We start from the raw sequence: 123,655 nt of genomic DNA, 5'->3' as shown, positions 1-123,655 counted from the left end.
GAGGCATTCATCACCTTGATCCCAAAATTGGAATCTGAAAAGACTCAACTTAGGAACTATCGCCCCATCTCACTCCTAAATGTGGATTACAAAATTTTTGCTGACATTTTGGCAAACAGATTGAAAAAAGTTTTAAATGAAGTAATTCATAAAGACCAAGCAGGCTTCCTCCCTGGCAGGCACTTGTCTGATAACACTAGGAATATCATTGATGTTTTGGAGTTATTACAGACAAATTTGAACACGAAGGCAGCTTTGATCTTTATAGACGCCGAGAAAGCCTTTGATAATATATCTTGGAAATTTATGAAGAAAAATTTGGAAGGGATGGGAGTGGGAAGGGCGTTCCAAAATGGTATTGAAGCAATTTATTCAGAGCAAAAAGCTAAATTGATAGTAAATAATGTGGTGACAGAGGAGTTTAAAATTGAAAAAGGGACACGACAGGGGTGCCCCTTATCACCCTTGTTATTTATTTCTGTCCTGGAGGTGTTGCTGAACATGATTAGGAAGGACCAGCGGGTGGAAGGAATACAGGTCGGAGAAAAACAATATAAACTGAAGGCTTTTGCAGACGATTTGGTTTTGACATTACAGGAGCCAGAAGCTAGCACAAAAAGAGCTTTAGAACTAATTGCTGAGTTTGGTCGGGTGGCGGGATTCAAGCTAAACAAACAAAAAACCAAGGTTTTGGCAAAAAAATTGACACCTTCAGAAATAGATGGGTTTCAGAAGGAAACAGAATTAAATGTCGTTACAAAAGTGAAATACCTGGGGGTTAATCTGACTGGGAGAAATTTGAATTTGTTCAAAGACAATTATGAAAAATGTTGGTCGGAAATTAAAAAGGACCTAGAAACATGGTCAAGATTGAAACTTACCTTGTCGGGTAGAATCGCAGCAGTTAAGATGAATGTATTGCCAAGAATGTTGTTTTTGTTTCAAACCCTTCAGATCGTGGACAGAGTGGAATGTTTTGGAAAGTGGCAGAGGGACATTGCGAAGTTTGTCTGGCAGGGCAAAAAGCCCCGAATAAAATTTAAAATATTAACAGATGCAAAGGAAAGAGGGGGGTTTGCCCTGCCGGACTTAAGATTGTATTATGAAGCTGCATCTCTCTGCTGGATGAAAGATTGGTTTCTGTTAGAAAACACTGATGTCCTAGATCTGGAAGGGCATAGTAATGCTTTTGGGTGGCATGCATATCTTTGGTACGACAAGGCAAAGTCTCATAAATTGTTTAAAAACCATATTGTCAGGAAAGCTCTATTCATTGTCTGGACTAAATACAAGGACTTATTTGAAAACAAGACCCCGAGGTGGTTATCACCGGTGGAGGCTAAGGCTATAAAATTACGTAATATGGAGAGTGGCTGGTTGAAATATTGTGAGATAATCGAAAGAGATGGTGACACTTGGAGGTTGCAGAGTTTTGAAAAACTGAAAGGAAAGGTGCGAGACTGGTTTCATTATGCCCAAATCTTAGAGACTTTTAAAAAAGACAAAAAAATTGGTTTCCAGGTGGAAAAATCAAAACTAGAGACAGAATTACTTGAACCTAAGACGAAAGTGCTTTCAAGAATGTATAACTTGCTGCTTAAGTGGAACACTCAAGATGAGATAGTCAAATCAGCTATGATAAAATGGGCACAAGACATTGGGCACAACATTATGTTTGAAGACTGGGAAAGGTTGTGGACCACCGGTATGAAATTCACGGCATGTAGTGCCTTAAAGGAAAACATTATGAAAATGGTATACAGGTGGTACATGACCCCAGTCAAACTTGCAAAGATATATCATTTGTCTGACAATAAATGTTGGAAATGTAAGGAGGCTGAAGGAACTTTTTTTCACCTCTGGTGGACATGCCCGAGGGTGAAGGCTTTTTGGGAAATGATCTATAACGAGTTGAAAAAGGTGTTTAAATACACCTTTCACAAGAAACCAGAGGCCTTCCTCCTGGGCATTGTGGGCCAGAGAGTGTTAAAAAAAGATAGAACTTTCTTTTTATATGCAACTACAGCAGCAAGAATTCTTATAGCCAAATACTGGAAGGCACAGGAGCTACCCACGCTGGAAGAATGGCATTCGCAGCTGATCGACTACATGGAATTAGCTGAAATGACAGGCAGAATCCGAGATTTGGGAGAAGATGCAGTGGAAGAGGACTGGAAAAAATTTAAGGACTATTTACAAAAACATTATAAGTTATATGAATGTTGAGAATTTGCTAAGTGTTCTGGAAAAACATGCCTCAGTATTGAAATTGGTAAACGTTGGAAATTAAGTTAAGATTTAGAAAGGTATAAATTGTGGACTATATAACTAAATGAAAACACAAAAACATTTGAAATAAGGTATTAATTTGCTGTTTATTTTTATTGTAAAGAAAACAGGGGATGGAGGACGTGGGGAAGTCTGGTTGATTATGAAAATTGATGTGAAAAAGTGAACTTTTTTCTTTCTATAATTTCTTTTCTTTTCTGTAAAACCGCTTTTGTTGTGCTATTGATGATGTATTTGTTACCCTGGAAAAAAGCAATAAAAAAACTATTATAAAAAAATAAAATAAAAGCACCCAATGAAGGAGAAGCCGCCACCTTCCGAAGGAGTCCATTCTACTGTCAAGCAGCTCTTGCCGCCAGAAAGTTCTTCCTGGTGATTAGTCGGAACTATCTTGCAATTTGAATCTATTGGCCCAGGGTCTGCCCTCTGGAGCAGGAGAAAACAGGTTGATGACTATGGGGTGCTTGTTGCAGCTATTGTAGCTATGTAGTTCTCTTCCCCAAATGCTATAATTTAAAATGTGTTGGAGGGGGGAAGTTACTGAATTATTTATTATTATTATGTATTATGTGTCATATCGTGATTTTATCTTGTGAACCGCCCTGAGACCTGCAGGTGTAGGGCAGTATAGAAACTTAAAAAGGTAAAGGTAAAGGTACCCCTGATCATTAGGTCCAGCCGTGGCCGACTTTGGGGTTGCAGTGCTCATCTCACTTTACTGGCTGGGGGAGCCAGCGTACAGCTTCTGGGTCATATGGCCAGCATGACTAAGCTGCTTCGAGACTTCCGGGTTAGCGCGATCGGCAAATGGCGGATTCCCTCCAAGCTCCGGAGGGAATCGGCTTTGTAGAAGACGGGTCCTGCCGCAGCGGCGACGCGGGGACCCTCAGAAACCACAGGCGCGGAAGCCTGTGGACCTGGTAACTCGGCGGGCACCATTTGCGCCCTCCCTGGCCAGCGAAGAAGCCTTTTTAAAGGCTTCAGAGCCGGTGACGGAGAGTGGCGTGGTGCTGTGAGTGGATCGCTTCTTCTACGGAGTGAAGCCGCAAGCCATGGCAGGAGCAGGGACCGAACAAGGGGAGCTCACCCCGTCATGGGGATTTGAACCGCCGACTTTATGATCGGCAAGCCCTAGGCTCTGTGGTTTAGACCACAGCGCCACCCGTGTCCCTATATACAAACTTAATTAATAAAATAACTACAGTGGTCCCTCGGGTTAGGTACTTAATTCGTTCCGGAGGTCTGTTCTTAACCTGAAACTGTTCTTAACCTGAAGCACCACTTTAACTAATGGGGCCTCGCGCTGCCGGAGCACGATTTCTGTTCTCATCCTGAAGCAAAGTTCTTAACCCGAGGTACTATTTCTGGGTTAGCGGAGTCTGTAATCTAAAGCGTATGTAACCTGAAGCGTATGTAAACTGAGGTACCACTGTACTATGCAATACCCTCCCAAACATCCACCCTCAGATATTGGCAAAGTCCAATCCCAATAGCTGAAGAGGCAGCAATAGGAAATAGGCATACATCACCATTGTCTGGAAATGCCTTTACCTGGCTAGAAGTGGTCAAATGTGCAGGAGCTCCCACTCCTGTTAATGGATGCACCAGAGAGGGAATGTCAGCACTCAGCACATTTATCATGCAAGCTACATGTGCTGAAATACCCTCTCCTGATTGCCACCAGAAACCGGGAGCGCGTCTTCTGGGCCACACGCCCATGCCAGTCATATGACCTGCACGAGACCATGACACCTAAAAACAGGATGTCTGAATTTAGCCAGGGCAGTTGAGGGTTATGCTGGGTGCCCTAGTATCTTTTGCCTCTCGCCACCCTTGGCCTGTCCTAGTCCCTTCTCTACTGATTATCTAAATGCTAGGAAAACAGTATGTGTGGTGGCCTAGATTTCAAAAGCAACGTTTGTGCAAGGGTATCTCAGCAGAGTTATGGGATCAAGGGAATGAGAGGCAGAGCCAAAAGGAGTCAGATATCCCGCCAGGCAACGGAGGTTGAGAATCAGAGTTTCCTTCTCCTAGATGGGCTGCCTTCCCAGGTTGACAAGCCCCATGTGCCCATCACTTTCCTCCACATCATGTGCAGAAACCGCCTTCTTGACTATTAGACCCACTATGGGTCTGCTCTGCTCTGTTCAATAGAGCCTGTCTTCGCATGCAGGGTGAGTCCCTAACTAACCGAGGGTTTGAGACCCATCGGCTACCCTCACCTGGTTTAGCCGGCCAGTCAAAGCCATTCATGGGGTGTGGCTGCTGTCACATGCTGACAGCTTCTAGGAGCCACAGGCAAGAGCTGAGCTCAGGGTGGGGACTAAAGGTGGACCCAGGAAGGAGCACAATGTGTCCCCACCAGAGATACTATCCCTCATATAATTTCTTGGAGGATGGCATGGTTGGCTGGCTGGCTGGCATCATGAAGAAGTGCCCTCTTGTTAGAAAAGAGGAGACACTGCAACATTTTGTTGCAGGCTGCACTTGTGTTTTGCCTATATACCAACTCCATTATAACCTGTGTGGAGGTAAGATTGGCAAAACTCTCAGTGGGGAGGGTAGCTTGGAGATTGTTCCCTAGATTGTTGGTGGGCCCTTCCAAAATCCAAGGTCAACAGAATTGCTAATGCAATTCATGAACTTGCAGAAGAGGGACATTTGCTACGGGTGAGGAGCCCTGGTTATGTTCCTAATAGTTATCAAACTTTGAATTTTCCAACCGCTTTATTTAACATAAAGAAAACAACAAGAGTCCTGTGACAGGCAGGATCTGATAAGAGAAATTTGTTCTCGGTGCAGCTTGCATCGTACAAAGCCACAATACCGGAAAATAGATGCAAAGGGCCAGATACCCACTCTTCGTAAACAGGAAAGCTTCCATTAAATCAACTAAAGTGATGCCACTTAGCGCCAGATGAGATCTGGCCCATGAAAAACAGCAATTTTCTCCCTGACAAAGGAAGTGGGGAGAATCCTAATAGATTCATCCCAGACAGAACAAAAGGCATGTACATGCATTTAAATAACTTAAGATCCTTCCCCCCCTTTTTTTGCTGATTAATTACAAAGCCTGCTCTTTTTCTGCATTTGCAATTAAGACATGGGGCAGATGGGGCAGACCTCATTTAAAAGAAGGACACATATAACAGTATCTGAGATTTCCTGCATCAGAGAGCTGGAGGCATTGGAAGGCCTAGGAAAGAGGAAAGAGATTCGTGTGAGGAAGATGCTTTGGGACACAGAAATGTCAGTCATAAAACAGCGTCAACTTCATAAAGCACTAAAGGAATCTGTGAGCCCTCTAGCTCACCTCTACCATTGTTGCTCTCAGCGCAGCAAGAGAGAGCTGTCTGTGGACAGACACTTCTGCATGTAGATGTTCTTGCCGGACTGAAATCCGGCTGGATGTGGATGGAAAATGTAAGGTACAAGTCTTCTCTGCCATACGGGCTCTGATATTACTGCTTGAAGTAGTGTGAACATCCCTACTCACTCTCAGATTACTCAGTCTTCCATACCTGAGTTTGTTGTGAGTTTCTTACTACAGTCATACCTCATGTTACATTTGCTTCATGATACGTTTTTTCAGGTTGTGTCCTGCGGCGACCCAGAAGTACCAGAAAGGGTTACTTCTGGGTTTCACTTCTCTTCGCAAAATGACGTCACGCACATGTGCAGAAGCGGTGAATCGCAACCCGCACATGCGCAGACGCTGTGGGTTGTGTTCTGCTCATGTTGCGAACGGGCCTCCGGAACGTATCCTGTTCGCAACCAGAGGTACCACTGTACTAGAGATGGGCAATTCTGTCAATGTGGCTTCCTCTCTGTTTCTGATTCTTCCCAGAAATTCGAAGAAACCTGAATGAATTGTGATTTTAATACGGATGGTGTGAGTTGTGGGTTGTTGGGCTGTGTGCGTGCGCAACACATGCACACACACTCATGGCTCACAGCATTCGAAGGCATCCAAATGTAGGCAAAACCCGCCTACTAGGGCAAAGTCATGCCAAAGTAATGTTTCACCCACCATCTTGCTTCAAAATGGCATCCGGTGCCCAAACATAGACAAAGGCTGCCGCCTCCACCTCAGGAACTCACATGCTGAGTTGGTGACAATATACTGAGAGTCATCCACATTGGCACAACTGCGACCCGTCACGCCAGATTGGATGACAGACCTTCCGAGTCATCCAAAATTGCGATGGTTGGGCCCGTCACACCGAACTGAGTGATGTTTAAGTTGGTTGCAATTTAACAGTCAGAGGAGGTAAAGGGGGAAATACTCTGGAAGGAGGTTTCACCCCAGTATGTGTGGATAATTATGTTTCCCTTGTCTCAGTGAGCCCTGTAAATAAGAGTATCTTAAAGTTATAGACTGTTTTTCTTCAGTTCACCTCAGTGAAGTATCATTCAGTTTCTCTTCTCTCTAGGCACCGTCTACTTTATTCCAGTCACTCTGCTAACAGTGTGTCTGTGGCCACACCCTGCACTTACATGTGGCCCTTGGGAAGTTGCCCATGAGGGAATGTGGCCCTTGGGCTGAAATAGATTCTGCACCCCTAATGTAGAAAACACTGAGCCAGATGGACAAACGGTCTGACTCTGTATAAGTCAGCTTCCTTTGTATGTCCATGCCAAGAACACTATTGCTGTCTGCATATCTGGAAAAGGGAAGGGGGAGAGTGGTGCATTCTCTCGTGCGGCTGAGTGTGCGCTAAACAATCCCAGCTGTGGGCCTAGGGAAATAATATTTCCCCACCAAATAAATACATACACAGATCCTAGGAGATTAAACTTAATCCCTACATTTCTTTATATTAGACTACAGTTTCCGAAATTTGTAAATAAAGCAGTTGGAACAAGCTTGTTTCCAAAAGATTATTTTTTCCCATCTGTCCCTCGACCGCCCCTAAATCTGATGGTGAATTCTTGAGGTTGATTTCCGCTCCTGGTGTATTGCAGAGTTCTTTGGGATACGGAGATAAACATCGCTTAGGAACAGCTGGCAAAATGGAGCCCCCATTGATAAGTTCCTCTGTTGGCAAGTGGTTGTTTGTTTAGGTCTTGCATCTATTAGAAAAATATGTTCTCTTGGGAGCTGTCTTAGTAATAGTCCCATGGGCTTAATCTCTCTGTCTCTCCCTTTCTTTTTCTTTTAAACCACCAATCTTAACACAAGCAGCGTTCTCAAGTACAAAACATTTTCTGAAGACTCAGCCTAATTAAGCCTTAAAGCAATTTCGTTTCCTGCAGCAGCCGCCGCAGGTTGTCCTGGGATGCGAGAAGCTTTAATTTTCACTTTCAGTCTCCTCAGAGATGGAGAAGGGTTTCTGGAATGGAAGCACACTTGAAGATGGAACAGCATTCTTGGCAAACAGCCCTATTACAAGCTTATTTAAGGGGCTAGTTTTCCCAGAAACCGGCACTTGCTTCTGACAGCTTTGACTTCATTTCCTTAGAAATTTCACAACACTATTATTTTTCCTTCCCACCCTGTGGCAAAACTGCAAGCTGCTTTGACTCTCCCTCAACAAATCACTGCATTTCCCGCACCCCCTTTCCCTTTCTATCATTCCAGAGAATAAGAGTCTCTTGCATGGTGGGCAAAAGCCGAGTGTAATTTCCATCCATGATTGAACAGTGACGCAAACGCTCTGATTTTTCATTTCAAAGCTTTGCAGAAATTAATACAGATAGACCCCAGATTAATCCACCCTCCCCTACTTTGCAGAGGAAATATTCAGGCAGCTGAAACCATTGTTCGTTTGAGGAAGGGACACAATAGGAAGTCCCACTTAGCATTTGAGCAGTGTTTCCAGCAGTTTAAACCACTCTCTGTGCATCGCCACATTACTTACTTGTTTGCTTATTTAGAAAGAAGCAATATTTTTTTCTGTGTCCAGTACAGGGAGACGCCCCCATCTGCAAGCTTACAATTGAATAGGCAATATACAAAATGGAGGGAAAGAGATGAGGAAGGATCAGGAGACCAAGCAAATTGAGGGTGAAGGGCCATAGCTGTCAGGAGCAAGCATGGGCATAGCTGGAGGGGGCAGCTGCCCCCACCAAATCAAGTAAATAAATAAAAATACCCAGGGGCGTTTTGCCCATAGAGGCAAGTGGTGTGGGACGCCGGGGCGCCAAGTCCTGGAGGGCGCCAGGCAGTGGCGTAGCGTGGGTTGTCAGCACCCGGGGCAAGGCAAGTAATTTGCGCCCCCTAACCCGTGGATTTGCGCCCCCTAACCCTAACCCCCAGGTGTTGCGCCCGGTGCGGCCGGCCCCCCCTGCACCCCCCACACTACGCCACTGGCGCCAGGGAAGAGGCGGAGGCTGCATGCGGCGCCTCCCGGCATCAGCTCCTCACCCTCCTCGCTGAAGCAGTGCCGCGCCCTGAGCCTCTGCCTTTTCCCCACTGGAGGAGCCGCCCTCCAGTTGCTGCCCGCCTCCTCCAGCCCCGCAAAGCTGCAGGCAGCGCCGTAAAAAGGTCAGCAACTCTGGGAAACGGGGGGTGGGGACGCCGGAGGAATCTTTGCACCATGGCACCGGATAGACTTAAGATGGCCCTGAAAAAAGCTAACTAACTGGCCAATTGCATCACAGATAACTCGGTTCTGCCCCCCTAACATAAAGCCTGTCCCCCCAAAAAATAAATCCTGACTACGCCCATGGGAGCAAGCCAGCAGTTAATCACACCATGCAAGTTCTTTAGCAAAAACACGACCTGCACAGACTTGGCAGAGTGTCAGGCCTAAAGAGCACAGCAACTCATCCTTGGTAGGTCTAGCTCCCATGACTGCAGTTGCTTAAGCTGAAGGTCCCTGACTCCCCACAGCTGCAGTCCCTTCCTCTCCAGTGTTTTCCCCAAGAAATCAGAGACTGCGTCTGCACACAGCCAACTTCTCTTGCACCCTTTTCATGTCCCTACTGGTTCTGGGACACCAGTGGGGAGGAGAGCTTGTTGCAGCAAGAGGGGGAGACACCTGTGCCAGACTTATCTCTGCCTCCCTCGTCTCCTGCTTCAGCTTCTGCCTCTGATTCTGGACATCTCTGCTACAGACACTCCCAGCTCACTAAGCTGTGTTACCCCCGTTCCTCTCTCCCATCCAGATAGCCACTTATGCAGCTTCCTGCATGCATTACAAGGTGCTTGCCCCCATATTCAGGGTGAGGGGGGCTGAAGCTTTGGCAACCTGGCAAGTCCATCACAGAGAGGAGGCTTGACCTGGACACTTCCTGAGTCACCGGTCAATCACGCAGTCACCCAGGCTACGTTGAATCTTAACAGGGAAACAAGCAAACACAAGATGTGCAGAATTCTACAAGCTGAAAATCTCAGCTCCCCCACCCCACCCCCAGAAATAATGTGTATTTGGAATTTTATCAGAACAGGTAAATAAAACAAAACAAAAAACTGGTGGCATAGCAACATACTGGAAAGGGGATGTACCCAGGAAATATGTTTGTAATGCACTGTTCCACACATCACAAGGTTAGCCAGTATGAAAGGTTTGCACAGCTGTCAGTTTGCACTAATGGTGACTGTCGGATTGATGCATGTTGGTGAATGTTAACAAGGATGACCAGGGTTCAATAAAAGTATCCAATTTCAACACTCCCTTGAGTAGTCTATTTTGCTGAGCCCATTTCTCTAAAAAAAGCCAGCACAGTCAAACCTCGGAACTCGAATGTAATCCGTTCCGGAAGACGGTTCGACTTCTGAAATGTTTGAGTTCTGAGGCGCGGCTTCCGATTGGTTGCAAGAGCTTCTTCCATTCAAGCGGAATCCGCGTCAGGCGTTCGAGTTCCGGGGAATGTTCAAAAACCGGAACACTTCTGGGTTTTCAGCATTCAGGAACTGAAACGTTCAGCAACGGAGCTGTTCAAGCTCCGAGGTTTGACTGTATTCATACTTACATCCACTCCCCCACCTCATCCAGTGTTAACAGAGAGCTGTGGTTTCAGTGAAGAGCAGTTTCCAATGGGGCAGCCAACAATACAGACACAAGGGTTTATTAAAGCGGTGTTGTAGCTGACCCATAAAAAGAGACAAGAAAGCCAGACAGAACGGTGTTATGAGCTGAGAAACACTAACTGAGATTTCTTGGAAGGCCTGGGTCCAGGAAGACTGTACCACTGGACAGGAAACATCCCAGGTGGAGCTGCATCTTTTTCTTGTGTTTTTTTTTTAAGTTTCTGATTGCAAATGTGGTCTTTAAATGTGGGCAGTTTACAGGGAAATCTTCACCGTGCTGCCACCTGCCTTATTGCAGGGCAGATTCGAGGGTAAACCATACGTGGAATGAGTCTGCCTCCACGGCTTGATGGAGGTAGAAACTGTCTCTCATGCCTTGTTATGCTGCCGTTTCTACGGGGATATACGCTCGGCATTTATCACTCCTGTTAAACAAAAATCTCCAAATGAGTCCGAACTTCAATGTCTAAAACTCCTGGTAGAGGACAAAGATCCTGAGATCACGCTAAGGGTGGCCAAATTCTGTGTGATTGCCATAAAACTTAGGGAACAAGCTGTGATATCATAATGATTAAGGTTTTAAATGATAGTTTTAGGTTATATGTTAATGACTAAGTTTTAATTTATATATATATTTAACTGTTGCTATATCTGTATTGTCCCTGTCATACCTAATTGCAAATTCAAATGCATCCCTATCGTGTTTTATGACTTCCTTGATATGTGGGCTGGAATTGGTCTGTGACTGAAATAATAAAATTCAATTCACAGTGAAATCTCAGGTCCAACCTACATCTTACAAGGAACTTTTCTCCTGGGTTTTTTTTTTAAAAAAAAAGCAGAGAAAGGGAAAGCAGAGAAGGGGCACTGCACCACTTTAAGCTCAGGCACTTGACCTAGCAATGCTGTGAAACTTACACCAGCTAAAAGGGTGTTGCAAGTCAAACTCTGTTTTAAAGGCCTGTTTCCCTTTGCCGGGCTTGGCTTGGCTCAGCCAGCAGCAGCTTCACTTCTGAAAGGCGTTTGTAATAGGGGTAACATAGGTAAAGGTAAAGGGACCCCTGACCATTAGGTCCAGTCGTGGCCGACTCTGGGGTTGCGGCGCTCATCTCGCTTTATTGGCTGAGGGAGCCAGCGTACAGCTTCCAGGTCATGTGGCCAGCATGACTAAGCCGCTTTTGGCAAACCAGAGCAGCGCACAGAAACGCCGTTTACCTTCCCGCCAGAGCAGAACCTATTTATCTACTTGCACTTTGACATGCTTTCGAACTGGTAGGTTGGCAGGAGCAGGGACCGAGCAACGGAAGCTCACCCCGTCATGGGGATTCAAACCGCCGACCTTCTGATCTGCAAGCCAGCATAAGTTCCACCAGCTTCCTATAGAATTACTCTGCCCATATATAAAAAAAAGACAAAATGGCAGAATAGTTTCATTCCTTCATGGAAGCCGGAAGTCAGATGAACAAGTGTTGCCAGCCCATAGAACGTCTTGCCATTGGGAAAGCGGGAAACATAGTAAAGTTTGCTGTGCACTTACTCTCAAGGGCACTTTACCTGTTTTGTTCTCCCTGTCTTTCAACTCCCCTTTCTGCCCCCCCCCTCCCTGTCTCTGTCTCTCTTTTATTTGAGGCTGTCTCTTATGGTGACAAGAACTTCTCCATTTGAAATGGACCTTCTGGGAAATGGGAAGCAAACCAACTGAGCAAGCCAAGGTTCCTTAGGACTTAAATCTTCCAGAGGTCTTGGCTTCTTGAGATCACTCAAAAGCTTTTAAGAAAGGAATTAAAAAGCAGCCGTAGGGGAGAAGGAGAGGCTCCCTGTTCCTTTGCCAATTGATCTATGGCATTCATCTCCTACCCCATCTTCCATCTGCAAATTGATTTTTGTCGAGAGGTTCACACTGATTTGGTGGTGGGACTGATCTTCTCTTCTGGTCTGAGGATTGATAGCTTTTAGCGAGCACCTTGATCCTTGCACACACACACAAACGTACCCGCCCAGCCATCTCCTCACCCCAAGCCCTGATGGAAGAAGAGTGTAGGAAAATATCTGGAAATGTAATTAATCAGGAATGAAGTGATGAGCTGCCAAGACTCACAACAATAATCTTGGGGGTACTCAATAATTTAAGGAACCGGGTGGAATAGTTTGGCATCCATCTACCAGCCAACAGCCTTGAGATGGTAGATGGGCTGAGGACTGCAGGATAAGCTTTTTCAAAACAGCCTTTCAACAAAGCTGAAAAGACCCTCCACATCACAAACACACCCTTTTAGGACAGTGAATGGCAATGTTCAGGCTCACCCAGTTGGAGAGGGAGAAGAAATCCCCATAAATGCACTGACAAGACCCGTTGGTCAAATACAGTACTGCTAATCATTACCCTGGCTTGTGTGTATATTTTTGGAACCCACATATTTGTGTGATTGTAAGTTGTTTTAAACGCTTTTCAATATTGTGTTCTAATGTAACCCGCCATTGGACCTTAGGGTGAAGACCGGGTAATAAATAGTAGTAGTAGTAGTAGTAATGATGATGATGATGATGATAAGTGGACATTGTGTACTTCCTTTACAAGCAAATCAGGATGGATTCCCAATCAGCAGGTCATCTGGGGGAACGCTGAGTTCTTTTGAACGTTTTTCGTTTGCATAATGAAATTTATTCCACCTAGTTTTAAAAATACATTTTAACATAAGAATCAAAACTGCTGAAAATTCACCTCCACTTCAACGTCAACATTCTCTTTTAATAGTATCTGGGGTATATGTGTGGTGGTGGGATGTTTCTACCACACACACACAAACTAGACTCATGTAGTTTTCCTCTGCAATCCACCTTAACCCGCCTTAAGGCTGCTCAGCTAGTACAGAGATGTCCTCTCCACTCCACTAAATCTGTCCTCTCCTTTAATTGCAAATTTCATGCTTTTACAAGTTAAACCCGGAGAGCTCAGGGCCTCTGATAGATGCACAAGAAGCCTGCAGCTGGATTACAATGTGGTTAATCTTCCTAAGCCCCCAAGAAACTGTGAAGCCCTTCATTTGATTGTGCAGTTATTTCCTGAGACAGGTTTCTGGTCCAAAGCAAATGAGAGAGACTGACGGAAGGCTCCCCAGCCATCAGACGCACACAATCCAGTTATGCATACTTATTTCTTGCTGTTCCCGGGGCCAATAACTATTGCCTCTTCCCCGCCCTGCCCCAACCACAGATCAAACAAATGCAAGGACAATCATCATTGTCCTCCTTCTCATTTGATATATGTGTCTTCCAAGGAAGACATTGGGAAGCAACTCACAGCAATGCAATTTGCAAACCCCTTCGCATTCAACTGCATATACCACAACTCAGTGGCAGAACACATGATTTGCATGTAGGTTCAATCCCTCTTGGCTCCAGGTAGGGCTATGAAAGGCTCTTCCTGGAGACCCTAGGGAGCCATTGCCAGGCAGTGTGGACAGCACTGAGCTACTTCACTGGCATACTGCAGGCTTTCCATCCTTAAGGTCCCAGATACAATCCCTATTATTTCCAGGTAGGACTCGGCATGTCTCCAGTCTGAAACCCTGAAAAATTCTGCCAGTCAGTGTAGACATTGCTGAGCTAGATATAAAAAGGTAAAGGGACCCCTGACCATTAGGTCCAGTCGTGGCCGACTCTGGGGTTGTGGTGCTCATCTTGCTTTATTGGCCGAGGGAACCGGTGTACAGCTTCCGGGTCATGTGGCCAGCATGACTAAGCCGCTTCTGGCGAACCAGAGCAGCGCACGGAAGCGTTCTCAAAGTAAAGGAAGGATTGAACTCTGATTAATAAGAATAATAAGAATACACACAGAGGCTTGAACCAGCAAGACTCTGGGAAATGCTTTCATTGCTGACACAGATGGCTTGCTCTATATTTGTTATAATTCCTCATAGCAATCCCACCTGATCACTACAGTTTACCTTCCCGCTGGAGCAGTACCTATTTATCTACTTGCACTTTGACATGCTTTCGAACTGCTAGGTTGGCAGGAGCAGGGACCGAGCAACGGGAGCTCACCCCATCACGGAGATTTGAACTGCCGACCTTCTGATCGGCAAGTCCTAGGCTCCGTGGTTTAACCCACAGCGCCACCCGCATCCCTCTGAGCTACATATACCAATAGTTTAACTCAGTTTAAGGCAACTTTCTATGCCCTATTTGGGGCAGATCTACTATGAAATGAATTAAATTTAAGCTTCAGGGGCCCTTATCCCAGTGGGGCCCAAAAGCAACTTTAATCCACATTGCCTAAGAATTTTGGGTCTGGTAGACCCAAATGGAGTCGCTCGACTCAAATTGATTAATTCTTAATATTTGTATATATTCCAACAGTCCCAAAGTTTGAGAGCCTGTAGCACAGATTTTCTAAAAGTGTGGTGGTAACGGTGGTTACGCAGACCTCGTTGCTGGTTGTGAAGGGCCCCCCATGATAGTTCAAGCTTCAGTGTTCCCCAAATGTAGGTCTGCTACTGTGCCCTAGACTACTTACGGCCAGAGGTCAAGGGCGCGATCGTGAGTAGCAGCCCTTGGTGCAGCCAAGAAGCAAACACATCCTTGCTCTAAATAAAACTGGTGTGAGTCCCAGGGGGAGGGCAGGGTGCCTGTTTCAGACTGTGTTGCAAAGCAGCAGCTTAAAAAAGGGCCCAGGTTGGCTGTGGTATCATAGGGTCAAGACCAGGGGTCAGCAACCTTTTTCAGCCGTGGGCTGGTCCCTCAGACCATGTGGTGGGCCAGACTATATTTTTTCTTGGGGGGGGGGAATGAACGAATTCCTATGCCCCACAAATAACCCAGAGATGTATTTTAAATAAAAGCACACATTCTACTCATGTAAAAACACCAGGCAGGCCCCACAAATAACCCAGAGATGTATTTTAAATACAGTGGTGCCTCGCAAGACGAAAAGAATCCGTTCTGTAATTCTCTTCATGTAGCGGTTTTTTCGTCTTGCGAAGCAAGCCCATTGGCGGATTAGCGCTATTAGCGGCTTTTAGCGGCTTATCTGCTGATCGGATCAGCTGATAAGCAGCTTAGCGGCTTAGAAAAAAAGGGGGGGGAACCAGCAGGAACTCGCAAGACATTGTCGTCTTGCAAAGCAAGCCCATAGGAGATTCGTTTTGCGAAGCACCTCCAAAATGGAAAACTCTTTCGTCTAGCGAGTTTTCCGTCTTGCCAGTGGCGTAGCGTGGGGGGTGCTAGGGGTGCCGGCCGCACCGGGCGCAACATCTGGGGGGCCCCGGATCTGGAGCTCCACCTACAGCCCAAGGAGAGGAGGAGGCGCCCGAGGGGAGGGGGCTTCGGCTGCCTCGGCCCGTGGGGGCTCCGCAAATAATAAATTTAATAAATTCCTGCTGGTCCTTGGCTCCTTCGCTCGCCCCCAGCCCCAGTCGCGTAGCGTGGGGGGGCAGGGGGGCCGGGCGCAACATCTGGGGGGGGGCGCTCGCACTCGAGTGCTAAAATCCACGGGTTAGGGGGCGCAAATTACTTGCCTTGCCCCGGGTGCTGACAACCCACGCTACGCCACTGCGTCTTGCGAGGCATTCGTCTTGCGGGGCACCACTGTAAAAGCACACATTCTACTCATGTAAAAACATACTGATTCCTGGACCATCTGCGGGCCGGATTTAGAAGGCGATTGGGCTGGATTGCCTACCCATGGTCTAATCCAGCGGTTCTCAACCTGTGGGTCCCCAGATGTTGTTGGACTACAACTCCCATCATCCCTGAGCTCTGGCCTTGCTAGCTAGGGGTGATGGGAGTTGTAGTTCAACAACATCTGGGGACCCACAGGTTGAGAAAGGCTGGTCGGTCAGGGTTCTTCTTTCCTTGTATACGTTCCTAATAATCAGAGGCAGTGCAGCATTCAGCATAGCCACAGCTGAACCAGCCCGGTCTCTCCCCAAGTGGGCAGGTGGGGTGGGGAGAAAAACAATTTTTCTTGGACTTCTGAGAATGATTGATTTGCTGTAACCCAGAGGATCAATATGTCAATGGAAGTGATCTACCTGTTATGCCCAGATAAAAGAGGACAGCAGGGTATCAAAGGCAATTTATCTTCCTTCCTTCAGGCTGCCTTGTGGCCGCTCATGGGTGGGAGAGAAAAGGAGTAGCTGTTTTGATTGGATTTCCACCTCTGGTTCCTGCTGTAGTCTGGTATACTGATGAAAATATACTTATTGAAGGTAGAACAACAGGTTCTCCTAGGCTTTCTTTCTTTCCTTCTTTCCCAAGGATGTGGATTTGGCCAGCAGGCTCCATCCATCCTTATCCAGCCTCTGTTTAGATTCCTGCATTGCAGGAGGTTAAACTAGATGACCCCCGGGGTCCCTTCCAGCTTTACAGTTCTATGATTCTATGGTTCTGCATCTGCCCTCATGCCTGGATCCTTATCTTCCCCACTGGTAATCTGATGGTCAGGGCTTCGGAGGCCCAGTGTGCTGCGCCCGGGGGTAACCCAAGAACCGCAGTCCAGGTCTGGTCCAGAATCCGTAGGTTCCGCTAGAAGTCAGTCCGACAGGGTCAAGGCAGGAAACCAGGCAAGGACAGGTACAGGATCTCAGGCAGGGTCTGGCATACAGCAATGTTGCTCCCGCAACCTGGGGCGGGGTCCGACAGCCTTTTATCTTTGTCGGGGTAACAGCCGGTCCTGATCCCCCAGTGACTCACTTCCCTGTTTCGCCTGAAGATGAGCACTCCTCCTGCAAGTACTCAGCTCTCTTCTTCTCTCAGACCTTAGTGTCTGCAGCTTGGGAGACATCGGTGGGTTACTAGACCCAGGGGCCACCTCAGCCTCCCCTGACCAAACCGGTAGTGGAGCAGCTTTAAGTGATGGCCCAGCTGGAGGCCACAAGGTAATCCCCGCATCTGGAGCCAGGGCAGGCTCCGGCCCCTGACTCGGCCCAGCTGGTGTTTGTTGCAGGGGAACCTGTGCAGACTGGGACTCTTTAGGATCAGGCCCCAGACTTGGTTCAGATGATGCCTAAGGCAAAGGATCTGGTGCAGACTGAGACTCCTCTGGTTTTGAGTCTGAGCCCGAGTCCCAGGGCATCACACCCGGCACGCACCTATTTAGCAGCTCAGGGCATGGTGCTTCTGAAGCCCCACTGGTCAGGCGTCCACCCCACTGAGGTGCAGGTGTCCTTGGTGCCTAGGAATGCCTTTTACGAGCTCTGGGTGGTAAGACAGCTGCAGCCATTCCTGGACCCAGATAGCTTGACGACACTTGTCCACCACTGATAACCTCAAAGGTGGATTACTGCTATGTGCGGGACTATCTTTGAAGTTGGCCTGGAAGCTGCAGCTGGTCCAGAATGCAGTGGCTAGGCTGCTTGTGGTGGGAGCCTAAAACCAGCATATGATATGACACCTTGTCCTGTGGCTTCCAATCTGCTTCTGGGCCAGCTCAAGGGTTTGCTACCAGCATTTAAGGCTCTGCACAGCTCAGGGCCAGGATGCCTTAGAGACTCCCTTATCTCTTTATATCACTGCATTTTGCAGGATAGCCCTTTCGTGAATTCTGTCAAATATGACAGAATTCTGTCAAAAAGCTACTCAAAGCAAGGATTTCAGTGTGGCTGCCCTTCTTTTGTGGAACAGCATCCCTGTTGAAATATGTCAGGTCCGTACCATTTGTACTTTCCAAAATCAACTGAAGACATTCTCCTCCACCCCCAAAATGCCTTTTCAACTGGATGAAGGGTTTTTCTTTTTATGCCTCTGTCTTGGATGTTTACTTGTATTGGTTTTATACACACACACACACACACACACACACACACACACCTTTAGTGGGTGCTTTAAAACCCATTTCTAGTTGTTTTTTATGATACAATTGAAATCGCGTTGAGACTTCTGTTGAAGATGATTCATAAATATGTATTATTGTTGTACGACTCAACTACTGTTTGGGCAGGCTTCTTCTTCTGAGATGTTGACCTCTGCAATATTCAAGTCGCTTTTGAAGTAGTACTGCTTGCCTCTGAAGCCTACCCCATGATGCAATGCAGGGCTCTTCCACACTTGTGCTTGTCCCATGCCTGGAAAGCATGGGTCTGACCAAGGCTCTCTTGGCATGGGTTCAAGTGGTTTTGCCTTTCCCCATCACTTTCCCCCAGAAAGCCTGTTGTTCGCAGCTGAATCAGAGCAAACGTCACTCTGGAGAAAAGCTGGTTGATGTTTGCTCTGATGAAGCAGTAAACAAAGGCAGGACAAGTGAAAGTGTGGATGGGCCCACAATGAGTGAGAACCTGGTGCCTCCCAGATGTTGGACTCCAAGTCCCAGCATCCCTGACCACTGGCCATGCTGGCTGGGGCTAAAGGGAGTTGCAGTCCAGATCTCCATCCTTGCCGAATGCCTGCTCATTAATAATACTTGACAAAAGCAATTCTGTTTTGTCCTCCAAAGAAGGGTTTCCTTGCTCATTCATTGTAAGGATTTGGAAAAAAACGAGATGCAAGGTCTGGATCTGAAAGATTTTGACGTTCCAGCTTTTATTTATTTCCCATCCAAGCCCGTTATGCAATCCTGCTCTTTGAACCTGATGCCACTCTTTGCCATTTCAAAAGGGCTCCTCCTGCCATTTGAAGTCCTTTCCAGAACTATGAACTCTGAACTTCATGTGTGAGCCTGCTGTGGCAAAGATAAGCAGTCTGATTTCATAGGCTCATAAAAAAAGAAGAAGACATTGTGCATTTCCTGGTCTCTGTTTCAGAATGATTGTTTTTAAGTGTAAGGAGGGAATGCCCACCACCAAAATGATGGAGGAAGGGAAGAAGACAAAAACATCAGCTTCTGGCCATAATATCACTTGTGTTAGAGGAATTGATGTTCCAATGTGCAGATCAGCAGGGAGTTACAGAATTGGAAAGGTCTGGGAGAGGGAATCCAGTGTGGAGCAAGGAACAACTAGGAACCAGAAGGAGCCAGGTAGCAGGAACAGACTAGAGGCTTTCAGGCAGATGGTTATAGCATGACTTTCCAGCACCGTGGAGAGCTCCAAGAGAGGGCACATGTTGCTCAGATGAAGGGCAAAGGCAAGCAACCTGGTCATCTACAGTTGATCCAGAATACAACTGCCATAAGCCCTTGCTAGCTTGGCCAAAAATCAGGGGTGATGGGAGTTGTAGTCCAGGACATCTGGAGGGCACTAGATTGTCTGCCCCTGTGTTTAAAAATAGCAAGCTTAGGACTGGGCATGATTCTTTCTCGAGAAAAGGCAGCTGTGGGGCCCCTGATCTGGATCAGGTCAGCAGCAGTTTTGGAGGAGATATGTCTCAACCTGAAACAACTTGCTCTCTCTCCTCCCACTCCCAATGGCTGCTTTTTGTTAAGAAAGAGACATGCCCAGCCCACTGCTATCTATATGTAATTATTGTACCATGTTTGCCTAATGTGCTACAAATGTGCTATTGTAGAAAGCTAAAAGAAAACCAACACACTTTTAGTGTTCCTGTGATTGTCCCCCAGGAATGTAGACAAGTTTTTAAGTCTGAGGAATCTGTCTGAAGGACACATTCTGCCTTGTGCTTGTGCCAGTCACTGCCTCTCAGACTGTCCTACCTCACAGGGTTGTTGTGTGACTCAAATGAAGAGCCATGTACACCACCTGTAGCTCTTGGAGAAAAAGCTAGGCTATAAATATTGCAAACAAAGAAAATATTAGGAGAAGTGCTGACAAATTTTCACATGGAGTTTTGCCAAAAAAATAATTATTGCAAACTGATGCAGAAATGTGGCAAACTGAACTGACGTTTGGGGGAAATGTGAAACTGAAAGCAACATTATCTTGAACTCCTAATAGGGCTTCCAAACCTCCTGCAGACTCCAGGAAAGTCTCTTTTAATTTTCCTTTTTTAAAAAATTGCATCTTCAAAAATTGTAATTTTTAAACAAGCAAAACTCCCATTAAAAATTCTTATGCCCAAACCTTGTTTTGGCTAACCATCATCTCTGCGTGGCCAATGCCTGGTCAGTTTTGGACTCTTTTCTGTTTGGATTCAGCACAGAATGTAGTTTTCTTGAGGGCAGCTCTGGAGGAAAAAAAGCATAAAGAGCTTTCTTTTTATACCAAATCTCCTCTTCCCCCAGAGCTGAAAGTGTACCACATCTGCGTGTGTCAGCCTAGAGCAGGAAGGCCTCGGTGGAAATGCTTTCATATCTTCTCCACCAGCAGAGGAAAGAGATGCTAAGAAAGACAGGAGGGATGGAAATCAAGGCTGCCTGGCTCTTTCTTCTCTCTGCTTCTTTCCAGAGAGGCCGGCAGCCTATCAAGGTCAGCAGGGAGCCTTCCAGGGAGTGCTGAGCTCACAAAGTCCATCAAATGCAAAATCATTAGAAGACTCTTCTGCATCAGAGAGAAAGCAGGTTCAAGCTGTTGCAGGAACTGCGGAGGTGACCTTACCTGTCTGCAAAGTCCGAGAAGGTTGGGAGGAAATTACAAGAGGCTTCTGTGTGTTTGTGCGTAGGCATGTAAGGCAGACAGATTGACAAAGTATCTGCCGTTGCACATTTGAGACTTTCAGATTGGGATCTTGACAGCCTTGTTAAATTTGACTGATGAATGGTGATGCTTCATAAGTTTAAGAAATGGAAGCAAGAAGAATTATCCACAAAAGAAGAATGGCAGACGAAATTAATGGACTATGCAGGATTAGATAAGATGACAGGAAGGATCCGAAACCTGCGGGATCAGAGATTCTCAGAGGACTGGAGTAAATACGTGAATTATTTGAAAAGCAATTGTAACCAACAGATTACGCTAGTAGGATTACAAGAAGTTTTGTAAGGAGGGTTATGTGAAATATTGCAGAGAAGAGCATGAAGAGAATTATTAGTGAAGGACTATTAAAAGTAATAGTGAAACTAATGAAATGCAGATTAAGTTAGAAAGAATGAAAAATCTTTAGATGTGGTTGATGGAAGTCCAAAACATTGTATAAGATAAGAAAATACATTGTATGTTTTTTGGAAATGTTATGTAAGAATTAATCAATATATATATATATATATTTTAAAAAAGATAAATGGTGATGCTTCCTCTTTCTTTGATCTCTCCCTCCAACCCCCGGTTATCATCTTTCTGGCTGGTTAGTATCTCTGCCATCAAAAGGAATCTAGGAGGCTGTATCCCAAGCCAGACCGTCGGTCTCTAGGGTTGCAAGGTCAGGAACATTCAAGACTCTGAGGTTTCAGGGCCCAGTGATGTCAGCTGATGGTCAGGTGGACTTGGTTTGGGGGAAACAGCCTTGTAGGCCAAATTGGGCAACCTCCTAGGCCAAGGTTGGTCTGCAGGTTGGAGGTTCCCCATCATCATCATCATCATCATCATCATCATCATCATTTATTCCTTGTGCCTCTGCCCATCTGAATGGGTTGCCCCAGCCACTCTGGGCAGAATATAATACAGGGAGGGCATTAGAGGGCTGCTGTTGAGTGTGATGAAGCTAACAAACGGGCTAACAGAGAGGCACATTTATTTATATATTTATATAAGCAGAGACATCACCTTGCCGACAAAGGTCCGTATAGTTAAAGCTATGGTTTCCCCAGTAGTGATGTATGGAAGTGAGAGCTGGACCATAAAGAAGGCTGGTTGCTGAAGGATTGATGCTTTTGAATTATGGTGCTGGAGGAGACTCTTGAGAGTCCCATGGACTGCAAGAAGATCAAACCTATCCATTCGGAAGGAAATCAGCCCTGAGTGCTCACTGGAAGGACAGATCATGAAGCTGAGGCTCTAATACTTTGGCCATCTCATGAGAAGAGAAGACTCCCTGGAAAAGACCCTGATGTTGGGAAAGATGGAGGGCACAAGGAGAAGGGGACGACAGAGGACAAGATGGTTGGACAGTGTTCTCAAACCTACCAACATGAGTTTGATCAAACCAAGGGAGGCAGTGGAAGACAGGAGTACCTGGCGTGCTCTGGTCCATGTGGTCACGAAAGTCAGACATGACAAAACAACTAAACAACAACAACTACATAACGCTAATTTGTTTTTTCGAAAAGGTATCGGAGTGGTTTACAACAATTGTACATGAAAACCACGCAATAAAAGTCATATAAAAAAGTTAAAACCAGGTAACTATTGTGGAAAGGTTTGTTCTCCATCGCCGGCACAAGCCTGATGGAATAGAATTTTTTTCAGCAGGCATTTAAAAGCTGGCACAGAGGACACCTGCCGAATCTGTATTGGCAGAGCGTTCCACAGGATCAAGCTAGGATGTAATGGTTCGGGTGGCTCCTGAGATACCCTGGACCTGAGTCGTTCAGGGCTTTGCAGATTAATACAGGCCCCTTGAACCTGGCTCAGTAGCAGATGGGCAGCCAATGCAGATGCTTTAACAACGGTGTCGCAGGTTCTCAGCCAGGTGCCCTCACCAGCAGCCTGGTGGCAGCATTGTGTGCCATCTGCCCCACTCTGTACCAATATGTAGACATGGCACAGGGTGTGTGTGGGTGAACACAGTCTGAATGTTCCTAGTTCAGATAAGCATTTGCCAAGAAGCTCCTTACAAGATCTCTGGCTGGAGCTGCAGCCTCCTCTTACCAGGGCCATGCGCTCTCTCCCTACGTGCTCTCACACCCTTGATTGCTGAGTCGATAATTAATTTGGCTTTTCTTCAACAGCACTGGTGGGTAGGGATTTGGGGGAGGGGGGCCTTGATGCAAAGCAGTTGCTTTGGAGACTGAGAGAAAATGAACTTTAGGTGTAGCATGGAGGGTTATTTTGACTACAGCGGAAAGAAATGCGCGCCTCTGTCTGATGGGAGCAGGGTTAATACCTCCATATGTTAAAAAAATAATTGCATCAAATGACTCAGAGCAGAGAGGCAATTGATTTGTCAGAAACCATTGGGAATGTTTGGGGTTGGGGGTGCATTTGGACTGTGCGATTATCAGCCATAACTGCAGTTCAAAGCACAGGCAGCCTCTAGCCCAGGGGTCAGCAAACTTTTTCAGCAGGGGGCCAGTCCACTGTCCCTCAGACCTTGTGGGGGGCTGGACTATAATTTGAAAAAATAATAATGAATGAATTCCTGTTGTTGTTGTTTAGTCGTTTAGTCGTGTCCGACTCTTCATGACCCCATGGACCAGAGCACGCCAGGCACTCCTGTCTTCCACTGCCTCCCACAGTTTGGTCAGACTCATGTTTGTAGCTTCGAGAACACTGTCCAGCCATCTCGTCCTCTGTCGTCCCCTTCTCCTTGTGCCCTCCATCTTTCCCAACATCAGGGTCTTTTCCAGGGAGTCTTCTCTTCTCATGAGGTGGCCAAAGTATTAGAGCCTCATCTTCAGGATCTGTCCTTCCAGTGAGCACTCAGGGCTGATTTCCTTAAGAATGGATACGTTTGATCTTCTTGCAGTCCATGGGACTCTCAAGAGTCTCCTCCAGCACCATAATTCAAAAGCATCAATTCATCGGTAATCAGCCTTTAGAATGAATTGCTATGTCCCACAAATAACCCAGAGATGCAATTTAAATAAAAGCACACATTCTACTCACGGAAAAACACCAGGCAGGCCCCACAAATAACCCAGAGATGCATTTGAAATAAAAGGACACATTCTACTCATGTAAAAACACACTGATTCCCGGACCGTCTGTGGGCTGGATTGAGAAGGCAATTGGGCTGGATCCGGGCCTTAATTTGCCTACCCATGCTCTAGCCATCTGGATGTTGTTGAACTCCAACTCCCAACAGCCCCAGCTAGCACGGCCAATTGCCATGGTTGATGGGATTTGTAGTTCAGCAACTTTTTTCCCCTTTCAAATTTGCCAATGACACCAAACTGGGACAGGTAGCTAATGCCACAGAAGACAGAATTCAAGATTACCGTAACAGATTGGAGAACTAGATCGAAACTAACAAAATGAATTTCAATAGGGACCAATGTAAGGTTCTGCACTTACGCAGCTGCACAAATTTATAACCAGCTGCACAATTTAAGATAGGGAACACCTGGCTTTCCTGTTGTACATGTGAAACAGATCTAGGGGTCTTAGTAGACCACAAGCTTAACACGAGTCTACAGTGTGATGCAGCAGCAAAAAAAGCTAATGTTATTATAGGATGCATCAACAGAAGTATAGTGTCCACAGCAAGGGAAGTAGTAGCCCTGCTCTATTCTGCCTTGGTCAGGCCACACCTGGAATACTGTGGTCCATTCTGGGCGCCACAGTTTAAGAAGGATATTGACAAGCTGGAATGTATTCAGAGGAGGGCAGCTAAGATGATCAAGGGTCTGGAAATTAAGACTTACAAGGAATGGTTGTGGGAGCTGGGTATGTTAAGCATGGAAAAGAGGAAACTGAGAGGAGATCTTCAGACATCTTAAGGGCTCTCACATGAAAGATGGAGCAGGCTTGTTTTCTCCTGCTCCACAGGGTCGGACCCAAACCTGTGGATTCATCTGAACCAAGTCTGGGGCCTGATCCTGAAGAGCCCCAGGCTGCACAGGTTCCCCGCAACAAACACCAGCTGGGCCGAGTCAGGGGCCGGAGCCTGCCCTGGCTCCAGATGCAGGGATTACCTCATTGCCATCAGCTGGGCCATCACTCACAGCTGCTCCACTACCAGTTGGGTCAGGGGAGGCTGAGGCGGCCTCTGGGTCTGGTAACCCACCGACGTCTCCCGAGCTGCAGAGACTAAGGTCTGAGAGGAGGAGAGACCTGAGTACTCGCAGGAGGAGAGCTTGCCTTTGGGCGAAACAGGGAGGTGAGTCGCCGGGGGATCAGGAGCGGCCGTTACCCCGACAAAGATAAAAGGCTGTCGGACCTCACCCCAGGTTGCAGGAGCAACATTGCTGTATGCCAGGTCCTACCTGAGTTCCCGGACCTGTCCTTGCCTGGTTTCCTGCCTCGTGTCCTGCCTTGGCCCTGTTGGACTGACTCCCAGCGGAACCTTTGGATTCTGGACTGGTCCTGGGCCGCATTTCACGGGTTACTCCTGGACCCAGGAAAATTCTAACTAAACGTCAGGAAGAACTTTCTGACAGTAAGAGCTGTTAGACAGTGGAATAGACTGGAGGTTGTGGACTCTCCTTCCTTGGAGGTTTTTAAGCAGAGGTTGGGTGGCCTTCCACGGATGCTTTAATTGAGATTCCTGCATTGAAGGGGGTTGGACTAGATGTCCCTTGGGGTCTCTTCCCACTCAACGATTCTATGAAACTATGAACATCTGGAGGGCCGCAGGTTCACCACTGCACTGTTGTAGAATATGGCATTGTTCAGAGGCTCCGGGCCAGTTCCAACCATCCAGGCTGATCATTATGCCCGTCTTAGACAGGAAGGGCTGCAAAAGGGCTTCCTGTTTGGTCTGGGACTTTGCCTGAGCAATAAATCCTTCCTGCCTCCAATGTGTTTTTTGGCTTTGCCTCTCAGCTCGGTGCTGACTCTATTGTTCAAGACTGCCGTGTTATTCTTGAGCCAGCCGCAGGTTCTCCCCAAGAACCTGCCTCTTGGAAGCAGGTGTGATTGAGTAAATCAGAATCTTGAGCCTGGGAAGTGCAGGTTTTGGCTGTTGCTGGTTTTCTTGTTATCTGAAATACCTGAAAGACCACCTGCCTTGGGTGTTCAGGTCAGCAGGTGGGCTGTCTTACAAGTTCTGCCTGCCTTGGAAGTGCAGAGAAATAGCAGCCTGGGGGGGGCATTCTGTGCGGCAGCCCCCAAGCTGTGGAATTCCCTCCCCTTGGAGGTGCGCCTCACTCTGCCCCTACTAGTCTGACCCCACTCATGTCCCCATACATGTTATCTAAGGTCAGTGCTTTTTTCTGGCAGTACGCAGCAGGGATTAGGGACAGAGGCAGGAGGGCTGCAGGATCCTGCCAGAGGTCTCACACCTCATTCCCAAAGCCCAGGTAGCTACTACCTGGCTTAGGGAGAGAGGTGCAATGCTCTGGCAGGGTCTGAGAGCCTTCTCTTGCATGGTGAGTACTGACACCACAGCTGTCAACCGTCCCTTATTTGGCGGGAAAGTCCCTTATCCCAGCGCCGTGTCCCACTGCTGTCCCTTATTGATGATGTCCCTTAAATTTCCCAGGTTTCAGAGGAAGCAGCTCCTCTCCCTCCCTGCCTGACGGCCAGGGAGAAGGGAGGCTCCAACTGTGTTGCTTGGCTGCGTTGCTCACCCAATAAGGAGTCTAAGAACGACTGGGGGGTGGAGCTTGCATGCCTTGTGCCTATCAAATCAGCCGTGTTGCCTGGGGACTCGCCTTTGCTCAGCGCTTCCCAGCGGAGAGGTGACGGTGGTTTTCCTTGCTGCATCCCCTTTGCTGGGTTGCTGCACTGTGGGAACCACCGCTTGAGGCTTCGTTTGGCTGCTGGCTGGGCTTTCTGCCTTTGGCTCGGAGGGGCTCAGAAGTTGAACATATCTGTGTTCGGAAAATCCCTTATTTTGGCTGCTGATCCCTTATTTTTGAGGCTGCTGCTCCCTTATTTTCAAATCTGTAAGTTGACAGCTATGACTGACACCCTTTTTTCTAGAAAAAAAGCACTGTCTGGGGTCACATCCATACCATACATTTAAAACGCATCGCTTCCCTCAAATAACCCCTGGAGCTGTAGTTTACTTTTCACAGATCTACAGTTCCCAGCACCCTTAACAAACTACATTTCCCAAGAGACTTTGAGGGAAGTCATGTGCTTAAAAATATGGCCTGGATGTAACCCAGAACTACTTCCGTCTGTTCATATAAAAGTTTCTGCAGCGTGTTCTCGTCTCTGCTGGAAGTGAATATTGAATTTGCTCAGGGAGAACAAAGTTCTGGCCCAAGTCCTGAAATCAGATCGTTGTTTTGCAGGAAGACTTAACCAATTTATAGATGGTTTTAGGACTGTAGTCTTAATTGGGGCCCAGGCAGAGAATGAGAGAGGTGCTCAGTGCTCCAACCACCATTCTCATTACACATCCCTTGCAATCTTTACTTTCTTCCCTTGCCAATGATAACTGAATAGGGATGTTCCCGCTGCCTGCCTTTGGATCGACAAAAGATAAAATATTCATCACCCAGGGATGCAGACTCGGCTGCCAAGCATGATGTGATCTGCTTCTTTATCATGTTGGTGAGCTGTCGGAATCTGTGGAAGGAGCTTTCTTTGCCAGCTTCAGTCCTGGGAAGTGGCACAAGCAGAAAGGCTATCTTTGTTTAGAAATACGGGACATGCTCCATCTTAAAATGAGGTGGTGTGTCCTAGGACCCCACAGGAGTCTGCCTTGCCTAGGTGAGCTGAGCACCTGGTGGTGCTGGTTGTTCTGGAAGAAATGAAATGAACTGTGATTGGAATGGGTGAGCCAACCCCTAGATCTGCATACCAGTTGCCCTCGTGTCCTGCTTGGGGGCTTCTCAGAGACACCTGGTTGGCCCCAGGGGCGCTGGACCTGATTCAGCAGGGCTCTTCTTATGTTTCTGGGGTGTCTTTTGCACCTTCAGTGTGGCAGGCTGAAAGCACAGTTCCTGGGAGCTTCATTAACTATGAACTCGCACATTTGGGATCCCCTCCAAACCTTTTGCAGGGTTTTGGAAGGGGAGCCCCATGATTTGTAGGAGCCCCAGTTTGAGTATCAATTACTCACATGGAGCTCATGCTACAAAACAACTACAAAACAATGGCACAGGTTGAGAGTGAATCAGACAATGCTGGATTTCTAGGTGTTAACTACAAGCCTCAGTATGATATATCAGGCCCTACAGAACATAGGATTCACCCTACAAAACCCTACAAGACGACTACAAAGCCCTGCAAAAGGGATGTTGGGGTTCGTAGTTAATGAAGCTGTTTTGGAACATGTGGAGGAATTTGCACTCAGCTAGCTTCCCACAACCTGGGAGGTGTGTGTGTGTGTGTGTGTGTGTGTGTGTGTGAGAGAGAGAGAGAGAGAGAGAGAGAGAGAGAGAGAGAGAGTACCTAAGTTTCAAGCAGCTAAAGCCTCCTTCCCCCAACCCAGTTAGGTGGCATAGAAACAGAAAAAAGGTCTTCTTTGAGTGGTTTAGAGTTGCGTCGGTGGGTGAGAATGCTTCTTGATCTGGGCTGCCTTTGCCCTCAGATATTATCTGGCCAGTCTTTTCTGCCTAGGCTGCCACTTCCAAGTTGGGCATTTAGCCCAGTTGCGAGGTCTGCGACATTGGGAGGGCGGTTGGAATCTGTAAAAAGCAAGTGGAATGGCTGTCCCAAACAGGATGCCTATTGTGTCGGCGGGTGGCAAATTGACCCTTTTCACCCCACACCCCCTGCCACCTTGCACTCTGCCAATTCCGCCCCCCAGCTTCCTGGTTTTGTCTGCCTGCCATCCGAGGAGAGGGCAAGGGCTTCTTGTGGTCCTTGTTCAGTGCCAAAAGCTGGAAAAGAATTCAGCGGGATGGGTGATCTCCAGACTGCGAGTAATTCCTGGGCCCAGCTTTCCCAGAGCGGAATGTGGTGCCCGAGTAGAGAGACAGAAAAGTTTGTACGATAAAGGGGTTGTCGAGGGAGCAGCCTGCTTCTGGCATCAAGCTGGTGTTTGGGAGCCAAGATGTGACTCATCAGCATTGGCAGATGAAGGGAAAGCTCCCCAGACATGCAGAAATGGGAGAAGACAGCCCTTTGTGAACAAAGAAGGACTTTTATCTGTTGATAACACCAGCAGGAAGCTCCCTGCTGTCTAATCCGTTGTATTTCTCTCTTATTTAGAAAGAGCTCCCCGCACCTGGTACCCTCCAGATGTTTTGGGCTACAAATCCCATCAGCCCCAGCCAGAAAGTTCAGAACAACAAGCTTGGGGTGGAAGGCCGACACATAGCAACATTAGCCTACAAAGCAATTTTTAAAATAGATAATTAAAAAAGAAGTTCTAAAAGCAAAGGAGCTGGTGTGGATCTACCGACCTCCTGGCCTGTGAAGCCAGCTGACCATATTTGGGCCATGGGATTAACTGACAGTATCTAGAGAGACCATGGAAGTGAAAGCTGGACCATAAAGAAGGCTGATCGCCGAAGAATTGATGCTTTTGAATTATGGTGCTGGAGGAGACTCTTGAGAGTCCCATGGACTGCAAGAAGATCAAACCTCTCCATTCTTAAGGAAATCAGCCCTGAGTGCTCACTGGAAGGACAGATCCTGAAGCTGAGGCTCCGATACTTTGGCCACCTCATGAGAAGAGAAGACTCCCTGGAAAAGACTCTGATGTTGGGAAAGATGGAGGATACAAGGAGAAGGGGACGACAGAGGATGAGATGGTTGGACAGTGTTCGCGAAGCTACCAGCATGAGTTTGACCAAACTGCGGGAGGCAGTGGAAGACAGAAGTGCCTGGCATGCTCTGGTCCATGGGGTCACGAAGAGTCGGACATGACTAAACGACTAAACAACAACAAAATCTAGAGAGACCAGAGTGCTGGTGGTGCAAAGAGGGATGATGTCAGGAGCAAGCCAGCAGTAAATCACACCATGCAAGTTGGAGTTAACTCTTGATTGGGAAAAACATGATCTGCATAGGAATGCCAAGCCTAATGAGCACAGCAAGCCATCCCCAGTAGGGCCTGCCCCAATGAATCAGTTGCTAAGACTGAAGGTCCCCACCTCCCAACAGCTGCCTAAGTCCCCTCCTCTCCAGGGTTTTCCCCAAGCGATCAGAGATGGTGTCTGCACACAGCCAACCTCTCCTCCGCCCTTTTCATACCTCTTCTGGTTTGGGGAGACAAGTGGGGAGGAAAGCTTGTCGCAGCAGGAGGGGTAGACATCCTTGCTTATTCACCAGCCTGATTCGCCTCTGCTTCTTGGTCTCTCAGCTCCGACCCTCCTGTTCCAGCTTTTGCCTCTAATTCTGGACCTCTCTCTGCCAAAGACTCCCTCCAGCAGCTGAACGCAAACAGATTTGAATTTTGCAAGTTAAAAGAAAGCCCAGTAGTATTTAAAGCAATCAGATACTCAGAAAATACCTGGAGCATCTGTACTCAAAGGCTGGACAGGTGAGTTTAGCTGTCAGCCTAGAACAGTCTCTGGTGCCCTGCAGATAACTTGAACCACAGGTCCCATCAGCACAGCAGATGGACAAGGATAATGGGATTTGTGGCCCAAAAATCTGAAGTGCACCAGGCTGGGAAAGTTGCCTAGAGGGAGAGATGAGTTAGCCATTTCCCCCTCTGTGCCTATTTATTTGCATCTCTAACACATACGCAATTCCTGTTCCAGGAGCTTGAATATAAGTCTGGAGGGAAATTTTGTTCCAGAAAGGGAAATTCTTATGCACCCAGAGGGAAATTCGATGAGGAAAATCAATGCACACATCACTGAAGGGCTATAATGGAACAAACTGTTTCCTGCTTCTTTGGTTATACAGAGTGAGGCCCAGGGAGAGCAGAGGAATTGATGTGCAATCCAATCTCTCCTTTTGAAGAGGAACCCCAAATTGTAAGGCTGATTTTTCAAATCTGCTGGTTTTGTCCCCCCCCCCTTTTCTTTTTTGCCTATTGTTCTGTTTCGGCTGCATGTGAGGTTTCTTGGAGCGCTGTCATTTGCAAAATTGACTTGCACACAAGAGCTGAGCTTACTAGCCCCCAAAAAGAGGGAGGAAAGACATTTTGTAAGTCCATATCCTCTCTAAGCTTATTAAAATGAGGCTTGGGGAACTGGGGTGATGGGGAGGAATACATCCCTGCAAGATAGCAGCTTAGATAACCATTGCCAAACCTGAACTGCGCCACTGGCAACCCTAGAGCGAGAACTCGGCATGAGCACTGCCTTATGTAGTAAGGATTAGGAAGCCTAGAAACCACTCGTATTCCTGTAAGAGTAATTAAATCCTGCCTAAGAGCCATCATTCCAGAGCATGGGTAGGCAAACTAAGGCCCGGGGGCTGGATCCAGCCCAATCGCCTTCTAAATCCGGCACGCAGATGGTCCGGGAATCAGCATGTTTTTATATGAGTAGAATGTGTCCTTTTATTTAAAACGCATCTCTGGGTTATTTGTGGGCTCTGCCTGGTGTTTCTACATGAGTAGAATGTGTGCTTTTATTTAAAACACATCTCTGGGTTATTTGTGGGGCATAGGAATTCGTTCATTATTATTTTTTCTTCAAAATATAGTCCAGCCCCCCCCCCCCACAAGTTCTGGGGGACAGCGGACCGGCCCCCTGCTGAAAAAGTTTGCTGACCCCTGTTCCAGAGGAAAAGAACCTGTTGTTGGACTCCAAATCCCATGTTGTTGGACTCCAAATCCCATCACCCCCTGCCAGCATGGTCAATGGTATACCCTCCAACATGTTGAGTCTGAAAACTAGTGCATGCGTCTTCCTGGCTATGCTCCTGCATGAGTCACATAACACGTGTGAGAGCCCAAAGCCCAAAATCGTGCTTTTGGGGGGCACTGTGCTCTTGTGCGAGATCTTTTGGGCTCCGTGCTCTCATGTGAGAGTTCAGTGCCCCAAAACAGAATGTACCGATTTAATTGGGGCAGTTGAGGGATATGCAATACTCAGGGATGATGCAAGTCATATGCCAGAAGCACATGGAAACCAATTCCCCATCCCTCCATTACACCTCAAATATATGAAGCTGCCCATTCTACTGAGCCAGACCACCCAGCCCTTATCTCCTCTAGCGATGGCTCGCTAGGGTCTCAGGCAGAAACTTTCCCCTCTGGAAGCATCTGCAGGAGGTCTGTGATAGTTTCCCTGTCTGAAACCCCAGAGATTTGCTGCCAGTCACTACAGTCCATGGTTAGACTCAGTATACTTTCCTATACTCCCACTGCCTGCTGCTACCAGGTTCTCTGTCTGTCTTGAGTTCCCAGGGACTGAACGAACACAGGCAGCTTTGCATGTAAAGCAGGGGCTCAAATAGTAAGTCCTGATCTTGTATGGAAAAGCGCTGCCATTTCCAAATCTGCTGCATCTTGACCTCAGGTTGTTGACTTCTTTTATTATTGTTGATTTTGGGTGTGAATAATTCATCCCTGCTCAATTCCCCCCCCATGCCGTTCATGCTTTCGTCAGCTCTCTATCAGCTCCATCCTACAAACTCTCCTTTCCTCAAAGCTAATTGCTTAGCCTTCTAAACCAGGACCGCAACATTTTCTTTTTCCTATTTGGCCGGGCTTCTTCTTATTGCATTTGATTGTATTACAATTTGAATTCTGTGCCATACAATGGAAGGCAAAATATATCCGTAATAAAAGAGGCAATAAAAATAACAATTAAAAATCATACAGCATCTAGCACAATTGCGTTAATTGTTATGGCTGGCAGGGAAATCAATAAGCAATCCTTAAAGACCCATTGCAATTTTCTAAGTAACGCATTTTGAAGCAAGCGAAGCCATTGCACATTGCCATCCCAAGAGAAGGGTCTGCATCGGACCATTAAGTCCAGATTTTAGCCATCTGCATAATAATAATAATAATAATAATAATAATAATAATAATAATAATAATAATAATAATTTATTATTTATACCCCGCCCATCTGGCTGGGTTTCCCCAGTCACTCTGGGCGGCTTCCAAAAGAATATTAAAATACTGTGATACATCAAACATTAAAAGCTTCCCTAAACAGGGCTGCCTTCAGATGTCTTCTAAAAGTCTGGTAGTTGTTGTTCTCTTTGACATCTGGTGGGAGGGCGTTCCACAGGGAGGGCGCCACTACTGAGAAGGCCCTCTGTCTGGTTCCCTGTAACCTCACTTCTCGCAATGAGGGAACCACCAGAAGGCCCTTGGTGCTGGACCTCAGTGTCCGGGTAGAACGATGGAGGTGGAGACGCTCCTTCATGTATACTGGACCAAGGCCGTTTAGGGCTTTAAAGGTCAGCACCAACACTTTGAATTGTGCTCAGAAACGTACTGGGAGCCAATGTAGGTCTTTCAAGACCGGTGTTATATGGTCTCGGCGGCCACTCCCAGTCACCAGCCTAGCTGCTGCATTTGACATTCCAACTATTGACATTCCAACTTCAGGCATGCCGCAGACTTATATAATGGCATGACAAAAGTTGGTGGTTTGTTTCTGAGACCTTCTGAATGCGGCCTTTGCATTCCTCGGCCGCCGCATGACAGTCTGACATTTTCCATGAACTTTGGGCTCACAGTCCAAAGTTTCATTCTTGTGCATCAACAGTCAATTCAGATCCTTCAGTTTATTGTAGAAGGGGGAAACCCTCGCAGTTTCATCATGCCAGTTTGAAAAGCCTGAGGGATAAAGTTGGGCTGGTCTCTCTTCAGGTTTTCTGCTTTTCTTTACTCCCATCCAAATTAGGGGGGGGGGGGCTAACCCTTCGGAATATTTTTTGCCTTACCTGTAACACCATCAACCTACCCTGTCCAGTTTTATCTCTGTATTGGTAAATACCCGTTTTTAAAATTTTATTTACTTATTGCATTTACATTTACCACCTTTCCTTCAAGGATCCCAAAGGAGTGTACAGTGGTGCCCCGCAAGACGAATGCCTCGCAAGACGGAAAACTCGCTAGACGAAAGAGTTTTCCGTTTTGGAGGTGCTTCGCAAAACGAATCTCCTATGGGCTTGCTTCGCAAGACGACAATGTCTTGCGAGTTCCTGCGGGTTTTTTCCCCTCCCCCCTTTTTCTAAGCCGCTAAGCCGCTTATCAGCTGATCCGATAAGCTGATAAGCCGCTAAAAGCCGCCAATAGCGCTAATCCGTCAATGGGCTCGCTTCGCAAGACGAAAAACCGCTAGACGAAGAGAATCACAGAACGGATTCTTTTCGTCTTGCGAGGCACCACTGTACATGGTGCTCCCCTTTGCTCTTCTGTTCTCACAACGACCCTGTGAGGTAGGTTCTGTTGAGATACAGTGACTGGGCACAAGATATAGGTCATAACATTATGATGGAAGATTGGGAAAGGTTATGGAAAACTGATTTAAAATTTACAGATTGTTCTTTGTTGAAAGAAAATTATATGAAGATGATGTATAGATGGTATATGACACCAGTGCAGTTAGGAAAAATGTATAAAACTAGCTCAAATATGTGTTGGAAGTGTTAGGAAAAGGAGGGGACATTTTACCATATGTGGTGGGACTGTAACGAAATTTTAACAAATTGGGAAATGATATACAATGAATTGAAGAAAATGTTCCATCTAACATTTGTTTAAAAACCTGAAGCATTTCTGTTAGGGATTGTAGGAAAAGACCTGCCAAAGAAGTTGAAAAACATCTTCATGTATGCGACAACGGCCGCGAGAGTCTTAATAGCACAAAGATGGGAGACTGAGGAAATCCCGACTAAAGAGAAACTGATGGACTATGCAGAACTGGCAAAATTGACACATAAGCTACGGGACAAGGATAACTGTGACTTTAAAGGTGAACCTTTTACAAAATATTTAAAGATGCAACAAAGTGAATTGGACTCCTTGGCAGGTTTTGAATAAACACTCACAAACTGTTTACAGTGGTACCTCAGGTTAAGTACTTAATTCGTTCCGGAGGTCCGTACTTAACCTGAATCTGTTCTTAACCTGAAGACCACTTTAGCTAATGGGGCCTCCTGCTGCTACCGCACCACCGGAGCACGATTTCTGTTCTCATCCTGAAGCAAAGTTCTTAACCCGAGGTACTATTTCTGGGTTAGCGGCGTCTGTAACCTGAAGCGTACGTAACCTGAGGTACCACTGTATTGATAATATGTTTTCTTTAAATTCCTAATAAAATATTTTTTAAAAAAGAGATACAATGACTGGCCTGGGGTCATCCCAGCTGCTGGGCAGCGACTTCACCCCTTTCTGAGAGATCAGCTGTGCAATTGAGTTCCCTACATGAATCTCGTTCGGTCAGCAGATCCAGGAGGGTTGACCTCACAAACTATATGTGGGATTTATTATTATTTGATTATTGCATTTATATCCCACCCTTTTGTACTCCATCTTTGCTTCGTGCTAAAGAAGTCCCTCTTCACTCTGCTGGAAGAACCAGAGACCCAGGGTGCATATTTTGATTTAATCATGTTTCAAATATTAAGGGCATTTAACCTTTAGAAAGATGGAACACATCACTCAATTGTTTTTTATGTATGGCTCCTGCGCGCCTACATTTTATAACCCCTGTGCTCTCTAGCCGATAAACAAGAAACCCTAGCTAACCCCAAAGGCGGCACAAATGGTCATTAAGGATGTTGTTTTAGTCAGTTGGAGTGTAAATCCAAACATATCCTTGAAGCTTCCTGGGAGATAGGAGAGGCAAGGGAAGTGAGATAGAGAAAGGAATGTCAACAAGCCAGGGAAACTGTGATGAAAATGCAACATTTGAGGCCCAAATGGCCTAGGCACTCCCAAGGAAATTGCAGGGAAGAAGATAGCAGTATGGAGACATAAATGTTCACCATCCCATGACCTGTAACTTTTCTTTATGTACCGTATTTTTTGCTCCATAACACTCACTTTTTTCCTCCTAGAAAGTAAGGGGAAATGTCTGTGCGTGTTATGGAGGGAATGCCTACGGGTGGCGGGGGGGATCTGCTGCAGTCGTGAGCAGAGGATCCATGGTTCCCCTTCCTTCCCTCCTCCGTGGCTCGCTTTGAAACAGCAAAGCGGGAGAAGAGCCACTGAGTGGGAAGAAGAGAGGGACAGAGAGCCTGGTTACAAAGCACAGATCCACATAGATCCTCAGGATTTTTGCACTGGGTCACCCCAAATTCACCATCAGATCACATAGCATGTCCATGGCTACAGCTTGCACCAAAAAAATCACGCACCCACTGTTGCCTGGGGCCGCAGTGGTGCAAAAACGTGGTTACAAAGCATGGATCCACATGGATCCTCAGGATTTTTGCATTGGGCTACCCCAAACTCACTGTCAGATCACATGTCTGTGGCCACAGCATGAACCACAAAAATCATGCATCCACTGTTTCATTTAGAATATTTTTTTTCTTCTTTTCCTCCTCTAAAAACTATGCGTGTTATGGTCAGGTGCGTGTTATAGAGCGAAAAATGCGGTACATAGGATGTTTAAGAATGTTATATTTTGGTGTTTTAGGACCCTTTGTGTGCTGTGTCTATAAAACCCTTGTTCTGAAGCTCCTCGTGGCAGAACATTTTCTTAACCTGCTAGAACAACAACGTTGGGTTGAGCTCTGCCCTACTGCAATAACTAACCGGACACTGGACTTGCTTAATTTCCTTGGGTCCATGTTTCTTATTTAAGGGTGGTGTAGCGATGGGGTGAGCTCCTGTTGCTCGGCCCCTGCTCCTGCCAACCTAGCAGTTCGAAAGCACAAAGTGCAAGTAGATAAATAGGTACCGCTCCGGCGGGAAGGGAAACAGCGTTTCCGTGTGCTGCTCTGGTTCACCAGAAGTGGCTTAGTCATGCTGGCCACATGACCCAGAAGCTGTACACTGGCTCTCTCGGCCAATAAAGCGAGATGAGCGCCGCAACCCCAGAGTCGTCCATGACTGGACCTAACGGTCAGGGGTACCTTTACCTAGAAGCTAAATTCTTGCAACAATTCCAGGCTTCCTTGATATTGTTGCCACTTAGCTTCTGGAAAATCTGCTGTGTGGAAGAGTTAGTGGGACTGTTTACATTATGTATTTGACAGTGTAATTTGACGACTGGTCTGGGATTTATTTATTTTTAAAAATTCATTTATTTAAATGAATTTAATAAAGAAAGAAGTGCAATATTTGGAATCCATTCACTGATTTCTGGGGTTGGAGGGTCGTGGGCGGAATGGGCATCATACCTATTTAATAGACACATTTGGAGCCAGCGACAGATGGAATGAAATCACCAGTTTGTTTGGGCTGCCTGTGTGTTAATTAGACGCACGCTTAAATGTTGCAAAATGTGCGCCCACGTCTTCTCGGCTGTTCCTTCACACATACACATATGCACTCACACACCGAGCTGACTAACGCAGCACATCGCACACAGCGCCACAGCTTCTTGAGTGTGCAAGGTGTGAAGTGTAATTGAAGGGAAAGAAACAGCCTGGGAAACGTTTCTCCATGCAAATTGGAAAGTAAACTCCAGAGTCCTGGGGAGAGATTGCGTTGTCATCCTCGACTGTAGATTTTGATCATATTTTTTGCACCTGCTGATCTGCGCCACCATTTCTTGCATTCAGCTAAAAAGCCGCAGCACCAAAGAGACGATCGGAGGCCCATCTTAGTTTCAGCTGCTTTATTATTATTATTATTATTTAAATAAGCAAACCTGGAAACTTGTCTGAGCAGCTCCTGAATGAACGCTTCTGGGAAGTATTCTTTCTCAATTACTGCGCAGGGCTGCTGCAACTCTCTGAAGGCAGGGTGGCCTATTTAGCAAAATCAACTGTGCATTAGGTAAACATTCTTCCTGAAATATTCATTGGTCCCAGGGAGGTACATCAACAGAAGGCCCTCAAGTCACAAGCTACCAACATCTGATTGCTTCTGCATGGGAAGCGGGTGGTCAGATCTGAGCAGCGAAAAACAAAGTGTGTTAGGAAGATGCAAGGGGGGCCTGCGACAAAATGCTGCAGTCATGCTTCTCCTGTTCAGTTCCCTCCTGCAGGGTACTTCATTCCTTTTTCCTCCCCCTGGTTTTCCCAGTGGCGTAGCGTGGCTTGCTGGTGCCTGGGGCAGTCATGAGCGTGGAACACAGAGGGTCACAGAGCCTGCCACACCGGCCCTGAGCTGCTTTGCGAGGCTGGGATCTGATCTGGATGATTTGACACAGCAGAGCCAAGGAAGAGATTTCAAGGGAAATCTAGGAATTATAGATCTTTGGCGGGGGGGGCGGGGGAGTAGGAGACTCCTAACAACTCTCAGCAGCCTTAACATGCCACAGTTCCCAGGATTCTTTGGGGAAAACCATGACTGTTAAAGTGGCACGTTTGCACTTCAAATGTTTCCCGCAGGGGCAAGGAGGCGTGTTCGGCTCCCTGCTCCTGATTGCTTCTGCTGCTGCGGCCAAGCCTTCCAGCCGACCAATAAGGCCAGCTGGTGGGCGGGGCTAGGCGGATTTAAACAGATGCAGCAGTGCTCTGTTCTCAGTCTGGTTCCTTTGGAACTCCCGCCCTCCCTCCCTCTTAGGTCAGCTTCTTTTGCGTATGGACTTCAGTTGGTTGCCTTGGTTGCCCAAGGGGCCTGGTAGGACTTTTTTATCCAGTTGGCAAACTGGCACCAGCCTCTTGGCTTTTTCGCCTACCTCGTAGCAATTCATCACAACTTTCTGGTATTGGCGGTTAGGCATTGGAATATTTTGGGTATTCCGTTAAAGGAATCCGGCGGTCGTGGATCCTGTCCGATGCCCTGCTGTTGGCTAGCGCCATGGCATGACCCCCGGTGACGTCATGGGGTTGCTTCCAGTTGTATTTGCATCAACAAGCTCTTCCCATTGGTTGTTAACCCCTGAAATGACTCCCTGATGAGCGGGGTGGAGTCATGTATTGCTGTTTCATCCAATGCCTAAGCCAATACTACTCACATGCTGTAACCATTAAAAGTTGTGGCCTAATTTTGCCCATTATCCTAAAATAATGTGTCTTTGTGTTTTATTATAATCCTATGCGGGTGGCGGGTCCTCGACTCAGAAGTAGGGGGACTGGCACCTGGAGAATGGCTCATGCATCCTGAAAGCCTAAAAATAAGGATGTGCAGGGGACGGGCATCAGATAATGGGGCTGTCTCTGGTAAACAGGAACAGTTGAGCATCTGACTGAAGGGAGAGAAGAAGGCCAGCAAGATACAATTACACAAGCAAATTGAAGAGGAAAGGCGCACAAACAGATGCTGACCCCTTAAGAGCTCATGAGAGAGAGAGAAAGAGATGGAGAGAAAATGTTGAGTTGTCAGAGACCAATCGAGGCACACAACTCTGCATATCATTTACATAACTTTAAACGAGAACAAAGTATCTGCAACAACTGTGGATCATTACCAAGGCCTATTTTTTTACGGATTATTTTTTTCCTGCTTCCACCCTCAGGAGCCAGGAAATCTGCTAGTGTCAGCTAATAGTTTACTTGGAATAATCGCCATTTGTGGGACAACTCAGAGGAAGAGGAGAGGGCACTCCATTTCCTCCCAGCTGTAATTCTAATAATAACCGTTTTGCCAGCTTCAGCAGTTTGGTTGAGATCTGGAATGCTGGGTATTTTTCTTTCTCCTCAAGCTGGGCGCTTCAAGGGAGTCTGGGATTTCATGGAAGCAACGAAGTTTCCAAGATTTTGTGGTCGCAGAGAGAAAGCACGGAAATAGAAACCGTCAAGCAGCCTGGAATTGTCTCCCTGGGTATTTCTGCACGTCAGCCTTCTCACATTGGCGAGGAATCGGTGCGATTCGTTGACGACTTCCCTTATCGCAAGGTTTAAAAATACAGGGTTTTAATGTGCTTGTGGTTGAGGAAGAAAGAATCTGGCTGTTTCCTGAAATAGATAGCTACCTACTTGACATCCAACCAGGCTGTTGACTCCCAACCAACTGAAAGAAGAAGAAGAAGAAGAAGAAGAAGAAGAAGAAGAAGAAGAGGAGGAGGAGGAGGAGTTTGGATTTGATATCCCGCTTTATCACTACCCGAAGGAGTCTCAAAGCGGCTAACATTCTCCTTTCCCTTCCTCCCCGACCACAAACACTCTGTGAGGTGAGTGGGGCTGAGAGACTTCAGAGAAGTATGACTGGTCCAAGGTCACCCAGCAGCTGCATGTGGAGGAGTGGAGACGCGAACCCAGTTCCCCAGATTACGAGTCCACCACTCTTGACCACTACACCACACTGGAATGCAGGGTTGCATCCAAAGCAGTGCTAACCGTGCATTTAAAGCAAAACACTCCACCCTTCCAAAAAAACAACAACCCACAACCTAACAATGCAAGGATTTCTGTTTGTGCAACAGGACTCTCCTCCCGTCCCCCAAATCTATTCTAGGGGCTCACCAAACCCACTGGAGCACATCTGGGGAGAGTCTGGCTGGAACAATGCTTCCTACTTGCCTGGGAGAGTGAGAGGTACAGAAACATTTAGTGAAATGCTAAAATTTACATTGTTGTCCCTGGCCCTGCCCATCCTTGGCATGTGGCCCTTGGAAGGTTGCCCAGATGGCAGAGTGGCCTTCAGCCTGAAAAATATATCCCAACCCTGGCCTAGGACTGGTTCATGTAATGGAACGACCTTGCTGCAACACATTCAGGAAGGATAAGGGCTGTCCACTGGCTACAAGTCCTGATTTCACAGAAATTGTAGAGTTGGAAGGGACCTCGAGGGTCCTCTATTCCAATCCCTTGCAATGAAGGAATCTCAGCTAAAGCATCCATGACAGATGGCCATCCAACCTCTCCAAGGAAGGAGAGTCCACAACTTCCCGATAATGTTCATTCCACTGTCAAACAGCTCTTACCGTCAGAAAGTTCTTCCTGGCGTTTAATCGGAATCTCCTTTCTTGTAACTTGAAGCCATTGTTTTCAGTCCAGAGCAGGAGAAAACAAGCTTGTTCCCTCTTCCATGCGACAGCCCTTGAGATATTTGAAAATGGCTATCACATATCTCTTCTCAGCTTCCTCTTTTCCAGGCTAAACATACCCAGCTCCTTCAACTATTCCCCATAAGGCTTGGTTTCCAGACCTTTGATAATCTTGGTTGCCCTCCTCTGCAAACTTGCCAGATTTCTACATGCTGTAACTCTGGGATCAGAGGAACCAAGCTTCTGAAGACCAGCTGATGGGGAACGACAACAGAAGGCCCTTTCCCTCATGCCCTGCTTGTGGACTTTCTGTGGGCAACTGGTTGTTCACTGCAGGAAGCAGGGTGCTGAACTAGATGGGCACCTATGTATGGGTCGGACCCAGCACAACCTACATTTTCTGTTTGGTGCCTCCATAGGAAACTCCTTGCAAACCTGTGCGCTCTACCTTGGGTCTCCAGATGGAAGAACGACAAGTCCTTTAAAGCACATGGCTCCCCCGTACAGGGGCGTATTACACATAGATGCTAGTGGCACAGGGCACCAAGTTCTGGAGGGCGCCAGGGAAGAGTCGGAGGCTGGACGCGGCACCTCCCAGCTTCATCTCGCTGTCCTCACCAAAACAGCGCCGCACTTGGAGCCTCCGTCTGCCATGGCCACTGTGGCACGAAGCGTCCAGCTGAGCCAGGAGGCGCTGTGTCCAGCCTCCACCTCTTCACCGCCAGAGGAGTCGCCCTCCAGCTGCTGCCCGCCTCCTCCAGCCCCACCTCCCTAAAAAACTCTGGGAAATGGGGGGCGGCGGAGGGAGCTTTGCACCACAGTGCTGGAAAAGCTTAAGATGGCCCTGCCCCCATAAATGAATCCTGGGGACTGTGGTTTAGAATTCCCATTGCCTGTAACGAAGTACAGTTCCCAGGATTTGGGCGGGGGGAGTCGTGTGCTGAAAATAAATGGTGTGGCTTTGACCATAGCCCAGGGGTCTGCAACCTGCGGCTCCGGAGCCGCATGTGGCTCTTTTACACCTTTGCCGCGGCTCCGGGGCGGATACTAGCGAGGGGAGGAGGTGCATTGTGCACCCCGACACTCCCCACTGTGGCGGGCGCTGTACTGGCTGTGACATCGCATGGGGGCAGTGCGTGCGTTAGTCCCGACGTCACCTTCCCGCCTGCTGTCAGATCGCGGCTCTGGAGATATATTTGTTTTAAATGTCGCAATGGTTTTGCGGCTCCCAGTTGTTTTTTTCCTGCGGAAACGGGTCCAAGTGGCTCTTTTTGTCTTAAAGGTTGCAGACCCCTGCCATAGCCTATACAGTGGTACCTCTGGTTACAGACGCTTCAGGTTACAGACTCTGCTAACCCAGAAATAGTACCTCGGGTTAAGAACTTTGCTTCAGGACGCCCCATTAGCTAAAGTGGTGCTTCAGGTTGAGAATAGTTTCAGGTTAAGAACAGACCACTGGAACGAATTAAGTTCTTAACCCGAGGTACCACTGTAATCTGTTTTGCACAGGCAAATCTGGATGAATGGTCAGTAAATAGGTTGCCTAGAGGAGCCCTTGGTTTTCCAGGGACTTTGCAGCTGCTAGCACCACACCCGTTCTGAGCTGGTCCTGCCTTGACCTTGGGACACATCAGGTCAAACCCACAGCAGAGACCTGTCTGATGAGACACGCCAGCCAGGGGATCAGCAGCTGGTGAGTTGACAAGGGGAATGGGGACAGGGAAATTGTTGCATCTCCAGAAGGTCACCCATGCTAACACCCTCACCTCCTTCCTTGTCAACATCCTCTCCCCTTGCTGGGCATATCTGCGGCGACTGTTCTGTTTAGCTGGCTAGAACAACCTGTCAAAGCTGATGAGGTTATATTCCTTCTGTGGCCTGTAGTGTACATTGCATGCTGATAAGATCATTAGCCACGGCCGGGATTCGTTATATTGGATTTCTTATTATGCTGAATTGGAGTCATCTTTTTATTTATTTTTTAATCCCGCTCCCCTGGAATAAGCCTGATTAATTTTTCATGGGCCTTTACACTACTGTCTCTCCAGTTATACGGTCAAGTTAAAGGGGAGCGGGTCGTGAAACCTGGTGAATTTAAATGGGGTAACGGGAGCTCTTAACACTTTTGTCCCAAACAATAAATTAAAAAGACAAAGCTGACTCCATCTGCTCCAAAACAGGGGGAAAACTACGTAAAGGTCAATGCCTAGCGCTATGTCAGCAAAGAGGGTGGCAGCCATACAGAAGGTTGGGATGCATTTCGGAACACTTTAGAGCTGTCTAACTAACTCCAGTGCAGCTGAGCTCAGCTTGAGGGCTTCTCACAGTCTTCTGGTTGGCCACTGTGAAAACGGGTTGCTGGGTTAATTGGACTTTCTGGGGAGAACACTTATGCTGTTATTGCTAAACATGTGAGTGTCAGAAATCATTGCCTATCTCCCAGTCGACCCCCATCTGCCTTCTCCCCATCCCTAACAGAGGACTAGATCTGCTGTGTAGCGTTCAAAATTCGTTAGATGCCAGGAGCATTTTGCCCCTGAAGTCTCCACCACCTGGAGGTTCATGCATGGGGACCATCGGATCCTGACCGTTTTCACATGCTAACGGCGCATCCTGTAGAATTCTAACTGCAATACTTTATCTGCACAATCAGAACAAATTTCAGGAACCCAAAAGTGGTATTGAAAAATACGGCTTTGGAGCCGTCTGGCCCCCAAATGGCAACTAGACATTCTGTTTTGGCAATTATAACCCTGGTTTCAGGAGCCACTTGGCACCTAGATAATATATATCTGAGTTTCTAGCATGCTGCTATGTGTTCACCCTGCAGCTTGTCCACCCCTCTACCAGCAGTCTTATCCTCAGCCAGAAGTGACCCCATGTGATGTGGGTAAAATACCTGAGGGGACATAAGCGGGGGGGGGGGGGGGAAGGATGTTTGGCACCCTGGACCACACGCTCCTTTTGCTGTAAAAACGGGACCCCCTTCTATGTGCTTGGGGTTCAAAGATATGAAACAGCCACCCTCTGACCATTTTTATGGGTTGAAGAAGCCATAATACGTAACACTGAAGTCTATTTCTGCTTTATGGCTTTTCATAGAGGCCTTCTGCAATATTCTTGCACGCTGGGAGTCATTGTATTGTATTTTCATCACACACGCTCCCTTCCATATGCTCGCTACAAATGGTGCATTCAATAATCCACAAGTGGAGACATAATAGATCACTGGAACACTCAGCAGTGATTCTGTTGCCTGAGTAAGTACAGTGGTACCTTTGGTTGAGAATGGGATCCGTTCCGGAGGCCCGTTCGCAACCTGAAAAGAATGCAACCCGCGTCTGCGCATGCGTGGGTTGCGATTCGCTGCTTCTGCGCATGAATCATTTTGCGCGTCTGCGCATGCAACAGAACCTGAATGAAACCCGTTCCGGTACTTCCGGGTTGCTGTGGGACGCAACCTGAAAATGCTCAACCTGAAGCAAACACAACATGAGATATGACTGTAATCCAGGGCCTTCTTTGGATAGCCCAATTTTTGCTCTCAGGGTTACTTTAGCAAAACAGTCCATTGTATGCCTTAAATCTTCAGGCATTCCAGGCCTGGCCAAACTTGGCCCTCCAGCTGTTTTGGGACTACAACTCCCATCATCCCTAGCTAACAGGACCAGTGGTCAGGGATGATGGGAACTGTAGTCCCAAAACAGCTGTAGGGCCACGTGTGGCCATGCCTGCCCCAATATAACCAAACTTCCACAGCTCTAACTACACTTCTGCAAGCCTACATCCCTCACAGTGTCTCTTCCTTCCTTCCTTCATCAAGGAAGAGGTGTAGCTCAGGGTAGAGCGATGGCACTGCATGCAGAAGGCTAGAACATGAGACTCTTAATTTCAGGGTCATGGGTTTTTGCCTTGGGCAAAAATTTCCTATTGCAGGGGGTTGGACTAGATGACCCATGTGGTCCCTTTCAACCCTACGAGAGCTACTGCTGGCCAGTGAAGACAGTATGGATTAAGATGGTCTGTTTCAGTGCAAGGCAGTTTCCTGTGTTCTTCTATTTCCTATGTTCCTCTGACTTCCCTGCTGTCAAGGCACAGTCTCTCAGCTCCTCAGGAGGCGACTAGTTCCCCGTCTCTCTGACTGCTGTTGTCAAGCGCTGTGTACATTGGATGGCACCCGCCTTATCCCTAACCGACTAGCTAATAGCAACCATTAATGGGGGGGGGGGAGGAGGAAACAAAGGACTGAGAGAGGGAGGAATAAAACAGGCAACTCTAGAAAGACGTTGGCATATGGCTACAAATATATAATAGCTGATCCCTCCCCTATGGTGGCTTGAGGCTAAATGGCAGATGAGCTTCCTTCCGATCTCAGAGTATGTTTTATTTTATTTTAATTCTGAAATTGGCTGAGAAGCAGCTTAAGAAAAGACAGTCTGTAATTTAAAACACCCCCCATAACAATAAAGCCAAGGGCATTCTTAATAATAATAATAATAATAAAAACTAAAAGATTAATCAATTCAACCCTCTGGATGCCTACACGAAGTTCTAACGAATTCGATTGGGTTGCTCTCCGAGGTAAGCGTGCATAGGATTACTTGGGAGTAAGCCATTGATCTGGGCAGATATGCATAGTATTGCACTGCAAAAGGCGTGGGGTAATAAATAAATAACACTAGGTACGGCTGGGAAAACCAGCCCAACCAGAGGCAGGGCAGGGCGAGGCGGATCGGGGCGTGTGCGCAGCGGGAGCACGTGCGCGCCCAAGCGCGGGGCGACGGCGGAGGCCTCCCCGAGAGCGCCCTTGCGCGGCAGCCGGCCAAGCCGAGAGCCCTTCGGGGCGGTGGCCGCCGGGGAAAAGCCAGCGGTGGGATGGGCGGGATCGCGCAGGGAGAGTTGCTGCTCGCCGGAGCTAGCCAGCACCCGGCCGGATGGTGCCCACGCTGGCCTGGCGGCCGAGAGGTGGCCCGCGAGCCTTGACCTCGCCTACTGCCAACGCGCGCTCGCCAGCCGCGCTACGAAGCACCTCCCGGTCGGGCACGCCGTGCGGCTCCCGGCTCCTTTCCCTGGCAGGTTGCAGGCCCGATCCCGGCGGCTCCCGCCTCCCGCGGCTCCTCCTCCTTTCGCAACCTCGCGGAGAGCTTCTCCTCCCTGCCGGAGCCGGGGTCGTGCCTGCTGGGCCCAGCCCAGGCGCCGGCGAAGGGCTCTCGGCGCGCTGGAGACGCGCGCAGCGGCGCTCCAAGGCGCGCCGCCACCAGCAGCACCACGCCTCGCCTGCTTGCCGGGCTTTGTCCGGGACTTGCAGGCAGCTGCTGCGTCCGCGGCCCTTCCCCGCCCAGCTCGGGGTGGGAGGACCGGCGGCGAAGGCGGCGAAGGCGAAATGATCGCCTTGTTGTTGGACTCTGCCGTGCGTCTCGCTGCGCAACGAGGCAGGGGCTGGCACGGGCGGCGGCGAGGATGACCTTGCAGGGATGTCGGCGAGGGGCGTGTTTGAGCATCGTCTCCCTCCGATCCGGCAGTAGCAGCAGCGTCGTCGGGTGACTTGAGAGTAGGAGAGAGAGAGACAGAAAGAGACAAAAGCGGGAAGGGAGGAGGGAAAGAGGAGGAGGCGGATTTGCAGTGATAGGCGGTGCGCAAGGCGAGCGCTGGCCACTTTGCCGAAGTGTCTTGAACGTGGAGAGGAGGAGAGCGCCGGGCTCCGTCCACACGAGCGGCAGCAACACGGGCTCCTGCTGCCCTGCCCCGCCCAGCCCGGAGCTCTTTGCGCGAGACCGCCGATCGTCTGAATCCCGCCGCCCATCCCCGCGCCTCGGGCCGCATGCGCTTGATGTTCGCGGAATTCCGCTCCAAAGGCAACCCCTTGCCGGACACGGGAGGGGGCCATGAACGGGCTCTGGCGATGAACTGCGGCGAGACCAAGGAGATGGAAGGTAAGGAAGCGGCGGGGGTAGCCGTCACGGGGCGCGCGCCTGGGCAGCTTTGGGTACCTGGCGACCCTCGCCTGTGGCTCTCAGGTGAGCGGGGGAGCTCTTTGTTCCGAGTCCGGCTCGAGGGCTTGGCTGGTGCCCTCCGGGGCTCTTCTAATCATCGCATGCAAGCTGGGACTCCGGAGGGCGTTTGCTCGACCTCCGTGTTAAGTTAGGCGCGCACGGTGTGTGGATGAGGAACAAGAGCTTCAGAGACTGAGAAAGGGAGGTGAAGGGCTGGGGGTCGCCACCTATTCTTCCGTCTTGCGGGTGCGGATGAAGGATGAGCATGCCTGAGGCTCTGATGCGCGTAGGTGGCTGGGCAGAAGAGGTGGTGTGGGGCTCGGAAGGTGCCCCGATGCTTGCGAGTAGCTTCATGTGCCCGTGTAGGGAGGGAATGGTTGCACGGACTCTCCCCAGCGCTGGGTTTCTGAAAAGATGTCTGACCTGGTAGCCGTCCCCTGCTGTCTAGGTAGGTTGCTGTGGCGTCCTCCCATGCGTGCACGGGGAGCACTCTGCACAGGCTCAGTGGCCCTCTTGGCTTCTGATTCCAATGTCAGAGGTGAAAATGAGGCTCTGTGACTTGGCTGCTTTTGTGGTGGTGGGTGCTGTCCTGGGCATTTTTAAGTGAAGAAAATGAAAAACTGGCATCCCTGGGCACATTTGCATGGGAGCCAGCTTCCTTGAGCTGGGGGTGCTTCTGCTCCTGAATTGACCTGTATGGGATGGGCAGTGTCTGAGACTGCCAACTGACAGCAGATTTAAGGAGAGAGGTTGCCGCTGGGAATGCTTGTATCTCAGGCATAAGGAACACTGTGTTGTGGGGGCTGTTTTAATCTCTTTAAATAAAAAAAAAGGTTGTGGGTGTTAAGCCTGCTAAGCCCCAGTCTCCGGCCTGGGTACCCTCAGATGTTGTGTAGAGGTTATTCAGTGTGGGAGTGACTGCAATTCTGCACATGGTCAGGGGCACTCTTTGCTCTGCAGGTGCTTTTTACATTCCTGAGTTTTGCCAAATTGCTGAAAACCATTCCCAGCCCTTAGAGAGGCTTCGCTTCTAATTAGACCTTCTGTGGTGTGCTGTGAGTTTTCCAAAGCAGAGTATATTCTACCTGTCCAATGTGAGAGCTGTAAAGTGCGATAAGAGAGAGAAAGAATAGACTTGCATCCAGTTAGAACAGCTGTGCTGGACGAGACCGATAGGATTTGAAGTCCAAAATATCTGGAAGGCTCCTGGTTGTTGGAAGCACAGGGCAACTAAATAATGTTGCAGCTCGTATGCCAGCCATGTTTACGAGGGAGTAACTCCCACTGCTTGCAACAGTACTCATTCACAAGTACGTGCACCGAGCATTGACAGACATTTCCTAAACAAGGAGGTTCCCTTTATACAGAGCGTTGTTCCATCCAGCTCGGTTATTTGTCTTTGTTGATCAGAAGCTGCAGTCCAGGATTTCAGATGGGAGTTTCTCGCAGCCCTAACTGGAAATGTCATTGGGAACTGAACCTGGGACATTTGGGTGTGATTCTGCCACTGAGCTATGGTTCTTTCAATAAGCCCCACTGAATTCAGCAGGACTTAATTCTGAGCGCACATACATATTTAGGGACAGATACCCTTCCTAAACAAAATTACCCTGGGAGCAAGCCTTGAGGACTCGCAGATGTGTGTAAACAGCATTTCCATGCAATCTTCCAGACTGAATAATTCAGAGTAAATGTGCACGCGCGGTTCGGAGACTCAGAGGGGCAAGAAGGCAGTAGAGGAGCAATCTCAAGATCCCCGTATCCCTCGACATCCTTTGATGACCTTGTCAAGCTCTGAGTGGCGAAAGAGTGGTCTCCATCAAGGTTCTCCCCAACCTCTTTTAAAAGGAGCAAAATGGGTTTCTGGTCAGCGTTTTGCAACTGCGAGGAAGGAGCCTGGGGTGGTAGTTATTCCGCAGCGATGCACGACAACGGCAGTAGTAACGCCGTCACATTTATACGGTGCTTTAAAATGTACAAAGCAGTCCATGTTCGTTCTGGGCTAGACCAGCACACTATGCAGAACAGGCAGCTGTTATATGTGGGGCAAGAGTTTCGGGCCCTCCAAACTAATTGGAGAAAATCCTTTGGGGTGAGAGTGGGGGGGGGAAAACTGTGGTCATCCAGATGTCGGGCAGAGGTCAGGGATGATGGGACTGTACCCCAATATTTTTGACACCTTGTGGGAAGGATCCAAAGACATACCAAAAATCTAGGTTTCCGCAGTTAAAGTGGATTTAAAGTGCTCTTGTTGCCCTAACAGAGCAAATTAACTTTAAAAAAGGACTTTTGGTGGATAGGAAGTTGGCAGGAAAACACACTGCAAAGTGTGTGTGGGGGAGAATGAATGAACAATTAAGAGGAAGATGTAGGTAGGTAGGTAGGTAGGTAGGTAGGTAGATAGATAGATAGATAGATAGATAGATAGATAGATAGATAAATAGATCAAGCAAGCAAGCAAGCCAGCCAGCCAGCCCCCTGCAAGCGAATGGGAATGAATGCTCACTATCGTATAAACCCCCCATAGGCAGATAAGAATGAATGAGTAAAGCCCACATAAGATTTGGGAAAGCAAGTAAATGGGTTTCCTGGAGGAGGCCAGACAAAATCTGAAAGACTGCATGGGCCCCATAATATCCTTCCTGGAGCCTGGACCCTTGCGATGTCATGTTGTGGGGTGGGACCAATGAGACACCCCCATTTTCACTTTCTCGCCTTCTGCGCAAGCCAATGGAACAGAAGTTCCTCCTTTTTTCTCCATTCGCTCTGATGTAACTGGAAAAAGAGGTCTCAGGAGAAGACATAATTGCTGCCCGCCACCACTTTTGCACTGGCAGACAGTGTATCATAGTGGTTAGAGCCGAGTTTCAGACTAGGACCAGGGCAATCTGGGGTTGGCCCCCTATATCTGAGACATGAAACTGAATGGAGTGACTTGTCCTAGTCACCCACCAACCCCGCAGGGTTGTTGTGAGGCTGGTGGATGGGGAACATACATGCTGCTTCTATATGGGGTTGGACTAGATGACCCTTGGGATCCCTTACAGTTCTATGATTCTTGAAGGACAGGATACCAATGTAGCGCTTGAGTAAGTTCCGTTGAGCAACATCCTCATGAATAGACAGGCAGAGGCTGGTTGTTGTTCGTGAGTGTTTGGCTAGGTTGAGATTTGATCCCAGTAATTCTTGGGCCCTTCCGGACTGATGTCTTTTTGTGGATGTATCCTTCCAACATATCATTGACATAAATAATGGTGGATTAAAGGTAAAGAACCCCTGACAGTTAAGTCCAGTCGCAGACGACTCTGGGGTTGCGGTGCTCATCTCGCTTTCAGGCGGAGGGAGCCGACGTTTGTCTGCAGACAGTTTTTCTGGGTTATGTGGCCAGCATGAATAAGCCGCTTCTGGCACAACGGAACATCAAAACCAGAGCAGCGCACGGAAACGCCGTTTACCTTCCCGCCGGAGTGGTACCTATTTATCTACTTGCACTTTTAGACGTGCTTTTGAACTGCTAGGTTGGCAGGAGCAGGGACCGAGCAACGGGAGCTCATCCCATCGCGGGGATTCAAACCGCCAACCTTCTGATCGGCAAGCCCAAAACAAAGACCACAGCGCCACCCACGTCCCTTCAATGGCGCATTAGCTGTGGATTTATGCTTGACCACCCACATGCCCTTCTGCTTTTAGTTCTGCAACACTTCTTACCGCATAATTGTTGGAAACAAAGCCGTATGTCTACTCTGAAACTTTTGCAGGTGCAGAGGGCATTGAAAGCATAACAGCCCAGATAGCATCATGAGTGAAAATCATCAGGAACGCAGAAGGAAAGGGATCTCTGCAGGGACCCTTTATTCCCTTACAGCTCAAGCCATGCAGCCATGATGTTTGAGGCTGCTCTCCTGTACAAAGCATGTAGCGCTAAGGTCGTTCTATCCCGGAGTGCTTCACATGCAATATCTCAACTGTCATAGAATTGTAGAGGTGGAAGGGACCCTGAGGATCATTTAGTCCTTCCAACTTTGGAAGAATGGCAGATGAAGGTGATGGACTACATGGAATTGGCGGAAATGACTGGCAGAATCCGAGACCAGGGAGAAGAGTCGGTGGAAGAAGATGGGAAGAAATTTAAAGACTATCTACAGAAATATTGTAAAATTAATGAATGATAGAATGATGTTGGATAGCAATTAAGGGGTTTCCAGCTGTAATGATTTAAGAGAATATGAAAAAAGGGTTATAAATGGGTTAAAATTTAATGGTAAAAAGCTGATTGATAATGGGCTAAAATGAAAAAAATTAAGGTTAGACCGTTAAGATAAATTATAGAAAGAATTTGCTGAAATAGTTAATTGAATTAGAATACAAAAAAGGGAGGTGTGAGGAGGTCGATGAAACAAGTAAATGAAAGGTAAAGATATGGAATACTGGATGTGTGTTTTAGTGTTTTTGTTTCTTTTTGCTGTATTGTTGTATTGTTTTCTTTATGTTTTTCTTTTTATGTATTGTAATGTATGTTCTGTTAAACTTTTTATTGTTTTTCTTTTTTCTTTCTTTTGTAATCTTTAAACTTCTAATAAATATCATAAAAAAGAGGATCATTTAGTCCAACCCTCTGCAGTGCAGGAATATGCAGCTGCCCCATATGGGAATCGAACCTGCCACCTTGGGGTTGTTAGCACCACGCTCTGACCAACTGTGCTTTCCAGGCATCAGCCCTCACGACATTCTTGCAAGGAAGGGATAGTTCCGTTGACAAAGCATGAGGCTCTTAATCTCAGGGTCGCGGGTTTGAGCCCCACATTGGGCAAAAGATTTCTGCATTGCAGGGGGTTGGACTAGATGACCCTGAGGGAACCCATTCCAACTCTACGATTCTAAAACATATTGCATGTGGTTCATGTAAGGCAGAGGAATGGCGATGGCCCTAGGTAGCTTGAGACAAGTGAGGCACCTGTGGGAGGGGATCCTGCTGTAACGAACGAAAGCAACACATCCGCATCAACACCAAACCAATATAAATTCCCCTTTCCCCAAATCAAGTCACTAGTCCATTTGATCTGTGAGCCACTTTGGTTTGCTTCTGGGCCGGATGTGTTGGCAGCCGCCCCAGTTGTTTAAACAGCGGTGTGTCCTACTTACAGCACTAAAGAGGGGGGCGACGGCCCCAGTTTGTTACAGGTGCTGGGAATTGTAGTTCTCAAATCCTGGGAATTATAGTTCACCACACACAGAGCTCTAATTCCCAGCACCCCTAACAAACTACACCTCCCAGGATTCTTTGCGGGAGCCGTCTGCTTTATCTGGCCGGTGTGCGTGCAGCCATAGTCTAGCGATCTAACCATTGTGACACGCTGTCTCTCTAGCGTGGAAGGGGGGCTGGGTAAGCAGGTCAGGGAAGTAACAGCCCCTGCCATCAAACAATTGCAGCTGTTTTGCTCCAAGTGCTGAAAGCTCTGGCTATGTCTCTCTGCGGTTCATGCTTCTTCCCAGCTGAGCAGGTGCCGGTGTCCTTCCATCACATCCTTGCTGTGGTTTGCGCTTAGCAGCCCATCCTAGCCTTAAAGGCTGAGGCAGGACAGCCAGCCCCGTGACTCAACTCAGTATTATTCCCATTTTACAGATAAGGAACCAAGACTGTGAGAAAGTGACTCACCCATGCCTCCTAGTGAGATTGCATCTCGCCAGAGATTGGTGAACTCCAAGATGCTGCTGTAAGATTTGGACCTGGCTGCTAGCCCAGCTGGTTTTTAGAAAAGGCAAGGATTATGTCAAATTCATTGCAACTAAAAATATTATGAGCAAGTTCAGGCCTGATAGAAGTTGCATTATCTTTTCTGGCAGCTTCTACTCCCAGATATGTGGGAGCCGGTTCTGATTACTTGCTGAAATGCACTTTGCACATGCTCGTATTTTCTTTTTATTACTCGCATATTCCATAGCCAAACCCCAGAACAGTAAGTTCTTGGGCTGAGCATTGGCTCAAGTGCAGCCCCGGCAAAAAAAAAAAGCCCTTTGATATAATGCCCCCATCGTGTTTTACAATGTAACAGCAATTTGAGTGTCTTACCCCTCAAAAAAGGAAAGAAAGAAAGAAAGGTTGTCATAATATTTACGCAGAGGAGACTGACGCCGGGAGCTGGCGAAGCAAGATGTCGCGGTTGCAAAGTTGTTTCTTTCAGACGGGAAGGTGAAGAAAGGGGTCAAGTTGTCCTTTCTGATCACACCTCTGGGCTCAGTAGGCAAACACAGCCCAATTGTTCTCTTTGCAAAAAATAAAATAAAAAATAAAATAGAGACCTCAGCCGGGAACGAAGGCGATCTCCACAGGGCATGTAAGAATAGTCTGAGAACCTGCAGGCGTTAAGTGGTCTCTCTTGGGGTGAAAATGAAACGGTTTCTTCTCCTGCCTCATTTCCAGTTGATTTGAATGGCCGCTGGAGAGCTTTTATTCCTCTCCTCCCCCACCCAGATCCTCAACACATTAATATAAAGGACTTGTCACCTGCAAAAGAAGCCTAACAAATTCATCCTGTGGTTTCCCTCTCCTCCAAACCCTCCTCCCTGGTCTTTCTCTGCTGTGTATGCAAATTCCTTGGGAGATATTCCAAACCACACAGATCAATCCAGTTCGTAGTGTTAGTTCATTGAATGTTATAAAAATCAGGGGAGGGGCTTTGGATTGCAGGTGCAATGGCCTTGCTTATTGAGTGAACCCACAGGAGTAAGCTACTTCTCTCTCATCCCTCTCTTGTTTGGTATTATTATTATTATTATTATTATTATTATTATTATTATTATTATATCTCCCTCCCAAACGTTCCCCTTCCACTTCCTTTGATTCTCTCTGGGTGCTGTTATCAATCTGTTTTCTGTTCCTTCTATTTTTTTTAAGATTTTTTTTATTGGTTTTACAAAGTTCTTATAAACAATACAAACAAATAAAGAAACAAACAAACATGTATAATTTCCTCTCCTTTTTTCATAAACCTCACTTCTCTGACTCCCCCAAACCTCCCCTTTCTACATCCCAATTTCCAAAGTTATTTCAGCAAATCCTAAACTTAATTTCACCAAATTTATCCCTTATTTGTTCTTTTCTTTTACTTAATCTTTTGTCGCTGTAATCTCCTTTTCTTACAAAAACCTCAACATTTTAACATTCATCAATTTTGTAGTATTTCTTGAGATAAGTTTTAAATTTCTTCCAGTCCTCATCCGCCGTCTCTTTCCCCTGTTCACGGATTCTGTCAGTCATTTCAGCCAATGTCATATAGTCTATCACCTTCATCTGCCATTCTTCCAGAGTGGGTAGATCTTGGGTCTTCCAATGCTTTGCGATGTTTTCTGTTCGTTCTAAGAACTTCTAAGAACACAAGAAGAGCTCTTCTGAATCAGCATCCTATTCTCACAGTGACCAGACAGGCACCAGCAAGCAGGATTCGAACACAGGACCCGCACCCTTCCTGTGGTTCCAGCCACTGGCATTCAGAAGCACTACTGCCTCTGACCCAGTGGAGGAAGAGTATCATTCTCATCATCATTTTATTTGTATGCTGCCTTTCCATAGTTAAAACTATGCTCAAGGCGGCTTGCAACATGGCAAGATTTACATAATTACCAACGTAACAAAAGTCATAAGCAATAAGTAAAACACATCAAAAGGTACACAACCAGGATGTGGGTGGCGCTGTGGGTTAAACCACAGAGCCTAGGACTTGCCGATCAGAAGGTCGGCGGTTCGAATCCCCGCGACGGGGTGAGCTCCCGTTGCTCGGTCCCTGCTCCTGCCAACCTAGCAGTTCGAAAGCACGTCAGAGTGCAAGTAGATAAATAGCTACCGCTCCGGTGGGAAGGTAAACAGTGTTTCCATGTGCTGCTCTGGTTCGCCAGAAGCGGCTTAGTCATGCTGGCCACATGACCCGGAAGCTGTACGCCGGGGCTCCCTCTGTCAATAAAGCGAGATGAGTGCCACAACCCCAGAGTCGGTCACGACTGGACCTAACAGTCAGGGGTCTCCTTTACCTTTATATATAAATTGGAAACAATTTCTATATAAATCATAAAATCTAAAACTAAGAATACAACATGAATATCAATAACAATTTAAAATAAAAAAATTCCTTCCAGTAGCACCTTGGTCTTTAAGGTGCTACTGGAAGGAATTTTTTTATTTTGACTATGGCAGACCAACACGGCTACCTACCTGTAACAATAACAATTTAAAATGACATAGATAAATAAATAGATAAAAATAAAAGCAATATTTAAAAAAGGAGCCTCTCTGTCGAGCAGCAGTAGTCCTTTATGGAGCCTGTTGGGCCCTGCCCCATGCCAGGTGGAGAAAAGCAGGGCAGGGCCCTTCGTCTCCCAGCAGGTCAGTCCTGGGGCTAGTAGCAATTGATAGCCATGAATTTGTCCAATCCTCTTTTAAAGCCATCCAGGTTAGTGGCCATCACTGCTTCCAGTGGAAGTGAGTTCCATAGTTAAACTCTGCACTGCATGAAAAAGTACTTTCTTTTATCTGGCCCTTCACATCTCTCTCTGTGGCCCTCCAGACTCTCCACAGGCCACGCCCCCATCCTCGAGCACTTCTGATTGGCTGGGATGCATCCTTGAACTGTGATATTAATGCCTCTTGCTCACCTGGAAGGAGGGTGGAGAGATGTATTGGTTGTGGGGAGGGGGAGGCTTGTAAAATCATGTGAATTTTTGCATAGGTGTTGTACATAGGTAAAAAAAAAAGGTATATCCCTTGCTCTGCCCCTTTTTTGCACCTGGCCCTGCCCAACACTGTGTTGTGGCCCCCGGAAGGGAATATGGCCCAGAAAAGTTCCCCATCCCTACTTCACAACTGGCCTGAGCTGCAGAAAGGAAAAGCTTTTATCACTGCATCTGAAGCTGTCTTTCTGCAGGAGGAAAGAGACACTTGTTAAATTTGCCAATTAAGAATCCACAGGATGCAGCAAGGTCAAAGGATCACAAGTTGTGTGAGTAAATGGATTTTCCGTAAAGGCACTCAAGGCTGAGTTTGTTTGCTCCTAAAATTTTGTGCCACCTTTGGGGGCACAGCCCACCTTAGGCGACTCGTGTTGCCGTGAAAACAAAAAACACAATGGTCTCAAATAAGCAAAGCCAACCAAGGCCTTAAGGTCCGTATAGTTCAAGCTATGGGTTTCCCAGTAGTGATGTATGGAAGTGAGAGCTGGACCATAAAGAAGGTTGATTGCCGAAGAATGGATCCTTTTGAATTCTGGTGCTGGAAGAGACTCTTGAGAGTCCCATGGACTGCAAGAAGATCAAACCTCTCCATTCTGAAGGAAATCAGCCCTGAGTGCTCACTGGAAGGACAGATCATGAAGCTGAGACTCCAATACTTTGGCCACCTCATGAGAAGAGAAGACTCCCTGGAAAAGACCCTGATGTTGGGAAAGATGGAGGGCACAAGGAGAAGGGGACAGCAGAGGACGAGATGGTGGGACAGTGTTCTCGAAGCTACCAGCATGAGTTTGACCAAACTGCAGGAGGCAGTGGAAGACAGGAGTGCCTGGCGTGCTCTGGTCCATGGGGTCATGAAGAGCCGGACATGACTAAATGACTAAACAACAACAACGACAACAAACCAAGGCCTTAACAAGGATTAAAAAGCCCTGTTTTTTTCAGTCTGCATGTGGTAGTGACTTTCTCTGTGTGTGCTTGAAGAAGGGCAAGTACGGTGACTGCTCCATCGTTCTTCTTAGATCCTGGCATTCCACCTGGAAGGGGGAGCAGGAAAGATCGGCACTGACACAGGAAAAAGGCTCTGTCTTCCTTGGAGAAATAAATGATAGTGACTCAAAGTTAATTTTTAAAAAGGATCGTAGTCAGCATCTAAAACTAGAAATGGTTCCGTGGTCTGCTGCCGTCACCTTCAGCAATATTCATGTGGTCCAGTGCAGAGTTGGGAGAGAATTTTGGAGGCACTGCCCTAGCTGGCTAGTTTTCTATGTGTCAGGAATATTTATACATATATATGTGAATTGCATCAAAGGAGCATTCATTCATTTGCCTGGACAGTCTAAAGTGCAGATCCGTCAGTGAGGACTAGCCCTAAGATCCAAGCTATATAATAATAATAATAATAGTAATAATAATAATTTTTTTAAAAAAATATTTATACCTCACCTTCCATGGCCAGAGCTGGGCTCAGGGCAGCTAACACCAATAAAATCACAGTAAAAACATAATAAGGGGTGGAAGAGGGGGAGGGAAAACCAATTTAAAATACAGGTTAACATGCAATTTAAAATGCAGCCTCATTTTAAAATAGCCGATAGATCAAGACCATAAGGGGAGGGAAACATAAGGGCCAGACTAAGTCCAAACCAAAGGCCAGGTGGAACAGCTCTGTCTTGCAGGCCCTGCGGAAAGATGTCAAGTCCCATACGGCCCTAGTCTCTTGGGACAGAGCGTTCCACCAGATCGGGGCCAGTGCTGAAAAGGCCCTGGCCCTAGTTGAGACCAGTCTAACCACCTTGCAACCTGGGACCTCCAAAATGTTGTCATTTGTGGACCTTAAGGTCCTCCGTGGGGCATACCAGGAGAGGCGGTCCCGTAGGTACGTGGGTCCTAGCCGCCTTCATTTGTTTACTTAATATTGTGCCTTAATTTGTTTACTTCAGTTCTGAATTATTTCCCATGAGGCATCCCAAAACGATTTACAATATAACAACACACACACATACGAAGTTGCATATATAAAAGCATCTTTTAATGGAATCCTAGAAGGGACCCCTTGTGTCATCTAGTCCAACCCCCTTCAATGCAGGAATCGTTTGCCCAATGTGGGGCTTGACCCTGCTCTATCATATGAAAAAGAAAGAAAACATTTTGACAACAGCAGCACATACATAAAATCACTTAAAATCCAAGACGGATGCCAAGCTTGCTGTGCAAGAGGAGCATCTTCAGCAGGCGCACTGAACTGCCTTGCTCTCTTGCGCCCGCACTGCGCTTGTGGGAGTCCCAGAGGCATCCGGCCATCGTCCTCTGTGGGAGACAGATTGCTGGACCAGATGGGTCTTTGGTCTGATCCAGGAGAGCCCTTACGAATGCTGTTGCTCCCATCTCCTTCCGCATCATGTGAGACTCTTAAGACAGGGATCTTCTCCTGGGCTCCTTGTATTTATCATGTTTTTAATATTCTATTGTGAACCACCCAGACTGGCTGGGGAAACCCAGCCAGATAGGTGGGATATAAATAATATATTATTATTATTATTATTATTATTATTATTATTATTATTATTATTATTATTACAGTCATAGCTCATGTTACGTTTGCTTCATGTTACATTTCTTCAAGTTGCGTCCCACAGCGACCCGGAAGTACCGGAAACGGTTTCACCACTCGCGCATGTGCAGACGCACAAAATGATGTCACACACGTGCGCAGAAGCGGCGAATCACAACCCGCACGTGCGCAGACGCGCCGCTGTGGGTTGCATTCCTTTCATGTTGAGAACGGGCCTCCGGAACGGATCCTGTTCGCAACCAGAGGTACCACTGTATTATTGCTACTACAGTGGTGCCTTGTGTTATGTAGTGTAGTTTCACCCTGGGCCAACAGGGGGATACTGTATATAGTTTTCACTCAGGTCTGTAGATAGTTTTCACTCAGGTCCGCGGCAGTTATTTTAGGCGGGAAACTCTGGGCTGTTGTGGTTACAATGTTGACAGCCGGCTGCCTATAAATACAGGCCGGCTGAGCTGTTCGCAGTCAGTTCTATTTCAGCTTACCCGAATAAAAGAGCTACTTGAAGAAATCGCTGTGCCGGCTGCTATGTCAACCCACGACTTAACACTGGCGACGAGGATGGGATCGATGGACATCAGAGCACAGCCAGATGCGGCCAGCCTCTGAACTGAGCTGAATCACAGAGCGAAATCACTGAGCGAAATCACTGGGCAGAACCAATTCAGAGCTGACTCTTCTGGCTGGAGCACTGTGTTCCATCCATCGCCCTTCACGCCGGCATCGGAATCATGGCGTCACTTGTGCCTCTACCGCCGTTTGCGCCAGCCTCTGAATCATGGGACTCCTACCTCGCTCGGTTCGACTGCTACCTCCAAGCCAACGAGCTGACGCAAGTATCACAGGAGCGTAAGCGGGGCCTATTCCTCAGCCTCTGTGGGCCTGAGGTGTTTGAGACGACCCGAGCATTGGTTGCGCCTGAAGCAGTCCAGGCAACACCATGGGACACGATCCAAGAGAAGCTCCGCAACCACTACGCACCGAAGCCGTCCAAGATTGCTGCCCGCCATGCGTTCTACCACCGGAACCAGGCAGAGGGGGAGTCAATCAACAACTACACCACCGCCCTGCGACAGGCTGCAATGCACTGTGAGTTCCGAGACTTAGACGATGCCCTGATGGATCGAATCGTCTGCGGGGTCCGGGACATCCATCTGCAACGGCGTCTCCTAGCCAAGCCAGACCTCACGCTACAGAAAGCCATTGAGGAGGCTGTGGCCTCAGAAGCTGCTGAACGCTCCGCCCAGGAGATCCGCAAGTCCAGCAGCCCGCGTCTTGCTAGGGAGCCAGTTCCGGTGCATCATGAAGAGGCCAGCAGTGATGAGGCATCCTCCAGTGAAGACGATGACGTGCACCAGACAAAGCGGGAGCGCAGGAAGTTCCAACAGAAGTCCAAGGGCCAACCGGAATGTGCTGGCTGCGGAGGCAACCATTCCCGTGCCAAGTGTCGATTCAGAGACGCCATCTGTAGGAAGTGTTCCAGAAGGGGCCACATCGCTAAGGTCTGCCGATCGGCTCCGTCTGACACCCCCCCTTCATCGACTCGCAAGTCCAAGTCTTCACTCCAGTCTGCCAAGGAAAGTTGTTTCGCTCTCACCAACTGCCGCTGCCCGTCTGGAACCACGATTGGCCAAACCGACTCGCCTACGCGACGCAAGCTGAACGTCACGGTGCTCATTGAAGGAGCTCCATGTGACATGGAGATCGACACCGGGTCTGCCCTGTCCATCGTGTCATGGAGCACCATCAAAAGACTGGTACCCAGAGTGTCCAAAAGGCAACTCGGCTCTCACCGCGTACACCTGAGAGACTACCAGGGAAACGACATTCCCGTGGTAGGCGTTGGCCGGTTCCGGATCGCCTTCAAGGATTTTTCGGGCCTGCTCCGGTTGGTGGTGGTCGAAGGTCAGCGGCCAAGCCTCCTAGGGCTAGACTGGTTTAATGCCCTCGGCCTGGAAGTCACCGGCATCAACTGCATCTCTAACGCAGAGACTGAGGGTCTGGTCAAAGACTTTGCCGAGGTTTTTGACGGCACCTTGGGGCAATATACAGGTACGCCCATCTCCTTTAGCCTTGATCCACAAGTCGCCCCCATCAAGCTAAAGCCACGCCGGGTTCCCTTTGCTCTCAAGGCTAAGGTGGACGAACAACTGGACAAACTGATCGCCCAAGGAGTTTTGGAGCCGGTTGACCACGCAAAGTGGGAAACCCCCATCGTCACGCCTGTCAAGCCAGATGGATCGGTGAGAATCTGCGCTGACTACAAGTGCACGATCAACAAGGCACTTCAGCAGCACGCTTATCCGGTTCCTGTTGTCCAACACCTGCTGCATTCCCTGGGTGAGGGTAAGGTCTTCGCTAAGCTGGACCTTGCCCAAGCCTATCAACAACTGCCAGTCGATGATGCCACTGCTGAAGCCCAGACGATCGTCACCCACCGGGGGGCATTCCGTTGCCGCCGGTTGCAGTTCGGGGTGAGTGTGGCTCCTGGCATCTTCCAAAGCCTTATGGAGCGTCTCCTGCAAGGGCTTCCGGGCGTGGTACCATATTTTGATGACGTCTTGGTGTCTGCAGACTCACACCAGCAGCTGTTCGAGCGCCTCCGTGCCGTGCTGACCAGGTTCCAGGAGGCCGGGCTCAAGGTAAAGAGGGAGAAGTGCCAGATCGCCGTTCCACAGGTAGAGTTCCTGGGCTATCTTATCGATGCCTCCGGCCTTCATCCAACCACATCCAAGATCCGCGCTATCCAGCAGGCCCCCACCCCAAAGAACAAAACGGAGTTGCAGGCATTCCTGGGGCTGCTGAACTTTTATAACATGTTCCTGCCCCACAAAGCCACAGTGGCTGAGCCTCTTCACCGACTCCTTAGCACTAAGACGCCTTGGGCCTGGGGTCATCGGGAGACGGCGGCCTTCAACGCGGTCAAGGCTCTCCTTTCTTCAGACAGTGTGCTGGTACAGTACAGTGAATCCAGGCCGCTGGTCCTTGCCTGCGACGCCTCACCTTTTGGCATAGGTGCTGTCCTTAGTCACCGTTTTCCAGATGGAAGAGAAGCACCGCTCGCTTACTTTTCCAGGACACTATCTCCGACGGAACGGAATTACAGCCAGCTCGACAAGGAGGCATTGGCACTTGTGGCTGGAGTGAAGAGGTTCCATGAATACCTCTATGGCAGGACTTTTGACCTCATCACTGACCACAAGCCACTCCTGGGCCTCCTCGCCGGTGATCGTCCAACTCCACCGGTCCTCTCACCACGCATGCTGCGATGGACTGTTTTCCTGGCTGCCTACCACTACCGGATCATCCATCGCCCGGGGAAATCGATGGGCCATGCCGACGCCCTCAGCCGTTGCCCTCTTCCAGCATTTGTGGAAGACCCGGCTCCAGCCTCATCACTCCTTCTGATTGAGGATCTTCCGGCAGCGCCTGTATCGGCTGCCACTGTGGCCTCCGCGTCTGCCCAGGATCGCACCATCAGCCGGGTGCTCAACTGGGTGTGGAGGGGGTGGCCACAAGGGCCTTTTGCAGCAGAGTTCCAGCCCTTCGCAACCAGACAACATGAACTCTCAGCTCATCGCGGCTGTCTGCTGTGGGGAGACCGCGTCGTGATTCCCCAAGGACTCCGTCAGCGCGTCCTGGAGGCTCTGCACGTTGGCCACCCGGGAATTGTCAAAATGAAGGCGTTGGCTCGGTGTTACGTCTGGTGGCCTAATATGGACGATGCCATCACTGCCTGGGTGTCCGCCTGTCAAGCGTGCCAAGAGTCGAGGCCTGCACCACCGGCAGCTAAGGGACACACCTGGGAGACGCCAAAGACACCCTGGTCGAGGGTGCACATCGATCTGGCTGGCCCCTTTCACGGCCGGACCTTTATGGTAGTGGTGGACGCCTATTCCAAATGGCTGGAGGTCGCCCTGATGCCCTCCACCACCACCGAAGCTGTCATCCGGGTGCTGCGAGGCCTGTTTGCAACGCATGGGTGTCCTGATGTTCTTGTCTCTGACAACGGACCACAGTTCACATCAGGCACTTTTGAGCGGTATCTTTTGGGACTGGGCATCCGCCATGCCCTAACGGCACCTTTTCATCCATCCAGCAACGGGCAAGCGGAAAGAATGGTGCGCTCAACAAAAGAGGCACTGGCACGCCTGGACCGGGGAGACTGGCATGAGCGGGTCGCCGAATACTTGTTCGTGCAACACATCACCCCTCATGCGGCCACAGGGAGGAGTCCTGCTGAACTGCTTATGGGCCGCCGCCTCAGGTCACCGCTCGACCGGCTACACCCAGACTTTGCCGTGGCTGAACCCCCAGGCTGTGCCAACGCACCACGGTCATTTGTCCCAGGAAACCAGGTCTTTGCCCGGAACTATGTGGGGGACATCCCTTGGGTGCCAGCCACAGTAGTGGGAGTCACTGGACCTCGCTCGTACCAGGTGGCACTCGAAGACGGACGCTTGTGGCGACGGCACATAGACCAGCTTAGGCGCAGGGTTGGGGACTTGGACACTACCGAGGTGCCCCCAACTGCGCTTGCGGCTCCAGAAGAGACACGTACAGATGGCGAGGCCCCACTTACACCTCCCTCGCAAACTGCCAGCGTGGAGCCGAACCAAGCCGTTTCAGAACAGACTCAGACCACTCCACTTGCGGAGGCTCCACCCACAGCAGCGGATCCAGGGGAGTTGGTTCCAACGCCACCTAGGGTCGCACCACAGCCTCAGCAAGAACTGTGTGGCCCTCCGGACTTGGCTACCAGTCCCCGGCGGTCTGGCAGAGTTTCCAAGCGCCCAACTTATTTAAAGGACTATGTTGTTGGACAGGTATCACTGTTGGTCTAAGTATGGGAAATGTAACCGATATGCTTTTGTGCCTAATTGAACCATTACGCGTGGTGCTGTATATAAGGAAACCATTACGATTGTAACTAACGCCTTATCTCGGTGGGGAGGGGTGTTATGTAGTGTAGTTTCACCCTGGGCCAACAGGGGGATACTGTATATAGTTTTCACTCAGGTCTGTAGATAGTTTTCACTCAGGTCCGCGGCAGTTATTTTAGGCGGGAAACTCTGGGCTGTTGTGGTTACAATGTTGACAGCCGGCTGCCTATAAATACAGGCCGGCTGAGCTGTTCGCAGTCAGTTCTATTTCAGCTTACCAGAATAAAAGAGCTACTTGAAGAAATCGCTGTGCCGGCTGCTATGTCAACCCACGACTTAACACCTTGCAAGACGAAAAGAATCCGTTCTGTGATTCTCTTCGTCTAGCGGTTTTTTCGTCTTGCGAAGCAAGACCATTGACAGATTAGCGGATTAGCGCTATTAGCGCTACTAGCGGCTTTTAGCGGCTTATTGGCTTATCGGATCAGCTGATAAGCGGCGTAGCGGCTTAGAAAAAGGGGGGGAGGGAAAAAACCCCGCAGGAACTCGCAAGACATTTTTGTCTTGCGAAGCAAGCCCATAGGAGATTCGTTTTGCGAAGCACCTCCAAAACGGAAAACTCTTTCGTCTAGCGAGTTTTCTGTCTTGCGAGGCATTCGTCTTGCGGGGCACCACTGTACTCCTATGGCAAGATCAGCCTGAGAATTTTCTGGACCACATAGGATTACGAATATCCTAACGTTTCTATCCCGCTTTCCCCCCAAGGAACTCATTGTGGCATGCGTGGTTCTCCCTCTCTCCATTTCATCATCACAGAAACCCTGTGATATATTTGATGCGGAGGCAGTGGCTGGCGAGGTCCTGTGAGGTTCATGGCCACGCGGGAATTTAAATCCTCGTCTCCTGGGTCTTAGTCCCACAGTCTAACTGCTATGCCAGTGTCTCTGTAAAAACCTAGTCTCTGAAGCTGCTTCTTGCATCTCAAGCAAGACGATGAGTTAAACTTCTGCTGTGGGTTAAATGACAGAGCCTAGGACTTGCCGATCAGAAGGTCGCCGGTTCGAATCCCCGCAACGGGGTGAGCTCCTGTTGCTCAGTCCCAGCTCCTGCCAACCTAGCAGTTTGAAAGCACGTCAAAGTGCAAGTAGATAAATAGGTACCGCTCCGGCGGGAAGGTAAATGGCGTTTCCGTGCGCTGCTCTGGTTCGCCAGAAGCTGCTTAGTCATGCTGGCCACATGACCTGGAAGCTGTACGCCGGCTCCCTCGGCCAATAAAGCGAGATGAGCGCCACAACCCCAGAGTCGTCCGCGACTGGACCTAACGGTCAGTGGTCCCTTTACCTTTACTTTTTTCCCCTACCTCCCAGACTCCTGAGGAAACTCGAGGGATGCTGTGCACTAAACCAAAAAGTATACACCGTAATTACACTCGCACAATAAACATCACGTCCGGTTTGACTCTTAAGAACCCAACAGTCTCTCCTTTGGAAAGAAAGCTGCTCTGCTAATGATGCTCCGAGTTTGTTACCTCTCACGGAAGAGGGATTAAAACCAATATGTTCAGCCGAAGAAAAGAAGTCAGACCACAGCGAGCGTTCCTTCCCGCCTGGTTCTCTGATCAAGTACAGCTAGTACATAAAAAGCTGCGTTGGGAAGGCGCTGGATCCATGTGATTGATTCTCCTTTCCAAAGGAATCCCAGGGGACTCTTGATTTTCTTTGTTGCCTGTTACTGAAGTACATGCACCTAGCTTGTCGTTCCTGACCACAAATCCATTTCCCCGCCTGGAGATAAATAGCTCGTAGGATCCGGAGGCTAACTGGCCTATTTCCGAAGCACTTTAATGTGATCTGTTGTGTGGGTTGCACTCAGCAAGGAAGTACGTGACTCAGATTTGCGAGCCGACCCAATCCTATGTTTGTTTACTCAAGGACTGCTTCTCCCCAGATGAACTGACCCGGACCCTGAGATCATCATCTGAGGCCCTTCTTCACGTGCCTGCTCCATGAGAGTGTCGTAGGGCCTTTTCTGTGGTGACTCCCCACTTGTGGGATGCCCTTCCCCAGGGAGGCAAGCCTGGCACCTTTCTTGCATAACTTTAGGTGCAAGATGTAAACATTACTCCATAACCAGGACTATCCTACTTTTAGAAGACATCTGAAAGCGGCCCTATTTAGGGAAGTTTTTAATGTTTAATGCTATATTGTGTTTTTAATATTCGATTGGGAGCCGCCCAGAGTGCCTGGGGAAACCCAGCCAGATGGGCGGAGTATAAATAATAAAATAATAATAATAATAATAATTTATTTATTTATTTGACTAACATTCCATGGGCTTTTAAATGTGCTTGTGGGAGGGTTTTATTTATTTTTGTGTAATTGTGTACTTTGTGTTCTCATTTTATATTTTCATGTTGCAAAGCACCATACAAATTTATACAAATTTAATAAATAATATACAAATTTAATAAATAATAATGTAATGCTGAAAAGTAATTCTCTGTCTCTCTCACACCAATGCTGTGTCCTTCATTCCTCCCCAATCACGTGCCTTCCAGATGTTTGGGGAAGCAACTGCCATCAGCCCCAGCCATGAGACATCTGGATGGCACCAGGTTGCGGACGACGGGTCCAATGGTTTGATTGCTGGACTAGAACCAGAGAGACCGGGGTTCGAATCCCCAGTCGAGAAGCCCACCTCTCAGCCGAACCTGCCTAACAGGGTGGTTGAGAGGAGGCAGGAGAGAAGAATAATGGAAGTCGCAACAGGGAACCAAGTGCTGCTCGGTGAGAAAGCAAAAAGTGCAGGGCTTTCAGCCGATGACTGTAGCAGCTGGCAGATCCTGGAGCTTCCACAGTCACTCAGAGGCTTCTCATTGCTCTCTGCTCCTGTGGTTTCCAGCAACAGGTATTTAGAAGCATTTGCTGCCACCAATTGTGGAGGCAGAGCAAGGACGTGTGCTGCTTGGATTTCTTCAGCAGCTGCACCGCAGCAAGATATTCAGGAAGCGTAGCTTGCTCCTTCAGTCCATGCTGCAAAAAGCTGCATCCATTGAGTGTGCATTATGCAGTGCTGTGCCTCTGTCAGGGCAGTACAGTCATACCTCTCGTTAAGTTAGCTTCAGGTTATGTCTTTTCAGGTTGCGTCCCGCGGCGATCCGGAAATACCGGAAAGGGTTACTTCCGGGTTTCGCTGCTTGCGCATGTGCAGACACGCAAAATGACGTCACGCGCATGCGCAGAAGTGACGAATTGCGACCCCCGCATGCGCAGACGCGGGTTGTGTTCTCTTCAGGTTGTGAACGGGGCTCCGGAATGGATCCCGTTCGCAACCAGAGGTACCACTGTATACATTTCAACGTTCCTGGCCAAAAACTGAGACACGCATCTTCTGGGTTAGTGACCCGCATGAGATCACAGCCGCTAAAAAGGGGTGCTTGGGGGTGTGTGAGATCACTTGAGATCTTGACGCCCCAAATAGCTGCCGTTCTCGCGCATGAAAAATAGAGGATGTCCTGATTTTCCCAGGGCATTTGCGGGGTATGGGGTGGGGTGGAGATGCAATCCTTGATGGCAGGGAAAACTTTTTCCTTTCCAAGAAAGCATATTTTTTGCTCTATAAGACTTGCTTTTCCCATCCTAAAAAGTAAGGGGAAATGTGTGTGCGTCTTATGGAGCGAATGCAGGCTGCACAGCTATCACAGAAGCCAGAACAGCAAGAGGGATTGCTGCTTTCACTGCTCAGCGATCCCTCTTGCTGTTCTGGCTTCTGAGATTCAGAATATTTTTTTTCTTGTTTTCCTGCGTCTTGTGGTCTGGTGCGTCTTATAGAGCGAAAAATACGGTACTCTCTTCTCTCCCCTCTTCCTCTTTCGCCGCCTTCTCCTCCTCCTCCGTGGGGCTTGGCAAATTAAAGAACTTTCCTTCATAGGAGCAGTGAAATTAAGTGTTTATGAAGCTATCTTGGAAGTTTTGACCTGAACGCATTTGCAGAAGTGCTGAGTGGTGTTCTGGTAATAAAGGGGCTAATAAATCAAAGAGAGTTGTTCAAAGGCGTTGTTTTCGTTGTTTTCCCACCAACACCTCTAGTTGCTTAATTTATTTATTTTTTGGTAGAAAACTACTGGAGATCAGAAGCGATAAAGGCTGCGCTATTGTTAGCTGAAGGTGAGAGGGGGAGCGTTGTTTTAATTTTATGGTTCGGAAGTGGTGTTGATTGTGTTGAAAATTAGGCGTGGTAGAAAATGCCTGCTGTGGCAAAAGTGACAGCTTGGCAAAACATACATCACAACCAGGAAATCACAGAAAGGAAAGCAATGGGGAGGGCTGGAGCTTTCTTTCATTTTGCAGTTCAGAAGAGACTGGCTCACCTCTTTCTGCCCTTTTCAGTTGCCTGAGTCATGAGTAGGCAAACTAAGGCCTGGGGGCAGGATCCGGCCCAATTGCCTTCTAAATCCGGCCCGCAGACGGTCCGGGAATCAGCGTGTTTTTACATGAGTAGAATGGGTCCTTTTATTTAAACTGCATCTCTGGGTTATTTGTGGGGCCTGCCTGGTGTTTTGACATGAGTAGAATGTGTGCTTTTATTTAAAATGCATCTCTGGGTTATTTGTGGGGCATGGGAATTCGTTCATCCCCCCCCCAAAAAAATATAGTCCGGCCCCCCACAAGGTCTGAGGGACAGTGGACCACCCCCCTGCTGAAACAGTTTGCTGACCCCTGGCCTAAGTCGACAGGTAAATAAACGTGGCTTCTGTATTTAGCATGCAGGGAAAGGTCGCTCTTTAACAAAGTGCGTAAGAACATAAGAAGAGCCTATCTAGTCCAGCATCTTGTTCTTACAGTGGCCGACCGGATGCCCAATCTCCCCTCCATTGTTTTCCAGCAACTGATACTCAGAAATAGTGTGGCTTCCAACCGTGCAGGCACAAGCAAAGCCATTGCGGCTAGTAGTCCCTGAGAGCCCTCTCTTGTAGGAATTTGCCTGATCGTCTTTTAAAATCTAGGTCGGAGGCCATTCACTGTCTCCAGTGGTGGTGAGTTCCATTGTTTAATTACGTGTGTGATGCAAGCAGCATAAACTGGGGTGGGAGTTAGCGTCAGAACAGGCATGCAGGATTAACCTTTTCCTGTGATGCTGCAGTCCTGAAGGAGCCAATCATCGAATTGTCGAGTTGGAAGGGACCCTAGAGTCATCTAGTCCAACCCCTTGCAATGCAGGAATCTCAACTCAAGCATCCATGATAGATGGGCATCCAACCTCTGCTTAAAAACCTCCCAGGAAAGAGAGTCCACCACCTCCCGTTGGAGTCTGTTCCATTGTCGAACAGCTCTTATTGTCAGAAAGTTCTTCCCAATGTTTAGTTGGAATCTCCTTTCTTGTAACTTATGAACTGCTTTCAACCACCTCTGAAGCTAAAATTTGCTGTGCATAGAGGGGGAATCCCAGTTGGTGTCTAAGGCAGATTTCCACCCAATGCAAAGAGTCAATTCGGATGAGTGGACCACAGCAAGGGGAAGGAAGGAAGGAATTCTGCCTCTCACTTGGACTACTGCAATGCGCTCTATGTGGGACTACCTTTGAAGGTGACCCAGAAACTACAACTAATCCAGAATGCGGAAGCTAGACTGGTGACTGGGAGCAGCCACAGAGACCACATAACACCGGTCTTGAAAGACCTACATTGGCTCCCAGAACATTACCGAGCACAATTTAAAGCTGTAAACAGCCTCAGCCTGGTATACCTGAAGGAGCGTCTCCACCCCCATCGTTCTGCCCGGACACTGAGGTCCAGCGCCGAGGGCCTTCTGGCGGGTCCCTCACTGTGAGAAGCCAAGTTACAGGGAACCAGGCAGAGGGCCTTCTCGGTGGTGACGCCCGCCCTGTGGAACGCCCTCCCACCAGATGTCAAAGAGAAAAATAACTACCAAACTTTTAGAAGACATCTGAAGGCAGCCCTGTTTAGGGAAGCTTTTAATGTTTGATGCATTACTGTATTTTAATATTTTGTTGAAAGCCACCCAGAGTGGCTGGGGAAGCCCAGTCAGATGGGCGGGGTATAAATAATAAATAACAACAACAATCATCATCATCATCATCTACACCTGCTAAGGATTCTGATGGTTATCAGCCAGAGACACACACCCTATTTACTATTTACATTTTTTAAAAGGTTAAATGCAAAGAATTTGGCTTCAAGTGGATACAGTGATCCTGTGGGGGAGATGGCGAGGTCCAGTCTCAAGCTGTGCACCATTGGGTCAATTTTCACCCATCAGCTATGCTGGCAGGGGTTGATGGGAGTTCTGGCCCATCAACATTTAGAGGGTATTGTTACGTACTGAAGTTCTCACCCTGGGCCAGCGGGGGGATACTGTAGATAGTCATGCAAATGAAGGATCGAAAGTGACGTTCAGTGATTGGATAGTTTTAGAAAGTTGCTACAGTTATGTTGTACTGGAGCTCTATATACGCAGGCTGACTGAACCCTTCAGTTCAGTTCTGTTCTGGCCTCTGAATAAACAAGAGCTGTGAAGAATCACTGTGTCGTCTGATATGTTCACCCACAACTTAACAGGTATCATGTTGGCTGCCCCTTCATTAGAATGTCTGCAGAGAATCCCTCCCGCACATATGGGGCAGATCTTGCCATCACAAAGCTGATTTCCCCCTTCCCCTGAGTTTATCGTATTTGTTATTTAAACATGTCTATGCTGCGTTTCAGGGCAAAAACCCTCCCGAGATTGTCTTGCGCGTATAAATAAAACGTAAAATGCAAAACTGAAACCTCTTCTTCCAATAAAACTAAGCTGTTAAAACGGCAGTTTAAAATCATTTCACGGCACAACACTCATATAACACCAATTAAGGCAATCTAGAGGAAACCATTTTAAGAGCCGGAGAGGTATAAACCATGAAATCGTCAAAAATTGCACCCACTTACAGCATCTCAAAAGACACTTCTCTGCGGTGTCAGGGCGCTAACTTCCCCTCCCCTTTTTCTCTGTCACGCAGTTTGGTGTTAGGTTGCCAGCTCAGATCCAGACCCCAAAATGGCTCTTGGAGCATAGATTGAAGAAGAGGAGGAGGAGGAGGAGGAGAAGAAGAAGAAGAAGAAGAAGAAGAATTTTATTATTTATAACCAGCCCATCTGGGTGGGTTTCCCCAGCCACTCTGGATTTCTTCCCACATTTCTGCTAGTGTGAAGAAGTCTTTGGCTGTGTTCAGACAGCACATTATTCTTTGAGGATTGCTTGCCTATAATTTCCAAACTTTATATGATCTTTCACATGACATGAAGGCCTCTTCTGGAAATCGAGCTTATGGTTTAATGCTCATCTCTGCGATCATTGCTTCCAGAAAAAATCCATTCACAACCTCACGAACCTGGAGTTTTGTGCTGCAATTTCCTCACTTTTTCCATTTATTCAGTTATCACAGTTACACCACAACTTTCCATCCAGGAGCTTGAGGCTCCCCATTTTATCCTCACAACAGCCCTGTGAGATAGGTTAGGCTGTGACCAGCCCAAGGTTACCCAGTGAGTTTCATGGCTGAGGCAGAATTTGAACCCTGGTCTTCCAGGTCCCAGTCTGATGCTCTAACCCATGGGTAGGCAAACTAAGGCCTGGGGGCTGGATCCCGCCCAATCGCCTTCTCAATCTGGCCCACGGACGATCCAGGAATCAGTGTGTTTTTACATGAGTAGAATGTGTGCTTTCATTTAAAATGCATCTCTGGGTTATTTGTGGGGCATAGGAATCTGTTCATCCCCCCCAAAAAAATATAGTCTGGCCCCCCACAAGGTCTGAGGGACAGTGGACCGGCCCCCTGCTGAAAAAGTTTGCTGACCACTGTACCACACTGTGCTTCTCTTTCACGGATCATGCCATGTGATGATTTTTGGGGTACTATTGATGGGGGAGGGACGCAGGTGGCGTTGTGGTCTAAACCACAGAGCCTAGGGCTTGCCGATCAAAAGGTCAGCGGTTCGAATCCCCGCGACGGGGTGAGTTTCCGTTGCTCGGTCCCTGCTCCTGCCAACCTAGCAGTTTGAAAGCACGTCAAAGTGCAAGTAGATAAATAGGTAACCCTCCAGTGGGAAGGTAAACGGTGTTTCCGTGTGCTGCTCTGGTTCGCCAGAAGCAGCTTAGTCATGCTGGCCACATGACCTGGAAGCTGTATGCCGGCTCTCTCGGCCAGTATAGCGAGATGAGCGCCACAACCCAGAGTCATCTGCGACTGGACCTAACAGTCAAGGGTCCTTTACCTTACTGCTGTGTCACTCTGTGCCTACTGGTACGAATGAAATTTCACGCAGTGTGGAGGTATATCTGCCGGAGAGCCGCCGTTCCACAGCACAACGGGCAATGCAGCGTAAAAGGAACATCAGAAACCAGGGCAGAGGTACTAGTATTATAACCAGGAAAGCTAAGGCAACCAGCCCCACATCTGAATGCACCCTCAGAGAGCAGAGCTTGAGGGACTCCCATCGGAGAGCCGTGTCACGCAGGCAGTAATGAATGTGTCTGCAAGGGTCATTCAGGCTTGCTCATCTGGGTGTATGAAAGACCCTGGAAATCCCCACTTGACATGGGATTAAGAGGGGCTGAGCTGCGGAAGTGGGCAGCAGATTTAGAAGTCTGGTGGCGTTTGTGGATTAAGCTGTTTTCCAGCCCTTTGCATTCTGCCTCGTTTTGCATGGCCCGCCTTGAGAGTGAATGAAACCAGCGAGGGGCTGGGGGAGAAAGGGATTATCGGATGGGGCGGACAATGAGGCAAGAGGAAGGGGGGAGCTCCCCTAGCCAGCGGGAGAGTGTTGTGTGTGCACGCAAAGGATGCCAAGCTCTTAATCCTCCTCTTTTAATTACAAGGCCCAGATAGGTAGCTTCCAGGAACTCTGGGGCACGGGAAAGAAGCAGGGGACAGACTGCGGTTTGTGCGAAAAGACGGAAGCAGCAGTCGGAGGGAATTGTCTGAGGCGTTGTGAAGAAGGGGAAAAGAAATGAAAGCGAGCAGATCCCTCAAAGAAGGCACTATGCGTTCTCTCACATTTCGCCATCTTTCCTTTATCCCTCTTTCCCTTAAGATTTCCAACCTGCCAGCATCTCAGTGTCTGAGTGGCCCAACCATTAAAAGTGTGTTGTGCTAACAGAACCATAGCCTAAACAGCCAGCAAATTCCAGATTCTGCAAGCTCCAACTAGAACCTGCTAGCAGAGCGCCCAGCAATATGAAAGTATTTTGTAGAAACAAAATAATAATATTATTATTTTTAAATGGGTAGTGTAATTTGTGAGCTTGGACCATGCCAAAACATGGGCCAAGTCCATCCAAAGTCATATTTGGTCCACCATCTTGATTCAAAATGTCACCCAGCACCCAGACATCAGTGAAGACTGCTGCCCCCAGCTCAGGAACCCTCGTGCCAAATTTGGTGACTATATCTCAAGAGATGGCCAAACGTATACCAAAAAAATATGGGCAAAGTCGCACCAAAATCACATTTCAGTGTGCCATCTTGAATCAAAATTTCACCCAGCATTGAAACATCAACAAAGACTGCCCCCCCCATAACCCTCATTCCAAGTTTAGCGATGATATCTTAAGGGGAAACCAAATCCATTGGCAAAGTTGTACCAAAAGCACATTTTGGAATGGATCAGGGCAAATGAGATGAGGTTAGTTCCAAGGAGGTTGTTGTGGTTGGGAGATTCCACAAGGTGGTCTCCAACTGGCCTTAGATAGGCTTGCCCTCTCCTCCGTTAAGAGACCAGGTGTGCTGATTGGGACTGCAACTTGACTCTGCAATAACTGGGGAAGACCAGGGGCTGGTAGCCAGAAAGGCCCTTCACCAGCTTCATAGCAGCCCTGCATGGAGAGATCTGGCCTGTAGACTTTGAATGCAACCCAAGGGTCAACTAGTCCAATCCTTGCAAGGCAAGAATAATCCATGTTCCGCTCATGCCCAGCTCAGGTTTGTCATTCGCTCTAGGTAGGGCTTCTTTTAAGGACAACCAGGAAAGTTGTTGTAAACAAAAAATCGGCCCCTTTCCCTTTTGGGGTATCCAAGAGCCCATATAGAGTCCTTACGTAGGTTCCCTATTGGTAGGAGAAAATAACAGAGGCCAGCCAGAGAATATTGAGAAGCAAAGCAGCTACTAAGCCTGATCTTTACTGATCTGTTGCAACAGGGTCCTCACTCACCGCACGCAGGAGGGAGGAGGAACCCAGAACAATGGCACAGAAGGCCTTATATAGACATTTTACATTCCCTACCCTGGAGCTCCAGACCACCCTTCCATACATCATACATACATCACAGAAGGGGTCTAACCTAAGACCACCCCCCAGATACCTACCTCACAGAAAAGGTGGTCTAAAACAGAAATTTGAATGTTGTTTTCCCTGTTTGCCAGGTTATCTTATTGCCTTTCCTGATTATCTCTCCTAATAGTTTGTCACCCATTAAAATGCTGATTACTCAATTCCTGAGACAATGGGAAGGCTCCCTAACCCCCCCCTCCCTCCTTGCAGGGAAAGCATTTGATCAGTTTGGGGATCGAAATAGTTTCAGATCGGTCTACCTGTGCTGATCTATGTACGTGCTTGGTTGGTGCACTTATGAACATTTAACATATATCTAAGACCCCAAAATTCCTATCACAAAGTTAATGCCTGCTGGAAAATGTGGCCGTGAAGAGCATTTCTTAGTGGTACCATAACCATATAGATCATAGAAACATAGAATCATAGAGCTGGAAGAGACCACAAGGGCCACCGAGTCCAACCCCCTGCCAAGCAGGAAACACCATCAGAGCACTCCTGACATATGGTTGTCAAGCCTCTGCTTAAAGACCTCCAAAGTAGGAGACTCCACCACACTCCTTGGCAGCAAATTCCACTGTCAAACAGCTCTTACTGTCAGGAAGTTCTAACTAATGTTTAGGTGGAATCTTCTTTCTTGTAGTTTGGATCCATTGCTCCGTGTCCGCTTCTCTGGAGCAGCAGAAAACAACCTTTCTCCCTCCTCTATGTGACATCCTTTTATATATTTGAACATGGCTATCATATCACCCCTTAACCTCCTCTTCTCCAGGCTAAACATGCCCAGCTCCCTTAGCCATTCCTCATAAGGCATCGTTTCCAGGCCTTTGACCATTTTGGTTGCCCTCCTCTGGACACGTTCCAGTTTGTCAGTGTCCTTCTTGAACTGTGGTGCCCAGAACTGGACACAGTACTCCAGGTGAGGTCTGACCAGAGCAGAATACAGTGGCACTATTACTTCCCTTGATCTAGATGCTATACTCCTATTGATGCAGCCCAGAATTGCATTGGCTTTTTTAGCTGCCGCGTCACACTGTTGGCTCATGTCAAGTTTGTGGTCAACCTATTACTAGATTGTGTCGCTGCTCACCCTAGTAATAGGGTTGTCAAATTTGCAGATGACACAACCGTGATTGGGCTCATCTCTGAAAGGGAGGGTGAAACGGACTATAGAGATGAGGTGGAGCGGCTGACAGAGTGGTGCAGAGCTAACAACTTGCTCATAAATACAAGGAAGACAAAGGAGCTTGTGGTGGACTTCAGGAGACAGAAGAGCAATGTCCAGCCACTTTTGATTGATGGGGTCTGTGTGGAGAGGGTAACAACGTTCAGATTTTTGGGCATTGAATTACAAGAGGATCTGTCCTGGAGTGTCAACACAAGGGGGCTTGTGAAGAAGGCGCAGCAGAGACTGTACTTTTTGAGAATTCTAAGGAAAATGCATCTTCCGCAGAAACTGCTGCTTGCCTTCTATCACTGTGCCATTGAGAGCGTGCTCACTTATGGCTTATGTGTGTGGTACGGAAGCTGTACTACCCGGGACAGGTTGGGGTTGTGCAGAGTTGTTAAGGCAGCAGAGAGCATTGTTGGCTGCCCACTCTCCACCTTAGAGCAGATTTATGCCACAAGGTGCCATAGGAAGGCACTGGACATAGTAAAAGATCCATCGCATCCTGGTCACTGTCTCTTCGAGCTCCTGCCGTCGGGACGGAGATACAGGACGATGAAGACAAGAACAAGCCGTCTTAAGAACAGCTTCTTCCCCAGAGCGATCTCGGCCCTGAATGGGAAGCCTGGACTTTGAAAGTCATCTAATCTTCCTTGCTGTTTTATACTGTATTGTTTTAATTAGTGTTTTTATAGTTGATTTGATTTTGTGTGGAGTGCCCTACCTGGGTGGATGGAGCAGCCAAGTAATTTCGTTGTCCCCGAGAGGGGGCAATGACAATAAAGATATTATTATTATTATTATTATTATTATTATTATTATTATTATTATTATTATTAACCAAGACTCCTAGATCCTTTTCACATGTACTGCTCTCAAGCCAGGTGTCACCCATCTTGTATTTGTGCCTCTCATTTTTTTTGCCCAAGTGCAATACTTTACATTTCTCCCTGTTAAAATTCATCTTGTTTGTTTTGGCCCAGTTCTCTAATCTGTCAAGGTCGTTTTGAAGTGTGATCCTGTCCTCTGGGGTGTTAGCCACCCCTCCCAGTTTGGTGTCATCTGCAAATTTGATCAGGATGCCCTTGAGTCCATCATCCAAGTCGTTGATAAAGATGTTGAATAAGACCGGGCCCAAGACAGAACCCTGTGGCACCCCACTAGTCACTCTTCTCCAGGATGAAGAGGAACCATTGATGAGCACCCTTTGGGTTCGGTCAGATGCGTTAGAATAACATGCATTTTTATTTAAATCTCTTTTTTCACATTGAACCACTTTCTTTTTGTAAACGGGAACTGCAGACGGCCACCTCCCCTCCTTACAACCCCACCCAGCATTTGGTGCAATGAAATCAGGATCCCTGATGGATCGACTGCGCGCTCCCATTTGTTCTGCCGCTGTTCCAAACTGGAACCCTTTTGCCCTGGAACGAAACATGTTCCCTCCACCCGGAACAGACGTGCGAATTGTATCTCCTGAGCTTGAGGCTCTGCACCCTGTTGTGTCATATAATGAGAAAGTCTGACCTCGCGAGTTGACCAAAGGCTCTCCAGGCCTGGACTCCTCCATCAAAGTGCGAATCTGTTTGCCGTTCCCGAAATCCCTCTTTATTTACGGCCCCGTTTCCTTCCATCTGCTCCTGCTGTTGCTCAGCCTGCCTCTTGCTTTATCGTATTTTTAACTAGTCCAAAATCAGCAGTTAGCTTCGAAAATGAGAGTTCCCCAGCGCTTGGTGACTACTCATGCGATGGTACCGATTTATTCAGCAAGGTGCCCATTTTTTTAAGTACCTGTACAAGGTATATCCATTCTAACACACTATCTGTTTAAAGCACATGTGCAAAGAATCCTGCGAACCCTCATTCATCCCTCCTGGAAGTACAGTTCCCAGCACCTGTAATGAACCACAATTCCCAGAATTATCCTGGGGAAGCGTTGTGCTTTAAATGTATGGTGTGTGCACGGCACAAGTGTACCGGTTTTCATGCACTTTGAGAACTGTGTCCCAATCACACCTCTCAGGTGAGACACCGTTCTCAAATCATGCAGTGGAGCCATAAACAGTGAATAATCTGAGCCACGCAGGGCAGCATTCTTACAGTTTCGTAAGATATAAGAAGCTGCCTTGTTGGCCCACCTAGCTTAGTGTTGCCTGCACTGGCAGGCAGTGCGACTCCAAGGTCTCAGACCTGGGATCTTCTGCATCCAAAGGATGTGATCTGTTGCTGATCTGCAGCCGTTCCCTGCTATCTCGGGGGCTGCCTTTGAGATTCTGTTTATGCAGTGCGTGATCTGAAAGGTACCGCTCAGCACCACTTGTAATTTCAAGGGATGCTAAGATGCACTCCTTTCCCAGGAGCTTGCCAGTCAGTAGCCACACAGTTCAGAATTGGACTTAACTCTTTATTAGCAGAAGCACGATCTGCGCGGGAGTGTCAGGCCTAATGAGCGCAGCAACCCATCTCTAGGCCAGAGGAACATTGCTGGATGCAAACGCCCATCCAGTTTTGTCTCGGCTGCAAGCATGGAAGGCTGATGCCTGCACATAGATCTTCCTTGCCGCATTGTCTGTGTGCACATGCATGTCCGTTCCCCATCATTTCTGTGCCCTGCGGTCCTTTCTCCGTTTTCATTAACTGCCCAAAGTTAGAGCATGAGAAATCACGAATCGTAGGCTGCCACACCCCTTCTGCCAGAGCACAGGGGAGGGAAGACCCCCGAATTCCTCTCTGCCGTGAGCATTTGAAATCCAGCTACAACCTTTCGAATCAAGGGCATTGGCAACCTTTGCGAGGATGCAGTAATCCTGCTTTTGCAAAGGGCTTGATTAATCTTCTCCTTTTTGTTGTTGTTGGTTCCAATTTCCATTCCTTTTCCCTCAACCCCTTTCTACTTGCTTATGCCCCTTGGCCAGGTTTATTTCTGTGAAAGGGCAATTGCTCAGGTAGGTCAAATTTATCCTCCCCCCCCCCCCGGCTTTGAAGCTATCCTCTTTCAGGGGTGCATTTCACTCAAGGGTCTCATAGCTAGAGAGGCGATGGAATTAGCACACAATAGATCAATGGCTTTCCGGAACACTTTCATTCCTGGAACACATGAGGCAGACTTACACAGGAGCCTCCGTTCCTCAGCTCTCTGATCTGCCTGTTTATTGTAGTGCTCGCTGCTCGTCTTCGCTTGCCAGGATCAACGGCAGCTTAGACAAAGCCGGATGCTTTTTTATCCAGGGAGACAGGCGCGCGAGTCTCGTGCAAGGGAGTTTCCTCATTGACACACACACCCTTCCTTGATCGTGGCGGGTTTTGATTTTCTGATTGTTAACGCAGGTGGAAGAGTCTGATCTAAGGGTGATTCTCTGTGGATGGTATTTGAGAGACTCTGCCATGCGCTCTCTTTCAGAGCATCAAAGACCTACAATATGTCCACATGGCAAATGCACCACTTACATGTTTTGATGTGTGTATGTAAATGCACCACCTTCCCAAAAGTGCTGCAGTCTTGGACCAGCGTCAAGGGTCAAGATGACCAGGCACATGCCAAGGTCCACAGCTCTGCAGAGGACCCACCACTGACCTCTGTTTAGGGAGTGATCTACAGAGCTAAGGGCCTTAGCTCTGTAGTAGAACATCTGCAGAACATCCCAGGTTTAATTGAAGGTGGAGACCTATCCCAAGCAGATTTCCATAATTTTTGAAAATACCATTGGGGAATATATAGAGATATCCCATGTAGCAACTATATTGTCCGCACACTAGATCAACATCTTCTTGGAGCGATTCGCAATGAACCCAAGGTGTCTCTCCTGTTCAGCTGCCCCCAGTTCTGACCCAGGAGTGTATATGCTGAAATAGCTGGGCTTTTGATACAGCCCAGTGAGAAACTTCTTACGTCCTCCTAAGTCGTCGTCTTCTTCTTCTTCTTCTTCTTCTTCTTCTTCTTCTTCTTCTTCTTCTTCTTTCTTTGGTGATCACTCATAGCTAAGTAAGATTGTCTTCCATAAACACGGTTTTAACAGTGAGTCCATAAGTGACTGTGGAGGCCAATTCTGGATCCACACGTCCTTCCACAGTGGGGACATAGGTTTCTGGCTGGGAGTTGATCATGGTGAGGGTTTGCCAAGCGTGCCTTCCTCTTAGCATGTTTCTCCCTTTCATCCTGAGTTCGAGCGTCTTCAAAACCCACAACACCTTTGGTAAAGGCTGTTCTCTAACTGGAGCACTCGCAGGTCAGTGTTTCCCAATTGTTGGTGTTTGTACTACATTTTTAAAGATTTGCCTTGAGACAGTCTTTAAACCTCATTCGTTGACCACCAGCATTACGCTTTCCATTTTTACGTTCGGAACAGAGTACAGTGGGTTAAGTACTTAATTTGTTCCGGAGGTCTGTTCTTAACCTGAAACTGTTCTTAACCTGAAGCACCACTTTAGCTAATGGGGCCTCCTGCTGCCGCTGTGCCACCACCACGCGATTTCTGTTCTCATCCTGACGCAAAGTTCTTAACCCGAGGTAATCTTTCTGGGTTAGTGGAGTCTGTAACCTGAAGCGTATGTAACCTGAGGTACCACTGTAGTTGCTTTGGAAGACAGTAATCAGGCATCTGGCCAACATGACCAGTCCAAGGAAGTTGATGTTGAAGAATCATTGCTTCGACGCTGGTGATCTTTGCTTCTTCCAGTACACTGGCATTAGTTCGCCTGTCTTCCCAAGCGATGTGTAAAATTCCTCGTCCTCCTAAGTAGCCTTCACAGGGCCGCATGGACCCACACTCTGACTCTGTGTAAGGCAGATAGAGTCCTACGACTGGAAGTAAATTATATTTTGGAAAGCAGAAGACCTCAGGGTCTCCTGTTTCCCTATTGTGTTTTCGGCTGGCGTGAAATGATGCACAGCTTTCTGCATTGAGGTCAGCGCAGCAGACATCTGAGTGGAGGGACCCACCACAGCCAATTCCTGGCATAAATCTAGGGTGATCGTGTGGTGAATCATTTGTCTGCCTTCGGTGCGAAATCTGGCTGTTGAGCGCATCTTCCTCCCTGTGGAAAGTGTCTGGAGTGCACAGTTGCCGCCGGCCTCACGGTTTAATTGCCTCGGAGTGAATCAGCATCCCCAGTTTGGGGCTTTGTCAGAAGAAAAGGAAATGTGTGTCTGTTTAAAAATAAGATGACATTTAAACCAACATTTGGGTGACTATCTGGACTGACAGAGAGCAGAAATAGTCCCAAATGATGCTGTGATTTTTGCTCCTGGTGTCTTTTCACACCACTATGGTAAAGACGGTGTTGGGAATAAGATTGAGGAAAAACTAAGTGTTGTTTTCTCTCTCTCGGTTATTAATATTTTTATTTTAAGGTTTTTCTTTTCCCCGTTTGACGCACCTTCAAAGGTGTTGCTGCCTTAGCAATTGAAATAGAGGAAATATTTATACGAGATACAAATACACTGCATAATGCAGCAGGAAAAGGCTGGGAATAAAACCGTTATGGAGGTAAAGGTGGGAAGTCAAACCATTAAGGGAAATATGTATTAAAGTCAGAGTTAAGGTACCACTGTATATAAATTACAGGAAAAGCCATTGCCGTTATAATCGTCTTTTCTTTTAATGGGAGAATAATGATTCTGGCTTACTTTAGGAGGTTTCTGTAAAGCAGAGATTTCCATGCCAAGTAGTAACGACAGCAGCAGCAGCACTAACAACTAGGGCGATGTGTCACAGGCAAATGATGGTTTGGCATGGATTGTTGCTTACAGGTAGTCTTCATGCAAGGCCCAGGATCACCTGTAAGCAACAATCCATGCCAAACCATCATTTGCTTGTGTGACACATCGCCTGGTTGTTAGTGCTGCAATGGTACCCACCTGAGAGGTGCCAGTTCTGGCGAGTTTCGGCTGGGAAAAAAGCCCTGATTATTGTTATGGCATAAGAGAGGGTGCAGCAAGGAGGGGAAATAAAAACACAGTGGAAAGTGGGATGGGATGTCGACAAAACAAAATAAATAGATTATTATGTATTGGAATGTATAGGTGAAATAATAAAACATAACGGGGGGTGGGGAAGAATTATTAGTTACCCCCTACACTGTATTGTAGGTCTGGGAGGTGGAGGCTGAGATATTCTGGCTTCCCAAAAACCAGCTAACTGTAATCATATTCATACCAGAGGTGAGATTCCTTTTGAGATAATGGTTCCCATTTTTAGCTCTACTGACCTCCAGAATAGCCAGCGGTAACAAGTCACCCCATCTCATTCATCCCAGGAGAATATGCAAAGTCTTAGTTCCAGTACTTTAGGCTAAGCTATATTAGAGTAATTGCACAGACTCCCCCCCCCCAAACAACCACTTTTGCATGCATTCTCCCTCTAAAATAAACGTTTTCTGTACGCTTTTTCAATGCATTTTCCTGCTAAAGTGCAAATTTTTGTATGCATTTTCTTTAGCCAAAAGAGCATCGCCATAATTAGAGAAGCGTAGGAGCCAACTCCTAGGGGCCCAGGTCCCTTTGCCCCACCCCATAAAATATTTGATGGGGCTGCCCCCCCGAAGTTGATGGGCATTGCCATTCAAATGGTGCGATCCGTTATGTGGGGCAGGGATTACATGCCCTCCCCGAATTCAGGTTGGCACCCCTGGTGTGGATCAGCAGCCATGCTCCGATGTACTTCGAAATTCTAATTAAGCCGCAGACTTTAAAAATACATTCCACATACGTTTCTCCCCAATCCCTAATAAAGGGACCCCTGACCATTAGGTCCAGTCGTGACCGACTCTGGGGTTGCGGCGCTCATCTCGCTTTATTGGCCGAGGGAGCCGGCGTACAGCTTCCGGGTCATGTGCCCAGCATGACTAAGCCACTTCTGGCGAACCAGAGCAGCACACGGAAACACCGTTTACCTTCCCGCCGGAGTGGTACCTATTTATCTACTTGTACTTTAATGTGCTTTCGAACTGCTAGGTTGGGAGGAGCAGGGACCGAGCAACGGGAGCTCACCCCGTCACGGAGATTCGAACCGCCGACCTTCTGATCGGCAAGTCCTAGGCTCTGTGGTTTAACCCACAGCGCCACCTGCGTCCCTCATCCCTAATAACACTGATGCAAAATATTATTTGCTACACGCCAAGCACAGGGTCCTAGGAGGCAGAAACCACTGACCCGGCTCTGGTTCCAGGCTTGCAGCTTCTGTTCCAGCAACCCCGCCGTCCAAATAATAGCACAGCTCATCCCCTTGAGTTGGCCTTTTTTCACAAACAGCCCCACCCAGCTGCCTGTTTGCACTCCCCTTCAATAAAGCTTTTAATTGCTGGGACATAACGTTTAATTGCATTGCATTTAGATTGCTGGAGGGGAATTGGCAGTCCAGCCGAGCGGAGATCAGAGAGCGCTGTGGCTCGGCTAACCGCAGCGTTTGATTCAGCCCTCTCTGCTCCAGCCCGACCGCAAAGACTATATGTATATAGTGAAATGACGCGATGTATGCCTGGGAGCAGATGTGTCCGAGTTCAGCGGATTGCGCGTTTGAGTAAATAGGCACAGGCTTGGGCTGCAGCCTGAATCCGTGTTGTTTGACTTGGGTTAGGGAAATACTTAATACAGTGGTACCTCAGGTTAAGTACTTAATTCGTTTGGGAGGTCCATTCTTAACCTGAAACTGTTCTTAACCTGAAGCACCACTTTAGCTAATGGGGCCTCCTGCTGCTGCCACGCTGCCAGAGCACAATTTCTGTTCTCATCCTGAAGCAAAGTTCTTAACCTGAAGCACTATTTCTGGGTTAGCGGAGTCTGTAACCTGAAGCGTATGTAACCTGAAGCGTATGTAACCCGAGGTACCACTGTATACCTTCCAGCTCGGTGGGAACCCCGGGGCGGCTCGCGGTAAGGACGTTTGACAACGAAACAGTTTTAAAACGAAAGAAGCTGCCAGCAATAATAGCAAGGCCAAAGAGCAGCCAAAAAAAGCCACCTCCCAAAAGCCAGGAGGAATAGACACACATAGCTGATCGTAGGTCATAGAAGGGAACCCACGGGGTCATCTAGTCCAACCCCCTGCAATGCAGGAATCTTTTGCCCAATCCACAACCCCGAGATAAAGAGTCTCGTGCTCTTTATCAGCTGCATACAAGAACAGCTGCATACAAGGAGATGCAAGATTCTTCTGATCTGCTTTCTGCCATTTTCCAATGAGGAAGTCAACTGAGACTCCTGAGGCAGAGAATTCTAAAAGCTGGATGCCTTAACCAAAAAGGTGCTGTTTTTCATCGCCTCTCTCTAAGCCTCCGAGAGGAGGCGGCGCTTGGAGCAGGGCCTCTGTCAGTGACCAAACATGCAGGGTCTGGTCTGAGGAAACCGTTCTCATAAGGTTCCCTGGGAAACGGGATCGATGGTTGAACCACTCTGGGAGTTGTTGTTATGTAATGAAGTTCTCACCCTGGGCCAGCAGGAGGATACTGTAGATTTCACTCAGGTCTGCATATGCAAATTAGGAATTGAAAGCGACGTTCAGTGATTGGATAGTTACAGAAAGTTGTTACTGTTGCTTTGTAGTTGAGCTCTATATAAGTAGGCTGACTGAACCCTTCAGTTCAGTTCTGTTCTGGGCCTGTGAATAAACAAGAGCTGTCTGAAGAATCGCTGTGGCGTCTGATATGTTCACCCACAACTTAACAGTTGTAGCTCTAACTACTCTAGGAACCCTTTGAAAACTATAGCTCCAAGTGGGGAGGAAGCCGTGACGGTTAAAAGTGTTGGCTATTTGCAGATTGGTTGCGCTGCAGAAAGCATGCTGGGGAGACCACACATTCAAGAAACGCAAAATAACTTTGGCTAGGTTTTAATAACAAAAACTCCTTTTACACTAAATTACATTATATCAATAAGTGTGACCCATCTACCAGGGTACTGAGAGAACTGCATGCTGCTCTTTATATACCATACCCAACAGTTTAATTACCACAACTTAACAGCACCTTCTATACTGCTTCACAGCTGCAAAACCAGGTCACGTTATTTGCTCTGGCCTTTAAAGAAATACACGTTTTGTGGAACAAGAATGAACCTTCAGATTTAAGGAGACCATTCGACAAAAAGCGCTATGGTAGCTCGCACCTGTCGCTCTGCCTGAGCCTACCTCGCAGATGAAGGGCGAGGGAACAGCGTAGCCCCGCAAAGCTCTTAACAAACAAGGGTGGGATTTTTAAAAATTGCATTTATTGGTGTGCTTGTTTGCTTATGGTTGCGTTTATATCCCACTATTTTCTCCGAGGGTCTCAAGGTTTGCCGCTCCCCATTTAATCCCCGCAACTACCCTGTCAGGTAGGTTAGGCTGAGAGGCAGTGACTGGCCCAAGGTTGCCCAGTGAGGTTCACGGCCAAGTGCAGAATTCGAACCCTGCCCTAGTCCGACACTCTGAACATGATTTGATCTTGAGGAGACGGGTGTGTTTGTGTAGGGGAGGAATGTTGCATTGGGAGAGAATTACTGCCTCCCCTTGATGTCTGCAGTTGGTTTTATGTTCTCACCCTTCTCTCCCCGACAGCCGCTGCTGCTCACTTCAGCTTCTGCCAGAACCTTCTAGAACACACCGTTTCGGCCGAGAACCTCAATTACCGCCTGCAGAGGAACTCCGGCAGCAGCCTGACCTGGCACGACGGGCGAAGCCAGCGGTCGGCGGGAGGGAGGACCGTCAAACTCCTGCAGCAGCCGGGAACGGAAGGCTCCCAGGTATGATGGCGGGCAGGAAGTCTGCAAATGTTGCTGGGATCTGTCCCTTGGCAGGAACCAAAGAGCTTGTTCTCCCACATGCAGCGAAACCGGCCGTGCGCCTGCGCTGACAAGGGTCCGGGGGCCGCATGCGGGCCCCCAGGCCTCTCTGCAGCACCCATCACTGTGCGTGTTTCTGCCTGGGTAGGCAATGCTCTGGAAACCAGATTGCAACTCCCTGCTTGCTTGGCTGCAGGATACAGAGGGGTGTGGGCGCATGCGTACAAGCTAGCCAATGGCAGAATTCATGACAGTTGCCCCGCCCACTTTTGCCTCTGGCCCCGCCCACTGAAGTGAAGCTCCTCCCTCCTGGCACCAGTCAATCCAGATCAGCTGCGGAGTCCTGGATCGAAAAGGGTTCTGTCCCCAAAGAGGTTCCTCGCACCTTGGTCCGTGGAGATCCATGCGCAACAATTGCGCATGCCTGTGAATTTTGCGTGTGCAACTGTTGGAAAGCCAGGCTATATGCCCTCGTGGGTTTTTGTTGCACGGTGTGGCTAGAGCAACCCAACCAGATGCGTGGGGCACAGATAACACTATTATTATTATTATTATTATTATTATTATTATTATTATTATTATTATTATTACTATTACTATAATTCTCTGTCTGTGAATTGAGGGTCACAGCCAGACTGTTGCAGGGTTTTTTTTTTGGGGGGGGGGTTCAGTCTGGATGATGCCCTGAGTCCTTTCCAGGTCTTGGGATGCTGTGCCCAGTGAGGGCTAGAAATTAATGGGATCCAATTGCTGAAGTAATAATAATAATAATAATAATAATAATAATAATAATAATAATAAATAAATTTTATTTATACCCCGCCCTCTCCAGCCGAGACCGGGCTCAGGGCGGCTAACAACCAATAATAAAAACAAGTTGATTGAAATACAACTTAAAAAACAAGATTAAAATACAACATTGAAACATTAAAATGCAGCCTCATCACAGGAGAAAGGAAAAAAGAGAAAGAGGGGGAGGGAATCAAATTGATTCCAAGCTGAAGGCCAGGCAGAACAACTCTGTCTTACAGGCCCTGCGGAAAGAAATCAGATCCTGCAGGGCCCTGGTTTCATGAGACAGAGCGTTCCACCAGGCTGGAGCCAGTGTTGAAAAGGCCCTGACTCTGGTTGAGGCTAATCTGACTTCCTTAGGGCCCGGGACCTCTAGGGTGTTGCTATTTATGGACCTTAAGGTCCTCCGCGGGGCATACCAAGAGAGGCGGTCCCGTAGGTGCGAGGGTCCTAGGCAAGCTTCTTTGTAATGCAGTGACCTTCACAGCTGGCCACCCAACTGTCCTCATCAGCATCTCAAAAGAATGAGCTTCCTTGCGAGAGCTGCAAGGAAGTGATGGTGCCCTCCAGGCTAAGGGGTGGGCCTGTCCTCCTCTCACCCTCACCTGTTGTGTAGAATAATAGCTGGAGAGTTCATAGAATCCTGGAGCTGGAAGGTACCACCAAATCCAACCCCCTGCAATGCCGTGTGTGTGAGTGAGTTGAAAACAGGCTGGAAGCTGGAGGCACAGAGGCACGTTGGATCTGTGTTGGAACCAAAGCTGTGACTAATGGAGAAGCGAGATCTGTTGGGGTGTTCATGCTGTGAGCCCCTCCATATTAGGGTCAGTTTATTATTACAGTGGTGCCCCGCAAGACGAATGCCTCGCAAGACGAAAAACTCGCTAGACGAAAGGGTTTTCCGGTTTTGCGTTGCTTCGCTAGACAAATTTCCCTATGGGCTTGCTTCGCAAGACGAAAACGTCTTGCGTTTTTTTCTTAAAGCCGCTTGAAGAGGCGCAGTTGAGACGGACTGTGCTTCGCAAGACGAAAAACATCGCAAGACGAAAAGACTCGCGGAACGAATTATTTTCGTCTTGCGAGACACCACTGTATTTATTGTTTTATTGTTTTTAAATTTTAAATTTTTTATTGAAATAATTCAACATATTGATAGTTATGCATACATATTACGGATATACAAACTGTCAGGAAATTGCCATCGGCTCAGAGGCGAGAAATAGAAGGGCAGTTGTGTTACAGGGAGCCTCCGAAAATCTTGTGAAGCAGTTCCTCTTCCGGGGAGGAAGAAAGCCCCACCTCCAGTGGTGAAGAGGTGCAGGGACCAGCGGATATTGGTGGGAGCCTTAACACCGCTTCTGGGCAAGCCGGACAGGAGGGAAACACGCTCTTGCCATCGCCCATCTTGCGCAGTAGTTTGGGGCGCAGAGAGGGGAGGAGACGTTTGGGGGTAACAAAACTCTTAAAAAAAGACCACCCCCGGATTCTGCTAGCAATTGAGCCAGACGTGAGCTTTGAGGCTCTTCACTGTGAATAGTTTGCACCAAAACAAAGCCTGTAAAACACAGGTCAGAGTCCTGCCTGGTTACTCTCGCGCAACCGCAACAGCCACCTGACACAAACAAACATACATTTCATACAATCCTAAAAAAATATTCATACATACCCACACACAATCCCGCACATGCTTCCTTTTCCCATCACCGTCCCTTACCCCACCCTGTCCTAGACTTCCAATCTACTCAATTGCAATTTCTATTTATTATTTATTGAATTTATATACCGGCCTATATTCAGGGCGATTCGCAGAATAAAATTTAGAAAAAGGGAAAAGACCCCTCGACAGTTAAGTCCAGTCAGAGGCAACTGTGGGGTTGAGGCGCTCATTTCACTTTCAGGCAGAGGGAGTCGGTGTTTGTCCGCAGACAGCTTTCTGGGTCATGTGACCAGCAGGACTAAACCGCTTCTGGCGCAACGGGACACCGTGATGGAAACCAGAACAGTGCACGGAAACACTGTTTACCTTCCCGCTGGAGTGGTACCTATTTATCTACTTGCACTTTGACGTGCTTTTGAACTGCTAGGTGGGCAGGAGCTGGGACCGAGCAATGGGAGCTCACCCCATCGTGGGGATTCGAACCGCCAATCTTCTGATCGGCAAGCCCAAGAGGCTCAGTGGTTTAGACCACAGCGCCACCTGCGTCCCTGAATCACAGAATAAAATCAGGATATAAAACTACAAAATACATAATTAATCTTTATTACGGTCCAGAGACCCAACAAATTGTTACAAAGCAATACACAATTTATACAGCCTACCTCCAGGTTAAACAAGCATTTTGTTCAAAATATAGGGATCATTGGTTCTTGCAACCACCGATAAAAACTTTGCCGCTGCTAATGTTCTAGCATTTGTCCTGTCTTCCAATAGGAACCTGACATAGTGAGCCTCTGATTTTCCCGGGAAAGGTACCAGCAAGGGTAATACATAATAAAAATTAAAACAACAATCCAATAGCTCCCCACCAAACACACATTATGCTAAATGAGAGTAGTTTTCGTGAATGTTTTCACATCAGAAAGCACCCCCCTCATTCCAGTGAATCTTGAGGTTGTGTATATGTATAACCTCTTGGGAGAAGAGCAATGACAAACCTAGACAGCATCTTAAAAAGCAGAAACATCACCTTGCCACAAAGGTCCGTATAGTAAAAGCTATGGTTTTCCCGGTAGTGATGTATGGAAGCGAGAGCTGGACCATAAAGAAGGCTGATCGCCGAAGAATGGATGCTTTTGAATTATGGTGCTGGAGGAGACTCTTGAGAGTCCCATGGACTGCAAGAAGATCAAACCTATCCATTCGGAAGGAAATCAACCCTGAGTGCTCACTGGAAGGACAAATCCTGAAGCTGAGGCTCCAATACTTTGGCCACCTCATGAGAAGAGAAGACTCCCTGGAAAAGACCCTGATGCTTGGAAAGATGGAGGGCACAAGGAGAAGGGGACGTCAGAGGACGAGATGGTGGGACAGTGTTCTCGAAGCTACCAGCATGAGTCTGACCAAACTGCGGGAGGCAGTGGAAGACAGGAGTGCCTGGCGTGCTGTGATCCATGGGGTCACGAAGAGTCAGACACGACTAAACGACTAAACAACAACATACAGTGGTGCCCCGCAAGACGAACGCCTCGCGAGACGAAAAACTCGCAAGACGAAAGGTTTTTTCGTTTTCGAGTTGCTTCGCAAGACGAATTTCCGTATGGGCTTGCTTCGCAAAACAAAGCTTGCCCCCGCACCCCGGACCTCTTTTGAAGCAAGGGGCGGCGGGGAGAAGATCGCTTCTCCCCGTTGCCAGCTCCGCAATCTCCGGGGACAGAGGGGAAGGCGCGCGCGCGCCTTCCCCTCTGTCCCTGGACCCCTTTTGAACCAAGGGGCGGCAACGGGAGAAGCGATCTTCTCCCCTCCGCCCCTTGCTTCAAAAGAGGGGACAGAGGGGAAGGTGCACGCGTGCCTTCCCCTCTGTCCCCGGACCCCTTTTGAACCAAGGGGCGGGCAACGGGGAGAAGCGATTCTCCCCGCTGCCCCTTCCCTTGCTTTAAAACAGGTCCCCTGTGTCCCCGGACGGTCTCCATAGGAACGCTTTGATTGATTTTCAATGCATTCCTATGGGAAACCGTGCTTCGCAAGACGAAAAACTCGCAAGAAGAAAAAACTTGCGGAATGAATTAATTTCGTCTTGCGAGGCACCACTGTATGTGTAACTAAAACCATCTATGCTAAAGACATTGCGCTCTCTGCTGACCTTCATTCCAAAGAAACTGAACCCTAAATAAGAGAACCTCTGGAATCTCTCACTGCTCAGAGATTGGGGTGGTCTGTAACATGCACCATCCCTCCCCCCAATAATTTTGGGAACTGTAGTTTACTTCCTCCCGCACAGCTACAGTTCTTTGAGGAAAGCCATATGCTTTAAGGGTGTGGCACAGATTCTTTGAAGCCGTTTTGGCACATCTGCAGTGGCCCAATGGAAGCCAAGACCATCCTCCTGCTTTTGGGATTACGGAGGTGGCCTTTCAGTCAGAATTAAGCCCCAGAAATACCTGCCAAAAACTAGCTCCTTTGTTCCTTTCCTTCTCGGGAACAGAGCTTTCCCTCCCTAACATCCTTCTTTAAATCTCAGTTCCGTCTTTTGCGGGAGGGGCGCTGAAGCACGGGAGTTGGGTGGGGGACGACGAGAGGCTTGAAATGCAGAACTGGCTGCCTTCAGCCTGGAAGGAAAATACGGGGGGAAAGAAAAAGAAAAAAGCTTCCTTTTAAACCAGCTGAAAAATTGCCTCCAGGTGCCAGTCTCTGCATCTGTTCCATTTATGGGTCACGTTTGAGGCAATGTATGCCAATTTGGGTTGTGGAGAAAGGGAGGGAGATGAGAGTGGAAAAACCAAACCGTTTGCCAGTTTGCAAGAAGGAGACTTAGCGTCAAGATTAATGCGCAGTTTGCTTTGGTCTGGGGGAAATTGCTAGTTGCCCTGGGTACCTATTACTCAGAAGTAAGGAGGGTTATTTGGATAAAAGTTGCTGTGGGCTCAGCGTCTTTTTTTCCAGCGAAGATGCCGTCACTCTTGGGCGCAGATTTCCTGGACCAATTTCCTTTTTTCTCTCCGGGAATTAAAGGCACACATGTGCTCTGTGCTACACATTCGAAAGCCTGCTTTTCATGCTTGAAAACAGAAAAAGATCAGATTCACTTAGAGACTCTGAAGGTGGGAAACCCCAAGGGGTTTCTTTCCCTCCCCAAATATTCCCTGACTCAAACAAACAAACAAACAAAAATGAGCAGAAACTGGCAAGGGGGGCAGAAGAGGGTAACGGAAAGGGTCATGGGGGATGTACGTATTGAACACTCAAATTGCTATTCCATGCTGGTGCTTGCCTTTGGAGCATGTGCAGAGTGTTGGTGTGCCAGTGGCCATGTGTTTGTGTCACAAAGGATCATGGGCAGCAAGGAAGTTCAGAGCAGCCTTTTAAAAGGAGAGTGTTTTTAGAGGGGTAGTGTCAATAATAGAAGCACTTACATGATCGTTGCTGAGCTAACCTGACACTTGTTAAACTTGTACAGTGGTACCTCTGGTTACGTACTTAATTCGTTCCGGAGGTCTGTTCTTAACCTGAAACTGTTCTTAACCTGAAGCACCACTTTAGCTAATGGGGCCTCCTGCTTCTGCTGCGCCGCCGGAGCACAATTTCTGTTCTCATCCTGAAGCAAAGTTCTTAACCCGAGGTACTATTTCTGGGTTAGCGGAGTCTGTAACCTGAAGCATTTGTAACCTGAAGCGTCTGTAACCCGAGGTACCACAATCTGATTTTTAGGGAAATATAAATATCTCTACCTATTGAGAATATTAAGATCCTAAGGGTTAGCATCAATGATATCCCAATCCATGCAGAATGTTAAACGCTATATTGATGCATGGAATGACCCCAGACCTTTTTGTTCTCCCTTCCCGTACGGTATGATATATATGTCTATAGATATAGATATACCGTATTTTTTGCCCCATAGGACGCACCTAGTTTTTTGGGGGGGAAATAAAGGGGAAAAAATTACCCCCCCCCAGGCACGGGGCTGGCACAGGGGAAGCCCAAGCTTCCCCCGACCCCAGCCCCCAGAACAGCCTGCTACCTGCAAGCCTAGGGAGCCGCGCCGGTCTCCCCAGGCTTGCGGAGAGTTGTGCGAAGCCCGGGCGCGCTCTTCAGTGCGCCCCAGGCTTCGGAATGCAGGCAGCTCTGCGCAACCTTTGGGAGCCCGGCACGAAGCCGCACCGGGCTCCGGAGGGTTGCGCGGAGCTGCGCCGAGCCCCGGAGTGTAGGCAGCTCAGCGCAACCCTCGGGAGCCCAGCGCGGCTTCGTGCCGGGCTCCCTAGGGTTGCGCAGAGCTTCCTGAAGCCTGGAGAGTGAGAGGGGTCGGTGCGCACTGACCCCTCTCCAGGCTTCAGCGAAAGCCTGTATTCGCCCCATAGGATGCACACACATTTCCCCTTCATTTTTGGAGGGGGGAAAGTGCGTCCTATAGGGCGAAAAATACGGTATTGCTGTTAAGCCACTTGGAGACCTTCAGACAACAAGCAGCTAATAAGCTGAAAAAGTGGTAATGATAAACAGCCCTAAATGCAGTGGCGTAGCGTGGGTTGTCAGCACCCGGGGCAAGGCAAGTAATTTGCGCCCCCTAACCCGTGGATTTGTGCCCCCTAACCCTAACCCCCAGGTGTTGCGCCCGGTGCACCCGCCCCCCCTGCACCCCCCACGCTACGCCACTGCCTAAATGTATGCTGGACCGCTGTTCTCTAACTAAGCCCCATAAGGCTGCAGAAGGAGCAGCCTGGCTTCTCTCCTGAGGCTACGCTGAGCCCATAGCCTGTGTTATGGTGATAATCTGCTCACTGGCGGATGTATTGCTTGAGTTAAGAATGCACGGGTGGAGAAGCAAGCCCTCCGGTAGGCCACATCCACACTGCACATTTAAAGCACAAGGCTCCCCCCTCCAGGATCATGGGAACTGTAGCTTACTGCTGACAGAGCTACAGTTCCCTCAACAAGTTCCCAGGAGAAGCAGTGTGCTTTAAATGGATGGATGGAGGTTCCTGGACGTATTAGCACTAGTTTTCTTGGTGTTAGGTACCACCTGTAGGTATCTCCAAAATGCTGGAGAGGGTGCACCTCCACAGGCACATACCTCCACGTGTGGTGGGAGTGCCCCAAAATCCAACTATTCTGGACAACAACCATACGAGAAATACGTAAAATAACCAAGCAAGTGTTAGAAACCACCCCAGAATTGGCCCTAGTAAACATCTTCCAAGACAATAATGCCCACTTACACCACAAAGAACTCATAACCCACCTACTCTCAGCAGCCAGAAGCATTATAGCTAGACACTGGATAGACCTGTCAGGAGTAAACACGGACCAATGGTACCGAATAGTATGGGAAACAGCCCTACTAGAAAAATTAACCAATAAACTGAAACTGTCACGGGGACAAATAGAAGAAGACGCCTTCACCCCGGTATGGCTCCCCTTTATCATAGCCCAACAAGACAACGACAAGAATCCACCAACAGCATACAAATCAATATGGCTAACCTGATCCAAAACACCCACCCACCCCACTCACACATGAAAACAAAGACCACCACAGCCAACCACAAATGAACAGCCACACCCTAGGCCAACCACAAATGAACAGCCACACCCTAGGCCAACCCCAACCTCTCTCACCACCAAAGGAACACAACTGAATAACAGAGAACCTGACACAAAACCCCACATATATTAAGTAAAATAGAAACATCGCCACTCGACCCCACCCCCACCCCCACCCCCACTCACCTTTCCCCCCTCCACCTCTTTCCCCCTTTTCTTCCTAATATCTCAACAAATGAAACTGATCTGTAAAAACGTTACATGGGAAAAAAATATGAGAGAAAGACATTGCACACACTTTTGTAAATCAACAAAATCTTTAATTAAAAAAAACCCACACACACAAACACAAATGTATGGATGGAGTGGATGTGGCCACAGACCAGTTTAATCTCAGAGGAGCACCAGCGCCCTAGAAGGCAAGCTACGGCGTCTTCCTGCCTCCTTGACCAAGCTCCCCAAAATAGTTTCCACCTCAGAGTTTGCAAGACTGGCGTCTGATTGCCTTTGCAGAGGAAGAACGGGCAGATGCGTATTCCAGCCTTGTTGCAATCTTGACAATGCGACTGGCAAAGCCGCTGGCTCCCCGCAAGACTGCGCCAGGCCTGACAGAGGCCCTTGCGCAGATCTTTAGGAATTATTGGGTTGACCCCGTGGCCAATCAGCCCCGTGGTCAATCGGGCAGGGAATTGGCCTCAATCTCCACTTGCCTGGCTTTTGGCATCTCTGAGGGACAAGCCATTAAGCAGGGCAGCAGGTCTTGACATGCCTGTTGTGCTAATTGCGGCGGCTCCTTAATTGGGTGTGCTTAATTAGCCAATGTTCACACACGGGGAAGTTGGCTGTGGTGCAGTGCATGTCAAGCGCCATCAACCTTCTGAGCGCTGCCTGGGCCCTGATATTTCCAATCTCTGCTTGGCTTCTGGTTTCCAGGTCCACAGAGTCGCCCTGAGAGATCTGTTTTTCATTTATCACCCCTTCTCTGAATGCCTTTGTCTCTGCTGCTCCTTACACAAGCTTCCATTGCTACTCTTTTGCCACCTTTGATGGTGGTGATGGTGATTTGTTTTCACGACTGTATTGGGGCAGTTAGACCCAAGTCCCATTTTCAATACTCTTTCTAATACCTGAAGGAACGTCTCCACCCACATCATTCTGCCTGGACACTGAGGTCCAGCGCCGAGGGCCTTCTGGAGGTTCCCTCTCTGCGAGAAGCAAAGCTACAGGGAACCAGGCAGAGGGCCTTCTCGGTAGTGGCGCCCACCCTGTGGAACGCCCTCCCATCAGATGTCAAAGAAATAAACAACTATCTGACTCTTAGAAGACATCTAAACAGGCAGCCCTGTTTAGGGAAGCTTTTAATATCTGAAGGACTATTGTATTTTAATATTTTGTTGGAAGCCGCCCAGAGTGGCTGAGGAAGCCCAGCCAGATGGGCGGGGTATAAATAATAAATTACAGTGGTACCTCGGGTTAAGTATTTAATTCGTTCTGGAGGTCCATACTTAACCTGAAACTGTTCTTAACCTGAAGCACCACTTTAGCTAAAGAGGCCCCCTGCTGCTGCTGCACCGCCAGAGCCCTATTTCTGTTCTCACCCTGAAGCAAATTTCTTAATCTGAAGCACTATTTCTGGGTTAGTAGAGTCTGTAACCCGAAGCGTATGTAACCTGAGGTACCACTGTATTATTATGGAGCGTGGTAAAAAAAATGGGGAAAGAGAAAAATGAGAGAGAACAGAAAGCAAGTCAGCGTCCTTTTGCAGGTTGGGATTAAAGGCAGGTTCTGATCCAAAGCTGCTGTGCTGTGCAGTTATTCACAAAGTCCTTCCCTTGAGCCCGATGTCCCTGAACAGCTTGTTGCTGAAAAAGGAAAAGGGGAGGGTTTAGGCATGGGACTCCAACGGCCAGAGTTGGCTGCTGTTCAGCTGTCAATGCCACGCTGAAGCCAGCTCTTAATAGCTCTTCATTTTCCAGATTTCCAAATCATCCGGAACGTGATGCTTAACGCATCCTAAACGTTGCCTCTTATTAACAAGCTGTGGCTTTTGTCTGCCAAGAAGATTAAAACCAGCACGGCAGCCTCCGCGATCGCTGGGATGCTGTTCCGCAATTATCCAAACGGGGCGTGGGGGGGAGTAGATGGGACTATGTGGGGGGCATTCCCTAAATTCTGCGGTTTGAAAGCCCCACATGTGCTCTTGGAATGAATTCAGGATGGACGGTTGAGTTAGATTTGTATCTCGTCTGTTCCTAGAGGCTCACGGTGGGTTCTTTATAATCTGAAAACAAGGCTAAAGGGGGGGGGGGATACAATACAGTGGTACCTCGGTTTAAGAACAGTCCTGTTTACGAATGATTCAGTTTACGAACTCCGCAAAACCGGAAGTAGTGTCCTAGTTTGTGAACTTTACCTCGGTCTAAGAACGGAATCTGAATGGTGGAAGGGCGCCGGTGGTGGAAGGCCTCATTAGGGAAAGCACGCCTCAGTTTTAGAACGGTTTTGGTTTAAGAACAGATTTCCGGAACAGATTAAAGTTTGTAAACCGAGGTACCACTGTATTTCCAATGTTTTTGAAAATGTGAAGCTTTGAAGGCTAACATACCCAGCAGAAACCATCCAATACAGTGGTACTTCGGGTTACAGACGCTTCAGGTTACAGACGCTTCTGGTTACAGACTCCACTAACCCAGAAATAGTACCTCTGGTTAAGAGCTTTACCTCAGGATGAGAACAGAAATCGCACAGCGGTGGTGCGGCGGCAGCAGGAGGCCCCATTAGCTAAAGTGGTACCTCAGGTTAAGAACGATTACAGGTTAAGAACGGACCTCCAGAATGAATTAGGTTCTTAACCTGAGGTACCACTGTATTAGCTCTTTCTCCAAGCTGCTCATATGAATGCAAGAAGAGCTTGCTGGATCAGACCAATGGCCTGTCCAGCCCAGTGTCCCATTCTCGCAGTGGCCAACCAGGTGTCTGTGGGAAGCTTGCAAGCAAGACCTGGGCACAAGAGCACTCGATCCATTTGCAATTCCCAGCAAGGATCTACTGCCTTGGGCAGTGGAGGCAGCCATTGACGCTCAAACTGCTCCAAACTCATTGGAGTCACAGTTGTTACTATTCATTAATTTTGTTGTTGTTGTTGTTTAGTCGTGTCCGACTCTTCGTGACCCCCTGGACCAGAGCACGCCAGGCACTTCTGTCTTCCACTGCCTCCCGCAGTTTGGTCAAACTCATGCTGGTAGCTTCGAGAACACTGTCCCACCATCTCGTCCTCTGTCGTCCCCTTCTCCTTGTGCCCTCCATCTTTCCCAGCATCAGGGTCTTTTCCAGGGAGTCTTCTCTTCTCATGAGGGGGCCAAAGTACAGTGGTGCCTCGCAAGACGAAATTAATCTGTTCCGCGAGTCTCTTCGTCTTGTGGTTTCTTCGTCTTGCGAAGCACGGCTCTTAGCGGCTTAGCGGCTATTTTGCCCATTTTTGGAGTAGGGCCTGAACACGGCCCCTTTCTCTTCTGTGAAGCGCGCATTTCCTGCTGCCCACAGCATTTTCTTAATCCCTGCTACTACACCCTCTTGTTGCAGGCGGTGTTTTGATATCCTAGGACCAAGGAGGAGACAATGAAATATATATTTATCTAAGGTGAAGAACCCCATTTCCATGACGAACAGAGCCCGTGACAAAATAAAAACCCGGAGGAGAAAAGTGGAAACTGGTACCGGAGAGGGTGGGGAGACGGCTAGCGCATTGCAGCCTTGAGCATTTCCCGTAATTGGATTCTTAAGTAGCCGAGTTGCAGACGCCTGGGATGGTTTTACCCAGTGATGCCACAGACACTTTGCTCTGAGGTGGAAGAAGATGCCAAGTGACAGCCCAGCCTGAGCAGCGAGGTGGTACCAGTTGCATAATAGTGAAATGCCAGGGAGGGGAAGCGTTCGGAAAAGGACAGAGGGCTGCCGTGTGGGATTGTGGAAAGGGAACGGCAGCTCTGAAATGGCTGGCTCAGGATTTGGCGGCAGGAGGGCAGGTCAGCGGCCCCAGTGGTCGGCAGCTGGCTGCGTGGGGGCCAAATATGCCTATGGCCTGAATCTTCTTAAAGCAATTAAATACAAGTACAGTCATACCTCTTGCTACGTTCGGTTCAGGTTACGTCTTTTCAGGTTGCGTCCTGCGGTGACCCGGAAGTAACAGAACGGGTTACTTCTGGGTTTCGCCGCTCGCGCATGCGCAGACGCTCAAAATGACGTCACATGCATGCGCAGAAGCGGTGAATCGCGACCTGCAGATGCACAGGCGCGGGTTGCATTCTGCTCATGATGCGAACGGGGCTCCGGAACGGATCCCATTCGCAACCAGAGGTACCACTGTACAGTGGAACCTCGGTTGTCGAACGTGATTTGTTCCGGAAGACCGTTCGACTTCCGAAACGTTTGGCAACCAAGGCGCAATGGACGGCCGGCAAATTCCATTGAGAAAATGGAGAAACACACCTCGGAAGCCGTTCGACTTTCGAGGCGCGTTCGAAAACGGAAGTGTTCCCTTCTGGGTTCTCGGCATTCAGGTTCCAAATCGTTCGGCTTCTGAGACGCTCGGAAACTGAGGTTCAACTGTAGTAGTTGAAGAGTGGTAGAGGAGCTGCTGTATTTTTGTGTCACCAATCATAATAATAGTTCATTCTTGTTTTTATCTTGTATTTTGTGGGGTTTTTCTTGTGTTTTTAAGTTGCGAACTACAACTTTAATAAATTCAGTAAATAAATAGTACCAGGCAAGGCCAGCAAAAGCCACAACATTGACAAAGGGACTCCATTGGCTTTATTGCCGCCATCTTGGGCCAGTGTTGCTGAGGGAACAGGACTTCAAGACGATGCCCTGACTGGCGGGCTGTGGTTCTGCTCCAACTTACCTGCCAAAGCCATTGGACACAGAATCCGAGTGATGCTGCATCCACCTAGAGTCGAAATTTAGAGTGAAAATTAAGTTACAACTGCATTGGGGAGCTTCCTCTTACACATTCTACCTGTGTAAACCACTGAGCCTCTTGGGCTTGCCGATCGGAAGGTCGGCAGTTTGAATTCCTGCAATGGGTGAGCTCCCGATGCTCGGTCCCTGCTCCTGCCAACCTAGCAGTCTGAAAGCACACCAGTGCAAGTAGATAAATAGGTACCACTGTGGCAGGAAGGTAAACGGTGTTTTTGTGCTCTCTGGCTTCCGTCATGGTGTCCCATTGCTCCAAAAGTGGTTTAGTCATGCTGGCAGCCACATGACCCAGAAAGCTGTCTGAGGACAAACACTGGCTCCCTCGGCCTGAAAGCGAGATGAGCGCCGCACCCCATAGTCACCTTAACCGTCCAGGCTTTAACTTTACATATTCTAACCTCACAGATACAGGATTGCAGGTCTGGGGAGGGGCACGGGGTTTCATCCAGACTGACCAGCCCCCAAAATTATAATATTATCCCTGCTTCAGTTTTCCTGGCCGCTACCAGGAACCATCATTTGTGTGGCTGCTTAGAATATCTTGTTTGGGAAGCTGAGGGTCCCAGGCACCACTGACTTGTGACACCCTGCGGGGGACTCACTAACGCTTCTCATCTCTTCCCCCTCTTCCTCAACCCCATAGGTCCGGACCTACGATCACTATGGCATCTACCACACCAGCCCGACACTTGGGAGCCTGACCAAGCCGGTGGTGCTTTGGACGCAGCAGGATGTGTGCAAGTGGCTCAAAAAGCACTGCCCGCACAATTATCTCATCTACGTGGAGGCCTTTTCCCATCACGCCATCACAGGTAATCGAGCCTCTCTGGGTTTCCCCAAAAAGAGGAGGCTCCCTGGAAGAAAGGGGTGCTCTGTAACGCACGGCAGTTGGGCTTCGTTGTCAGGATAACAACAGCAGAAAAAGTGCTGAGGCACAAGATTGTAACAACCATTCGTTGACAAGGAGGGGAAGTTTGGAACAAAGCAGGCTTCCTCAACCTCTGCCCTCCAGATGTTTTCGGCCTACAACTCCCATGATACCTAGCTAGCAGGACCAGTGGTCAGGGATGATGGGAATTGTAGTCTCAAAACATCTGGAGGGCCGAGGTTGAGGAAGCCTGGAATAAAGCAAGACGAAATATCACGGCAAAGTTGCAAATAATAATAATAATAATAATAATATAATAATTTATTATTTGTATCCCGCCCATCTGGCTGGGCTTCCCCAGCCACTCTGGGCGGCTTCCCACAAAGATCAAAAATACATTAAAATGTCATACATTAAAAACTTCCCTGAACAGGGCTGCCTTCAGATGTCTTCTAAATGTCAGGTAGTTGTTTTATCTCTTTGACATCTGGTGGGAGGGCATTCCACAGGGCGGGCACCACCACCGAGAAGGCCCTCTGCCTGGTTCCCTGTAGCTTTGCTTCTCGCAGTGAGGGAACTGCCAGAAGGCCCTCAGAGCTGGACCTCAGTGTCCGGGCAGAACGCTGGGGGTGGAGATGCTCCTTCAGGTCTACTGGGCTGAGGCTGTTTGGGGCTTTAAAGGTCAACACCAACACTTTGAATTGTGCTCGGAAACATACTGGGAGCCAATGTAGGTCTTTCAACCTGCAAAATGCAGATTTTAGCAAGGCTCGCGAGGAACTACACACACAGTGGTTTTCAACCAGTGTGCCATGGCACTTTGGAGTGCTTTGAGTGGTGGCCAGGGTGCCGCGGGTAACACTAGCCTCTGTCCCTCTTTCCTTCCCTCCCTCCTGGCGAGCCAGTGTGGTGTAATGGTTAGAGCGGTGGACTCGTAATCTGGTGAACTGGGTTCGCTTCCCCGCTCCTCCACATGCAGCTGCTGGGTGACCTTGGGCCAGTCACATTTCTCTGAAGTCTTTCAGCCCCACTCACCTCACAGAGTGTTTGTTGTGGGGGAGGAAGGGAAAGGAGAATGTTAGCTGCTTTGAGATTCTTTCGGGTAGTGATAAAGCGGGATATCAAATCCAAACTCTTCTTCTTCCTCTCTTCTGATGCCCTCTCGCTACTCTGCCTCCCAAAGGCTTGCACAGCTGTTTGCTGCAGCAGCCCTGGCTACAAGCTCCCCAGGCGAATCGTACCTCTGGGGCTGGCCGGGGGGTGCTTCCCAGGCCCCTGTGGGGCACTGTGAGGAGGCACCTCTTTGGGGCAGGCACGGCAGGTCAGAGACTAGGGGTGGCAGCTGCCGGGAGGACTCCCAAGGAGGGGGGAGAAGAGAGGAGGCTAAGGGAACACTCAACAAAAGAGGGTGTTCAAAAAAGAGTTAGGGGCTGCAAGCTCTGCAGGCAAGGGGTGACATGACTGGACCCCTGAGTCCCACAGGGTTGTTGCAGAAAGTACGTAGTTGGTCAAGGGAGCTGTGGACCCAAAAAGGTTGAAAACCTAGCAGAAAAATAAGAAGTATTGAGGGGTGCTTTAAGCAACTGGGAACAGGCATGCTTCTAGATAATACGATACGATAATCTTTATTGTCATTGTCCCATACAGAACAATGAAATTGAAAAATCTACAGAAGACATTAAAAAACCAACAAGCCTGCTATCCCAGCTATCCCAACCTGGTTAGCCCCCTAAAAACTCTGATATCCCATTTTTAAATACAATATACTCCCATACAGACTCCTTACAAGAGCCAGTGTGGTGTAGTGGTTAAGAGTGGTGGACTTGTAATCTGGTGAACCGGGTTCAATTCCCTGCTCCTCCACATGCAGCTGCTGGGTGACCTTGGGCCAGTCACACTTCTTTGAAGTCTCTCAGCCCCACTCACCTCACAGAGTGTTTGTTGTGGGGGAGGAAGGGAAAGGAGATTGTTAGCTGCTTTGAGACTCCTTTGGATAGTGATAAAGCAGGATATCAAATCCAAACTCTTCTTCTCTTCTTCTTCTTACAATGAGTTTAAAACCAAAAGTGCATTTGGGTAGAAACTGTTTCTCAGGCAGCTAGTCCTAGTCTTTATACCTTCTTCCAGAAGGCAGAAGCTGAAAGAGATCACTTCCGGGGTGCGCACTGTCCTGCGCTATCTCTGCAGCTTTCTTATGGCACCTGGAAGCATAGATTTGATCCAAGGTGGGAAGAGTGCACCCAATTATTCTCTCCGCAGTCTTTACAACCCTGGACAGCATTGTTTTTCCCCTGACCGTGCAGCTCCCAAACCTCACACACAGACCATAAGTTAATACACTCTCCACAGTACAATGGTAAAATGCCATCAACAGGTCCTTTGAGAGATTGTTTTTCTGGAGGATTCTCAGAAAATATAATATAATGCTGTGGCGCTAAGTTTTTAGGAGAGTGGTCGTATTACAATCTGGCATGCTTTGGCAAACAGTGGATGGATGAGTAGCCGATGGGAAGCTCAGGACGGGAGGTGTGTGTGCATATTTTCTCTGGCTTTGGCACTGTCTAAAGGTTATTGGATTCTTTGTTCAGAACTTAGCACCTTGCCTAGAGGATCGTTCCTTTTGTCACATATGTACAGGCGAGCAACAGAGCCGGTGCAGCCATTGGGCAGAGGGAGCCAACCGCTTTTGGCGGCAGAAGCTGAGGGGTGGCAGCAGCACTGCTTGACTGACTGTCCCCTTCTGTTGGTGGGCAGAAGCAGGACTGCCCTGCCCCAGCCAGCAGCCCTCAGGGATGCTACTGTCCTGTTGCCAGCATGGAAGTTTGAGTCAGCTCTTGGCCCAGTCACCTTCTGAACGTGGAAGTAGAGTAGGGGAGCCATCTTGTTGTCCTTTGCCTCAGGTGGCAAAAGGTTTTGGGCCGGTTCTGCCAGGCAGCATTAATTGCTCCTTGTGTAGGTACTTAGAATCATAGAATCTTAGAGTTGGAAGAGACCACAAAGGCCATCAAGTCCAACCCCCTGCCAAGCAGGAAACACCATCAGAGCACTCCTGACATATGGTTGTCAAGCCTCTGCTTAAAGACCTCCAAAGAAGGAGACTCCACCACACTCCTTGGCAGCAAATTCCACTGTCGAACAGCTCTTACTGTCAGGAAGTTCTTCCTAATGTTTAGGTGGAATCTTCTTTCTTGTAGTTTGGATCCAGTGCTCCGTGTCCGCTTCTCTGGAGCAGCAGAAAACAACCTTTCTCCCTCCTCTATGTGACATCCTTTTATATATTTGAACATGGCTATCATATCACCCCTTAACCTCCTCTTCTCCAGGCTAAACATGCCCAGCTCCCTTAGCCGTTCCTCATAAGGCATCGTTTCCAGGCCTTTGACCATTTTGGTTGCCCTCCTCTGGACACGTTCCAGTTTGTCAGTGTCCTTCTTGAACTGTGGTGCCCAGAACTGGACTGGACTGAACTTGTGGCAGCCTTTCAGTGTGACATCCTTTCTGGGTTTTCCAGGCTGACAGAAAATAGTAGATCCAGGGCGGCTTGATCCGGAGAACAAAAGGATCTTTGCAGAAGAACATGAAGCAGACAAGCAAGCGAAGTTGCGGGATTAATATTTTACAAGCAAGAGAGAAAGTAGCCCGAACCAGTAATTACTGCGCAGACAATGTCTGGGGTGTGTGTTTGTTTGGAACCAAAGAAAGGCAGACAGATCAAACTGCCTGCGTTTCCCCTCGCCCCAACCTTTGCTTAGAAGAGGGTAACGTATCTGTGTCCTGATTTGGGAGGCAGAGAGGAAGAAAGGGAAGAGAAAGGGAGCCAAGTTGTGGTGTTTTCTCCCTGGGAGTCACAAAGGCTGCTCCCTCAGCCTCGCGTGCCTTGCAGGGTTTGGTGAGACACTAATGGAACGGCTCGCTCAAGCCCTTGCGTTGGAAATAAAGGAAGCATTAGCAATTGTACCCGCAGGAGAGGTGGGCCGAGCGAGTTATAACATCCCTCCGCTCACAAAGCCTGGATGGCAGGAGAGGGGGCTGATGGGAAAATCTTGCGTTCAAGGGAGGATGCACCAATCTGTTCCAACATTCCTCCAGTGCTCACAGAGGAGCCTTTGAAACAAAATGTGTTTTGATGCAGGAGGTAGATTGGAGAAACAGAGAGAAACCCCGTTGCAAGAAAGAAATACCTTCCAAGCTGCATGATTTGTAGAGTCGGGGCAGCACAGCATCATTTTACGACAGGCTTCATTTTATTCATTACACTTCTGTCGCACCTTTCCTCCGAGTTGCGCAAGGCGATCCTCCGCCTCCCCGTTTTATCTCCACAACAGCCCTGCGAGGCGGGTTAGAGTGACAGCGGCTGGCCCAACGTCACCTGGTGCACTTTGCGGCTTAGCGGGGATTTGAACCCAGGTCCTGGTCCAGCACGTGAACCACTACACCCCCCTGGTCACAGTTTGAGGGTTTGGGGTTTTGTTCCTTGTTGTTAAATAGCAATCAGTGAGTTGGGGGGGGGGAATTGGGATCAGGACTGTGGGGTATGGGGAGGGGGTAGTTGAGTCCTTTGCGCTCCCCCCCCCCCCCGCTGTAGCCCAAAATGAACGCTGACTCCTTGAAGCCTCTGTCACCCTCATGCGCCAGGCAAGAACTCTGGAGGGCAAGGATTTCTGAAACGGCCACAGGGTGGGGAGGAAAGGGTTAAAACCCCTCATGTACACATAGGCACACACATGGATCTGACAAGCTGCCATCTGAAACGCCCAGATACATGAATTGCCTATCATCCAGTTTGACCTGTTTTATGCTGTAGAAAAACCACCACAAAATTCTGGGTTGAGTCTGGGAACAATGTTGTTGTTGTTGTTTAGTCATTTAGTCGTGTCCGACTCTTCATGACCCCATGGACCAGAGCACGCCAGGCACTCCTGTCTTCCACTGCCTCCCACAACTTGGTCAAACTCATGCTGGTAGCTTCGAGAACACTGTCCAACCATCTCGTCCTCTGTTGTCCCCTTCTCCTTCTGCCCTCCATCTTTCCCAACATCAGGGTCTTTTCCAGGGAGTCTTCTCTTCTCATGAGGTGGCCAAAGTCTTGGAGCCTCAGCTTCAGGATCTGTCCTTCCAGTGATCACTCAGAGCTGATTTCGTTAAGAATGGAGAGGTTTCATCTTCTTGCAGGCCATGGGACTCTCAAGAGTCTCTTCCAGACCATAATTCAAAAGCATCAATTCTTCGGCGATCAGCCTTCTTTATGGTCCAGCTCTCACTTCCATACATCACTACTGGGAAAACCATAGCTTTAACTATACGGACCTTTGTCGGCAAGGTGATGTCTCTGCTCTGGGAACAATAGGGCATGTCATTTGAAGGGGCGAAGCTTACATTTTGCAAATTTCTTTAGTGAGGGGTCTTAAAAATACATTTTGGGGGGTGAAGAATTCAAATCTGCCATCATTTTAGTGATTGGACATTTAGCTTGGTGAGATGGAGAAGCGCAGAAACTGCCTTTGGAAAACCAAAAGCATTTCAATTTTACCTTATGAAAACGGCAGGTAATGCTTTATAAAATACAGAATATGGCTGCAGGTACTTGGCAATGATTTTTAATGATTTCCGTGCCACATTGCACACATTTTACTTACCGAGCAAAGCTAAACAATATTGATTTAACCAAAATACCTATTGAGTTCCCAGGTCATGTTACAACATTTTAGTGCCCCCTTTTGGGGAAGTTGAAAGATTCAACACACCATTTGTGGAACAGTCTGTCTAGGCTTGGGCTGTCACCACTTCAGGCTACAAGGAGGAGCTGGGCTGCATTGCCCCCTACTCCCAAAAAATAAAACCCCTCTGCACAGAAGCCTGGTGTCAGGAAGAACACCCACCCACTCACCCCGCAGAGCTCTTATCTGGCCCTTTCTCCCTCCTCCTCCTCCTCACGATTCTGCTTTCTTCCCGGCAGGTCGGGCGTTGCTGCGGCTGAATGCGGAGAAGTTGCAGCGCATGGGGATAATCCACGAGTCTCAGCGGCAGGAAGTCCTCCAACAGGTGCTGCAACTGCAGGTGCGCGAGGAAGTCCGCAATCTACAGCTCCTCAGTCAAGGTACGGTGGCCGGGGGGGGGATGTCCCCAAATCATTCCCAATTCCCTGCATTTGAGTGGCCTGTTGCGTTGGTCAGCCTAAAGACAAGTAACCTTTGAGGGTTACTTCTTGTTCCTCCCGGCTACGTCTGTCTGTCTGTCTTGCCATGGATTCTACTTCTCCGCCTGCAAAGCTGGGACTTGTGGGGTGAAGGTCTGAGATTCGGGGGCACTTTCAGACTGTTGCTGGTTTGGGGTGGGATTTACTTCCGCACCAGCAAATCCACGTTGCACAGTTAAAGCTGAGCCGGGTCTCTTGCACAACAAACCTCTTTGCCCCCCAAACTGGACTTTTTGCAATAAGGGAACCTGCCGGCAAATTGCACTGGGGAAATGTGGGGTAACGAACAACTGCCAGGCACAACATCGTTTAACCTCCCTGCCAACAAATCAGGATGAATGCTGATTTCATCCGGCCTCCCGGCAAGCTTCTGTGCCAACAGATCAGGGTGAATCTTGCCTGGAAGTGACATTTGCATCTCAGCCATCCTTTTAAAGAGCGTTTAAACAGGATGTTGTGGGTGCTTCAACGCACAGCAGTTTGTTGTGGACTTGGGTGCTGCTTATTCCTGCAGTCTTATTGCAAGATCCACATGTCATAGTATTATAAATAAATAAAAACCCTTTCCCATAGTTCCCCATCCCTTCACCTTCCCATTTGCCATTTCCAAAGGTGCTGTAGCATGTTTTGACTTTTACTCATTGGATTTTCCGCAGAAATAGAAAATCCGTTTTAAGTTGGAAACTACCATATTTTTCGCTCCATAAGACGCACTTTTTTCCTCCTAAAAAGTAAGGGGAAATGTCTGTGCGTCTTATGGAGCGAATGTGTGGTCGGTCGCTGGCTCTTGCCCAGGCCTCCATTGTTGAATGTTCTGCAGAAGGAGGCTGTTTGTTTCCCCAGCGACATGTGACTGGCTGATTAGATTATCTGTCTGGAAACTGTAGAAATGGCTCGCTTTCCTTTCCTAAAGAAGCTGCAGAACTGTGAGTTGAACCCCATAAAAACAGGATTTTTTTACCTTTGCAAAGTAAGCTCAACAACTTTGAGCTGATCCTTAAAAAACCGGGGCTTTTCCCCTTTGCAAAAGAAGCTGCACACCTTTGAGCTGATCCTCAAAAAACTGGGGCTTTCCCCCTTTCCTCCTCTAAAAACCAGGTGTGTCTTATGGAGCGAAAAATACGGTAGTAGGGGTGGGAATTTGATGAGGATGACATCAGATAAGAGTCTGAACAAATTTTGCATGCACCGACCCCTCCATAAACTGCAACCCACCTGAGGGAGGGACCTACAAGGAAGGGTGATGCTGCCCAGGGGGGAAAGTCGCCAGCCAGCCATCTTCCTCTCTTTCACCCTCCATCTCTTCCCTCGATTCTCATTCCATCCTTTGAGTCTGCTCCCCACCTTTGCCCTTCCTTCTCCATCTCGCTGCCTCCTCCTAGTCGCCCTCTCTGCTTCCTCCATTCCTACTTCCTCTCTCCCCCCATTTCGCCAATCTCCTCCATTCCTTTTCTCTTCCTCTTTCTTCTGCGGTTCAGCATCCCCACACCTTTGCTCCTTCCCTCTGCATGTTGTCTCCTTATGCTTGCCCTCAGCCTGGCTTCAGAGGAGGGGAGCAGGGTCAGCCTGGCCTTGTTCCTGCATCATGGATGGGGCCCTGCAGCTGGGCTCCCCCCCCCCCCCCCCGTTGCGTTCACCCAGTTGTCTTGCTCCCAAAGCAAGACTGGACCAGAGGGCTCCAAGATCTGTCTGCTGGAAACCGTTCTGAGAACCTTCCAAGTGTCTTCACCCTCTCCCCCTTGACCTCATTTCCAACTTCCAGGTGGGCCCAGGAGTGCTGACCCCCAGTCTTGCTTGAGGCATCCCCTTCCCCAATTCACCCGTCGCCACAGTTTTCCCCTGTGTCCTCCGCCTCCAGTCTCCCTTGACAGCTTTGGTACTTACTCCCTTTTTTCTGTTTCTTTCCTTCGCTCCCAACCCTCCTTCTTCCAGCCTCTTTTGGGAACATCTCCTAACCCCTCCGGCTTGTTCCGGCACGACACTGTGAAGTTGCATCGCTTCTGGGATGCGGATGGCTTGTGTGGACCGCAGGTCTGGACACCTCGATTGCATGCTTGGGAAATTAGGAAGGGACCCGATCCCAGACTGGCTCCAGGGGGGGCGGTATTTGGTGCGCTCGCTCTCCCCACCCACCCCGACACCCGCCCCTCACTCTTCTCTTTGATTCCTCATTGGTTCCATGCAGAGACCAGCTGCTGTCTGGCTCAGAACTCATGCCACGCCAAACCACCGCCACTAGGACTTGTCAAACTCAGCCTCGTGGGATCCGATCACAGCGTGAAATTGTTTCCTTGACGAAACCAGCGAAAACAGACTTTCTCCCCAGAAGGACACGGAAGACTTCTGAATCCGAGGATTTTGCAAATGCTTCACTCGTTTCATTGTACAGGCGTCTTGGATCTCGTTCAGAGGCTCTCCGTAGCAATCAGGGTGTGTGGGCTGGAGTGGTTCAGAGGCCATTCTCCAAATTCAGGATTCCCAGGTTGAACCCTTGCCTTTGCCACAAGCTCACCAGCCTCTGACCTTCCCCCCCCACACACACCACCATCTGCAATATGAGAATAAAAATCCTGGTCTACCTTACAGGGGTGTTGGGAGGATAACAACCAGCTGCCCATCGTTTTGAACACTCCTTAACATGCTACGTAAGCACTGTTTATTATTACTACTGCTACATGAGAGTAAAAACAATGGGAGGGGGGGCTCTGTGTATGGGTGTGTTAATGCAAAACTTTGGTCAGATTTTTAACCTGAATGCACAAATACCCAAACTTGACTTTTTAAAAATAATACGCTTTTAGGGCAATTCCTGCTGCTAGTTGCAGTGGATTCTTTGTCCAACATTCAGACTGTCCCCTCCTTGCTGAGGCTGTGATATATTTGGGGAAGAAGGTTGTATTGAGAAGCTAAGGCTGGATTGAGAGTGATGGCAGCTGGTGACTCTACGGACTGCCAGACACTGGCCACGGAAGCAGCCTGTCTCTGTCACTGGTCATCTTGGAAATTTTGGAGAGGCTGTAGCTCAGTGGTAAAGCACCTCTTTAGCATGCAAATGGTCTCAAGTTCAGTTCCTGGGGTCTTCAGTTCCAAAGATTTGGGAGCAGTTGTTGGGAGGGACCTTCTGGCCGAAACCCCAGACAGAAACACTGCCCAATACTCAACTTTGCAGACAAATTTTTGGACCTGCTATAAGGCCGCTACCCAACAACAACCCACATTTCTGGAACGGGAATTTAAATTAAGAGTCGCCCAGTCAAGCTTGATGTATTTTAACAAGGTTTTCTGTAAAAAAAAAAAAAAGGCAAAGCAAAGCCAAACAAAACAACATCAACGAGAGTGAGCAAACACACAGAATCCCTGAAAGGTAGTAAATGTTATTATCATTATCAATATTAATTTATTAAATTTGTACATCACCCTTCATCCAAAAGATTGCAAAGCGGTTCACAGCATAAAAATATAAAATGAGAACACAAAATGCATAATGAAGCAAAAACAAAAATAAACCAATAACCCCCAAACACAGTTAAAAGGCTAGAGAATGTTAATGTCAGAGACTCCCTGGAGAGAGCGTTCCACAAACACGGAGCCACCACACAAAAGTCCCTGTTTTCGTGTTGCCGCGCTCCAGACCTCTTGTGGAGGAGACAAACAAAGAAGGGCCTCAGAAGATGATTGCAGGGTCTGGGTCGGTTCAAATGGGGAGAGGGGGTCCTTGAGGTATTGCGGTCCTGAGCTGTTTAATAATGACTTGTGAAAGAGGCTTTTGACATTCCCTCTTCCCCACCCCCCAACCCACCCACATCTAATAATGATGCCTGGCATGTGCTGAGTGGTGGTTCGCAAGCAGTGTCACAGTCCTCCTTTCAACAGCTGGGGGGAACTGTGGCTCTTATTTCCTGCAAGCGGGGGGGGGGGCTGGAGAAGGAGGGCATGTCCTCTGAAAAAGGTCAAAGAGTCGTTGGCCCTTCTTCTAGCAGACTGTTGAATGGGAATGACAGGGATGGAAGTGTCACAGAGAGAGAGGGGGAGAGAGAGAGAGAGAGAGAGAGAGTCACGAAGGAAGAAGAAGAGAAAAGGAGATGAGAGGGAGGAAGGAAGGAAGGAAGGAAGGAGGGAGGGAGGGAGGGAGGAGGCCCCAAATACTTTTGGCTCTGGTTCCATCTTGTACAGTGGTACCTCTGTTTGCGAACAGGATCCGTTCCGGAGCCCCGTTCGCAACCTGAGAGGAACACAACCCACATCTGTGCGTCTGCACATGTGCAGGTCGCAATTTGCCGCTTCTGCACATGCGCATAACGTCATTTTTGTGCGTCTGCGCATGCGTGATCGACGAAACCCAGAAGTAACCCTTTCTGGTACTTCCGGGTCGCCGCAGGACACAACCTGAAAAGACGTAACCTGAACTGAACGTAACAAGAGGCATGACTGTACTAGCGTACACCTCAAAGGTATTTTGCCCTAACTACAAACCTTAGCACCTTCTGTATTTCTGTGCACAGCCTCTGTGCCCTCTCAAAGTTAAAAAAAAGGTCTGCACCAAAACACTTGTGATTAGAAAGTGCTGCCTGAGCATCACTTGATTCGCAGTGCGTATCCTCCAGCACTGCTGCACTCGAGCGCCGAAACTCACTGTGAAAACCCTAGAGATCAGGTCACCGCTGGATACTTGAAGGCTTTCCTCAAGCTAAATAGCAAGGGCCACTTCTGACGCTTTTCCTTTCAGAAACCACACCTGTTCCGCCAGCCCATCCTTCGCCCAACATGGCAGGTAGTTAGAAAGGGCCAAAAGAAAGCCCCAAACTTCTGAGCTGGAGAAGATGCCTTATACGGAGCCAGGCCGTTGGCCATCATAGAATTGTAGAGTCGGAAGGGACTATCAGGTGTCGTCTGACCCCTTGCAATGCAGGAATCTCAACAACCCGTGTCAACACCATCCACTCTGACAGCTCTGCAGTATCCCTGGTGGGGACTCTGTTTTCAAGGTCTTACTAAACACCCCTCTCTCCTGACAGGCAGCTGACCCACTTTTGGGAAACTAGGTAGATTCCCCTTGGTGGTTGAGGTGAGAGTTTTTCCCATGGGGGAAAATCTGTAGCCGTATAGATTTGGGTCCATGACCTTTGGGTCCATTTCGGTAACTGGGCTGAGTTACTCTCCCCACTCTCTGCACAGACCCACCTGAACGCTCTCCTGCCCTTCGCTTGCCTCCAGTGCAGCAGACCATGCTTTCTAAAGACTCTCTCCCCCGCCCCAGATAAAATGCACAGCTCAGAATGCGCCCAGAGCACTCGTGGAAATCGATTTAGCTTACATCAAGAGGCAATGCTTTTGCAATCATTGCGCTGCCCTTGGCAGATTCCTCTGCTTCTGAGGATGCCCCCAATCCTTCAATTCTCCTCCTCTGCACAGTCTATTAAAATTAATAGCGGTGCTGTTATCTGCAGGGTGCGCCCCACTGCCACGGTCATAAGTCAGCCCATTAAAACCCAGCGCATGTTATTGCTCCCTTGACAATGAATTATTATTGGCGTTTGAAATTTGGGACCGTGCCGTGCGATCACAGGGACTAGTAGCGCAGAAAGCACAAGACTGCTTGGCTTAATGGACTAGCCGCCGATGACATCATAGCCGGTGCCATTGGCCATGTGGTCTGGGGCTGATGGGAGTTGGAGTCCAGTGACCTCTGGAGGGACACAGGTTCCCATCTCCTGTGGAACCTCACAGAGGCAGATTTAGGGCAGGAAAAATAGTTCCACCGCGCTGGGCGCTGAGCCCAGGGGGTGCCGAAACTATGAGCAGAATGGAAGGCGAGAGGCGAATTTTGGCCTTGCATCGTTGAAATTTGAAAGACCAAAGTCTGCCCCGGTCTACCTTTTCTCTGCCTAGGAGTGCTCCCAAAGCCACCAATAAGTTCGGTCATACAAGCCACTGCAAAGGGTTTCTTCCCGGCCTCCGTCACCCACCTCCCGCCCAGCTCTTCCTGACCACCCAGCTGTGAAACAATGCTTTTGATTAGCTCCCCGGCAGTCCTCCCCGAGGCGAGCTCATCCCCGCGACAGGCTGGGCAATAAGGTCCCTTATCAAATGTCCAAAGTAATTTCCCTAAGCCGTCTCTCCTCGCCCTCTAAATGGGCAGCTCTGCCTTGGCAGTCAGACAGAGCCTCTGGGGAAAACCTGGCCATCTTTGCCCTCCAGCCCGGCTGCTCAGACCCGTTCTGCAGAAATTACCGTGTTTTTTGCTCTATAAGACTCCCTTTTCCCCTCCTAAAAAGTAAGGGGAAATGTTGTGTGCGTCCTATTGAGCGAATGCAGGCTGCGCAGCTATCCCAGAAGCCAGAACAGCAAGAGGGATTGCTGCTTTCACTGCGCAGTGATCCCTCTTGCTGTTCTGGCTTCTGAGATTCAGAATATTTTTTTTCTTGTTTTGCTCCTCCAAAAACTAGGTGCGTCTTGTGGTCTGGTGCGTCTTATAGAGCGAAAAATACGGTAGATTGGGGAGAACGGCATTGTCCTCGAAGATCCAAATTCCTGTTATAAAAGCTCCTCGGTTTTGCATTGAGTGAGGAAGGCCCTTTGCTCTGGGCAGGTCTGAACACTGGTTCGGCCGCTCATTTATTTCTTATACCGCTAAATGTATTTAAAATACTGTCCAATGTAGCCCATTTGCGTCAGGGCCTGCCTTTGACCTAGAACCATAGAATTGGAAGGGATCACCAGGGTTCATCTAGTCCAGCCCCCCCTGCAAGGCAGGAATCTTTTGCCCAATGTGGGGTTCGAACCCACAACCTTGAGATTAAGACTCTCAAGAGTCAGGTCCATAATCCATAATCTGTCTGGTTTAGGGCTGCCAGTGTGGTGTAGTGGTTAAGAGCGGTAGACTCATAATCTGGTGAACTGGGTTCGATTCCCCGCTCCTCCACATGCAGCTGCTGGGTGACCTTGGGCCAGTCACACTTCTCTGAAGTCTCTCAGCCCCACTCACCTCACAGAGTGTTTGTTGTGGGGGAGGAAGGGAAAGGAGAATGTTAGCCGCTTTGAGACTCCTTCGGGTAGTGATAAAGCGGGATATCAAATCCAAACTCCTCCTCCTCCTCTTCTTCTTCTTCTTCTTTGCTCCCTGGGAGCTGTTATCCACCAGGGCAAACACACCCCATAAGCTCAGCCACCCTGTCTCATTTTGCATCCCCAGCCTGGCAGACACGGCCCCTCAAGAAAAATGAACTAAGGCATATTGAGCACCTAGCCCACTCAGAAGCAGTGGCGTAACGTGGGGGGTGCAGGGGGGGCCGGCCGCACCGGGTGCAACATCTGGGGGGGCGTGCTCGCACTCACAGCTCTCTGCCCCTACCTGGCTCACTCACTCTCTCTCACTGCAGTGCTGGCTGTGCGAATCCGATCCGAGCCGCTGGGTTGCCGCCCACTGTGGAGGGGCTGGGTGCCAGGCGTGCGGTGTGGAGAGAGAGCGAGGGACTATCTGGGGGAGGGACAGTGCAGCGGCTGCCCAGCGCAGCGCTGAGCGCAGGAGAGAACCACACCAGACCAGACCAGGCAGCAGCAAGAAGAAGCTGGCAGGGGCGGCAGGTTAGGGGTTAGGGGGCGCAAATTACTTGCCTTGCCCCGGGTGCTGACAACCCACGCTACGCCACTGCTCAGAAGCTTTATTTGTGCACTTGTGCCCCTCTCAAAGGAGCTTGAGGTGGTGTGCGTGGTTCTGCCCTCTCCTGTTGCATCCACACAAGAACCCTGCGAGGTAGGTCAGGCTGAGAGGCAGCAACTGGCCCAAGGTCACCCAGGAAGAGCCTTGGTCTCCCAGGTCCCACTCTGACACATGTCACCATCATACTATGCCGGCTTCTGCAGGCTGGTAGCTACTCTGGGTTCTTTTGACCTGGAGACTCCTGGGCTTGAGTCTGGACTTCCTTAGGTGCAAAGCATGTGATCTACCGCTGACTGGAGACCCTGGAGTGATGAGCAGAGAAGAACCAGAAGGAGATACAGTTGTCAGCTGCCCATGCCATTAGAAATGAGGTCACTGTTGAGCCACAGGAAATTGAGAGGATAAAATGTGGCTGTTTTTCCAGTGTTTTCCTAAGAGCAAAATGCCTCTTGCTGTGACACGCACAGTCTTTGGCAACCTGGCGCCCTCCAGATGTCTCAAACTACAACTCCCATCGTGGAAGTTGTAGTCCCAGGCATCTGGAAGGCGCTGCCAGCTTGGCAAAGACTTGGCCACGGGCTGGCGTTTGTAGCGCAAGGATCATTTGGAGCATTGCATTTTTATGTCATCCTCTCAAGTGCAGCGCTGTTACTTTTTTCCATAGGAGTGAATGGCGTCCATTGGAGACGGTGGTCACCTGAACTGTTGCAAACTGAGCTTCTGCTGTCAGCATTGCTCAGCAGAGCTCCAGGGCTGGGAACCTCCACGCCCGGGGGTCTAACCATATAGAATGCCAGGTGTGGGGCAGGTAAAAACATGGCGTCGCCAAATGGAGCTTGGCCGGGCCCCCCAATCGGCTGATTGGAGAGGCCTCCCAAGCCCTAACTGCTAGGCAAGATGGTGCTTTGAAAGGGGCTCCTGTTTGCTGCCTATGGAGTAGCTCCTTTCAATGCTCTCTGTTGCCCAGTGTTATGAAGGGGCTTCTGAAGAACCCTGTGGGTGGGTGGGGGGTCACTTGTGACTTCAGGTGATTGGCAGGTGGGTGGCTCCACTCGCCTGCCAAACATGGCCCAGGAGACGTGGTGGAGATAACAATTATCTAGCCCATCGGCCAGATCCAGCCCCCAACCCGGGCATAGCTGCCACCTGGGTTGGGTTTCAAAGCTACACTTCAGTCATAGAGTTGGAAGGGACCCCTGAGGTTCATCTAGTCCACCCCCCCTGCCATGCATGAATTGATTGGTTCAGATCCAGCCCTCTGGAGCAGGAGAAACTAAACTTGCTCTGTCTTCCACCTGGAGTGTTTCAGAAACAGCCTTTGTTCTAGATTCTCCAGCCCACAGGCCTCCTGCCAAGTTTTCAGATATCACCCAGTTCCCTTTTGCCACATAAAGGTAAAGGTAAAGGGACCCCTGACCATTAGGTCCAGTCGTGGACAACTCTGGGGTTGTGGCGCTCATCTCGCTTTATTGGCCGAGGGAGCCAGCGTACAGCTTCTGGGTCATGTGGCCGGCATGACTAAGCCACTTCTGGCAAACCAGAGCAGTGCACGGAAATGCCGTTTACCTTCCCGCCAGAGCGGTACCTATTTATCTACTTGCACTTTGACGTGCTTTCGAACTGCTAGGCTGGCAGGAGCAGGGACCGAGCAACGGGAGCTCACCCCGTCGTGGGGATTCGAACTGCCGGCCTTCTGATCGGCAAGTCCTAGGCTCTGTGGTTTAACCCACAGCGCCACCCGTGCCACATACTCTTAATAGCAAACCCACTTTCCTAGTTCCAGTCTTTCTGTAGCCCAACAGGCTCCCTATGCAAGAAGGAGCTACCAGGTGGGTTGATAGAAGCCCCCGAGTTTGCAGAACTAGAAGAAAAACCCAAGCATCAGGTAGGGGGGTACTGTAAGGGGGGAGGGGAAATGCACCCAAAACCACCCTAAGCAGGACAGGGTGGAATGGAGTAGCCTGATAAAGGGCATGGCTGGCTGAACAAGCACTCTACCCTGAAATATTTTGTTGCAAGCCTCAGCCTTTTCAAAGGGCTCATCTGGTCTGCAGTTGTGCACACAGCGGGTACCTGGCAGCTGGCTGCATCCCTCCTGTCTCTGGGGGCCTGGGCCCCCCAGACAGATAGCAATCATTAATTACTCCACCGGGTGGATTTGCCTTACGCCAAGGAGACATTTTTTCCGGGCATTTGCACCCCTGAAACCTTGGGGTGGGTTACTGACTCAACGAAACATCACTGAGCAGGTCTCAAAGATTTGTGAAATCGCACGCGTCCCCCTGCAGTCTGCCCACATTTTTATTATTCCCATTATCCCAAGACTGGTGAAAGCGCAGGACATCATGCAATAAAGTGGGTGGTGTGTGTGTGTGTGTGTGTGTTTCTTGAATGTATTTATTGTGTCTCAGAGAACTCGATTCCAGTGAGGTACTCCTGGGCTCATCTGCACTGCATACGTAAACTGGTTTAATCATCGGGAAACCCTGGGGGTTATAAGTGGGGACTGGGAATCGCTTGGCACCCTAGGCCTGACTTTCGGTCATCCGCATGGCTGCTTCGTGCTGCAGTGGAGAGTTTATTTGGGGGGCAAAGGAGCAGCAAGGGCAGCATGGTGAACACTCACCGGCGGAGCCAAGCCGGTCTGTCTGCCGGCGCATTTGCACCTTGCCAGCATCGCCTCTCCTGCTCGCCTTTCCCCCTCTGCAGCAGTGGGGCTCGGGCGAGCACCTCCACTCGCTCTCCTCCTGTACGCTACTGAGCCTTGCCAAACTTCAACTCCCGGGGTTTTTTTGTTTTGTTTTATTTAAGAGACTCCATGGCACTTAATGAAATGAGCCAACATAGGTTTGTAGCGCAGATCAAGCCACTGAGTTGACCTTTCTCTACTGTATGTGATTTTGTGTATATTTCCAATGCCATGCTGGGGGAAGGAAGAGGAAGCATCTGTGTCTACTTTTCGTTTGTTTGTTTCTGGGGACGGGGGGTGGGTGGGAAATCAGGGGACGAAGGTGAATAGAACAACAGCTTTTTTGTTTTATTTGGTTGGTTTTTGTACTCGACACAAATATCAAAATTAAAAGAAACTGTTCTTTAAAATTAAAAGAAGAAAAAGAGGCCTCAGTTGGTTGGTTGGTTAATTATTTCTTCCTGCCTGGTACTCGCGCCATTGCAACCTCAGGTCTTGACTACTGCAATGTGGTTTCTGCAGGGCTGCCCTTGAAGGCTGGGTTGAAATCTTTGCTGGTGGAGTCAGGTGCGGCACCTGACAGCCGCAGGTAGATACCAGGACCCACTGGTGTGATGTCATCTTTCCCTTGCCCCCTGAAGCAGATAGCTGGTGCCAAAAGCTTCCTTATTTTAGTTACATCATTAGCCGCTGCCCTGAAGAGGCTTCGTGCGGCTATCCCAAAAGACAGAACAGCAAGAAGGATAGCTGTTCAGTGATCCCTCTTGCTGTTCTGGCTTCTGGGATTCAGAATATTTTTTTTCTTGTTTTCCTCCTCCAAAAACTAGGTGCGTTTTATGGTCTGCTGCATCTTTATAGAGCGAAAAATACGGTAGTTCCCAATTAACAGTGTCTTCTGGGCAGTTGATGCCTTAAGAACAATTGTTAACCGCTCTAGAGATAAAACAGAATAAAACAAACCACAGCACAACGCCAGCAACTGCAAAAACCTTCATGAGCGCACCTGATCAATGATTTGAAAATGCTTAGAGACAGGTAAGTAAGCAGGTGAGAGCTGAAAAAGGTAGCCTGGCCACAAAGCCATTTAAAAGTGAAACCTGCCACTTTGAGTTGGGCCTGGAAACAGATCAGAAGCTCATGCAGATGGTTCAAGTGATCTACTCAGCATATTCTCTGCCTCTCAGGTATAATTCCTCAAAGGAGAGAGGTTCCCCTCCCCAGAATATATTCACACATTTTGTTTCTCCCACTACCATCTCTCGGATGTGCATGTTTTGGGGGGGAAATGTAAAAACCTGCCCAGCCTCTTTACCCAAAGAAATGGGGTCAGTGGGGACTGCTTGACCCTTTCCCTCCAGCCAACTTTCTGCTCAAAAGCAGCCCCTTCTGGCAACTGCTTTTCCACCCAAGACAGGCGCCCCCCCCCCCAAACTGGTCCATTGGTGGAAAAGCAGCTGGGGAAGGACAGTCATGAGCTCTTCCTACTTGATCTCCCTCTGCTCATATAGGAACCCCTCCTCTAGGGCTGCTGCTATATGTCCGGGTTTTGCAAAATGGCATCTCGGCGGATTTTTTTATTGAATTGAATATGGCAAGTGGCTTAATTATTTAAAGAAATGCTGAGAAATGAGATGTGGCCCAAAAACGAGATGTTCCCTCAAGAAAGTTCAAAAACTTTGACCCCAGCATACTGTGCTGGAATGTAAACAGACATGTGACGTGCAACAATCTCATGCTTGTTCCTTAAGGTGGAATGGAAATGTCAACACCCCCCAAAAAAGCTCAGAAACTTTGACCAAATATTCACTTTTGGGAATATGGCAATCTTACCTTCCACCCTTGACTGCTTTTCATTTACGCTCAAACCTCGATTTCACCGTCTATGTGCCACCACTTTATTTCCCGCCGCCACCACCCAGGCCCTACCTGGTACAATACTGAGTCCAGTCAGGGTTAAATTGGAACATAAACTTCTGTTTATTTATTGCAGTTTAACAAGCGTGTGGTTTCATAAACGGTATCGGTCAATTACAATCATGGGGTGCCTATCCAGACCTATAACTTCCGCTACCTGCTCTCACTCCCTAAACCACCTCTCAGATATTTACGCGTCTTCCTAGCTCCTAACTGTTCCTGACTCAGCTTATTTCGCTACACTAACTCAACCTACCCCCAAACTCTATCCCAATTCACTCCCACTCCAACCAACCACCCAACTCCCAATGAACTCCCCATTCGCCCCTCCCAGAGCTGGTTTTATAGTCCCTCTGACTCCACCCCCTGGGTTCTGATTGGGTAACCTGTTTAACTATTTCACCTCCAGCCCTCTCATATGTTAACGTCACACTTGGTTCCCAAACGGCTCCATTTTGGAACACTTCAGCTCCCGGATGCTGAAAACCTGGAAGTAGACGCTCCAGTTTTTTAACGTTTTTCAGAAGCCGAACACCCAACGTCCGGCTTCCGCTTGAGTGCAGGAAGCTCTTGCAGCCAATCAGAAGCCGTGCCTCGGTTGTTGAACATTTCGGAAGCCGAACGGGCTTCTGGAATGGATTACGTTTGACAACCGAGGTTTGACTGTATTTATTTTTAAACAAGGAGGTCAGGAGACTGGTGGACGTGTCACCACTGCAACACCCAGTTTGGCTGCTCGGACTGCCCCCTCACACTCTCTGGAGGGATAAAAGTGGCAAGGGTCTCGTTGGTGGGAGTGACTTGCATTTTATGGAGCTGCCCATCGTTCGTCCTCAGTGGCCAGGATGCAATCAGCAGGGAGAGCGTGCAATTGCTTCCCTTCCCATAATAGAATTGTGTGGCACAGGATGCATGAGACAAATGTTTGCGCCTCCCCAGGGAGTAACTCAAGCGCAACCCGCAGTCCTAAAAGTGTTCTTTCGGCGCGTCACAGAAACAATGGGCTCCTAATGCAGTAGGATGTTTTATGGGCGCAGAGCTCGATGTCTCGTTCGCCTCTTCCGTTCCTGCTACCTGGGAGAAGATAGAAGCAGCTGGCCATAGTGAGAGGCCATGGAGGAGATATACAGCAAGTGGATAGCTGTTTAGGACACTTGGTTTTGACCGGGGGGGGGGAGAGAGCTTGGGAGACTGTTCTCTATCTCCCCAATCCTATGGGCTTCAGGTTGCATGGGAGTGTGACTCAAGAGCACCCATATTTCTAGCTGACATGGTTTCTATGCACTAAGAACATAATTCATTTTATTGCACTTGTGGAAGCGAAGGCTCCAACAACCACTGGGAGAACTGGAGTGGTGCATGGAAGCTTCACAAACATTCCAGTTTCAAAGCTAACACAATAATAATAATAATAATAATAATAATAATAATAATAATAATACGAAAAGAGAATGGCAGATGAAATTAATGGACTATGCAGAACTGGACAAAATGACAGGAAGGATTAGAAACCTGCGGGGCCAGAGATTTACAGAAGATTGGAAGAAGTATATGAATTATTTGAAGAGCAACTGTAATCAACAAATTACGCTAGTAGGATTGCAAGAAGTTTTGTAAGGAGAAATATACGAAGCGTTACACAGTAGAAAAATATAGAGATATTGGTTATGAGTTTGAAATGTAATAGGGAAAATAATAAATGCATACTAAGAGATTAGATTGGAAAATTTTCAGACAGGACTGGTGGAAGTCAAAAAAATTGAATAAGATGTAAAAGTATGTTTAATCACTGTTGAAAATGGTATGTTAAAAACCTAATAAAAATGTATATATTAATAGTAGCAATAATAATAATAATAATAATAATAATAATAATAATAATAATAATAAAAAATGTTCCCAGTCCAATTTCTGAGAAGGAAAGAAAACGTGTCGGTTTGGCTGGAATTAAAAGTTCACAAGTTCTTGGGATAAATCAAAGTTTGCCTTTTGGTGATGTCTTGTTTAAATCTTCAGTGCAAGTTGCTAGATGCATGTCATCGTTTAGGTCTCAGTTGCCTTCCCAGGGGGTTGGACTAGATCAGTGTTTCCCAACCTTGGGTCTCCAGCTGCTGTTGGACTACAACTCCCATCATCCCTTGCTAGCAAGACCAATGGTCAGGGATGATGGGAATTGTAGTCCAAAAACAGCTGGAGACCCAAGGTTGGGAAACACTGGACTAGATGACCCTTGAGGTCGTCGTCCTTTCCAACGCTATAATTCTATGATTGTATCACATGTGCATTGGGCCCCTTGAGTGGTGCATCTCGTAGCCTCTGTGCAATCTATACCACGGCATAATTCAACGTGCAGCTTTTCAATTCACACCCTGTACCTGCTGCGGTATATATTGAACCGCTGTGATAATGTCATAGGAATTTCTTTTCGCTCGTCTAGTGTATCTTCTGTTAAAACAAAACAAAGCATTATTTTTGACCTTTAAATCGGTGGAAGATAGGGGACTCAAGCATGAATGACAGCCTTTAGAAATCTTTAATAACGGCAGGGGGGTAGATAAGAGAGGGGCAGCGATCCTTGGAGAATTGAGTTCTCAGCTTCTCCCTGTTTCTATTTGTGACTGTGGGGCATGGCAGCAGCACTAAGGGGTCTTCCTAAGGCTAAAGAATGGGGAGCAACGCTGGTGATGGGTTGACTGAAAGGATCGCGGAGAATTAAAGGGGTGGCAGACAGAGAAAGGTGAAGAAAAGAGGAGGCAGCAGCAAGCGCTAAACCAGACATCGGTCCTAGATTATGATGATGATGATAATGACGATAATGATAATAATACTAATAATAATAATAATAATAATTTATTATTTGTACCCCGCCCATCTGGCTGGGTTTCCCCAGTCACTCTGGGCGGCTTCCAACAAAGATCAAAAATATATTGAAATGTCACACATTAAAAACTTCCCTGAACAGGGCTGCCTTCAGATGTCTTCTGAATGTCAGGTAGTTGTTTATCTCTTTGACATCTGATGGGAGGGCGTTCCACAGGGCGGGCGCCACTACCAAGAAGGCCCTCTGCCTGGTTCCCTGTAGCTTTGCTTCTCACAATGAGGGAACCGCCAGAAGGCCCTCGGCGCTGGACCTCAGTGTCCAGGTAGAACGATGGGGGTGGAGACGCTCCTTCAGGTATACTGGGCTTTTGAGGCCGTTTAGGGCTTTCAAGGTCAGCACCAACACTTTGAATTGTGCTCAGAAACGTACTGGGAACCAATGTAGGTCTTTCAAGACCGGTGTTATGTGGTCTCAGCAGCCGCCCCCAGTCACAGTCTAGCTGCCGCATTCTGGATTAGTTGTAGTTTCTGGGTCACTTTCAAAGGTAGCCCCACGTGAAGCGCATTGCAGTAGTCCAAGCGGGAGATAACCAGAGCATGCACCACTCTGGCGAGACAGTCCGCGGGCAGGTAGGGTCTCTGCCTGCATACCAGATGGAGCTGGTAGATAGCTGCCCTGGACACAGAATTGACCTGCACCTCAATGGACAGCTGTGAGTCCAAAATGACCCCCAGGCTGCACACCTGGTCCTTCAGGGGCACAGTTACCCCACTGAGGACCAGGGAGTCCTCCACACCAGCCCGCCCCTGTCCCCCAAGAACAGTACTTCTGTCTTGCCAGGATTCAACCTCAATCCATTAGCCGCCATCCACCCTCAAAGTGCCTGCTGATCTAGGCCTTGGCTAGAGACAGGACGACCACAGAGCCAAAGCTTCATTGGGGCATCGCAATGCAAAATGGCCCACCAGATCTGGGATCGTGATGATATCACCAAGCATCAACATAGCCAGTTCAGAGCAAGGGCAATGTTTCCTGTGTCACACGGCCCTCACTCTGTATAGGCGGGAATGAAGCTGAGTCTATAAGTTCTATTGGAGCTTCTGTGCCTTCATGGGTCGAATAGCAGGCAAACGTTGCCTGTTATGGCTTCTATCACTGCAGTGTTTTGACCCGGCAACCCTAAGCAGGAGGGGCTTACAAAGCCCAAAAAGCAGGGGGGGGGTGAACTTCACACATTGATTTGAACCAAGCAGGTGATTCCGTAGCCACAGGCTTCAAATCCCTTTCAAATCGCCTGCTGCCGTATTTCAGTTTGTTCCAGCCTCAAAGACCCATCCTTTGCCCAGATGGGAAGGAAATTTTGTGCTTCCTTTTGCGGAAAACAGTTTCAGCTTCATTGAAAGGGAAAAGGGATAATAAGGGAGTGGGGCAAAAGGCCGCTGAAACAGCCCACCAAGGACTGTGAAATATGAATTTCATTTCTGCTGCCTTTTGACCTTCTTCCAAAATGCACCCACCACCGTCTCCAGAGCCCCAGATGGCAACCGCACAGCCTGGGATTGTTTGAATTAGTTGGCTTCGTAGATTTCATAGATAAAATTCAGCTTCTCCCTGCGGAGCAGCAAAGCTCTTAGTCCACACTCTCTCTTTCATTTTCAAGTGTGTGGCTGTGGGATGTCTTGGGGTTTTGCTTGTTTTTTTAATCTTCATTTTTGCGTTACGAAAGGACAAGCATATAAAGCAGGGAAGGCAACCTAAGGCCCAAGGGCCACAAGCGGCCCATGGGGGTCATTTAACCAGCCCATGAGCTGCCCCCCAACCGAGCCACTTGCTTGGCGGATCCCCACACACTGCGCTAAACCAGCACAGTGCAGTGCAGTGCAGGGACTCGCTTCCGCAGCGCCGAAAATTGCACCTGCGCAGATGCTCACACGCACAATCTGGCCCACGGAGAGATCTCCACTGGAGTGAACCAGCCCAGGCGAGGTAAACCTTGCCAACCCCTGATATAAAGCATGCAAGATAAAGTCCCATCTCCCCACTCACCCCCAAATATCCCACGTGTACAATTCAGTTCCCAAAAAGAAAAAGGTATGAAATATACTGGGAGTCGGGTGTGGATTTCATGCTCTTTATTCAGCTTGTGGTAGTGAGGAATGGAAGTTCCCCCGAAATGTCTGCTTTATATACGTTATTTACACAATGGGCCCCACGTGATTGGCTAATTCTCCTGTAGGCCAATCAAGTTACGGATTCACTTCCTCCTGGAGTTGGATTGGGTGGCTCCTGCAGACCAATCAGACTGCTGCATTCTGAATCCTGTTGTTCTAGGTCCAATCAGACTGCTGCATTCTGAATCCTGTTGTTCTAGGTCCAATCAGACTGCTGCATTTTGGATCCTATTCAACTCAGTACATAACAAGGTAATTAAGAGCAAAGTTCATTTATTGGAGTTTGGATAGTTGTGATTGTTGGTTGTTGTTGTTGTCTCGTCTTACTTTAACCAGAGAAGACCATGCGTGGCTGGTGGGATTGTGCTTCTACTGTCTTTAATGAACTGAATAAACATATACCATGCTTTCTCAGAATAACTTTGGCTCTCGTGGGATTTTTTTGAGTTTTGCATTTAAGATTAACAGTCCGCTCTGCAGCCGAAGCCTGAGTTGGGGAACAGGGCTGCTGTTTAGCGTGGCACCTTATGCACCACCCCAAAAGTAGAAACACATCACAAAGGAGGCAGGTTTAATCGCATTACATGGGCGTAGTGGGTGATGGAAAACCCTCCCGAGTAGTGAGGCAAATCACAAAATGGCACTCCCCACCAGCACTAGGGAAGAAGGGTGAGTAAAGATCTAAATCAGGAACAAGAGGAGAATGAAGCTCTACATCAGGATTTGCTGCCCCTCTGGATCTTGCCGCCTGAGGCTGTCACCTAACTAACCTTGTCTCATGGGTGGGCCGGCCCTGGCTGAGCTTTGCCTGGCGCCTACACTGCCCTTTGGGCATCAGGCAAAGACCATTTGGTTTCTCTAGGGCTTAGAAAAGAAATTAAACCTTAAGTGGATTGCAAATCCATGCTATTTTTTAATCTGCTGTTTTTTAGTTTTTACTCTGTGATATTTTTCTCACATTCTCTTGTGTTTTTCTTGTATATAAATCACAACAATAAATCCTTTTTGAAGGGTGCCATAAAAAATGTATTAAGCTTCAAACTCTACACTGTTTCCAGGGTTTTAGGTATGAGGTCTTGCAGAACAAGGCCTGGGGTTTGTGACCTGAGACATGAAACACACGTACAACACTTCTGAACCATAGCCACTGTTTGCCTATGAAGGAGAACCTCTGCCCTCCAATGAGTACTGGACTTCAGCTCCCGTCAGCCCCAGCCGTATGGTCAATGGTTAGAGATGACAGGAGTTCTGATGAAACAACACCTGGAGGCCTACAGATTCCCGATATCGGAACTACATCTTCTGTAACAAGGTGTTTTTAAGCTGGCAACCGTTCAACGTGATGGGAATCCAGTTTTGGAGATCCTCTTCACGATAGGAACCCAGGTTTGGTGCACCCATTGAAGTCCTTAGAAAGGTACAGATTTGATAGCTGTGATGGCTATGTTCTGCTCAGCGGCGTAGCGTGAGTTGTCATCACCCGGGGCAACGCAAGTAATTTGTGCCCCCTAACCCGGGGCAAGGCAAGTAATTTGCGCCCCCCCTAACCCCTAACCTGCGAGTTGCCGCTGGCGCTGCCGCCCAAACGACGCCGCTTGCCCGGAGGAGGAGGGGGGCAGAGAGGCGAGGAAAATGCAACGGCCCAGCAGCTGCAGCAGCACCAGCGGAGGCGGGGCTGTGAGGAGGGGCTGCCTGGCGCGTCCTCCGCGGCGAGCGCTGAGAGCCGCTGCCTGCCAGGCGCCTTCAGCCTGGATGCGCGCACAGCTCGTCGGTTCCGCGAGACATGCGGCTCCGCTACAGCCTGCGCCCGAGGCTCTTCAGCAACTCCGGAGGCAGCGAGCGCGCCCCCCCAGATGTTGCGCCCGGTGCGGCCAGCCGCCCTGGCACCCCCACGCTACGCCACTGGTTCTGCTTCTGCAGTTGGACAGCAGTGCTTCAGAATCCCAGTTGCTGGGAACTGGAGAAGGCTCCTGTGTTTTCGAATCCTGCTTGCAGATTTCTCACAGGCATCTGGTTGGTCCCTGTGCAGGTCCCAGGGGGTTACCGTGCGGCGTGGTCTGAGTCCAGTCCAAGGTCAAGGGTGTGGTATGGAGGCTGTCCGTCAAGGCTGATGCAGGGTCCAAGGCAAGGAGTCGGGTGTGGTCAGGAACTCTGGCAGAAGAGCAGGACAGGGTGCCGGCAGGAACAGGTAACCAACAATGTTGCTCCCACAACCTGGGACTCGGCTGGCTGGCTTTTATCTGCCCCGAGGCATAGGGCAGCCCTGGTCCACAGGTGACTTGCCTCTCC

General features: G+C 48.5%; 1 protein-coding gene and 1 long non-coding RNA gene across 3 annotated transcripts; both read left to right on the top strand.

Annotated features, from left to right (window-relative positions):
• Nucleotides 1-45,036: 45,036 nt before the first annotated feature.
• SAMD10 (sterile alpha motif domain containing 10) lies at nucleotides 45,037-108,226 on the top strand. Of its 2 annotated transcripts, none has more exons than XM_083507742.1 (5): nucleotides 45,037-46,597; nucleotides 83,857-84,041; nucleotides 97,691-97,859; nucleotides 103,872-104,012; nucleotides 106,297-108,226. In XM_083507742.1, exons 1-5 carry the CDS (start codon nucleotides 46,486-46,488, stop codon nucleotides 106,404-106,406), a joined length of 717 nt encoding a protein of 238 aa, XP_083363868.1. In that variant the 5' UTR covers nucleotides 45,037-46,485; the 3' UTR covers nucleotides 106,407-108,226. The 2 variants fall into 2 exon arrangements, with proteins under 2 accessions (XP_083363868.1, XP_083363869.1); XM_083507743.1 differs by having other exon boundaries at nucleotides 106,044-108,128.
• Nucleotides 108,227-111,765: 3,539 nt separating this feature from the next.
• LOC310708907 lies at nucleotides 111,766-114,885 on the top strand. The gene is made up of 2 exons (XR_014527192.1): nucleotides 111,766-111,815; nucleotides 111,912-114,885. It is a non-coding gene; the product is annotated as an uncharacterized lncRNA (long non-coding RNA).
• Nucleotides 114,886-123,655: the final 8,770 nt, after the last annotated feature.

Source organism: Podarcis liolepis, assembly GCF_965112155.1.
Source record: "Podarcis liolepis genome assembly, chromosome: 6".
NCBI classification, from domain to species: Eukaryota; Metazoa; Chordata; class Lepidosauria; order Squamata; family Lacertidae; genus Podarcis; species Podarcis liolepis.
This window is presented reverse-complemented; position numbering and strand designations above follow the sequence as displayed.

Coding starts and splice junctions, on each gene's coding strand:
- SAMD10 (XM_083507742.1), top strand. CDS start 46,486: ATGCGCTTGATGTTCGCGGAATTCCGCTCCAAAGGCAACCCCTTGCCG. Junction 84,042..97,690: donor CGGGAACGGAAGGCTCCCAG/GTATGATGGCGG, acceptor TCAACCCCATAG/GTCCGGACCTACGATCACTA. Junction 97,860..103,871: donor TTCCCATCACGCCATCACAG/GTAATCGAGCCT, acceptor TCTTCCCGGCAG/GTCGGGCGTTGCTGCGGCTG.